This window comes from Aquarana catesbeiana, linkage group LG04, assembly GCF_042186555.1.
Source record: "Aquarana catesbeiana isolate 2022-GZ linkage group LG04, ASM4218655v1, whole genome shotgun sequence".
NCBI classification, from domain to species: domain Eukaryota; kingdom Metazoa; phylum Chordata; class Amphibia; order Anura; family Ranidae; genus Aquarana; species Aquarana catesbeiana.
Genome location: NC_133327.1, coordinates 602,808,090 through 602,952,268, shown reverse-complemented (window position 1 = coordinate 602,952,268; position 144,179 = coordinate 602,808,090). Strand labels below are relative to the sequence as shown.

Here is a 144,179-nt window from a genome sequence, read left to right as displayed (position 1 = left end):
CTGCATTTGATGGTATAGTGAGTCTGCAATTGATGGGATTTTTTTCAGAATTTTTCAGTTTGTTTGTGCCCCACAAAAAATTTTGAGCACCAGCCGCCACTGGTTAGAACTCACACATTTAACTACATATTACAGCTTTGGTCACCTTGATAATTGACTGTAGTCAGTTAAAGCTAAATTCCAGGAAGGCCACCTCCTTGTTTACATCTGACAAGTTTATGGCTCTGCCGAGGATACACTCCGGGCTGTGAGAGGAGAGAAGCACACAAAGCAGCTATATCACCCCTTGATCGCCCCTAGTGTCAACCCCTTCTCTGCCAGTGTAATTTATACATTGATCAGTGCATTTTAATAGCCCTGATCAATGTAATACTGTCACTGGTCCCCGAGTGTAATTTGGGGTCAGATTTGTCTGCTGCAATGTCGCAGTCCTGCTAAAAATCGCAGATTGCCACCTTTACCAGTAAAAACAATTAAAAAAAAAAAGTCCCTAAATCAATCGCATAGTTTGTAGACGCAATAACTTTTGCGCAAACCAATCAATATACGCCTATTGCAATTTTTTTTACCAAAAATATGTAGAAGAATATATATCGGCCTAAACTGATGAATACATTTGTTTTTATATATATATATATATATATATATATATATATATATATATATATATATATATGTATATATATATATATATATATATATATATTTTTTTTTTTATATGTATTATAGCAAAAAGTAAAAAAAAAAAAAATTTTCAAAATTGCCACTCTTATTTTGTTTATAGCGCAAAAAATAAAAACCACAGAGGTGATCAAATACCACCAAAAGAAAGCTCTATTTGTGGGGAAAAAAGGACGTAAATTTTGTTTGGGTACATCGTCCCATGACTGCACAATTGTCAGTTAAAGAGATGCAGTGCCGTATTGCAAAAAATGGCCTGGTCAGGAAGTGGGTAAATCCTTCCAGGGCTGAAGTGGTTACTATTTCACGAAAGTGAAAGTAAAAGAAAATCCTAATTTTAGGTTGTCTCCAGAAAAGTAATAGAGGGGAGATTTTCCAATGGAAAAACTAGTTCTTGTGACTTGGGGGTCCCCAATAAATTATCTTACTTTGCAGGGATTTTCTCTCACTTCCTGCTTTGGCTATAAGACAGGAAGTGAAGGTAAATTTCCTCAAGGGGATGCAGATGTAAAAAAAAATAAACTGGCAGAGGTTATAACCCATCCCTTACTTTATCCAAAATGAAAAAAAAAAGTTTTGCTTATAGTTCTACTTTAACCAATAGTGTGCTTTAACTTTATACATAGAAGTTAAATTCCTGAAGTTAGTCCCAGATTTATAAGGGGGCAAAAGGGGCAACTGCCCTGGGTCCCCTGACAGAAAGGGCCCCCACTATACAAAAATAATATAAAACAATATAATACATTTATATAAGATAATTTTAAAAAAAAATAAAATAATATAAAATATATAAAAATAAAAAATTACTTGCTTTAATTAAATGTATCTTGGGAAGTAATATTTTGTCGGCCATCATCTGCCATCATTTTGGCAGCTCAAGAGAACCACACATACAGAGCTTTGTAAAAATAATCATATCCCTTGAAATTTTCCACATTTTGTCAATATTACAACCAAAAACAAAAATGTATTTTATTGGGATTTTATGTAATAGACCAACACAAAGTGGCACATTATTGTGAAGTGGAAGGAAAATGATAAATGGTTTTCAAAATGTTTTACAAATAAATATCTGAAAAGTGTGGAATGCAATTGTATTCAGCCCCCCTGAGTCAATACTTTGTAGAACCATCTTCCACTGCAATTACAGCTGCAAGTCTCTTTGGGGATGTCTCTACCAGCTCTGCATATCTAAAGAGTGAAATTTTTGGCCATTCTTCTTTGCAAAATAGCTCAAGCTCTGTCAGACTGGATGGAGGGCGTATGTGAACAGCAATTTTCTTGCATTTAGGTCTGGACTTTGACTGGACCATTCTAACACATGAATATGCTTTGATCTAAGCCCTTCCATTGTAGCTTTGGCTGTATGTTTAGGGTCGTTGTCCTGCTGGAAGGTAAACCTCTGCCCCAATCTCAAATCTTTTGCAGACTCTAACAGGTTTTCTTCTAATATTGCCCTGTATTTGGCTCCATCCAACTTCCCGTCAACTCTGACCAGCTTCCTTGTCCCTGCTGAAGAAAAGCATCCCCACAACTTGATGCTGCCACCACCAGGTTTCACGGTGTGTTCAAGGTGATGTGCAGTGTTAGTTTTCCGCCACACATAGTATTTTGTTTTTAGGCCAAAAAGTTCATTTTGGTCTCATCTGACCAGAGCACCTTCTTCTACATGTTTGCTGTGTCCCCCACATTGGCTTCTCACAAACTGCAAATGGGACTTCTTATGGCTTTCTTTCAACAATGGCTTTCTTCTTGCCACTCTTCCATAAAGGCCAGATTTGTGGAGTGCACGACTAATAGTTGTCCTGTGGACCGATTCTCCCACCTGAGCTGTGGATCTCTGCAGCTCCTCCAGAGTTACCATGGGCCTCTTGGCTGCTTCTCTGATTAATTCTCTCCTTGGCCGACCTGTCAGTTTAGGTGGACGGCCATGTCTTGGTAGGTTGAACAGTGCTTTGTGAGATGTTCAAAGCTTGGGATATTTTTTTATAACCTAACCCTGGTTTAAATTTCTCCACACCTTTATCCCTGACCTGTCTGGTGTATTCCCTGGCCTTCATAATGCTGTTTGTTCACTAAGGTACTGTAACAAACCTCTGAGGACTTCACAGAACAGCTGTATTTATACTGGGATTAAATTACAGGTGGACTCTATTTACTTGTTAGGTGAGTTCTGAAGGCAATTGGTTCCACTAGATTTTAGTTAGGGTTATCAGAGTAAAGGGGGCTGAATATAAATGCACACCCCACTTTTCAGATATTTATTTGTAAAATTTAAAAAACATTTATCATTTTCCTTTCACTTCACAATTATGTGCCACTTTGTGTTGGTCTATCACATAAAATCCCAATATAATACATTTACGTTTTTGGTTGTAACATGACTGTCATTGAGAATGTAAACCAACTCTGTATATGAGGGGCATCCCAAACCTAAGGGGCTCCCGGGCCCCGCAAGGTCTAAATCTGGCTCTACCTAGAGTTCACCTTTAATATCTTTTAGTAAAGTATCTCTTTTAGGACTTAAAATGTTAGAACGTCACTTTTGAAGTGAAATAGCTCAAGCATCAGATTCCATAACACTGTCTCCTTAGAGAGATATAATACCTAATAATATTTGTTGCTTAGCAACAACATTCCCTATTTTCTGAATTCTCAAAGAAAAATAGAAAATCCTTAGAAACTAGTTCAGTAAGATTCATAACACATGCTCTCTCACTCATTCAGCACTCGTAATCCAATATCAGAAATTCAGTAAGATAATTTGCTGAATTGAAATTAATGGAATAGAAAAAAAAGTCTATTCATTATGCAACTGTAAAATAAGATTATCTTATATGTTCCAGCTTTCCATAAAAAAAAAATCATTATATTTGAGGAAAAAAATAAAATGTATTGTTTCCTAATCTCTAATATGGCTCTGTCTTCAATATTGTGCCAGGAACTCTCAATTCTCCATGGTACCACTGGTCACATGTCTCTAAGATGAGGGTATAAAATAAAGAAACATAATAACAACCAAATAATCCAATTTACTAGTACAAAAAGAATATAGTATCTAGCATACGGCCAGATGATGGTGTTTGTTAGTATACTGAGCCAGCTTCAAGAAAAATTCTAGGTATGGCATTTTTCACATAGTTGCATTGGTTCAGCTTGGACAAACGTAACTATGCATATAAAATAACTGTGAGATTCTTCAGAAGCTTGAAATCACTAGTTTCTGGGTCCTGTGAACACAGGAGGTCAGCTGCTCAGCACAGGCGTCATTCAGAGAATGCGTTGCATTTTCTCAGTGAATGCAAAGCATACTCTGATTGGTCGAGGTGGAGAGACAACACAGTGACATTCATTACACTCTCCACCTTGTCAAATCAGAGAACACTTGGCATTCACTAAGAGAATTTAAAGCTTTCTCTGAATGGAGCTGGTGTCGAGTGGATGACCTCCTGTGTCCACCATGCATCAGGGAATCTGCTCGGCACAGGACTCGAAAGCTAATGGAGAACACAGCAGTAGTAGAACACAGCTTCTACAGGGATCTCACAGGTATGGTATATACATAGTTACATTGGTCCTAACTGGACCAAACTAACTATGTAAAAAATTTCATATCTGGAATTCTTCTTAAAGCTGGAGCATAGAGATGGGAATATATCTTTGGGCCCTGGATCTGGTCCTCATTGACTACTGTGCTAGTGTCTAGTCGCAAAAAATTTGGGTCTAAAAATCAATCAAATCAATAAATCAAAATTTTGAAATCTCACACTTCACGCTATATAGTTCTATCTCACCAATAAGTCTATTTGACAATACTTCAAAATTTAGTTTAAAGATATCTATGATATACTGGCAATATTCACTGTCAAGACTATTGCTCCTAAATAATGGCAGCAGGGAGGTATACAACCCTGGTTGTAGTTGACAAGACCAAAGGAGTTCTGGTGATCTGTTAATTAGCAGGATGTAAGGTGGACAGTCTCAACTCCACTGTGTCCAGATTCCTCTTAAGTTGCCCATAGACTTTAAGAACTGCATTTATTGGCTGTATGCAATGTCATAAGGGGGCAGGGTCACCTGGAGACATCGCCGGATGGCCCCACCCCTTGGTTTACTTTTGAGAACCAGTAATGTCATTCGGCACCGGCAAGTGATGTGAACAGTCGGGTTGGATGAACAGTGTCTTTTTTTTAATGCGGGTCAGCGACTGTCATTCATCATGTTTGACGTGGACCTACCAGGCTGGACGATGTGATTGACGACGGATCTACATCGGGGACATTTTTTAAAAAATAAAGGACTTGCCTGTGTTTATTTACACTAGTCATTTTTTTATTCACTTGGGGGGGGGGGGGGGGGCTCCAGATTCCGATAAGTCACCATTAACATGGGGACAAGGTGCTATGCCATGTGGAAAGCATTTGGCCTGGTATGATTAAGGAAGGGGGTCTTACACTCGTCCCAGCCTTCCCCCAGTCCTGGCCTGACAGGCTGCATATTTGGATAAGGACCTGGTACAGATTGGGGGTGGGGGGTAGGATCTCACGCCATTTTTTACATTTTCAGTTCTTTTGCTTACATTCTGCTGTCAGCAGGAATTCGGGGGGTATCCCTCGCCAAAAAAAAAAAAGGGCGTGGGGTACCCCTAAAATCCATACTGCCCCCTATCTGAGCATGCAGCCCAGCACATCAGGAAAGGGGGGGTGAGTGAGCACCCCCCTCTCCTGAAACATACGAGGCCACATGCCCTCAACATGGTGGGGTGCTTTGGAGTAGGGGGGCTCTTTTCGGGTCCAGCGGTGTGGCAGGCATCATGATTGAAGTTGAATCTACTTCAGGGGCCCCAAAGCAAGCCCCCATGTGGCCTGGTATGGTTCGCTTGCCCCCCTTTCCTGGCCTGCCAGGCTGTATACTCAGATAAGGGTCTGGTATTGATCTTGGGGGGGGACCCCACGCATTTTTTTTCTTGGCTTGGGGTTCCCCTTAAAATCCATACCAATTCCGAAGGGTCTGGTATGGATGGGGGGGGCATGCTGTTTTTTCTCTGACTTTTTCATTGCCGGCATTCTTTTGTTTACATTTCAGCTGTCAATGGGGAAGCTTTGGTTGTTAAGGATGCGGCAGCCAGCTTCCCGGCCTGCTCTGTAATAACCAGCTCTTCTTCACACACGTATTGTGTGTGGGGGTAGAGTGTGAATCAATACGCACCCTAAGCAAGTGCAATCCCTTTTCATGTACTTCCTTGGGTTAATAACCACTGAGCCAACACCATATATAAAATCATTTGTACATAACTTCATTTAGAACACTACACAATTCTTAAATGAAATGGGTTTATTCCATAAAAAAAAGTTAGCAAACTGCTAGTCCAGGGTGATGTAGTCCTGGATTCAAGATACAGTTATGTGTATCTTTTAGCCCGTGGGCCCTCCTGCCAAGGTGGCACACCAGGAGCAGTCCACCAGGGTGTACTGCACCCAGTACGCCTCAGTCGTGCCATGCCGCGGTGGCGGGAGAGCCCACATGCTAAAAGATACACAAAACCGGATCTTGAATTCAGTATTACATCACCCTGGACAAGCAGTTTGTTAACTTGTTTTTTTGGAATAAACCCCTTTCTTTTAAGAATTGTATAATGTTCTAAATAAAGTTATGTACAACTAAGTTTATATACTGTGTTGGCTCAGTGGTTATTAACCCAAGGAAGTGCATGAAAAGTCCCAAACCTTACTCAGATTTCTATAATCTATTCTTCACACAGAATTCAAATTGGTCAATCATTTTTCGACTGATCCAAATTAGAATTGTTCAGAAAATGTAGAATTTGTTAGAAAATGAATAAACAAAACAAAATTAAATGAAACAAAGCACGAAAAAAAAATAGTAGCATAACTAACTATCCAAAACTAAACACATTTTTCCGTTCTGCACATGTCTAATGGAGACATTGTATTCTGACAGCAGGGACTCTCTGCTGTCAGAATACATTGATCAGTGGCTGCAGCCCATAGTTTTCCAACAAGCCCATACAAGTTGATCATTGAGTGGGTGTGGTCCCACATAGATTGAAATTCAGCTGATCCGTGCAGAACCGGACAAATTTTGATCCATCTATGGCCAGCTTAAGACAGGATATAATGAAAAAAGGAAGAAAAACTGCGCTTGGAAGAATTGAATGAGCAGCAGCTTATTGTGGGATATACACAAAACAGATAAGAAGCAGAGAAGCTGCGCTAAAAAATTAATAAACCTGAAAGGGTGATTGTTTTCAGTATGAACTATAAAAAAAATGAATGAATATGTGAAAAAATCTAAAAATTAAAAAATATATGAACAACCCAGAAAACACATAAACAAAAAGTTCTGTAATGTGCCAATTAAAGTCCAAAGTAGAAGATGTTCCAATGCTTCAAATGATAACACTCAGTGACTTGACATAATGAAGTGTATCCCCAACTAATGAATGGCATGCTTACCAGAACGTAATCCATTTAAACAGGTGGCTTAACCCAGCCCAGGCCTTGATGCGAAACAGTCATAGTAAGGTGAATCGATAGTTGACTTGAACCACGGGTTAGCGTTGATTCCACGTTATACAATCATCACAGAAAAAAATTAAATAACATAGCGTAATACTGACACCGAAAAAAATAAATATAGAATGAAGTGGCACTCACATTGTGAAAAAAAAGGGAAGTGCATAAAGGACACCCAGTGAAAGAAGTGAATCCAATCACCAACACCATACAGAGAGCCTCCTTACCAGATGGCAAACTAAAAGTAGCAAAAATCCTAACGGATATGTGGAACATCAGCCAGTGAAGATACCAAATATAGTCCACCAACACCACACAAAGGGCCTCCTTACCAAATGGCAGGCTCAAAAAGCAGATATCCTATCGAACAGATGGATCACCAGCTGGATACGATAAGGCTAATGGATGGATGGACCAAACTCACAGCATTGAAAAAAAAAAAATAAATAATTTTTTTTTTGGTCATGCTCCAGGCCACCTGTGGATTGCAGTTGGACTGGTCTCATCTAAACCATGTGAGTTATGGAGCCTTCGGTTCAATGTTGTGAGTTTGGTCCATCCATCCATTAGCCTTATCGTATCCAGCTGGTGATCCATCTGTTCGATAGGGTATCTGCTTTCTGAGCCTGCCATTTGGTAAGGAGGCCCTTTGTGTGGTGTTGGTGGACTATATTTGGTATCTTCACTGGCTGATGTTCCACATATCCGTTTTTGCTACTTTTAGTTTGCCATCTGGTAAGGAGGCTCTCTGTGTGGTGTTGGTGATTGGATTCGCTTCTTTCACTGGGTGTCCCTTATGCACTTCCCTTTTTTTCACAATGTGAGTGCCACTTCATTCTATATTTATTTTTTTCTGTGTCAGTATTACGCTATGTTATTTATTTGTTTTCTGGGATGATTTTATAACGTGGAATCAACGCTAACCCGTGGTTCAAGTCAACTATCGATTCACCTTACTGTGACTGTTTTGCATCAAGGCCTGGGCTGGGTTAAGCCACCTGTTTAATTGGCTTACGTTCTGGTAAGCATGCCATTCATTAGTTAGGGATACACTTCGTTATGTCAAGTCACTGAGTGTTATCATTTGAAGCATTGGAACATCTACTACTTTGGACTTTAATTAGCACATCACAGAACTTTTTGTTTACGTGTTTTCTGGGTTGTTCATATATTTTTTAATTTTTAGATTTTTTCACATATTCATTCATTTTTATTTATAGTTCATACTGAAAACAATCACCCTTTCAGGATATAATGAAGTTCTTTAGTAGGGAAACCCCACTCTACTAAAAAAAAGTTTTTTTCTTGTGGTATGTGTCCCTGTTTAACCACTTGCTTACTGGGCACTTATACCCCCTTCCTGCCCAGGCCAATTTTCAGCTTTCAGCGCTCTCACACATTGAATGACAATTGCACGGTCATGCAGCACAGTACCCAAATTAAAATTTTATCATATTTTTTTCACACAAATAGAGCTTTCTTTTGGTGGTATTTAATCACCACTGGGTTTTTTAGTTTTTGCTAAACAATAAAAGACCCAACATTTTGAAAAAAAAAAACGTTTTTCATATATTGTTATAATATTTTGCAAACAGGTAATTTTTATCCTTCACTGATAGGCACTGATGAGTTGACACTGATAGGCTGCACTGATGGGCACTGATGAGGCGGCACTGATGGGCACTGATAGGCGGCACTGATGAAGTGGCACTGGTGGGCACTGATCAGGGGGCAGTGATGAGGCTGCACTGATGTGATGGGCACTGGTAGGTGGCACTGATATGCGTCAGAGAGAGGCAGCACTGATGGGCACTGCTAGGTGGCACTGATGGGCACTGCCTGATAGGCGTCACAGAGAGGCAGCACTGATGGGCACTGCTAGGTGGCACTGATGGGCACTGCTAGATGACACTGATAGGCAGCACTGGTGGGCACTAATAGGTGGCACTGATTAGCAGTACTGATGGGCACTGATAGGTGGCACTGGTGGGCACTGATAGGTGGCACTGGAGGGCACTGATTTGCAGCACTGGTGATCACTAAGGGGACCGAAGTCCCTCTAACAGAAGCCGGTTAACGGCTTGTTTCCTTTCTTCTGTTTACTTCTGTGATCAGTTGTCATTTGCTGACAGCTGATCACATGGTAAAGGGGCCGCTGTGATTGGCCCTTTACCCTGCTCTGTGATCAGCTGAGTCCCAAGGACTCGGCAATCACAGAGTGCAGGAGAACGAGAGGATGTACATGGATGCCCTCCCGGCTAAAGAAAGCCCCCGCTTTTGGTTATAGTGCAGGCGCAAAGTGGTTAAGATTTCCCTGTGCTAATGACAATACTATCATTGGGAGAGGAAGTGAGGGGAAATAATCCCCACTGCAGACACAGGTAGCAGAAAAATATGACTACTTTTCTATCAATGTTTTGATACAATATTATCTAGAAACTTTGCATGTGTACAGACTTTTTGGTAGATTAGGTTTCTTCTATTTTTTTTGCAAAATTGTTTTCGGGTAAAGGATCTTTCACAAGTCTGGTGAGCAGTATCTTCCGCTAACCATAGGCCCTACAATTCGCTGAGAAAGCCCTTTATTTATTACATACAGTGCCTTGCAAAAGTATTCACCCCCTTGGATTTTTTTCGTGTTTTGTTGCCTCACAAGCTGGAATTAACATGGATTGTTTGAGGATTTGCATCATTTAATTTACAGAACATGCCCACAACTTTGAGGATTTTTATGTATTTTTTATTGTGAAGCAAACAACTAATAGGACAAAATAACAGAAAAAGTCAATGTGCATAACTATTCACCCCCTAAAGTCGATACTTTGTAGAGCCAACTTTTGTGGCTATCAAGTCCAAGTCGCTTTGGATAAGTCTCTATGAGCTTGCCACATCTTACCACTGGGATTTTTGCCCATTCCTCCTTGCAAAACTGCTCCAGCTTCTTCAAGTTGGATGGTTTGCGCTTGTGAACAGCAATCTTTAAGTCTGACCACAGATTTTCTATTGGATTGAGGTCTGGGCTTGGACTAGGCCATTCCAACACATTTACATGTTTCCCCTTAAACCACTCATGTGTTGCTTTAGCAGTGTGTTTGTCATTGTCCTGCTGGAAGGTGAACCTCCATCCTAGCCTCAAATCACACACAGAGTGGTACAGGTTTTGCTCAAGAATATCCCTGTATTTAGCACCATCCATCTTTCCCTCAAAAAAAAACATCCCCACAGCATGATGCTGCCACCACCATGGTGTTCTTTGGGTGATGTGATGTGTTGGGTTTGCGCCAGACATAGCGTTTTCTTTGATGGCCAAAAAGTTCAATTTTAGTCTCATCAGACCAGAGCACCTTCCTCCATACATTTTGGAAGTCTCCCACATTCCTTTTTCGCAAACTCAAAACGTGGCATTTTGTTTTTTGCTGAAAGTAATGGCTTTCTTCTGGCCACTCTGCCATAAAGCCCAACTCTATGGAGCGTACAGCTTATTGTCGTCCTATGTACAGATACTCCAGTCTCTGCTGTGGAACTCTGCAGCTCCTCCAGGGTTACCTTAGGTCTCTGTTCTGCCTCTCTGATTAATGCCCTCCTTGCCCGGTCCCTGAGTTTTGGTGTGCGGCCGTCTCTTGGCAGGTTTGCTGTTGTGCAATGTTCTTTCCATTTGGTTATGATAGATTTGATGGTGCTCCTAGGGATCATGAAAGATTTGGATATTTTTTTATAACCTAACCCTGACTTGTACTTCTCAACAACATTGTCCCTTACTTGTTTGGAGAGTTCCTTGGTTTTCATGGCAGTGTTTTGTTAGTGGTACCTCTTGCTTAGGTGTTGCAGCCCCTGGGGCCTTTCAAAAAGGTGTGTATATGTAATGACAGATCATGTGACACTTAGAATGCACACAGGTGGACATCATTTCACTAATTATGTGACTTCTGAAGGTAATTGGTTGGACCAGAGCTTTTTATGGGCTTTATAACAAAGGGGGTGAATACATATGCACATGCCAATTATCATTTTATGTACATATTTTTCTGATTTTACTTCACCAACTTAGACTATTGTGTTCTGATCCATCACATATAATTCAGATTAAAAAAACATTGAACTAAAGGCTGTAATGTAACAAAATAGGTAAAAAGCCCATGGGGGTGAATACTTTTGCAAGGCACTGTAAATATACGCAAGAGAATCTGTTGTGGCCAGTGTAATATTCATTCTAAGCTCAGTACAATTATTTGCTTGCAGGCAATTTTTGAAAGAACAGCTTCCACTTCTCATAATGGAAATACTGTATATATTGGGTGCTTGCCTATATGCTCCACTCGTTGCACTAAATAATTAAAGTATGAGCACTTAGCTCATTTGGTCTGATGAAAAAAATCACTTAATTCCCAGAGTAGCTTCATTTCCAGCAATCTTTTAGGATAGTGCGTTAGAAGGAAAAGATCAACCTTCTAGATAAGAAACACAACCCCTAGAGCACCTTATAAAAGACATCCTATCAATACAGCCTTAGCCTACGAAAAATAGAACCATAAACAGGAAAAACAAACATATCCAACTTAAAATGGTTCTAAAACTTAAACCTTATTTACCTTTCATTCCTTGCATTAAGGTAACAAAATGTTTAGGCTTCGGTTTTGGCCCCTTACCACCCCTTTTACTTACCTGAGCCCTCATATGATCCAGTGTCTGCAGCTCTTCTCTCCCCTTACTTCCACGTCTCACTGGCTTTGCTGGGGCACCAGGAGCCCTTGGCTCCCACTGCTGTCAATCACAACCAGTAAGGAGGGAGCGGGGGGTGGGACTGAGCCAGGCTCTGTGTGTCCCATAGACACACAAAGGCGGCTCGGAAGCGAGCGCGCACAAGTGCCCCCAGAGGAAACAGCTTGCTCTGGGGGCACACAGCAAGGGGAAGGGGCCAGAAGCGCCACCGGGGGACCCGAGAAGAGGAGGCTCAGGGCTGCTCTGCGCAAAACCATTGCACAGTTTAGGTAAGTATGATGTGTTTATTTTAAAGCAAAACAATCAAACCTTTAGAACCACTGTAAACATTTTATAATATTAGACTGTATCTGTGCTATGCACTAGCTGTTCTGGATTGGCTAAAGGTGCATAAAGGAAAGATTTGCATGGCTCCACCACTATTCTAAAATAAGATATAATTCCCTTGTGGTTGGGATTTGTGATGAAATAAGGTATATGAATATCTTCTGTTCTGTAAATACTCTGCTGGATTAGTGAAGGGCTTTTTTGTTTTTTTTTTGGCCCACCAAACATAACCTGACAATTATACGTTTTTCATTGGTTCCCAAGCCCCACTCCATTTTTCCATACACTGCACTGATGAAGGCCAACAAGATTGAAACAGCTTAATGCAATCTGATAAATGTTCCTACAATATTAGGCTATGATATGTTTCAACCTGAAGTACATACATATTCAATACATCTCTGTTTTTGTTTAGTTATTGTAGGTAAAGGTTGAGCACCTGTCAAATTAACTATGCTGTCTTTGTCCCATTGGGGAGATTCCCCATTCATTTTCCGAAGATGAAATTGGAAATCTTCTCTGAGATAGCTGTCACAGAACAGGTGTCCCCATTTGAAGATTGGGTGAAGAATAGGTCTGGCCTGGTGTCAATAGTCACCAGGACAAATAGAGATGGTGATTTTCCCCATTATAGGGGTTCTAACCTCTTTATATTCTATTCAAAGCTAAAAAAAAAAAAACATGTGCGCTATAAATACACTTTAAACACAAAATGATAAAGGAGGGAACTTGAACCTCCCTCTAAGATTCATGGGACGTGCTGAAAGTAAAAAAAATAACTGTTGATATGTTGGAAATATAGTTTGCTCCTACTTCCTCATAGATTTGACAACACAGCTCTGAATTCCAAAGTATGTGGTGTCAGCCTTGCCTACTTACTTCCATTTCTGAAGCATTAAAGAACACAAACCTCTCCTCAATTCCCCCCGCCCCCTCATCTCCATATCCCCTCCTAGTGCACACGTAGAAAGTAGGAGATTGCCAGTTCATAAGGTTTCTGGCAAAACCATAAGGTATTCTTTACACCCATCTCACAGATATAACAAAACAACTTGAATGAAATATTTACCAGACTGAATGGGAGGAAATAAGAAAAGTTCATTATTAGAGTTTATATATCCTTCAAGGGTCATGGTTTTGTTTAACCTCTTTGGTAAGATCACACAGACATTAACTGAAAATAAAAAAATAGTTGTATAAAAAAGAAGAAAAAAATTGGTTGCAGCGCACATACACCCATATTTTATGATATGGGTGTATGAAATGAGACCCTTATCTGTAAAGAGAATACTCAAATTGCTTGCTATATACAACCAAAGCAAAATTGTCCTCCCCACCACAGCACATACTTGCCTTCCCATAGCTCTTTAGGTGCCTGGAGTGAGAAAAGTCCTTGCTTTCCCATTTTAACCTCCAAGCTGACACTCTTAGGCCTCGTTCACATGTGCCGCTGGTTACTTGATATCTTTAAAAAGCAATCTGCACTGAATTGTTTTTAAGAGACGTTTGATAAGTGGCTTGGAGATGATATGCCACCTCCTGGATGCCTGTTTTTTCGGGGGGATATCCTGTTGCTCCACACCACATTTTCCTGCACTGGATGTGGCTTAAAAGGAAAGGATCTTAATCAGCACACTTTGGTATAGTGATAATCTTGTCCTTTATTCACATAAAGCAGTGGACATCACAGGCCAAAGTTTTGAGATTTTGCAGGATTTCTTTTTCAAAGCAGAATCATCTTCATAGGTGTTCTGGTGAAGATCAGGATTCACAAACTCTAGGCAGGCCTGTAAGAAATGTGACAGATAAACTACAATTTCTTTGTAATTCACTTAAATTAGGCGCAGATGCCAGTGGTACCACCTGCCAAATGCAAAATGCTGAAAAAAATTCATCAATGTGTACGGACATGTCAGCCACCAATGGTAACTTGCCAGTGGGCAGTTGGGGGTTATTGGGAGTAGTAAAAATATGGCTCAACCACCTGTTATTTCTACCACCTGTGTAATCACTGTATGTAAGGCTTAATTTCTTGAGTTTTCCATTTATCACATTATGGAAATATATAGCATCAAACAAACACAGAATAAACATCAGAAAATCAGTAGTTGTAATGCCATTTTGATAACTGCCCCACACTTGGAGATAATTCTTCAAGATGGCTGCATTCATATTTTATTTACAGTATATTCATATATTAGGCTCAATAACCCCCAACTGCCCACTAGCAAGTTAACATTGGTGGCTGACATGTCCATATACAATGGTAAATTTTATAAAACATTTTGCATTTTGCCTACAACAAGGCCGCTATAGAAAGTAGAGATATACACACCTATTTCTACACCATTGTTCCTCATTGGCTAAGTGAGAGTGAGTCTGCATTTTACCTTCAGTGAAGGACAGACACCTCCCTCTTCAATTCACAAATATTTTTCACAATTTTTTATTTCATTCTACAAATTTAGTTTAATTTTATGCTTGCACTTTCGCATACAGTATCTCACGAAAGTGAGTACACCCCTCACATTTTTGTAAATATTTTTTTATATCTTTTCATGTGACAACACTGAAGAAATGACACTTTGCTACAATGTAGTAGTCAGTGTACAGCTTGTATAACAGTGTAAGTTTGCTGTCCCTTCAAAATAACTCAACACACAGCCATAATGTCTAAACCGCTGGCAACAAAAGTGAGTACACCCCTAAGTGAAAATGTCCAAATTGGGCCCAAAGTGTCAATATTTTGTGTGGCCACCATTATTTTCCACCTTAACCCTCTGGGCATGGAGTTTACCAGAGCTTCACAGGTTGCTACTGGAGTCCTCTTCCACTCCTCCATGATGACATCACGGAGCTGGTGAATGTTAGAGACCTTGCGCTCCTCCACCTTCTGTTTGAGGATACCCCACAGATGCTCAATAGGGTTTAGGTCTGGAGACATGCTTGACCAGTCCATCACCTTTACCCTCAGATTCTTAGACAAGGCAGTGGTTGTCTTGGAGGTGTGTTTGGGATTGTTATCATGTTGGAATACTGCCCTGTGGCCCAGTCTTCGAAGGATCATGCTCTGCTTCAGTATGTCACAGTACATGTTGGCATTCATGGTTCCCTCAATGAACTGTAGCTCCCCAGTGCCAGCAGCACTTATCTGCCCCAGACCATGACATTCCCACCACCACGCTTGACTGTAGGCAAGACACACTTGTCTTTGTACTCCTCACCTGGTTGCCGCCACACAAGCTTGACACCGTCTGAACAGTAATCCATGTCCTTAGTCAGGTTGTCTTCAGCAAACTGTTTGCTGGCTTTCTTGTGCATCATCAAGAGGCTTCATTCTGGGGCGACAGCCATGCAGGCCAATTTGATGCAGTGTGCAGCGTATGGTCTGAGCACTGACAGGCTGACCCCTCACCCCTTCAACCTCTGCAGCAATGCTGGCAGCACTCATACGTCTATTTCCCAAAGACAACCTCTGGATATGAGGCTGAGCATGTGCACTCATTGGTCGACCATGGCGAGGCCTGTTCTGAGTGGAACCTGTCCTGTTAAACCGCTGTATGGTCTTGGCCACCATGCTGCAGCTCAGTTTCAGGGTCTTGGCAATCTTCTTATAGCCTAGGCCATCTTTATGTAGAACAATAATTCTTTTTTTCAGATCCTCAGAGAGTTCTTTGCCATGAGGTGCCATGTTGAACTTCTGGTGACCAGTATGAGAGCGTGAGAGTGATAACACCAAATTTAACACACCTGCTCCCCATTCACATCTGAGACCTTGTAACACTAACGAGTCACATGACACTGGGCCCAATTTGGACATTTTTTACTTAGGGGTGTACTCACTTTTGTTGCCAGTGGTTTAGACATTAATGGCTGTGTGTTGAATTATTTTGAGGGGGCAGCAAATTTACACTGTTATACAAGCTGTACACTCACTACTTTACATTGTAGTAAAGTGTCATTTCTTCAGTGTTGTCATATGAAAAGATATAATAAAATATTTACAATAATGTGAGGTGTGTATTCACTCTTGTGAGATACTGTATGCCTTTATTGATTATTATATCTGGACTATTATATTTATTTGAATCATATGTTGTTTATTTATTGTATTGATTTATTGTGTTTGATATAGCACTGCACTCCTTTTCCATGTGTTGTCATATGCCTAGTATCAAAGGAATAGTGTTCAGCTGCTAAGTATATGATATAAGCGCAGATATCCCTTTTTTCCTTTTTTGCCTCCCTCATCCAGCAACGGGTGTTTTTACTGCCTTTTTGAAGGATCCTGACATTGGCAAGTTGTTACCAGCGACAGGATTGCAAGTATGTCCACTTACCAGCTTGTTAAAGAGTGCTGCTATGCCCTCAAAATGTTAGTAGATTTTTTTTTGTAAGACTTTGGTAAACTTTTCATCTGGCATGCTGCTGACATTCATGTTGGCATGCTGGCTTTTTTTTTGTATCACAAGTGTGACATCATGGGCCTTAGTTTAAACACTGACATGGTGTACATACAGTAAATATGTCACTTTAATGACAAACTGTATGTGTCATGATCTTGCTTGTAAAAAAAATTGCTTTTTAAACTCCAAATGTAACTCCAACAATTTTTTTTGCCTGTAAAAATAGCATTATTTTAGAGCGGCATTTACAAAGGTGTGTTACAGGGAAACAGTTTATTTAGCTAATAATACAATTAGTTATTGCTATATCTCAGGTAAACAGTCTGAATCATAATCCTTTGCTATCAGCACTAAAGAGCGCTTGCGAGCGTGAAAATGCACGTTATATAGCCTTGTATCACTTAAAGCTTACATTGTACTCAGCAGCATATGCTGAAAATAGGCAAATTCCTAATAGACAATGCCACATCAGTTTGGTTGATTCCATAATATTAACTCTTCAAATGCATGCAAAGTATTCAATAATATTATGGTGTGGGATTTCAAAAATTACACACTAGTCGGGCGTTAGTTTACATTTTTGTTTTTTTGTTTTTAATTTGCTTGTGCACTGGAAAAATTACCACAGCAACCTTAGGTGGGTGGTTGGGATTTGAACTCATAACCTGCATGCTTTTTAGACATCAGTACAAACCACTAAGCCATTGTGCTAAGCACACTGAGACCTGCATAATAGTGTAGTATGATTAAAGAATGAACATAAATAATTACTGCTTTATAGTCTCATAAAAAACTAAATTAAGATGAAAAAGAAAAAAACATATAACAGATATGTAACTTAAATGTTTAATACATGTAACTTTACAGAATAGCAGACATTACTCTGTGATACGCATTCATAACTGCATAGGTTAGCAAAAGAGGAAAACTAGGATTAGTAATTTGAATACACATAAATAGATGCATACGAGGTGGAGCACATCTCACATAAGAATGTTTTATTCACATACTTGTGATCATGGCTGCAGTGCAGTTCCAAACTCGGTAGCAATTGGCACTTGCAAATTTGCGGATATAACAATTTGATATTTACAAAGGTATGTTTGCTGGTATTAACGCGCTTTTTCATTCGCATGTTCACCTAGTTGAAGTCTTAATTGGCGTAATTGGGCGTACCTAAATGCAGAGCAACCATTACTTCCCTTTTTCTTAGTAAATGAACCCCTAAGTGTCACTTCTGTCTGCTGCTTCGTTCCTCTGCTATCAGCATGAGTGACTTCTGACAAGTTTTCCTGACACCAAGAGCAAAATGGTGACGGGGAGGGAGCTCTAGCTGATTGACAGCCACAGCTCTGTTCCTGTGTGCTGTGTGAAGGGGGGTGTGTCTCTTCCCTTCAGTAAGCTCTCAGAGCTCTCCTCACTGAGCTCTTCAGAATGTAACTTCAGCTCTCCACCCACTTTTTTCGGGCAGCTCAGACAAGCTTTATTAATTGTATCACCTGAGGACAGTCACTTCACTGGGTATATGGAAGAGTTTACAACCACTTTAAAGATATGAGATTTAAGTGACTAAGTTTATAGCTATCAAATCGAAGGAAGGGTTTAGGAACTACAGCTATTAAAGGGGTTGTAAATCCTTGCGTTTTTTCACCTTAAGGCATTCTATGCCTTAAGGTGAAAATCTTTTTGTGTTGCAGCAGCCCCCCAGAGCCCCCCTTTTACTTACCTGAACCGTTCGTTCCAGCAACGGGGACAGGCACAGCAGCTCCAGCCACTGTCTTGAGTCCTCATTGGAGCAGCAGGAGCCATTGGCTCCATCAAATCCAGTGACACGGGAGCCGGGGGAGGGGCCGAGTCCTGCTGTCTGTGTTAATGGACGGAGCAGCATGACATGGGAGCATGCCTGCATGAGTGTCCCCATGGAAAGCGGCTCTCCATGGGGCACTCAAGAAGGTGAGGAGCTAGGAGCGCTGCGAGGGGACCCGAGAAAAGGAGGATCGGGGCCGTTGTGTGCAAAACCCTTGCACAGAGCAGGTAAGTATGACATGTTTGTTAATTAAAAAATTTGATGAAGATGATCTCTGCCTTCGCCTTGGTCACGTCTCTAGAGATGCTCTCCTGTGTTCCTGTTAAAGACTTGCTTGGCTGACATTCCTTCTGGCTCCAGATCCTGCTTGCTGTTCTACTACGCTCTTCTCTAGCTCCCTGACACTTTTGCTTGTCTAACTATCTGTTCCGGTTCCTAAAGAGGTATGTCTGGTTCTGCTCCTCTTCCCCAGTGATTTGGGGGCGATTCAGTCCAATGCAGAGGGTTTCTCAACCAGGTTGAGATGTACTTTGAAGTTGATGCTTCTGAGACTGGAGTTGGCGCCCTTCTATCTCAACGTCCTACCTCTGAGAGCGCTATGCATCCTTGTGGCTACTTTTCCAAGAAATTGTCACCTGCGGAGTGCAACTACAAGATTGGCGACAGAGAGCTGTTAGCGATCATTTTAGCCCTGAAAGAATGGAGACATCTCCTCGAAGGTACCACTGTGCCCGGTTCTCATTCTTACTGACCATAAGAATCTCACATTCTTGTCTAAAGCTAAACGCCTCTCTCCCAGAAGGGCGCGATGAGCTCTTTTCTTGTCTAGTTTCAATTACATTGTCTCATTCTTACCCGGTACTAAGAATGTAAGGGCTGACACTTTGTCACGACAATTTTCCTCCACTTCCAAGATGGAGTCGGTTCCGGTTCCTGTGATTCTTCCTGATCGTATTCTTGCTACATTTCGCACCAGTCTCACTTCTCCTTTGGGTGACAAAATTCTTGCTGCTCAGGTTCATGCTCCTCCTGAGAAACCTTGTGACTGCTGCTTTGTCCCAGAGAGTCTCTGTACTGCCGTGCTCCAGACTTATCATTCTCCTAAGGCTGCTGGCCACCCTGGGCCATTTCCCAACAATTCTGGTGGCCTAATCTATTTGCTGATATAACTGCCTTCGTAGCTGCACATTCCGTGTGTGCTCAGAGTAAGACTCCATGACACCTTCCAGTGGGCCTCCTACAACCCACACCCAATGGAGAGAGGCCCTGGACTCCCTCCTTATGATGGTTGGCCAGTTCTCGAAAATGTCTCATTGTACTCCACTTAAGAAGTTGCCCACTTCTAAGGAACTGGCTTCCATTTTTACTCGGGAGATCTTTCGCTTACATGGGCTACCCAAGGTGATTGTCTCGGACAGGGGTAGTCAATTTGTGTCTCGGTTCTGGTGAACCTTTTGTGCACAGTTGAGAATTCAGCTTGCTTTCTCCTCTGCGTATCACCCGCAGTCTAATGGGGCCGCAGAATGAGCCAATCAGTCCTTGGAGCAATTCCTACTTTGCTATATTTATGACCATCATAACAACTGGTCAGACCTCTTACCGTGGGCGGAGTTTGCTCACAATAGTGCCTTGAATTACGCTTCCCGATCGTCCCCGTTTATGGCAAACTATGGTTTCCAACCTTCCATGTTGCCTGATTCCTGCATTAGAGGAGCATGTCCGTGGTCTTCGTTCCACTTGGGCACAAGTCCAGGAGGCTTTGCGACATGCTAATGATAGGTACAGACTCCATGCTGACCGCAGGCGCCTGCCTGCGTCATCTCGCAACCTCTGACTTCGCGTTCCCTCTTTGAAGTTTGCACCTTGATTTATTGGGCCTTTCTGTATTCTTCGCAAGATTAACCCAGTGGCTTATGCATTAGACCTTGCTTCTAATATGCGTATCTCAAATATATTTCATGTCTCCTTATTAAGGAGCAACCGCTTTACCACCTCGGTGCCTTATCCTCACCCTGTACAGGTTGAGAACCACGAGGAGTATGAAGTACAGTCCATTGTTGACTTCTGTAGGTTCCGTGGGCGCATACAGTACCTGGTGCATTTGAAAGGGTACGGTCCGGAGGAACACTCTTGGGTCTCATCCTCGGACGTACATGCCCCTGTCCTCCTCCGTGATTTCAACAGACGTTTTCCCCGCAATCTGGTGGTCCTCTGAGGGGGAGGGGTCATTGAGGAGGGGGTACTGTCAGGGCTGGGCTCATTCCTTCCTTCTCTGAGCTGGCCGCTCAGCTATCGGCTAATTGCCAGCTCCTATCACTCCACAGTGACTCAGCTGTTGATGATATCTTGCTCGTCAGTCCTGCCTACTTAAGCCATCCAGCCCAGATGATCTCTGCCTTTGCCTTGGTCACATCTCTAGAGACGCTCTCCTGTGTTCCTGTTAAAGACTTGCTTGGCTGACATTCCTTCTGGTTCCAGATCCTGCTTGCTGTTCTACTAAGCCCATCTCTGGCTCTCTGACGTTTTGGCTTGTCTGACTATTCGTTCCGATTCCTGAACTCTGGCTATGTTTTGACTGCGTTTACTCTGTTTACCTTTTTTTTAATTATTATTAAACAAGTGAGATTTAACTGCACTTCTGTCTCAGTCTGATTCATGGTTTCTGACAGGAAGAAAACATTTTGGAGAAGGCTTGGAACAGCTCATGATCCAAAGCACACAACATCATCTGTAAAACATGGTGGAGGCAGTGTGATGGCATGCATGGCTTCCAGTGGCACTGGATCATTGGTGTTTATTGATGATGTGACAGAAGCAGCTGGATGAATTTTGCAGTGTTTAGAGATATACTGTCATCCCAGATTCAGCCAAATGCAGCAAAGTTGATTGGACAGTGCTTCACAGTACAGATGGACAATGATCCAAAACACACTGCAAAAGCAACCCAGGAGCTTTTGAAGGAAAACAAGTGGAATATTCTGCAATGGCCAAGTCAATCACTTGATGTCAACCCAGTTGAGCATACATTTCACATGCTGAAGGCAAAACTAAAGGCAGAAAGACCCGCAAACGAGAATGAAGTCTAAAGATGATAAAGAGAAAAACCAAAGTAAATATAGAAGGTATCATGGGTGGAAGCCAAATAGAAGGTAATACAGGGACATAGGTCCAATACTTACATATCAGCTCAATTGTTAGTCGATGCACTGCCAGCAAACCAGCACCCCCCACGTCCCATGAAGGGAAAGGGGGAGGGGAGGGGGAACAACCAGCAGCGCATCGCAGCCCCCGAGAGGAAGGAGCCCAAGGCAACCCACCACCCGCAGTGGTGCCAGAGGGAAAGGGGAAATGGAATGAATGGCGATGTTGACCTGAAATAAGTTGGATGTAGAGACATTGAAATTGAAAGAAAAAGAAGAAAAAATTGCTGGGAGGGAGGAAGGGAATAGTGCCACCCCCACCCGACGTAAGTACACCCCTGGGCGTTTTTTTTGGTGCCACCCGCCCGCTAGGCTGCCAGACTGTCCCATACCCCCTCCCCTATCAATTGAGCTGATATGTAAGTATTGGACCTATGTCCCTGTATCACCTTCTATTTGGGTTTCACCCATGATACCTACTATATTTACTTTGGTTTTTCTCTTTATCATCTTTAGACTTCATTCTCCTGCATCTACTCCTGAGGAAGTGGGGACTATTATACGAAACGCGTAAAGTTTTAAGATGCTGTGCAATGTTTGGATTGTTTTACCATCCGCTATATGCAATTTGTGCTATCTGGTGCAGTCATGCTATGCTGTAAATCTACTCAATTACATGTCTACCATGGTTCAGCTCTATGCAATGTTTTTATCCTGATTTTGTTGGATATTATAGATATTATGTTATAAACCTACACAAGTTATACTGTGTTTTACATTCTATGTGTTTACTCTATATAGTAATTGGTCTCATTTAACGTCCCCCCTGACCAACATTTTTTCTCTTTTTTGTGTAATATTGGGATGGAGGCCAATTACTGATGGTGCTATGGACCACACCATTTTTCTCTTAAATCTGGTTGGTGGAAGTTGGGCAATGCTGACAGTCCATCACGCATGGATGAATGAATCTGAGTCTTTTGCTAGCATTGACTGGTATAACAAGGCATAGAAAGGCGGAGAACGGGAATGAGTGACCCCTTCTTGGGTAAACTAAAGGGAGGTTTTTGACATACTGTAGATAAGGCGTTTGTCAGTAGGTGGCACAGAGAAACCACTTAGAAAAGAATTTCCACCTAAGTAAACAGTGTCAAGTGCAAGGGCCATCAGCCCAGAAAAATAGATTACTGACAAGGTATATATTAACTATTATAACTGATTGGAAAAGTTTATTGTTTTGACTGGGAGCTGCTATAAAAATAGAAATGATAAACTGCTAATATGATTTCTTCCAGCAGGAAACAAAAGTCATACAGTCAATGTGTCAAGGTTGCAAGCATATTTTATGTTATGTGAAAGGTTATGTGAAGACGTTTTCTTGGACTAGACATCTGTGAAATGGACCAGACGGCAAAGAAAAAAAAGGTATGAAACTAAAGATTATTTACTGGGAAACTTGAAGGAAAGGGTCATACATATATCCAAACTGTATGCCTTTGAAAAACTAACAGCAGCCATTTTTTTTAGGTTTGGATAAAGTAAGAGCTCAATTTGTTAGGTTTATATTTCTGTCTGTGACCCCATTAGAGAGATCTTTTTTCTTTTCTTGTCTCTGTGATGCTTGTACATAAAAAAAATATGAGAGCCATTGTTACTTGGATAGGAAGGCACTTACAAACTCTTCACTACTATACTAAAGCCCTATCCTTAGGACTTAACACCAGCAGTGTACACACTACTGCACAGAAGCTGGCGCACATTGTGGAGGCGGTGGTGCTGATGCACTGTAAACAATGCACCACACTTGTTAGAATTTTATTGAAATGTTAAAAAGTGACAATTCATTTTGTCCTATTGGCCACGGTGCGCTGCAATGCAGTGGATTGCGTCACACCATGCTGTGCTGAAATAAACAGTACTGTATGCAGTGCTTTTCTTCAATGCACACCAACGTATTGCATATATGGGCCGTAGACATCTGAGACTAATAATGAGTTCTAGCTATCAGTAAGATATGGGACCTAGGAATGAGGGCTTCAGGACTCAGAACAGAACTTACTAAGATTTAGAAAATACAAAAAGTTTGTTTTCTCAACTTCAACCATAAACCCTGGAGACCACCACCATGTGTATGTGAGAAATCTAGGTAACACCTATACACCATCCACAATCCTGCCAGCCAGTGACTTACATACCCTCCCCCTCTGCTCAGACCTGTGGAAAGGAGCACATTTTTCCAACATATAGTGGATGTGTAACAGTTCATCCACATTCCCCTGCTGGTTCCCTGGTCGGTGTTCTACATAAAAGTTAAAGTCTTACAGAGCCACAGACCATCTTGTGACCCTTGCATTCATACCTGCCACCTTTTTCAGATGAGAACGAAGGATACCTTTTAGCAAAGGTATGTAAGCACAGGACATGCCCCCTGCCATTCCCCCTTAAAGGAGAATTATACAAAAAAAATGTTAGTTAAACCAGCAAGTGCTTTTTTTACCAATACTATCCTTTATACTGGCTTTTGAAATTTAGAAACTGGATGAAAGGTTTAGCACTGGGAAACACTTTTTTGAAAGATAAGCAGTGCATATTATATACAACCATATACAGGTTCATCTCAAAAAGTTTGAATATCATAAAAAGTTAATTTATTTCAGTAGGTCAATTCAAAAAGTGACACTCGTATGTTATATATGGGTTGATTTACTAAAACTGGAGAGTGCAAAATACGATGCATCTTTGCATAGAAACCAATGAGCTTTGAGGTTTGTTTTTTTTTTTGTCAAAGCTTAATTGAACAAGCTGGAGTAAGAAGCTGATTGGCTACCATGCACAGCCGCACAAGATTTTGCACTCTCCAGTTTTAGTAAATAAACACCATAGATTCATTACACACAGAGTGATTTATTTCAAGCATTTCTTTCTTTTAATTTTCATGATTATGGCTTACAGCTTAGTGAAAACCCAAAATTCAGCATCTCAGGAAAATTGGAATATTACACAAGACCAAAAAAAAGGATTTTAGATACAGAAATGTTGGCTTACTGAAAAATACAGTGGGGACGGAAAGTATTCAGACCCCCTTAAAATTTTCACTCTTTGTTATATTGCAGCCATTTGCTAAAATCATTTAAGTTCATTTTTTTCCTCATTAATGTACACACAGCACCCCATATTGACATAAAAACACAAAATTGTTGACATTTTTTTCAGATTTATTAAAAAAAGAAAAACTGAAATATCACATGGTCCTAAGTATTCAGACCCTTTGCTGTGACACTCATATATTTAACTCAGGTGCTGTCCATTTCTTCTGATTATCCTTGAGATGGTTTCTACACCTTCATTTGAGTCCAGCTGTGTTTGATTATACTGATTGGACTTGATTAGGAAAGCCACACACCTGTCTATATAAGACCTTACAGCTCACAGTACATGTCAGAGCAAATGCGAATCATGAGGTCAAAGGAACTGCCTGAAGAGCTCAGAGACAGAATTGTGGCAAGGCACAGCTCTGACCAAGATTACAAAAAAATTCTGCTGCACTTAAGGTTCCTAAGAGCACAGTGGCCTCCATAATCCTTAAATGGAAGACGTTTGGAACAACCAGAACCCTTCCTAGAGCTGGCTGTCCGGCCAAACTGAGCTATCGGGGGGAGAAGAGCCTTGGTGAGAGAGGTAAAGAAGAACCCAAAGATCACTGTGGCTGAGCTACAGAGATGCAGTCAGAAGATGGGAGAAAGTTGTAGAAAGTCAACCATCACTGCAGCCCTCCACCAGTTGGGGCTTTATGGCAGAGTGGCCCAACGGAAGCCTCTCCTCAGTGCAAGACACATGAAAGCCAGCATGGAGTTTGCTAAAAAACACCTGAAGGACTCCAGGATGGTGAGAAATAAGATTCTTTGGTCTGATGAGACCAAGATAGAACTTTTTGGCCTTTATTCTAAGCAGTATGTGTGGAGAAAACCAGGCAGTGCTCATCACCTGTCCAATACAGTCCCAACAGTGAAGCATGGTGGTGGCAGAATCATGCTGTGCGGGTGTTTTTCAGTTGCAGGGACAGGACGACTGGTTGCAATTGAGGGAAAGATGAATGAGGCCAAGTACAGGGATATCCTGGACGAAAACCTACTCCAGAGTGCTCAGGACCTCAGACTGGGCTGAAGGTTTACCTTCCAACAAGACAATGACCCTATGCACACAGCTAAAATAACGAAGGAGTAGCTTCACAACAACTCCGTGACTGTTCTTGAATGGCCCAGCCAGAGCCCTGACTTAAACCCAATTGAGCATCTCTGGAGAGACCTAAAAATGGCTGTCCACCAACGTTTACCATCCAACCTGACAGAACTGGAGAGGATCTGCAAGGAGGAATGGCAGATGATCCCAAATCCAGGTGTGAAAAACTTGTTGCATCTTTCCCAAAAACGACTCATGGCTGTATTAGATCAAAAGGGTGCTTCTACTAAATACTGAGCAAAGGGTCTGAATACTTAGGATCATGTGATATTTCAGTTTTTCTTTTTTTAATAAATCTGCAAAAATGTCAACAGTTCTGTGTTTTTCTGTCAATATGGGGTGCTGTGTGTACATTCATGAGGAAAAAAAATGAACTTAAATGATTTTAGCAAATGGCTGCAATATAACAAAGAGTGAAAAATTTAAGGGGGTCTGAATACTTTCCGTCCCCACTGTATGTCTATGTACAGTATAGTATGCACTTAATAATTGGGATCCTTTTGCATGAATTACTGCATCAATGCAGTGTGGCACGGAGGCGATCAGCCTGTGGCACTGCTGAGATGTTATGAAAGCCAAGTTTGCTTTGATAGCGGCCTTTAGCTCATCTGCATTGCTGGGTCTGGTGTCTCCCATCTGCCTCTTGGCAATACGCCACGTAATCTTTATGGGGTTCAGGTCAGGCGAGTTTGGTGGCCAATCAAGCACAGTGATATCATGATCATTAAACCAGGTATTAGTACTTTTGGCGGTGTGAGCAGGTGCCAAGTCCTGCTGGAAAATTAAATCAGCATCTCCATAAAGCCGTGAGCAGAGGGAAGCATGAAGTGCTCTAGAATTTCCTGTTAGAGGACTGCGCTGACTTTGGACTTGATAAAACACAGTGGACCAACACCAGCAGATGACATGGCTCCCAAATCATCACTGACTATGCAAACTCCACATTGGACCTCATGCAACTTGGATTCTGTGCCTCTCCGCTCTTCCTCCAGACTCTAGGACCTTGATTTCCAAATGCAAAATTTACTTTCATCCAAAAAGAGGACTTTGAACCACTGAGCAACAGTTCACTCCTTTTTCTCCTTAGCCCAGGTAAAACGATTCTGACATGTCTCTGGTTCAGGAGTGGCTTGACACAGGGAATGTGACAGTTGTAGCCCATGTCCTGGATACGTCTATCTGTGGTGGCTCTTGAAGCATTAACACCAGCCGTGGTCCACTCCTTGTGAATCTCCCCCAAATACTTGGATGGCCTTTGCTTCACAATCCTCTCAAAGCCCATACACACGATCGGACTTTCCGACGGGAAATGTTCGATGACAGGCTGTTGGCGGTAAATCCGACCGTGTGTATGCTCCATAGGACAATTGTTGTCAGACTTTCCACCCAACAAATGTTGGCTAGCATGTTTTCAAATTTTCCGTGGACAAAAGTCCAAAGTACAAACACGCATGCTCGGAAGCAAGGACGAGCCGGAAGCGTTTGGTCTTGTAAAACTAGCGTTTGTAATGGAGATATTACATTGGTGACGTGGCAAATTATGAAATCTCTCAATGCAGCACATTCTCTTCTTCTTTATAATGGTACAATAATGAAGCTGCTTTGCTGGTGATATTGACAGAATTCTGCCAAACGTATTTCATTTTTTTTTTTTTCTAGTGATCTCCAGAATAATTTTTTTTTGTTTTGTTTTTTCTAGTGATCTCCAGAATAATTATTTTTTTTCTAGTTTACTTTTGGGTCAAGTTACCACAAGACCATTATTATCTTGTATTTTTGAAGCTTTTTTTTATTGAATAGGGAGCACAAGGTCATAAAAAAATCAAGAGGAAGGCAACGATGGAGAAACAGTTGTACTTGGTGAAGCATTTGTACCCCAGGGCAGACATCAATTATGTGAATTTCAAAATTGGTAACCTGAGGAGTCCATCTAATAGGGAGCACAATACGGTCCCGGACTCTGAGAGATCGGGAGCAGCAGCAGATGACATATATGTCCTAAGGCTGTGGTCTTCCAACAGCCTGCGTTTTTTGCCAGAACAGACCGAACCCGGGCCATCGCTCTCAACGCTTCCTTCCACACAAATAAACTCAATTAACTCAAAAATGCATTCTCTGCACCAAAAAAAAAAAGATCAACTCAAATTAAACAAAAAGAAAATTATAAATTATACTGTTGATAATCCCCATCCCGGCGGCCTCGTTGGGGGTGTTGGGGCTACATTGGCCACGGTCCGCCATGCTGCTGTGGTGGGTGGGGTGGCTGTGGTGTTGGTGGAGGTGGTGGAGGATTATGATCGATTTCACATATGTGCGTTTTAGTGGTGATTTGGCCTCTCCTCCCCTTGTTGAGGAGCTGAAGGATCATCTCTTCACACATGCTGCGTTGGTCCTCCTCCATATCCTTCAGCTTGTTTGCCTTCATGCAGCCAAAAGCCTCCTGGGCATCAGGGGCCCTGCTAATAGCACTTGTGGCATGCCTGAGGAAGGCAGCCGTGGTATCATCCAGGTTTCTTGACTTCCTGGCCCTTTTAGTTGGAGGGTGGAGGGGAGGAACCTGGGATTTAGTCTGGCTGCTGGCCACGGCCTCCTCTTGGCTAAGACTTTCCTGTGTATGAAAATGGGACATATTTTTAGGTTTTTGTTCATCAATCACACACAATTTTGAGCTCATGACTGTTGCAAATTGAATGTTAACAAATAGAAAAGACTATCATTCTGACCCCAGCATTTTTCATTCTTGTCCCAATCATTTTTGCCCACTACTGTCTATTGATATCACTTTGTTAAAGCAGATATTTGGGATCAATAACATCTATTTAACATCATTCAATTTTTGTCAACAAATATGTTCAACAATGCTATACCTGGGTCAAGCTGGGCACCTCCACCTCTTCTTCCTGTGTGGAAGGGCCAGGGTGGTCCTCAGACGATGTGGAAGGAAGCGTTGAGAGTGATGGGCTTGGTTCGGTTTGGTCTGACAAAAAACGCAGGCTGTGGTAATACCACAACCTGGGGACATATATGTCATCTGCTGCTGCTCCGGATCTCTGGGAAGCCATGACCTTCTTGCGCTCCCTATTATATGTACTACGCAGGCTACCAATTTTGGCCTTCAAATAATTGATGTCTGCCGTGGGATACACAGGCTTCACCAACTTCAACATTTTCTCCATCGCTGCCTTCCTCTTGATTTTGTTTGAATAATCCCTGCTTTTAACTTGCCATAGACATGGCAGCTCCCAGTATTGCTGGATAAATTCCGGTAAAAAATCAGGGGCTGTGAATTTATCCACCATTTTTCCTGCAAGACACAACACAAGACAAACCCTAATGACAGGCTAAACTCTCATAATCTGGTCCCAATATAGGCCTCAATCTATAAGCAGTATAGGCCACTAACCACTGATGCCCCAATTTAAAATTGTACCTTTGTTTTAATGTTCCTTTGTGCGATTTCGATCTTTCGTCCTCCACTCCCAGATCGTTCCATCGACCGCATGTTATGGCTTTATATACACTGCGCATGCGTGAAACTCCGCCCCTGTCCTTCTTTCTAGTGTATTCCCCGCCTTTTCTCTTTCGGGGCAGTGGGAGAGCAAATGGCGGAGAGACAGCAGGTGTGTGCTGAGAGCAGCAACGAGGAAAGCCCGGAGCATGAAACGCCCAGATCCAGGACGAGATATAAGGCCTCAAATATGTCTTTTGAAGAAATGGTGGAGATGGTGGACATCTTATTGAGGACAGACTATGATGGGAATCATGGACCTTACAGAAACCCAAATGCCAGAAAGGCCAAGATCATGGCTAAAGTTGTGAGAAGTCTGCACAGGAATTTTGATGTATGACGATCCAAGGATCAGTTGAGAAAAGTTGGTCAGACCTTAAATTGAGAGAGGAAGATCAGTATAGAAAGATCAGGAAAGTGCTGCAAAAAATATTTGTAGTGTGTTCCTATTATTATTATTACTTTTGTGCTGGTCCATGTTCTTTTCTTTACTGTTGTACAGTTTAAAATGCCAAGTTTTATTTTCGTGGACACAGGAATCGTCCACGGGACATCATTTGATCCACCACTAATACTTCGTTTTTGGGAGATGCAGGTTAAATGCATTTGTTATGGCCTATTTTGATTAAAATAAGTTCATTAGATTGTTGTCTAGATGTGTTTGTAACTATAATGAAATGCCAACTTGATTCAGTGTCAGTAGAGCACACTCAGCAGCTGTTTACGCATCTGTAGACAGGAGTACTAGTGTGGGACACCATAACACCCTTGTTATGGTGTCCCACATAGGTGCTCCAGTGGATACTAGGGGTATCTCCATGTGTGAAACATGCACAAAACAGGTAAGTATTGCTGCTTTGGAAAGGGAAAAAATCATGTATTGGGCTTGGAACGCTGCCAAAAATGACAAATGCAAACAATGTTTCATATTGCTATTTCTAGCCTAACATATCTGTCTGCTACGTATACCTTTTTTGCATTCACATAGGGGAGAAAAGAAGAGGGACATCTGAGCTGTGTGTGGACACCAGTAAACAAGCACCTCCTGATACAGAAAGTCAACTCACCACACACCCTGAAGATGTTAATGTTGATGTGCAGGAAGTACTGTGTGAAGTTCTCGAAATGGTGTTGACCACAGGTCAGTGTCTGAGACCACAGCTTCAAGTAATAGATGGATGCCTGCATTAAAACATTTTTTGTAGGTGACGTGGATGTTGTTGAAGACCAAAATCACTTTAGCAGTGCAAGTGCAGAAATCCTTATCGGTGAGCTCATGGTTTGCAATCGTGAATTGGAGAAAATTAAAGAAAATATCCATGATGTACAAAACAGAGTTATCAACATCATCGATATATTAGTGAAAATCTAAAAAAAAAAAAAGTTTTATTTTTGGCAACATGTGCTATCTCTCATCACGGGATATCAATGTACGCGTTTTGTGGGTACAACCCCTTCCTCCAAACTAAAGTAGGTGAGAGGAAGGGGTTGCACCAACGAAACACGTCCATTGATCCCCCATGGTGGGAGCTAACACATGTTGACACACTGGGGGTTATTTTAAAAAGGCAAATCCACTTTGCACTACCAGTGCAATGCAAGTGCACTTGTAGTGCAATGTGGATTGGCCTTTCTGAAATAAGCCCCAGTGTGTCAACATGTGCTAGCTCCCATCATGGGGGATCAATGGACGTGTTTCAAGGGTGCAACCCCTTCCTCTTACCTACTTTAGTTTGGAGGAAGGGGTTGCACCCACAAAATGCGTACATTGATATCCCGTGATGGGAGATAGCACATGTTGACACACTGTGTGTTTTGGGGCTTGAGGAAATAAACTGTTTGTACCTACACACATTTTCGGCAGGGGATCATAAGGGACCTTGAACAGTTATGTCTCTACATGTATATGGCTTCAAATTTGGGCTTTTAGAGGGGTAAGATCACCCCATCTGAGGAAGGAAACATCAACACAGTTTTGTGATACTAATGTCTCATATGGCCACTTTAGCAAAGTCGAACTTTGTAAGTTCCTGAGTTGGGGATGTGTATGTTATAATTTTAAACATGCCTGTTTAGCCCAAAGAAAGGCAAAATAATGTCAAACATACATGTTATACACCAAGATGTTGGTTTGTTCAAAAACCTTTTATAATGCACATGTGAATGTGCTTGGAGTAAAATGTTTTATACTAAAAAATGTGTGGCCTCCTATTTCAATGCTCAATACCAGTGTATTTGTTAAGTTGGTGTAGTTACAGTGACAATGTGCTATAAAATGTGCCAAACTCAGGCAATTTTAGGGACTCTAAGCAATTAATTCAAGGAGTTGAAAAGGCTGAATATTTTTTATCATTAATGCATTACATACATTAACAACAATAACATTGTGTGTGTGTGTGTTGCAGAACCACAGCACAACATAATAGCTAGCTGAAGAAGAGATTGTCACATCATGAAGCAAATAAGTTACGTTAGCACTGTTGAAGTAAATGGTCAAATTTAAAAGGCCATTTGTAAACCTAGGAGACAGATAAGAAACACAAACAGTAATTCAAATGAAATATGAGTTTAGTATAAAAACAAATTTGTATTACATCAGCCAAATTTTGCTGTAAAGCCACTGCCCATCTACCCACAAAGTACTCCAGATACTTTTGGTGGACTTCTCTAGCAGTTTGGGAGGGCAACCCAGCACGGTCACTTTCCAGATCCATCAGCACTGTTGATTCAGCTGGGCCGGACACAGCAATGTCCACCTCACTCGAAACTGAGGCAAGATAGCTGCCTGTATTCCTCCTTAAATAATTGTGCAGAATACAGCAGCACAAGACCACGATTAAGTTTGTATTCTGCCAGGTTTATTGCAGTAAGAAAAAGCCTGAACCGACTCGACATGATTCCAAACGCATTCACGACAACTCTTCAGGCACGAGACAGCCGATAGTTGAAAATCTTCTGCTCTGGGGTCAGGTTCCTCATGGGAAATGGCCTCATGAGATGTTCCCCCAAAGCAAAGGCCTCATCTGAAACAAACACGAAGTTGAGGCCCTCCACATTCTCCTCAGGAGGTGGCCAACACAAGGTGCCATTTTGTAGCCGACGGTAGAATTCTTTCTGGGCTATCTGGGCAAGAAAAAAAAATTAGTACTTTTGCACATAACATTGCAAGCAGATTAGACACAAACATTCTTTGCCAACATACTGTAAGTATAACATTTATTGCAATTAGTATTTAAAGACAATAGTATAAGGTCAACTTATCAGATTCCTCACTCCCTCTGGTGGCCCATTCTAAATATGTTATGGTGGGGGGGTGGGGTGGGTAGAAGTTTTGGACAGGTAACCCTCTCCACTTCTATGAGAGCTGAATGCATAAATAATGTGTGTTACTTTGGCCAGCCCCTCCTTACTTACACCATTGGCAGCCCACTGGACAGGTAAGAAGTGTCATAATCCAAAAATATGGACACACTGTCCAAATTGAAGCACATTTTTACATTCATAAACTACCTATCAAGATAATAGGAGACAAAAAGTTGCAACAGTACCATTTGAAAGTATTCAGGCAGGCCCTTGCACTACATGCTTTGGTGAATTCATCAAGAAATATGACCACAAAAGAGGTATAGTGGCAGCAGATAGAGTATTAGTATCGGTTGACTTAGCATTTGGGGGGGGGGTTCCAAATGAGTTTGGGCCCCAAAAAATAGCCTCTTGCGCTATGCCTGAATTTGAGGACAACAATAACATTTGTACACATTTTAGGGAGTGTTTAGGGTAAGCACAAAAATGGAGCTGAAAAAATACATTGTTACGTTACTAGGCTAGGTGTGTATGGGCCCAGGTTAGTGAAGGCAAATTTGCATGAAGGAGAAAAAAGGAGCATTAAAAGCTTACAGCATACATGAGGACAAAGAGGACATTCACAGCATATTACAATAATGGTAATTATGGAATGAAGAAATTAATACAATACATTAGCAAACATTAAATACATAGAATGTGATGTTAAAGGCTAAAACTTACCTGAGTATAGTCCTTCTGCAGGACTTTTATGATGGCAGAACAGGTCTCTGGAATAATGATTCCCAGAGCCTGGGGGGAGATCCCAGTGGTAAACTTGAGGTCCTGGAGACTTCTCCCCGTCGCCAAGTACTGCAGGTTGACGATGAGCCTTTGTTCGGGAGTGATGGCTTGCTGCATGCATGTGTCCTGCTTACTAATATAGGGGGTAAGCAAAGCCAATAGACGATGAAAGCAGGGGTCCGTCATCCGGAGATAATTCCTGAAATCATCAGGATTATTCTCTTGGAGCTCCCGCAGCAAAGGCATATGACAGAATTGGTCAAGATTAAGAAACAATTCTTGGTCCAAGAACTCCTCCTCACCCTGTTCCTGGACTGGACTTGGGTCAAAGCAATAACTCCAAGCCCAACAATAGCACGATCTCTCCGATGAGAACGCCACATGGCTAGTAGACAAACAGCCATTCAGAAATGAACTGACAAGAACACACTGAAAATCAGAAAGGACCTGACAAGCACAACCTGAAAATCAGAAACGAACTGACAAGCACAAGCTGAAAATCAGAAGCAAACTAAAAAGAATGCACTGAAAAACAGAAACGACCTGACAAGCACGCACTGAAAAACAGAAACGAACCGACAAGCACAACTTGAAAGACAGAAACGAACTGACAAGCACGAGGCTGAAAAACGTGAATCGACACTCACCAAACTTCTACTAACACGAGTGTAGCGCTGGTAGATTTGCAATCTACTGCATGTTAGGTAAATTTAGTAAATTGTGTGTTAGGAAGGTTAAAAGTTCGCCTCTGTTCCAGCTTGGCTGACGTTGCGGGTGTTTCCGTGCTGAACGATGGGTGTCGCTGTTACCACTGGTCAGGGTTGGAAAGGCAACGTGTTGAAGCGTGTGGATGCTCCTCTGTCCCGGAGGCACGCTCGGTGGAGGTGGTCCTCCGAGTTGCATTCTGGGCGAGGGTATTTATGGGACAGATGCCATATTTTGGGGTTCGTTTTACAGCCACCTGCTGGCCCTCCTGGCCGACGGGTATGCGTTAAGGAGCTACCTCGTGGTCCTCCGTCCGGGAGGCCCACGATACCACGGCGCAGGGGTGGGTCCAGAGGCTTGTCTGGAGCCTGCCACCGCGGCCCAGGAATGGTCCTGAGCTGTCGGTCCTGTGTGACAAAGCTGGACAACCAAGGAGATCCCAGGGGAGGACCCGTCTTGGAGAGATCACGCCGCATGCTGGTCTATAGAGGGGCCTGGTGACTCGGTTGGAGGACGTATCCAAAAGTAACTATACAGCATAGAGTTGCCGGCTCGGCTTAAAGGTTCAAGCACTGTGACTGACTTTCACTACCGCAAATCTATACATCCTGTGGCAGAGGATTGTACGGATTTTATCCCCAAACAAGTCTGTGGCAGAGACTTTGATTCGTGCTGCCTACCAGGACATTTTGTCAAGAGAACCCTTTCACAGAATATTTGAGTTTCTTCTGCGAGTTTCCTTTCTACCTCCTTCCTGCTACTTCCTAAGTCGTTTGTTTAATAAAGCCTTGAAAACGTACTCCAGTGTTGGTGCGTGTGTCATCCAGAAGTAAACTCACCTGAACCCTAGACCCGGTGTCGGTGAAACAGAGGGAAGCAGAGTGAAGGTAACAGACCCGCTTAAACCAGCAGCTCCACCGTGAGTTAGTGCTACACGAGATTAGCAGAAGCAGCCCAAAGGGTGGCGCATGACTAGTGAACTTCCTTTTTTATCGGCTCAGAGTACGTCTAGTAAGTCACTACGTTTGTAATTGTTGGCCAACATTGGTGTGGCCGTGTGCATGCTAGACAAGTTTGAGCCAACGCCCTTCGGACACAATTCCATGGTTTGTTGACGGTAAATCCAATCGTGTATACGAGGCATCAAGGCTGTGGTTATCCCTGTTGCTTGTGCACCTTTTTCTACCACACTTTTTCCTTCCACTGAACTTTCCATTAATATGCTTGGATACAGCGCTCTGTGAACAGCCAGCTTCTTTAGCAATGATATTTTTGTTACTTACTCTCCTTGTGGAGGGTGTCAATGACTGTCTTCTGGACAACTGTCAAGTCAGCAGTCTTATCCATGATTGTGTAACCTACTGAACCAGACTGAGAGACCAAAAGGCTCAGGAACCCTTTACAGGTGTTTTGCGTTAATTATCTGATTAGAGTGTGACACCATGAGTCTACAATATTAAACTTTTTCACAATATTCTAATTTTCAGGAAATACTGAATCTTGGGTTTTCACTAGTTGTAAGCCATAATCATCAAAAATAAAGGAAAGAAATGCTTGAAATATATCACTTTATGGGGTTGATTTACTAAAGGCAAAACCACTTTGCACTACAAGGAAGCTCTGCTGATTTTATCATCCAATCATGTACAAGCAAAAATGCTGTTTTTTTTTTTCCTTGCATGTCCCCCTCGGATCTACAGCGACTGCACTTCCTTGTAGTGCAAAGTGGATTTGCCTTTAGTAAATAAACCCCTATGTGTAATGAATCTATATCATATATGAGTTTCACTTTTTGAATTTAATTACTAAAATAAATTCACTTTTTGATATTCAAATTTTTTTGAGATGTATCTGTATATCACACAAAAATGAGGGACAAATGAGGAGTAAAGAGGGACAGAGAGACATTGTTCCAAATCAGGGACAGTCCCTCGAAATCAGGGACAGTTGGGAGCTATGTTGCATTGTTCCCTCTATTCCAAGCTAATCACTGTAGAGGAGAATGATCTGCAATCAACTGGAACTTTCTGACGAAAAGGTAATACCTTAAAGCAGAGTTCCACACAAGAATGGAACTTCCGCTTTAAGTACTGGTGGGGGGGAGCGGGTACCCAGTTTTGACAGGCACCCAGCTCCCACTTCCTCTCCTGGTGCTGCAGCGCCGAGGGGAAGTTCACCTCTCCCCCCTCTCTCCCTGGAATCTTCTGGGACACGCCCAGGGCTGATCCTGGGTGGGTGCACGGGGTGCACCGCAACCCTGCGCCGCAGAGGGGGGTGGAAGTGCTCCCCTCCCTCCTCCTCTTCTTGTGTGCAGTGGCGTTGCTATGAGGGAGCGGGGGGGTGCGTCCTGCACCGAGGCACCAGTAGAGCTCTTTACCCGGCAGTGAATACAAGCAGCCACGCTGTGACAAGGGAGCGCTGAGCCATAGGATGTCAGCGTATCTCCCCCGCTCGCCCCCCCCTTTCTCCTGTCAGCAGTGAAGGAGAGAGCGGCCACCCAGCTTGGTGCCCAGTTTGCTTCCCTCCCCATTGGCCACAGCGGAGGGCCAATCAGAAGAAGCCAGGGGAGCATCATGGGATATGTAGTCCCGGAAGATTGTCAACCCCATTGTTGTCAACAGGCAGCAGACAGGAAATGAAGGAAAATCTCTGCAATGGGACACAGATGGCAACAAAAAAAAATCTGTCAGGGATTATAATGCTCTCTTACTCTAAAATGAAAAAAAAAGGTTTTGCCTGTAGTTCTACTTTAACTCATCCACCTGTGGCTTAGGATAAGCATCAAATGTAGATATTCAATTAGGGCTGCAACTAACGATTATTTTCATAATCGATTCGTTGGCCGATTGTTGTTTAGATTAATTGATTCATCGGTTAATAACCTTAAAAAGCGTGGTGCATAATTTAGTTCATATGCAAAGTTTTAAAACAAAAGGCAATTTATTCTTAAATATCTCTAATATAACTATATGGTTAGGAAGAAAAATCTCTAATCCACTGAGAATAACAGACAGAAGAGATATACTATTAGAAGAGATATACTGTATATACTATTAAAAGGTTGAAGCTGGTAAATATCATCAGACTCAGAGATCAAATTTTTTATTTAAAGAAAAAAAAAATAGACTGTTTTGCAGATTTTCAAACAGAACTGTAATATATTATATGCTGGCCACACAAAAACAATGTCTTCCTTCAAAAAAAAATGTAATTTTAAGAACGTTCGTTCGATTTTCTAATCGTTAGTGGGGTCAAATCGACGTTTGCTGTATGAATATTGATCCGTGTGGCCAGCATAAGGCTCGGCGCACACCTATGCAGTTTGCTTTTGATCTATTTCTGCTGTGAGTTTTGATTTTTGCAAACGTGATTTTGCTGAGATTTGTGTGTTTGTATTTTCTTTATGCTTTTTTTTTTTTTTTTTTTGGCCAATTTGTTGTTGGGCAGATAAAAAAAAAAAAAAACACAAAATGCTGCAAAAATGCACTACATGCTTTTCTACAGTTTCTCCGTTAAAGTATAGTGAACCAAAAAAGCACCGTTTTGCGTTGAAAAAAGTCCCTGACCCTTTCCAAATACGCAGCAGCTGAAAAAAAAGCATAGATGTGAATGTGTCCCTTAGGAAACCATGTTAAATGAACTGTCGTGTATTTCTGCAAAAAACACATAGGTGTGAACCAGGCCTAAGACGTATAGTAAAATAATGGGGTTAACAAAACTAAAATAAACCCTTTATAGTACAAGAGCAGCAAATCGCTATTGTAAGGGGTTAATTTTTTTTTTTACTGTGGAACAGTGAAAGTAATATTTACAGTAGCGATTTGCTCTTTTTGTACTATAAAGGGCTAATTTTAGTTTTTTTTTAACCCCATTATGTTACTGGCCGATCAATTGATTATGAAAACAGTAATTTAATCATCGATTAGTTGTCGATTAATCGATTAGTTGTTTCAGCCCTATATTCAATTTAGTTTCCTAGAGTCATTGCACAACCTCAGGCTGTCATCCAACTTATGAATGAGAACTTAAAGTGGAGTTCCACCCAAAAGTTGAACTTCCACTCATTTGTCTCCTCACCTCCTCCGGTGCCACAATTGGCACCTTTCATGGGGAGGGGGGACAGGATACCTGTCTTTGACAGGTATCCTGTTCCCCCTTCCAGGAGTCCGGACCATGGCACGTACATCACCGCGGGGCTCCCTCCTCCTCTCCCTGTCTCTGGACCAGTAGGAGAGAGGAGCGGGGCCTTGTGCATGCGCAGTAGGGTTCCTGGCGTGAAGCCATAAGGCTACACTGCCGGGTACCCTTAACCGCAAAGGCGACAGCAGCACCCGACAGCTGACGGAAACCAGCAGTATGTGTAGCTGCTGGCATTTAATTTTTTTTTTTTTTTTGGCGGAACACCGCTTTAACCTCTTACTATCCCATATAACCTCAAGGGCTACCATTTTCTGTGCCTCTGTTGAAAATGCTTTTCTCTGAGCTTCAAGTACCCGATAGCATCTTTTGACATGAGGTTCAGTCACAATGTCATGCTAAATTATGTTCATTTGGACTGATAATTCTAAAAACAACTCTTGATTTTTCTACAATAACTCTGTCACTTCCTGAATCAGACAGAGTCTCTATAGACAAGGTCTCTGTCATCTCTGTGCATACGCAGCTCAGTGTAAAATTTCAGCATCTGCTGAGATGAATGAACTCCAGCGCATAAGACCGGCTGAAGCTGTCAGTGACCGGTAAAGGAGATTTAAGGTATTGCAGTGAATATAGTTGCGCTTTAGACCCCGCTGACACTGGTGCACTTTTGTAGCACTAAAACTCATTTTTCAAGCACATGAAAAATTGTCCTCTTTACATCCTATGTAACTGCTCAGATCACTGAGCTGTGGGTGCTCTGCATTTTTAAAAATCAGTGGTTTAAAAACCACAGCAAAAGGGCACTTCCTATTGAAATCAATAGAAACGTATCAAAAACGCACCGTGGTGTGTTTTTGGTGCATTTTTTGAGTCACAAGTCAATATTCGTGTGATCAGGGATGAAAACACATGCAAAATTAATCTAAAACCCATATGCCTTTTAACACAATGCATTAAAATGCATCAACAATGTGAACAAGCCCTGAGAGTTTCTGATTTTAGCAAACCAGTTATAAACTGGTGTGTCTCTTTGGCTTGCTGCTTTTAGATTGTAAGCTCTAACGAGCAGGGTCCTCTGATTCCTCCTGTATTGAATTGTATTGTAACTGTACTGTTTGCCCTAAGGTTGTACAGCGCTGCGCAAACCATTTGCGCTGTATAAATCCTGTATATTAATAATAATAATATTATTATATAATAGTGATGAGCTAGGATGTGTTTGGACAAGGATCCGAACCCACATGTGCTAACCTGCCAGGAAGCTGTCACCTATGTGAGTCAATCATCTGCACCTGAATGCTACAGTGCAGATGATTGGCCCACACAGGTGAAAGCTTCCTGGCAGGTTAGCACATGTGGGTTCGGATCCTTGTCCAAACATATCCAAATTCATCACTGTTCCCAGACTATGGGCATGACTGCTGCTATCATATCCTGCATCTGAGCAATGTGTTCAATGACACTTGTAGGGCATGACCTCCTGCTCCCATGTGTCCTGGGCTATATTAAAGAATTCCTGGGGACGTCCATTGTACAAAAGTAGAAACCACGCGGGGCAGTTCCCTTACTCAAAACTTTAAGGGCCGATTTGCAATGAAGAGCCACTCACAACTCTGCCCCTAGCTACATCACTAACATAGTCTCAAAATACTCTAGTCCTCCCAAGACCTCATGCTCTCTAGCTCCCTTGTCTCCTCCTCCAATACTCGCCTCCAGGACTTCTCCTAAACCCCTCCCATCCTCTGGAAATCCCTACCCCAATCTGTCTGACTGGCTCTAACTCTGTATATTTTTAGACGATCCCTGAAAACCCTTCTTTTTAGAGACGTCTATCCTGCCTCCACCTAACAACTGTACTTTTATTTTCACCATCAGCTCATACCCCACAGTTTTTGCCTTTTATATCTCTTGACCCTCCCTCTAAGGCCAGGGTTAACACATGCTGCGGCTCACAGCAGAGTGTCCAGTGCATCCCTGTTACCGAATCAGGTCTGAATTTCTGCCTGAAGTGACACCTGATTCGCAAACCAAACACGCACAGGGCCCTTTCAAAGTACAGATCAGGGCCCCCCCGGAGGTGTGTGAACCCGGCCTTAGATTATAAGCTCTAAGGAGCAGGGCCCTCTGATTCCTCCTGTATTAAATTGTATTGTAACTGTACTGTCTGCCCTTATGCTGTAAAGCGCTGAGTAAACTGTTGGCATTATATAAATCCTATATAATAATAGATGTGTGAGTTCCAACACGCATGTTCCTGTGCAATTCCTGTGTGATTCCCATGCATTGCAATTTTGCAGCCCATTCACACAGGAACACGGAAAAAGTGGTGCATGCACTACTTTTAAAATGCGCCATACCAAATTGCATGGTATCGCAGCACTGTGTTTGCGATCTGCATTTGCACCCGCATGCAGATCGCAAAAGCAGTGCGCACAAAATGCACCTTTCCTGCACCATGTTCTGGTGTGAACCGACCCTAAAGCTCAATGCCAGAAATTAGACGTACGCACAGCTAAGTGTACATTGTAAAGGAAATACTGGACAGGCAGGTTGCTTTGTTTTATTACAGAAGTGACATAGCTTGTGTCATATCTGCAATAAACAACCCGCTCACAATTTTTTAGATTTTAACCCTAGTTCCCTTTTTTGGCAAACAATAACCTGAAACACATGTCCTGCAGACCACTGCTACAATATTAAGCCTAACAAGACTACATGCATAAACCCATTTGCAAACTGCTATTGTAATACCTACGGTGTATAGCTGATATCTATGCTACAAATCCAAAAAAAAAAACTTTCAGGATTGCCCTCAACAATCATGGCGCCTACGCACCTGCCAGCTCTCTCTTTCTTACGCCGGTACCGTGATGACGATAGCGCGCTCCCATGGGTGAGGCGACGTTTCGCTAAACGACAGGAGACCCCGCCCAGCTCCGTGTGACGACACCGAGGCTCCGCCCATTCCCTCCCCGTCGTTCGCTGCTCGCTGTCCCCATAGTACGAGGCTGCAGCGGGTCAGTGTTGGAGCGTCTTCCTTCCAGCCGGAGTCTGTAGTCAGCGGACCAGCCAAGACAGCTCACCCGTCATTCTTAGCAGAGCCACCGACCGCCGGACACCATGGTGAGCATGTCAGGCACCACCGCCGCCGTGTCAGGGCCGCATTGCAGAGGCGGCTGAGGGGGTGCTGGGGCTGTGCGTGCACCTGGCAGGCTGGGCCCCGGGGAAGCCGCGGAAACCCTGCCCGTCTATACCCGTCACCTGAGGGACTACAACTCCCAGCATGTCACGAGAGCCAGCACCACAGCAGCTCGGTGTTTGTAGGCCTGGGGGAGGGGAGTGGGGTTGTTACCTATGGTAACCAATCCTCCTCACCCCCCCCCCCCCAATGTCTGTGTACAGTGCCAGGATATAGGCTGATCCTATGGGTGCCTCCTCCAATATGGGATCCATTATTCTATCTCCATGTGCTATGATGGGAGAGGATAGCAGGATACTGATATCTGCAGGAGAATCACTGTATATAGGGGGCAGCTACCCGCTATATATACTGTACATCCATATTTATACATGGGGGGGCCCCGGTATATATACTGTACATCCATATTTATACATGGGGGGGCCCGCTATATATACTGTACATCCATATTTATACATGGGGGGCCCTGGTATATATACTGTACATCCATATTTATACATGGGGGGTCCCTGGTATATATACTGTACATCCATATTTATACATGGGGGGGCCCTGGTATATATACTGTACATCCATATTTATACATGGGGGGGCCCTGGTATATATACTGTACATCCATATTTATACATGGGGGGGCCCCGGTATATATACTGTACATCCATATTTATACATGGGGGGGCCCCGGTATATATACTGTACATCCATATTTATACATGGGGGGGCCCTGGTATATATACTGTACATCCATATTTATACATGGGGGGGCCCGGTATATATACTGTACATCCATATTTATACATGGGGGGCCCCGGTATATATACTGTACATCCATATTTATACATGGGGGGGCCCTGGTATATATACTGTACATCCATATTTATACATGGGGGGTCCCTGGTATATATACTGTACATCCATATTTATACATGGGGGGGCCCGGTATATATACTGTACATCCATATTTATACATGGGGGGCCCCGGTATATATAGTGTACATCCATATTTATACATGGGGGGCCCTGGTATATATACTGTACATCCATATTTATACATGGGGGTCCCCGGTATATATAGTGTACATCCATATTTATACATGGGGGGGCCCTGGTATATATACTGTACATCCATATTTATACATGGGGGGGCCCGGTATATATACTGTACATCCATATTTATACATGGGGGGGCCCCGGTATATATAGTGTACATCCATATTTATACATGGGGGGCCCTGGTATATATACTGTACATCCATATTTATACATGGGGGGCCCCTGTATATATACTGTACATCCATATTTATACATGGGGGCCCCGGTATATATACTGTACATCCATATTTATACATGGGGGGGCCCCGGTATATATACTGTACATCCATATTTATACATGGGGGGCCCCGGTATATATACTGTACATCCATATTTATATATGGGGGCCCCGGTATATATACTGTACATCCATATTTATACATGGGGGGGCCTCCGGTATATATACTGTACATCCATATTTATACATGGGGGGTCCCCGGTATATATAGTGTACATCCATATTTATACATGGGGGTCCCCGGTATATATACTGTACATCCATATTTATACATGGGGGGGCCTCCGGTATATATACTGTACATCCATATTTATACATGGGGGGGCCTCCGGTATATATACTGTACATCCATATTTATACATGGGGGGGCCCCCGGTATATATACTGTACATCCATATTTATACATGGGGGGGCCTCCGGTATATATACTGTACATCCATATTTATACACGGGGGGCGGTATATACTGCACATCCATATTTATAAATGAGGGGGCCCCGGTATATATACTGTACATCCATATTTATATGGAAGGGGGAGGGTTTGGAAAAAAAAACATACATTCCTATTTACATATGTGGTGGGGCAATATATACCATTATTATACAGGATTTGTATATCAACAGTTTACGTAGTGCTACCATAATCCTTATTTATATATGAGGGGGGACCAATATATGCCATACTTTTCTATTTATATATGAAGAGGGACAGGTATATACACCATACATTCCCATTTATACACAAGGGGGACAGGTATTTACCATACATCCCTGTTTATATATAAGGCAGGGGCCCAATATGCCATAATCCTTATTTATATAGAAGAGGGCCCTATATATACACCATAAATCCCTATATATATATATATATATATATATATATATATATATATGGGCAGTATGTGTGTATATGTAGACAGATGTGAGGAGAGGCAGCTGGTATATACCATGCATTTATTTCTATATGAGGGGGTCTCAGTGTACACTATAGATCTGTATTTATATACTATGAGGCTGATGGCAGACATGGAGCCTTTTCCCTATGTAGGATGTTATGTACTGTGGGCCGCAGCCTCCTATTAATACTGATGTAAGGAATGAAATAGGTCTGTTACCTGTATGAAGCAGTCTGTGGTTTCTGAGTCTATTGGGGGGATTTGTATTGGCATAGTCTGGTGTTATAGTATGGATCTGTATTTATATACTGTGAGATCGATATGACAAGCCTGTTCTTCTTTTTTTGGCATTTTTTTATTTTTTTTTATATGAATGTTCTAATTTACTGTAGGGAGTAGCTCCCTAATAATAATACTGATTAGCAGAACGTGTTACCTGTAGGAGCCAATCTGCAAGTTGTAGCTACTCAGCCCATTGGGAGGTGATTCTGATTGCAGCTGCCTGGTGTATAGTATGGATATGTATATACTATGTGTCTGATAAGACAAGTGCAGTCTTTTCTTAGGCCTGATTTACACATATGCATTTTTAGTGCTTTTTACATATTTACACTACAGTCCATTTAACATGGTTTCCTATGGAACACATTCTGTTGTGCAAAAAAGCACTAAAACATGCACAGGTGTGTATCAGGCCTTATACAGGATTTCCTCATCTTGAATGCAATAAGCACGTTATTTGCTGTAGACAGGAGCTCCCTATTATATTACTGATGTAAAGGAATAAATCTGGGTCTTGCCTGTCTGTAAATCGTAGCATCTCAGTCCATTGTGATTTGCTGGTGTATACTATGGATCTTTATTTCTATACTGTGACACTAATGACAGACAGACAAAGCCCTTTTTTTTTCTTAATGATATAAGAATGTTATGAGTTGCTATGTCTCCTTTCTTGTTCTTTTCTATGAAAAATTGAATCTTATTACACCCAGGGACGCCATGCCTCCAATCACTCTCTCAGAAGCTGATCTGTGACCCCCAGTTGCCTGTTATTGGGTAGTTTTTGTAGATTGGCCTTCAGGAATTATGTGCAGGTGACAGCTTTGTTTTCCTTTGCTGTGTTTTCTACAGATCAGCCTGGTGTGTACATTGGTGCAGTGTATGTGGAGAAGTTGGCTCAGCCCATGTCTCCCACTCACAGGCGGGGCGCTGGGTCATGTGGATGATGCTTTGCAGTAATCTACACCCTGTCCATGTTGATGTTATTTGCTTTAGTATGCTTCATAGAAGCCCTCCACTCCTTGATTGACATGGACTCTGGATGCACTCTCTGCTCAGGGTTATTGACATTTGGCTGGAGGGGGTATTTCCCCTCTTTTCTGTCTCCGTCTGTGTGAGCCAATATGCTGTCAAAGGATTTAAGCACTGAAATGTTAAAGGATTATGTAAAAATGAGCCTTATTGGCCGTTTCTGTAGCCTATATATGGGTCAGTCCTTTTGATGCAACCAGAGTGATGCAACTGAATGTTTAATATGAATATTTGATGCTCTGGGGTCTGAAATAGTCCTTTCCATGTTTAAGCATTAAACCTCCAAAGCAAATTAAATGAGAAAATTCTTTCTCTAGATGATTTTATGACAGAATCTCGCCTATGAGCCCCCCTGATCCCCGTCTGATATTTAGAGATTGAACAAAAGGGATACCTCACTTGACATTTGGCAGGGAGCGGGTTTCTCCTCTCACCAAGCTTGCAGTGTGGTCTGTGTATTGCGAAAGGGTTAATCAGTAAAATGGCGCAGGATTTGTGCACAGAGGATACAGGAGAACACAGTAATGAGGCTTATTTGCTGATTAGTCCTGGTGTCCCTCCCATTCACCCGGGGGCTTTAATTATCGCCACGCTTGAGTGACAGCCCCCCCCCCCCCCCTCCTTTTCTTCTTCGTGAATGCGCATAGAAACAGAACTGCAGTCTGCATGCTCAGGGATATCCTCTCTGATCTGTCACCTATTGATTGGGCTTTAATACCCTGTCACTTGGTGCAGACCCCTTCCACCCCTCCACCTCCTCCACCCCTCCACCTCCTCCTGTCTATATAATGCTAGGAAATTGGGCTGTAGTCTGTATAACTCTAAATGCATGTGGGTGGGGAGGATATTGTAGCTGCATATGTCTGGGATTGCAAGAGCAGTGTTTCAACATGTTCATTATCTCAGACTCCTCATTGTGAATTGAATGTTTAAAAACGGAAATAGCTGATGAAGCACATACAGAATTCAGATATGTAGTGGTGATTGTCACTGTACATGTTATAAATTGTAGAAACTAATACTAGAGTGTACAAGCAGTCCATATGCTGATATAGGCAAATTAACTGAATGCTGAAAAATCTAATGAGATCTTGTAGTCAGTGATCCCATTACTGAGACATTTGATGCATTATTGGTATGTAAAGGTCCAATACATGGTCAGCTCATGAAGCGGGCATGTTTGTGCACTGTTAACACTGACACAGCAATTGCATAATGTAGTTGACTATATAATTTCTATTGCTATTACAAAGTAGTAGTTTTGAGGCTTGAAGAATCAAATGGATCTCCCAGTTTTTATATAGCTTTGTTGCTTCTGACAGTACTAATTATTTACACAATTGGTGTGATGCAGATATCTTGATTTGGTCTTTATTTTATTTTATTTTTGTAATGTGAAGTTTTTTTTCTTTGCATTTCCAGTTTTGCAATGTTATCATGATTATCTACCATGGTTGGCCATGGTAGATAAGAATGTTTCTTAATCAGGTTTCAGATTTCCGCCTGCAAATTTTGCATTGATAATGTTTTTCAGTTTGACATCCTTTCTTTTTGTTAGGTTGTGAGTTTTTGAAATTGATTCCGTTTGACTGTTAAAGCGAAGCTCCAGACTCCTTCAGAGAAAAATAAGTAAGCAGCGACAAATACTGTAAATGCTGACTTTTAATATTAGTACAATTACCTGTCCACGAATCCAGCAGTGTCTTCGACCCAGCTGCTTTTTCAATTGGCTGTCGGGTGCTGCCGCCGCTATCTCCAATAAGGGAGACCGGCAGCGAAGCCTTGCAGCTTCACAGCCGTTCCCTACTGCGAATGTGTGAAGCAACAAGCGGAGCTTCGCTTTAAAGTGGTTGTAAGCCCTCTGTTTACACTGCATCCAACTTTGAAATCGTGTGACTTCACTTAAAGTCGCGCAATTTTAAAGCCGCAGGTCAATGCAACTTGGCTGATATCTGTGCAACTTTGTGCACAGATGTCTACAAGTTGCATCTGAAATCGCAACAAAAAATAGTGCAGGAACTTTATATTTCAAATTTGGTGCGGCACTGCAAAGTCTGAGTCGCATCGATTAAAAAAATTCCATTGCTGACAATAGGGTGCTGCTTGTCATGCAATTTGGAGCCTTGTGGCCTCGCAGCTGGTTTCCTACTGTGCATGCATGAATCCTGCTGCGCTTTCTCAATGGGCGGGGGAAGGAGGAGGGGGCCGAGCTTCCAGCTCATTTCGTAGCGACAAAGTGAGCTGAAAGTAGGAGCGGGTACCCGTCAAAACCAGGTACCCCCCCCAAAGGTGCCAAATATGGCAGGGGAGAGGCATACAAGAGGAGATTCTTTTTTGGGTGGAGCTCCGCTTTAACATTTGCGTAAACCTAATTACTAGAATTTCTAAAGTCATTTTGAATATCTTTAACTCCACAGCTTCGGTTTACCCACTAGATGCCAGGCGCTGTACTGGCATCATCCTCATGACTTTGGTTTGGTTTGTTTTTGTTTTTTTGTTTTTTTTTAGAGCAGGCGAAGCTCTTTCTTGTAAAAGCGATCCTGAAGGCTAAATAGCCACTGGATTGCTTTTACAAGTGGCTCCCACTGCTATCCTGGGCTCTCTCATCCCACTGGGGAATTACAGCCGGAGGTTCCACTGGCTGATCATAGAGCTGATTGGGGGCTGGAACGGCCCCAACCAGATCTGTGGTCTAAGAAACTAGAAGTCACGGATATTTTGTCACTTCCATTTTTGTCCATTGTAAGCAAACCATAAGTGGTTTGTAAAAAGCATCGGATCATACTGATCTTGGTATGATCCAAAGCTTTTAAGGGCAGAGGAGACAGCAAATGTCTCAGTTAAGAGGACCCATCACTGCCTATTGCTATCATAAGCGATTGTTTACATTCCTTATAACAATAAAAGTGATAAATGTAAAGATACAGTGTAAAAAAAATGTTTAATGCTAACCTGCACTTCATCAAAAGCACAGCGGGAAGGGTTCTGCATTTTGGCGATCGTTGACAGATCTACGTCAGTGAAGATCTGGTAGGAATGCCTTAAAGGTGTGTCTGTTGTCGGGTTTCTTTGATGCAGAAATAGAGGGGCTTCACTGTTGTATCGCTTAGGCCATCTTTGTACTGTTTAGTGAGGGTTGTGTGTACTTTTTCCATCTGTGTGTGATATTGAGGGGACCAGGGCTTGGATTAAAGTGTTACAAAACCCAGGACCCTGCATTCACTATATCCGATCTCCCAGTACACAGAACATGGAAATGCAATAGTTTTATCAAATATAAACTGCTAAATACCTTTTCTCATCAGCAGTATATAGCAGTCTTGTGACTTCTATCAATGTCTAGCTTGTAGGATGAGTTTTCATTCTCCTCTGACTGTCCTATGAGACTGCAGGAACTCTGACCCTCTGTCTGGACAGTGCTGATTGGCCCTGTGCTGATCACACGCACCCTCCCAAGAAAAAAAATCCCTCACAATACACACCAAACTCAGCATGTGCAGAGTGCCTCCAAGGCTCTGTACTGGCAGGAGATGGATTGGGGAATGTGGAAGAAGGGGAGGATCAGAGAACACAAGATCAATCAGCCTTTTTGCACAATGCAGAGGATTAACCTCTTAGGTTTTTTCTGTTGTGGGTTTAGTAACACTTTAAAGCAGTAGTAAACCACACCTTTTTAAAAAAAAAAAAAACCCTCCAAGACAATGGTATAATGTGCTAGTGTGCATTGCAATATATACCTAGGTACAAAGCCCTCTAGTCACCGCTAACGGGGATTCCATCTTCACCCGGTCTTCCTTCTGGGCTTGAGTGCTCTGGCCATCTGAGATTCAATGGCTTCTCTCCCACGCGGAGCTCTGGAGGGACGACACATGTATGCTGTCCCTTCAGAGAGCATGCTCTGGTGACATCTCCGGCTGCATGCAGTGTGAATGTTTCCTAAACAGTGCAAGTTTAGTAGATATTCACTGTACCTATAGGCTTACCTGTAGGTACAAGCAGGGTGGATATAAATCAATGATTTATTGATTTTTATCAAATGTATTTTAATAAAATGCTTTTGGAGTAAAAATCTATGTAAAGATAGTTTTCTATTTAAGATACGGTAATAATTTTAGTTATTCAGCATGAAGTGGAGCTTAGTTGTGTAGCATGAGGCTGTATATTCTGCAATATTTACATTTTTGGTAAACTCATTCAATGAATCCAAGCTCTGCAAGCTGAGATAACATGCACTTCATTGATGCATTCACACAATTTCACAGTAACCATGAGATAAAATTCAGGAATATTCCTTTTATCCCAGTGTTTTGCAGTACTATCTACACTACAAACTATGATTGAATAGGTTCTGATATCGCTGTTTTTCTAACCTGACAGCTTATTATTCTAAATAGGAAAGATTCTAACTACCAGCAAGAATAAGTCCTTACATTTAAAGAGCCCCTGTCATTTCAGATCCATCATGGCAGTGCCTGTTAGCAGGCATCCACTCACCTGCTACCGCAATATCCTTCACCCCGTGTCACTGCCGAATCACCAACCGCTTTAAGACCAACCGCTGTCGTTTGACGGCAGCACAATGGCTCTCCTTTGCGAATCACCGTAGCTGTACGACGGCTAGCGTAGGCTTAGTTGCGCTCGCTCACGCTACGGAAACAAGGCATTTCCTCGTTCTTACAGGTGACATGACAGGGATCTATTGTTTCCAGTGGTTGGGAACAGTGATCTCTGTCATGTCCCAGTAAGCCCATCCCCCCCCCACAGTTAGAAACACTCATAGGGAACACGGGTAACCCCTTGATCGCCCCCTAGTATTAACCCCTTCCCTGCCAGTGACATTTACGCAATAATCGGTGCCTATTTTTAGCTCTGATCACTGTATAAATGTCAATGGTGTAAAAGTGACCGATCTGTCCACTGCAATGTCGCAGTCCCGATAAAAATCGCAGATCACCGCCATTACTAGTCAAAATAAATAAATAAAAATGCCATAAATTTATATCCTATTTTGTAGACGCTATAATTTTTGTGCAAACCAATCAATATACACCTTCTTTTTTTTTTTTTTTTTACCAAAAATATTTAGAAGAGTATACACCGGCCTAAACTGATGAAGAAATTTGTTTTTTAAAAAATAAATGTGGGATATTTAGATCTGTACGATTATTCGTAAAAAAAATTGTGATCTCGATTCAACCCACTTTATGATCTCTATGGAGAATTTTCCGATTTCTTTCATGTAACAAGTGTAGAGTTCTCTGCTCACTCAGCTGTGAAAAGAAAATAACCAGCTGGTCTGCCAAGTTTTATCACAACATTGCAGATGACGAAACAAAGTAAGGCCCCTTTCACACGGGGCTGTCCGTTTTTACTACTCCGCTTGCGTTGATCCCCGCTGAGCTGGCGGATAACAAGTCCATCCCCGGACCTGTCAGAGAGTCCGTCCTCCCCTATGTGGGGGATCGGATGATCACGGATCGCCTGGAAAATAGGACATCCATCCGTCTGGGTTTTGCAAAGCGGATGTAAGCGGACATGTCACCGCTGACATCCGACGCTCCATAGAGCTGTATGGAGCGCCTGTTCAGATCCGCCTAACTTTTTTCTATGAAGGAAGTCTAACCACTTGAAGACTGAACCTTTTTCCTTTTTTCTGACAATTGTTTCTTACAAAGTTAAAATCAGTATTTTTTGCTAGAAAATTACTTGGAGCCCCCAAATTAAAAAAAAAAAAAAAAAAAAAAAATTATAAATATAATGATAGCAGAGACCCTAGAGAATAAAATGGTGATTGTGGCAATATTTTATGTCGCCCTGTATTTGCGCAGCGGTCTTTAAAACACAATTTTTTGGGAAAAAATATACTTCAATGAATTAAAAAAACATAAAAAAAAAAACAAACAAACCGTAAAGTTAGCCCAATTTTTTTGTATAATGTGAAAGATGTTACGCCGTGAGAATAGTGATCTTTATTCTGATCAAAAAAATCGTGATTCTCATTTTAGCCAGAATCATGCAGCTCTAGGAGTATTTACTATAGCAAAAAGTAAAAAATATATATATATATTTTTTTTTTTTTTTTTCAAAATTGTCACTTTTTTTTTTTTTTTTTTTTTTTTTTTATTAAAAAAAAATAAAAACCGCAGAGGTGATCAAATACCACCAAAAGAAAGCTCTATTTGTGGGGAAAAAAGGACATCAATTTTGTTTGGGTACAACGTTGCACGACCGCGCAATTGTCAGTTAGAGCGACGCAGTGCCGATTACAAAAAATGCTCCATTATTAACCACTTCACATCCAGGCCAATTCTGACACTTCGCTGCTACATGTAAAAAATCATCGTTTCTTTTAGAGCTGCACGATTCTGGCTAAAATGAGAATCACGATTTTTTTGCTTAGAGGATAGATCACGATTCTCGCGGCGTAACATCATCTTTCACATTAAAACAAAAAAAATTGCGCTAACTTTACTGTTTCTTTTTTTTATTTATTGAAGTGTATTTTTTCCCAAAAAATTGCATTTGAAAGACTGCTGGGCAAATACAGTGCGACATAAAATATTGCAGCAATTGCCATTTTATTCCATATTATAAAATATTATAATAAATATATATATATATATATATATATATATATATATATATATATATATATATATATATATATATATATATATATATATATATATATATATATATATATATAATTTTATCTCTAATGTTTGGGGGTTCCAAGTAATTTTTTTTAGCAAAAAATATTGATTTTAACTTAAGTAAGAAGTGTCAGAAAAAGATTTAGACTTTAAGTGGTTAAACTTCCTGCATTTACACGTTGTTTAAAGCTTGGCAGATTGCCCAGGTTATTTGTTTACACAGAGATGTTCTATCCCTTTGATCTAAGAAGGACGTTAGATACAATGTTTCAAGTTCTAAACTTGGCAGAATGCCTGGATGTTTTCTTTTGACAGCTGAGTGAGCAGATAATCTCTCCACTTGTTTATATGAAAGAATCGTCAAACTCAGCAGGAGAGATCGTCAGGGGAGGTGAATCGAGATCACGATTTTTTAACGATTAATTGTGCAGCTCTAGTTTCTTGCTATATGCTATATAAAATTACATAGAACCCCCAAACATTATATATGTTTTTTTTAGCAGAGACCCTAGAGAATACAATGGCGGTCATTGCAACTTTTTATCTTGCACGGTATTTGCGCATCAATTTTTCAAACGCGTTTAAAAAAAAAACAAAAAAAAAAACAGTTTCATGCTTTAAAAACAAAAAACAAAACAGCAAAGTTAGCCAAATTTTTTTGCATAATGTGAAAGATGAAGTTACGCTGAGTAAATAGATACCTAACATGTCACGCTTCAAAATTGCACACGCTCGTGGAATGGCGCCAAACTTTGGTACTTAAAAATCCCCATAGGCGATGGTTTAAAATTTTTTACTGGTTGCATGTTTTGAGTTACAGAGGAGGTCTAGGGCTAAAATTATTGCTCTTGCTCTAACGTTCGTGGCGATACCTCACATGTGTGGTTTGAACAAAGTTTTCATATGTGGGCGGGACTTACGTATGTGTTCGCTTCTGCGTGCGAGCTCACGGGGACAGGGGCGCTTTAAAAAAATTTTTTTTTTTATTGTTAATTTTACTTAAAATTTTTTATTTTGACACTTTAAAAAAAAAAAAAAAAAAAAAAAATCCCTTGTAATAGGAATATGACATGATCGGTCCTCTTTATAGTGAGATATGGGGTCAATAAGAAGCCTAAAATAAAAAAAATAAAAAAAAAAAACGATAACCGCTTCCCAGCCGAGGCGGCACGGTTTTTTTGAATGCAGAGGCCGGGCGTGACGTCATAACATCGCGCCCGGCCTCCGAACGATCATATAGACTCCGGCGGCCATCTGGTCCGCCAGAAATCTCTATGATCTACATCCGGCGGATCCGCTCTCCAACTCACCGATCGCTGAGGTGAGTCGGTAGAAGCAGTGGAGGGCAGCGGGGGGGGGACGACATCCCCTTTCACCGCCCGTAAGAACGATCAAGCGGCGGAACAACCGCTATGATTGTTCTTATGCTGTACGGAATCGCTGGCTGAAAATGCAGATATCTGAATGATGTCTGTAGCCTCAGGCATCATTCAGATATTACCCCGGAAAGTCGAGGCCGTCATATGAAGGCCTAAGGATATCAAGTGGTTAAGGGGGGGTAAAACCTTCCAGGGCTGAAGTGGTTAAAGTAAATGGGACTGTCGGTGAGTCAACAGCAGGTCGGGACCTGCTGCTGGAGAGAGATGACAATTGCTCTTTAAAAATTCTGATTTAAATTGATTTGATTTTAAATCAAGCCTTTTTACTAGTGATTTAAATCTTGATTTAAACCAAATCCACCCTGGGTACAAGTAAAAAAAAATACTACCTGCTGCTTTGGTTTTTGGCTAGGAAAACTGGTTTGTCATATTTAACCACTTCACATCCCGCCCAGTATCAAATGACGTCCGCAGGAGGGTTTCCCATGCTGGGCGGGTGTCGTATGACATCCTGGGCTTCCTGGCCGTCTGGGGGGTGCACGCGCCCCCGCTGCGTCACTCGGGAGCCGATGCACGTGCCCGCCGGCCGCGATGTCTGCTGGGCACCCGCGATTGCCCGATAACAGAGCAGGACCATGGATCTGTGTGTTTAAACATGTGGTCCCAAAACGGTGTCAAGTGTCTGATATGTCCGCCGCAATGTCACAGTCACAATAAAAATAGCAGATCGCCGCCATTACTAGTAAAAAAAAAAAAAAAGAAATAATAAAAATGCCATACAACTGTCCCCTATTTTGTAAACACTATAACTCTTGTGCAAATCAATCAATATATGCTTATTGCGATTTTTTTTTTTTTTTTTTTTTTTTGTTTGTTTTTTTTTTTTTTTGTTTTATTACCAAAAATAGAAGAATACATATCGGCCTAAACTGAGGAAAAAATTACCGGTAATTTAAAAGAAAAAAAAATGGGATATTTATTATAGCAAAAAGTAAAAAATATTTTTTGTTTTTTTTAACTTGTTGCTCTTCTTTTGTTTATAGCGCAAAAAATAAAAAACGCAGAGGTGATCAAATACCACCAAAAGAAAGCTATATTTGTGGGAAAAAAATGATAAAAATTTCATTTGGGTACAGTATTACATGACCACGCAATTGTCATTCAAAGTGCGACAGCGCTGAAAATTGGCCTGGGCAGGAAGGGGGTGAAAATGCCCTGTATTGAAGTGGTTAAGGATTGTAATCTCCTGTTCGTGGCTGGACATTGTCCATCTGCAGTCCTCATGCTGATTTCCTGTATTTCGTCTTCAGTGAATGGGATAGTCTGAGGGATAGTGGTCTGCTGGTGCCATCTTGGCCTCAGCCAAGACCCCTTTGATCAACCTGTTCGGTTTGCTCTGGGAGTTGAGAAGCATCCTCCAAGGCCATAGAGGCGATCAAAGTGGATCTACTCTTTGATCGCCCCTTGAACTAGCCTAAAAGGCTTCCCAGCGGCTTATGAGCCACTCGGAACGCTTTCATGAGAAACCCAGCCGCCGGCTACAGCCATAATCCTGGTAAACCACTTCAGAGCCACAGCGTACAGGTACTCCTTTCTGAATAAGGGTGACACCACACAAGTGTCCCACACAATCTTGCCAGCGCTTCCTATGTAATCTGGGCAGTTCTCCGGTGCTACGTGACTATCTCTTCCCTCGTAAACCATAAGACTGTATGTATAGCCTGTTGCCCTGTCACAGAGCTTATACATCTTGACCCCATATCTGGCACGCTTGCTGGGAAGATACTGTTTGAAAGACAAGCGGCCAGAAAATTTAATCAGGGACTCATCAACGCAGACAACTTGATCGGGAGTGAACAAGGCTGCAAAACGTTGGTTGAAGTGGTTTACGAGGGACCGAATTTTGTAGAGCCGATTGTATCCAGGGTCTCCACGAGGACGACAGAGTTCATTGTTGTGCATGAACCGCAAGATCTGCTCCTATCGTGCCCTGGCCACAGAGGCAGAGAACACGGCATATGGTAAATTGGGTCAGTGGACCAATATGACTGCAACTTACTCATTTTAACTGTGCCAATGTCGAGGGATAGGTCCAGAAAGGTCTTAAATTCGGAAACCGTAATTTGGTTTCCAATCTCTGGCGAGGGAGGACTGGGGATTAGCGGCGAAGAATTGAGCATAAAAATTACTTTGGTCCACAATAAATCTATAGAGATCTTCCATGAAAAACAGCGAATAAAAATCTAGTGACGTAAAATCAACTGTTTCCACCTGAATTCCGGGTTGGCCAGTGAATGAAGTACAGGTGCTGCAGAAGTGGTGGGCTCACAATCAGGATTGGCGAATTCTGCAGGAAGGACACTATGGGCCCGACGGGCCTGTCTTTGTCTTCTTGGTGGCAGCGGGACACTACTTGTGCTTGCCACCTCGCCAGCTTGAACTTCACTTATGGGACTCGCCACGTCACCAAGTGTTACTGCAGTGCTGGATGTACGACCGGGGTGTACTAGGCCGCTGGTGCTTGCCAGTTCACCAGGATGAGCGGCACTAGTACTTCTCTGCTCCATACGAGAGCCCTGCAGTTCTTGCACCTCAACAAGAGCAGAAGAATGGGGTGTGGTACGCCTGACCTTAGCAGGGACCACAACTCCGTCGTGAGAGCTATCTGTCATGGAGCCGCTGTCGTCTACAGGATCTTGCATGCTCAGAAACGTGTAGGCCACTTCGCTAGTGTACCTTCGATTTGCCATTTTAGGTTCTAAATTTACTGGTACAGTAGTAAGATTCACAGGAAAAAAAGCTCCTAGGCTGTCAGCAACTGTATTAAACGCTGCCAAAAAAATTGTTAGCGATCACAGGGATCAGGCCTGACTCTGCTAACGCTGCAATTATTATGTGTTTAGTGTTTTGTAAGTGACAGTGATCAATTGATACTGCACTTGGGTGGGCTGGGCTGGGCAGAGGGGCAAAATGCAGGTGCTAGCAGGTATCTGGGCTGATCCCGCTAACACTGCGTTTTTGGGAACCCTAAACTGCTGGCGACTCTAGTATAGATCTGATCAGATAGTGATCCTTTAAGATACTATACCACTAAGGGAGGTGTATGCTGCGTGTGTGTTAGCACTACTGCCACTAATCTGACGCTGCCTGGGGCGACGTAGACCCTGACTGACCCTAAAACCTAACTGATATCACCCGCCGGGCGATCAGGGGTTAAACCTTTATTGGGTAATAAACGGCGGGTGCCCTGACGCTATAAAAAACAAACTAACCAGCGTCACCCGTAGCACTTATACGGTGATCACTGGTGACGGGGTGAAAGGGTTAACTAGGGGGCAAGGGGGTTAAAACCTTTATTAGGTAGTATATGGGGATACCTGATGCTATAAAAAGCTGACGGTGAACCTAAATAACTAACTGGCTACCTAGCATCACCCGTGACACTAATACGGCGATCAGAAAAAAGATTGCTTAGTGACACTGGTGACGGGGGTGAAAAGGTTAACTGGGGGGGCGATCAAGGGGTTAAACCTTTTATTAGGGGGTTACCCTAGACCTAAAGGGGCCTACCGCTAACTGACCTAACACTTTTTACAGTCACAAATGACACCAAATGCAGTGATGAGTAAAAAAAATGAACACTGCAATCGGTGACACTGTGACAGGAGGTGTTTGGGGGTGATTTGTGTGCCTATGTGTACTGGTGTTAGTGGTCTGTTGGTGCAACTCACTTTTTACGTCCTTTCTCCATGGCTCCCGAACAAAAAAGGAAGCGCGAGGAGAGATGACATCACTTCCTCTGAACTGTGTTTACATTTCACAGGCAGAAGAAGAAGAGCCCATTCGTCAGGAGCGAGGGGGTGGCCATGAATTGGTGGCCTCCCCCTCAGCACGGATCGCTCCTGGAACAAAGCCTACCGCTGCAGGCACAGGGGGGGGCCTGATCGGGCCCCCCGCCCGCTGGGAGACAGGGACGTACAGGTACGCCCATATGCCTGCCCGTGCCATTCTGTCGACGTATATCATCGTGTGGCGGTCGGCAACTGGTTAAGCCAAAAAATGCCCCAGCCAAAAACTGCTGATAATAGCCTATGTGTGCATGGACACATAGGATAACATGATGGGGAGTTTATTGTCTGTAGAAAAAAAAACGTCTGAAGCCAAAAACAGTTGCTGTAAAAACATCCAAAAACGTCCAGTGTGCATGAGGCCTTAAGCAGAATTAAACCTCTGTGAAAAAAGGGCCCCCAGGAGATTTTAGCCATAATATGCTAGTGTGCAGCACATATTGGCATTTTATGGCAGACTTGCCTTGCAAACGCACCCCTCCAACGCTGCTGTGCCATCGCTCCCATCGGTCATGGACGCTTCCATCTTGTCCTGGTCTTTCCTCCAGGTTTGCACTCTGCATCTCCTTCATCAACTGAGATGGTTTTCAAAGTTTAATTTGCTTTAATATTTGCAGGAAAGAAATTTGCTCCGTGTATGGCCTGTCTTAGTAGGCCTTCTCTTTTCCACTAAACTGGTTTGTTCTCTTATCTCCCATGTTTTCTTGGCTCAGAGCTTTGTATTTGCTCTCCATAAAGCAGTTTGGCTTCTGTCATTGGAGCTGTTAAGGAAGGTGGTAGTTCCTAAGTACATGCCTGCCAGAAAAACTTGACACACACCTCATGCTCTGTCATGTAGTAGGAAACACTGAAACAGGAGGTGCTGAGGGCAGTGGTCTGAACAATTGGGACTTTATTATAGTGATCTTTTTCTTTTTTGCCTCTAAACGCCCTTCTGTCCATGCACACATAGATGTTTAGAAGCAGAACCCCCCCCCTCCCAAGGGCTAACGCATTCAGGAGAGGAGTATTTTACCACAGGATAAAAGTCCTAGGCGTGCATTTATCCCATTGGCCAGACTAATATTTCTGCCTAATGGAATGAATGAGCATCCAAGAGCTTGATGTACCTAAGCACGTTTTGCCAAATGTTTTTTAATGCGCTTTTTTTTTTTTTTTTTCTCCTGGAGTATAGGCGTACAAGAGAAGGGGGGGGGGTCCTGTGTGAATGGGGCATTATAGTAAGCCTGACCTTGCCAAAAGAAATGCTGAAGTACACATAGGGGTTTATTTACTAAAGGCAAATCCACTTTGCAGTACAAGTGCACTTGGAAGTAGATCTGAGGGGGGACATTTTTTTCTTGTACATGATTGGGTGATAAAAATCAGTGGAGCTTCCCCTCATTTCAGATCTTCCCCTCAGATCTAAAGCGTCTGCATTTCCAAGTGCACTTGTAGTGCAAAGTGGATTTGCTTTTAGTAAATAAACCCCATAGTGTTGATATCCAAGTTGACCCCTGTGGAGACCCTTGGATGGTGGGCCTGGCCTGTGGGCCAAGACTTCTCTACAGAGATTATGCTCTGTCTTGTTACTCAACTGTCAAATGCCAGAGCCTCTGCTGCTCTGAGAATTTTGCAGGGGCTTAAAAGATGAGTATGGCCACTTTTTTTTTTTGGTCATACTTCTCTTGTGGGTCACAGGAGTGCACTTACATGTGCACGCCTGTGACCCAGAATCCGCTGACAGTGGGCTAAAGTAAGGCCTACTGACAGGGCATGGTGAATGTGTCCAGAATTCAAGGAAGTGGAGTAACTTTATAAACTTCAAGATCATACAGATAAATAGGAGTAAGCTAGAAATAATTGGAATATGATTTCTTTTCGTGGTGCTGTCCTGTCCCCTCACTAAGAGCATCCCTTAACACTCCAGAAAGGAGCACCATACTTTACCAAAGGGCTGCACATGCCCAGTGTACTCTCTGTCGCTGAGCTAATCTGGGCCAACAGGAGACATAATGTGCTGTCCATATATGTCCCTCAAGAAAAGGGCAGTGCTCCCTCCTGTAACACTTTTATAGGGAAACTGTGAATGGTTTCCTAGTTGCATGCTGGCTTTCAGGGATACCTGCACACCTGGGCATATAAAGGAAAAAATTGGTGTCATTTTAACATGTTTGGTTTCGATCTCTATGCTTTAAGATGAGCTTTCTGCAGCATGATGAGGTTTTCGTTCGTGAAACAGAATTCGAATTTGGTAAGCAGTTCACTAATACGCATTTGTGAAAACTGGATACGTAAGATGGACATCTAAAGTTTTTTTTCTTTTTGTTTTAAAGTGGAGTGCCAATCCCCCAAACATTTTTTTTAAGACTCCTTTGTACTTGTCTAAATATATACATTAACGTTTAGAACATGTCATATGCGTGGTTGTTTTAGTTTGTTAAAATATTTGATTACTAACCAGATCTTTGAAGCAGGCACGTTCCATGTTAGCTGTGGGCATCTGAAGCCCTCTTCTCTTCTCTTTGTTTCCGTGATTTCGGTGCAGCTGGCTACACAGCATGCACCGATCTGGCGCCAGCGCAGTAATGCCAGACTGATCTCGAGCAGATATGTTCCGCTGCCTCCCAGCAGATGCAGTTTTTCGAGAATGGCACCCAACTCCTCCCATTCACTTTATTTCCCGTCTGGAAATAGCGTGAGATTTAGTCACTAGGCGATTTGCAAGGACTCCTAAGATACATGACGCCGCTATCACCTAGGCGGAAGTGCTGCTGAAAAAAGGTATTTAAGTCCAGAGAAAAATACCATTGGTAAAAGCATTCTCAGTGGCGATAACCTGCATTACAACAATAAAAAATGGGTGGAACTCTTTCAAAATGAGTTTGTGCTGTAAATTGCCTCCAGCATTGCTCCTGTTTCTTTTCGCTGCAGGCTGCCATTTTCTTGTAGCCCAAAGCCCCTGAACAGCAGTAAATCATAAAGCGGACCTAAACCCAAAGATTCAATGGTTTCAACAAAAATTACATTCCTGGAATGCCAGAATTGCTAACTGCCACATTTGTTTGTGTCCTCAACCAAACTGTCATACTATAAGAATGGCTGGGGTCCTAACTGATCACATGTGCAGCACGATGGCAGTTGCAGATCAAACAGAAGCAGCTTTTTTGGCTGTACAGAATAGGAGGGGTTTAAGCTTTAAGCCCTGGTTCTCATTGGTGCGATTTGATGACTCCTGACTTCTCCCCTTTGAGACAGAGAAAGGGGCTGAGGACACAGATTCCCCAGTCCCTTTCTCTGCAGCCTCAGCTGCACTGGAGGCAGAGGCTCCTCTCAATTCATAAAATAAAGCATCGTAAACACAGTTTACTATGCTCAGTTATGAATGGACAGTCAGTGATCACCGACTCTGTTCATTCAGAAAAGGGGGACAGCAGCTGGTGACGGAGGGGGACACGGGAATGATCGGTGTGGGGGGGTTACAAGCACCGATCCCCCGTATAGATTTCAATAGTAGAAGCGCCTGTCAGCTGCTTTATTGAAATCTATACAGGGATGATCGGTGCTTGTAACTCCATCATCCCTGGCTGCCCAGGTATCGGGTGAAGCATCGGAGCATTTGCCCGAGTATAAGTACTTGGGCAAATGCTTGGTATCGGTATTGGGACAACCCTAAATGTTTTACATGGCTATACTTGCAAAAGGGGCCAGCCTGAAGTGATCTAGCAGGACTTTGTTTTCTGACTAAAGTTTCGCTTTAAGAACTAATGTTTCCCAATTTTTTCTAAATTTTTTTTTTTTTTTTTTTCTTATTTCAGTTGTGTGTAACCATGCATACCTTTTGGTTAGCATTTCCTATCGCTATAAATTAGTTGTGTACAATTTTTTTATGAACTTTTTTTTTTAAATTTGAGATTTGTTTATAGTATGCTTTAAAATTGGCACTTTTTGTGTGTATGTTGATATTACAGTGTTGATATTATGAGTGCTGTGACTGAAATTCCTTTAAGGCTTCATGTACACGGGACGTTTCTCAACCTCTCCTGAATGCTGGAACATCACAGCTAGTAATCCACGTTTAAAAATGTGTGCTTAGCATCGTTTACAAGCCGCGTTTAGCCACGTTTTGTGTTCAGGAGCATTTACTAAAGATAGCCTCAGGAGCAGTGGCGTCGCCAGGGGGGTGATGGTGGCTGAAGCCCCGAGTGGATCCCCAAAATGCCCTGGGTCTATGGTGGGCATGGTTCTATTATTAGCCCCGAGCGCCTCCACAGAGCGGGGATCGATCTGACCCGAGCGCGGATGAATGTAATAGCAGGCCCCGCCTTCTGGAGCCTGCAGCGCTGATGGGCGTCCAACTGGTCCAATGCTGAGACCGCGGGACATGTGACGTCCATCATAGGCGCTGCAGGCTCCAGAAGGCGGGAGTTACAATACAGCCGCTGCACCACTGTGAGAAGATCCCGACCCCACTTGGCGCTCGGGCAGGCGGCTCTCCTCTCCGGTTTGCAAAAAACACATCTGAAGTCTCCCAAAAGCATGTGGGAAAATGTGTTCTGGTCTGATGAAACCAAGGTTGAACTTTTTGGCCAGAATTCTAAAAGATATGTTTGGCGCAAAAACACTGCACATTACCAAAAGAACACCATACCCACAGTGAAGCATGGTGGTGGCAGCATCATGCTTTGGGGCTGTTTTTCCTTCAGCTGGAACAGGGGCCTTAGTCAAGGTAGAGGGAATTATGAACAGTTCCAAATACCAGTCAATATTGGCACAAAACCTTCAGGCTTCTGCTAGGAGGAAGAGGAACTTCATCTTGATCCCCTGCTGATTTTGTAAGTTATCCCACTGACAAAGAAATGATCAGTCTGTAATTTTAATGGTAGGTTTATTTTAAAAGTGAGAGAATAACACAAAAATCAAGAAAAATGCATTTCAAAAAAGTTATAAATTGATTTGCATTTTAATGAGTGAAATAAGTATTTGACCCCTTTACAAAACATGACAACATGACTTAGTGTTTGGTGGCAAAACCCTTGTTGGCAATCAAAGAGGTCAGATGTTTCTTGTAGTTGGCCAGCAGGTTTCCACACATTTCAGGAGGGATTTTGTCCCACCCCTCTTTGCAGTTCCTCTCCCATGTCATTAAGGCTTTGAGGCTGACATTTGGTAACTCGAACCTTCAGCTCCCTCCACATATTTTCTATGGGATTAAGGTCTGGCTACTGGCTAGGCCACTCCAGGACTTTAATGTGCTTCTTCTTGAGCCACTCTTTTGTTGCCTTGGCTGTGTTTTGGGTCATTGTCATGCTGGAATACACATCCATGACCCATTTTCAATGCCCTGGCTGAGGGAAGGAGGTTCTCACCCAAGATATGACAGTACATGACTGCGTCCATCGTCCCTTTTGATACGGTGAAGTTGTACTGTCCCCTTGGCAGAAAAACACCCCCAAAGCATAATGTTTCCACCTCTGATGGTGGGGATAGTGTTCTAGGGGTCATAAACAGCATTCCTCCTCCTCCAAACACGGCGAGTTGAGTTGATGCTCAACAGCTTGATTTTTTGTTTCATCTGACCACAACACTTTCACCCAGTTTTCATCTAAATCATTCAGATGTTCATTACCAAACTTCAGATGGGGCCTGTACATGTGCTTTCCTGAGCAGGGGGACCTTGCGGGTGCTGCAGGATTTCAGGTCCCAGCTGCCTTGAGATCATTGACAAGATTCTCCCATGTAGTTCTGGGTTGATTCCTCACCGTTCTCGTGATCATTAAAACTCCACGAGGTGAGATCCTGCATGGAGGTCCAGACCGAGGGAGATTAACAGTTATTTCGCACCAACTCTTACCCTCTAACCAAGCTGCTTGGCAATGGTCTTGTAGCCCATTCCAGCCTTGTGTAAGTCAACAATCTTGTCCCTGACATCCTTAGACAGCTCTTTGGTCTTGGCCATGGTGGAGACCTTGGAATCTGATTTGCTTCTGTGGACAGGTGTCTTTGATACAGGTAACAAGCTGAGATTAGGCGCACTCCCCTTTTTAGAGAGTGCTTCTAATCTCAGCTTGTTGCCTGTACAGAAGACACCTGGGAGCCAGAAATCTTGCTGATAGGGGATCAAATGCTTATTTCACTCAGTAAAGAATTATAGCCAAAGCTTGTTTGGCTGTACTTCTCCTATGGATCACAGGAGTGGAATTCGTTTTGCACTCCTGTGACCAGTTTTCAGCAGAGAGCGGGCTGAAGTTCGCTCTTTGCTGACGTCACCAATGTCAGTCCTGGCACGGAGTCTGGATCCGCCCGGTGCCTGGACTGACAACTGGCTCATCCTCAGAGAGCCTGAGATGGCCGCTCTGCCCCCTCCACAGCCCAGCGCTCCAATCAGCAAGGAGGGAGAAGAGCAGAGAGCTGTGACTCAGTCTACAGCTCTCTGCTCACCGAGCTCTGAAAACCGAGCAATCGGCAGTGTTCGATCACTCGGTTCTTAGTGCAGAAGCGCCAGGTGACGGGTACCTAGGTAAGTATGAATGTGCAAAAAAAAAAATCCTTTTTTTTAAAAATGCAAATCAGTTTATAACTTGTGTTTTTCTGGATATTTTGGTTATTCTGTCTCACTGTTAATATAAACCTACCATTAAAATTGTAGACTGATCATTTCTTTGTCAGTGGGCAAACATACAAAATCAACAGAGGATCAAATACTTTATTTCCCCTCGCTGTACATCCAAATCAACAAAGGAATGGCTTCACCAGAAAGAGATTAAGGTTTTGGAATGGCCCAGACCTGAATCCCATTGAAAATCTGTGGGGTGATCTGAAGAGGGCTGTGCACAGGAGAGGCCCTCGCAATCAGACAGATTTGGAGTGTTTTTGCAAAGAAGAGTGGGCAAATATTGCCAAGTAGATGTGCCATGCTGATGTACTCCTACCCAAAAAGACTGTAATAAAATCAAAAGGTGCTTCAACAAAGTATTAGTTTAAGGGTTTGCACACTTATGCAACCATATTATTTTAGTTTATTTTTTCTTCCCTCCACCTAAAAGATTTCACTTTGTTGTTCAACTGAGTTTTACAGTTTTTATAGGTCACATTACAGGTGTAAAAAGTTCTGAAATGATTCAGAAACCTGACATTTTTAACAGGGGTGTGCAGACTTTTTATATCCTCTGTAAGTGCAAACTACATTTTTAAAGGATTTTTTTTTTTTTTTTTTTTTTTTTTTTTTTTTTACACCTCTCTATTGAAATTTTGGACCACTCTTCTTTCGCCAACTGCTCTAGGTCTCTGATTGGAAGGGTTCCTTTTTCCAACTACAGTTTTGAGATCTCTCCACAGGTGCTCTATGGCAGTGGTTTTGAACCTCATTCCTCGAGTACCCCCAACGGGCCGTGTCTTGGGAACTTCACTTAGATAAAATAGCTCTTATCAATACCATGCCATTGATCTTGATTTAAAGCAGCTGTGTAAAGTAAAACCTGGTCTGTTGGGTGTACTTGAGGACCGAGGTTAAGAACCACTGCTCTATGGGATTTAGGACTCATTGCTGGCCAGTTCAGTACTTTCATGGGCTTGATCTTAAACCATTTCTGGGTGCTTTGGGTCATTGTCAGGAGGCTGTGGGCATGAGCCTCAACGTTTTATGTGGACTATGGTTAAACCACTATTAGAACTGTTACAGATGTCTCTTGCAGCTAAACCACTCGCTTACTACACTGTACATTTTCCAAACCTTTTCCAGACAACTTTTAGACACCACCTGAATGCTTCTAAGGCTTGTGTAGTATCCATGTGGGAAAAAGTGGAACCAACTAGTAAAATACAATGTTTTGTCAGAATAAGTGATTAGACAGCACATGGAACAGCTTACACCCCCCCAGCCTTAAAAAAAAAAATCAGGTGCTTTCAAATTTGGACACTTATTTATAAAGACTGCTTGGGGTTGACTTACTTAAACTGGAGAGTGCTAAGGCTGGTGCAACTCTGCATAGAAACCAATCTGCTTCCAGGTTTTTTTTATTTTTCAAAGCTTAAAGTGATTGTAAAGGATCGTTTGTTATTTAAAAAAAAAACATATATTTGCCTCCACTGTGCAGCTCCCCCTGCGTCTCCTCCCTGCATCAGATAACCCCCTAGGAGAAGCGCTCTCCCGAGGGGGTTACCTTGCGAGAGCCCTCCTGAGTTCAGCATTTGCGTCCACAGACACGAATGCCAGACTCTGCCCCGGTGCCTACATCATTGGATTTGATTGACAGCAGCGGGAGCCAATGGCTGCGCTGCTATCTAACCAATCAAGAGTCGGGACCCTGTGGAGAGAGCGACAGCGCATCCCCGCCGAAGAGATGAAGGGGCTCGGGTAAGTAAAACAGGGGGGGCTGGTGACTGGCAGGTGTTTTTTCACCTTAATGCATTCATAGGATCCATTAAGGTGAAAAAACACAACCCCTTTAATTGAACAAGCTGAATTTAGAAGCTGATTGGCCACCATACACAACTGCACCAGATTTTGTACTCTCCAGTTTTAGTAAATCAACCTCTTTGTCTGTACTCTAAATCTAGTCCTTGTTTCCTCTGCCATAACCAATGTAGGCACACACCGAAGAGGGAATTTTTCTTTCACCCCTAAACCTCTCCCTGCACTTATTATACCTGTAATAAATAATCTATCTTTAACTAATATAGAATATAGGATGTGACAGATTAGCAAGCACAATCGTAAATGTCCCCTTAGAATATCTGGCATTAATGATTCATAATTAACCACCACAGGTGGCTTCTTGGTAAACTGTTATACCACTTATACCTACAGGTAAGCCTATAATAAGGATTACCTGTAGGTGCTGTGAATATCTCCTAAATTTACACTTTTTAGGAGATATTCAGAGTGCTTGCAGCTGGTGATGTCACATTCACTCTGAAGGTCCGGCATAGTGCCAAACCTTCAGAGCCGGTGCCGTAAATGGAAGTGACGTCATCACGCCCCCGGCCACTCATGTAGCTGGAGGCCGTGTACCCGGAAGTAAGACTGGGGGAAGATGGAAGCCCCCTCAGCAGCGGCGGTGCTGGAGGGCTTGCATACTAGCACATTATGACAGTGGCTGCGGTTGACTACTGCTTTAAAGTGAGTATAAACCCTTTTTACACCACTTTAACCTACAGGTAAGCCTAGAACACTTGCACAGTTTAGGAGATATTCAGTATATGCGCTACTGCCTATGTCATTGGCACATGCGCACTGAAGAAACGGGCTGCTGGTGCTGTTTCTTAGGAGTCGTGCCGTGACTGGTGGCCCCACGCACATTCACAGGAGTGATGTAATCGCAGCTCCGGCCAATCGCAGCCCTGGAGTCGGGAACCCGGTAGTAACTCTAGTGGAAGATGTCCGTGCTGTACTCGGAGGGCTGACGCCGATCAGGGCATCATTCGAAGGTAAGTATTTCATAATGAGCATACTAGCTCATTATGCCTCTGTCCTGCAGGGGTCCCCCCCCTCGAGGTTTACAACCTCTTTAACCACTTCCATAGCGGGCCTATTCTGGCACTCCTCTCCTACATGTAAAAATCATAATTCTTTTGCTAGAAAATTACTCGGAACCCCCAAACATTATATAATTTTAGCAGACACCCTAGGGAATAAAATGGCGGTCATTGCAACTTTTTATCTTGCACGGTATTTGCGCACTAATTTTTCAAACGTGTTTTTTTTTTTTTTGAAAAAAAAATACAGTTTCATGATTTAAAAAATAACAAAACAGTAAAGATAGCCCAATTTTTTTATATAATATGAAAGATGATGTTATGCCAAGTAAATAGATACCCAACATGTCACGCTTTAAAATTGCACACACACATGGAATGGCATCAAACTTCAGTACTTAAAAATCTCCATAGGCGACGCTTTAAAATTTTTTACAGGTTACATGTTTAGAGTTACAGAGGAGGTCTAGTGCTAGAATTGTTTCTCACACTCGAACGCACGCGGTGATACCTCACATGTGTGGTTTGAACGGCGTTTACATATGTGGGCGGGAATAAAGTGTGCGTTCGCTTCTGAGTGCGAGCTACTGAGGACAGGGCGTTTTAAATTATTTTTTATTTTACTTTATTTTTTTTATTTTTACTTTTACAACATTTTGGTTTTTTTTTGATCACTTTTATTCCTATTATTCCTAAGAATGTAAACATCCCTTGTAATAGGAATCATTCGTGACAGGTCCTCTTTATGGAAAGTTGCAGGGTCAATAAGACCCAACATCTCTCCTCCAGGCTGTAAAGCATGAGATCGGAAAAAAAAATCCACAATCTCATGCTTACCAGCCGCTTACACCCGTGGCCCGGACGTGACGTCATAATGTTGCGCCTGGGCCTCCGACGGTCATAGAGATGACCAGTGACCATCTGCTCACCGGAAATCTCTATGCTTGTCATCCGGCGGCGGGCGATTCTTTCTCAGGGTCCCCGATGGCACGGGAGAGCTCGGAGAAGCACCGGATGGGGGGGTATGTCCCCTCCCATTGCCTGTAAGAACGATCAAGAGGTGGAACTGCCGCTATGATCATTCTTATGGTGCGCAGAATCACCGGTTGAAAACAAGGATATCTGAATGATGCCTGTAGCTGCAGGCATCACTCAGATATTCCCGCTGAAAGTCCAGGACATCATATGACGTCCTTGAGCGGGAAGTGGTTAAGGTAGCCATACGCAACTCTTACAGTTGCAGTCACTATTTAGGCAATCTTTCACCACTTGCAGGTGCTTGCAGAGCTGCCCACTGCAGGAATTGGCTGAAATTTGACCTGTCTGTCCAACTTTACAGCATCTCTGGGGAATGCTGCCCAAACAAGTTTCTTCAGTATCCAATGTGGCTATGACACACTAATCTCTGCTTTAATAAAAAATATGGAGTATGGATTATTGACTCCAAATATAAAAATAGCATCTTTTGCTCTAGGCCTCCCAGATCCTTCCCCGCCCCCCCATTTTCTTGTGCTATAGTAGGATTGGCCAGGGGCCAATCCTGAACGATTTCAACGAGTTCAACCTCTCCTGAACTATTTAACTTGACAGCTAGAAACAGGCATCTAAAAACGGCCGTTTAACTGTGTTTACATGTTGCATTTTTACAAATTTTTTCAAAATGGCCAAAAATGAAAAATGCCTGTAAACAAAACGCGTCTAAACGTGAGTTACCGTGTTTAGCCGCTTAAACACCCCTTCTGAACGCATTTTTTTTGGGTTAAAAAAAAGAGCCTCTAAACGCAACTGCCTAGAAAAACCTGTGTACATGTACTGATGAGACAACATAGAGGAGAGTTCAGGAGCAGTTGAAAAAAAAAATGCCCAACTGCTCCTAAATGGTCCATTTACCAGCAGCAGTGTACATGAGGCCTTAAAAAAACCCAAGGCCAGTGGTTCGATGTAAACCATTAGTGGACTAGGGGGAGTCCAATCTCTCGGGAGAGAAACAAAATGCGTAAAGAGTAACGAGTATTAGGAGTAACTCAGGGCGCATATCGAGGGGCCCATAGGGGTCCCCATAGAGATCTACCACAGGTACAGGGGGTCTATAAAATGTTCTGCGTCATTGGCCATAGAGGCATATGCTTTGTTTATATTTCATGACTGAGGTTTACAATCCCTTTTAAAACTGAAGTGAATTCCAATATTGGTAAATAGACTAGGTCAGTGATGATGAACCTTGGTACCCCAGATGTTTTGGAACTACATTTCCCATGATGCTCATGCACTCTGTAGTGTAGTTGAGCATCATGGGAAATAAAGTTCCAAAACATCTGGGGTGCCATGGTTCACCATCCCTGGACTAGGTTGTTGGGGTAATGTTTTCTCTAGCATGGTCCACAATTATACCAAGCAGTTGGAGCCTAGAAGAAAAGATTTTACAGATAACATGCATTAAGATATAACTAAAGGCAATTTTTTTTTATTTTTTTTTTAGTTTTTGGGTAATGTGTAGTGCTTTTTGCTCTCTTGACAGTTAGCATGTCCATGAACGAATAGGGGGGGACTTCTAAAATAGTTTTGCCTTGCTGGATTGGTGCCAGGAAATAATCAGTAGTGCCAATTGTTATCTTGCACACCTTTCAGAGTGTAAACGATAAACGGTAAACATCCCAAGGCCTGCCTACTGTGTTTACATTGTCAGGATAATACCAAGGTCGGTGAGCTCACGTTTCCTTCACAAACCACATTTGCTATTTGAAGCCGATGAACCCCGTTTTAGATTTCTTTGTGACAGTACACAAATGTTGTATAATATTCCATGTTTGCATACTGTATTTGGCACTGATCTGTTTACATTAATCAAACACTTCAGTTTTAAAGCGGTATTAAAACCTCTGAAAGGTTTACCCCACTTCATGTAGAGGCCATTTTTTTTGCAACACGGTACTGCGTTATTTTAACTGACAATTGTGCGGTCATGTAATGCTGTACCCAAAATAAATTTGTCCCCCCCCCCCCCCCCCCTCACAAATAGAGCTTTCTGTTGGTTGTATTTGATCACCACTTATTTTTTGCATATATATATATATATATATATATATATATATATATATATATATATATATATATATATTACATTCTGCTATAAAACGTCCATTAAAAAAAAAGAGTCTTTATAAATTTAGCCCAGTATGTATTTTGCTACATATTTTTGGTGAAAATCCCCATAAGCGTATATTAATTTGCACAAAAGTTGTAACATCCACAAACTATGGTGTATGTGTGAGATAGTAGGGCTGCAACTAACGATTATTTTCATATTCGATTAGTTGGCCGATTTTATTGTTTTGATTAATCGGTTAATAACCTTGAAGTGTGGTGTATAATGTTAGTTAATATTTAAAGTTTAAAAAAAATATTAAAAATATATTATTTATATAAATAACCAACTATATGTTTTGGTAGTAAAATATCTAATCCACTCTGAGAATAACAGACAGAAGAGAGATACTGTATATACTATTAGAGGAGATATACTGTATATACTATTAGAGGAGATATACTGGATAATGGATATACTATTAGAGGGTAAATCTGGTAAATATCATCAGACTCGGATCACATTTTTTTATTTAAAAAACAAACAATGTCTTCCTTCAAAAAAATGTCCTTTTTAAGAACGTTTGTTCGATTTTATAATCATTAGTGGGGTCAAATCGACGTTCATTTTCAACCACCGTGACAGGAACATTTTAGAAATAATAGAAAACTTCTTTGTCAAAGGAATTTTCAGACCGTGTAAGTGGTTTTTGTTCAGAAATTACATTAATTTTGAAAACAATGTTAAAAACAAGTGAAATTTTCAAACAACATTCTTTCATTCAGCGCATGTACAATGATTTTTCATCTGAATATTCTCATTGATCTGTGTGGCCAGCATAAGGCTCGGTACACACCTATGCAGTTTGCTTTTGATCTCTTTCTGCAGTGCTATTTGCTGTGCGTTTTTGATTTTTGCGCACGTGATTTTGCTGCCATTTGCGTTTTTGCATTTTTATTTTGGCCAATTTATTGTTGGGCAGATTAAAAAACACAAATTGCTGCAAAAAAGCACTACATGATTTTCTGCAGCTTCTCCATTGAAGTATATTGAACAAAAAAAGCACCGTTTTGCTTTAAAAAAAAAAAGTCCCTGACCCTTTCCAAATATGCAGCGGCTGAAAAAAGCATAGATGTGAACGTGTCCCATAGGAAACCATGTGAATGAACTGTAGGGTGTTTCTGCAAAAAGCACCAAAAAAACACATAGATGTGAACCAGGTCTAAGACGTTTAGTAACAAATGGGGTTAAAAAAATTAGCCCTTTATAGTAGAAAAAAAGCAGATAATCACTACTGTAAGGGGCTCATTTTTTTTACTGTAGAAGTGTGAAAGTAATATTTACAGTAGCGATAATTTGCTCTTTTTGTACTATAAAGGGCTTATTTTAGTTTTTTTAACCCCATTATGTTACTGGCCGAATAATCGATTATGAAAATAGTAAACGATTAATTTCATAATCTATTAGTTGTCGATAAATCGATTAGTTGTTCTGCCCTGCTGCAAAGCGCTTCTGCTGTCACTCCAGTGTGAAAGCCCGAGTGCTTTCACACTGGGGCGGTGCGCTGACAGGACGCTAAAAAAAAGTCCTGCAAGCAGCATTTTCTAGGCGCTTTAGGAGCGTTGTATACACCACTCCCAAAGCGCCCCTGCCATTGAAATCAATGGGCAGCGGCGCTTTGTAGGCTCTCTTAACCCTTTTTTGGCCGCTAGCGGTGGTTAAAAGCGCCCCGCTAGCGGACCAAAAGCACCACCAAAAATAGCAGTGCTTTACCGTCGACGCCTCAGTGTGAAAGTGCCCTAATACAATGATCAGTGCTAAAAATATACACTGTCACTGTACTAATGACGCTGGCTTTGAAGGGGGTTAAACATCTAGGACAATCAAAGGGTTAACTGTGTGCCTATCAAGTGTTTGTGTGTTCTATGTGAGGTGTTCTCTTTTTTTTTTTTTTTTTTCCGGGGACAAGCTGTGCCTTGTTTAAGACCCCTTTCAGACTGAGGCGCTTTGCAGGCGCTATAGCGTTAAAAATAGTGCCTGCTAAGCGCCCTGAAACAGCGGCTCCATTCACACTGGAGCGGTGCGCTGGCAGGGCGTCAGAAAAAGTCCTGCCAGCAGCTTCTTTGGAGTGCATTAGGAGCAATGAACTCACCTGGGGCGGCTCAGTGTGCAAGGGGTCTAAATAGCAACAGATATATATATATATATATATATATATAATATCTCTATCTCTGGTCAGAACCTCATACCCCAGTTCTTAGTACCATGTATTGCCCCCTTTAACATCAATGACAACTTGAAGTCTTTTGTGGTATTTGTGGATGAGGCTCTTTATCTTCTCAGATGGTAAAGCTGCCCATTCCTCTTGACAAAAAGCCTCCAGTTCCTGTAAATTTTTGGGCTGTTTTGCATGAACTGCACGTTTAAGATCTCCCCAGAGTGGCTCAATGATATTGAGGTCACTTTATTCTGCTATAGCCGCTGACAGGTCGACTTGGCCTTGTGTTTTGGATCATTGTCATATTGGAATGTCCAAGTACGTCCCATGGGCAGCTTCCTGGCTGATGAATGCAAATGTTCCTCCAGTATTTTTTGATAACATACTGCATTCATCTTGCCAACAATTTTGACCAAATTTTCTGTGCCTTTTGTAGCTCACACATCCCCAAAACATCAGCGATCCACCTCCATACCTTTCATCATAGGCCTTGTTGACTCCTCTCCTAATGTAGTGTTTATGGTTGTGGCCAAAAAGTGCAATTTTGGTCACATCACTCCAAATGACTTTGTGCCAGAAGGTTTGAGGCTTGTCTCTGCTGTTTGGCGTTTTTGTAAGTGGGATACTTTGTGGCATTTGCGTAGTAATGGCTTTCTTCTGGCGACTCGTAAACTTTTGATCAGGGTCATTTAGAGCCCTTGCACACTGGGGCGGTTTGCAGGCGCTATTGCGCTAATAATAGCGCCTGCAAACCGCCCCGAAAGTGCTGCTGCTTTCATTCCAGTGTGCAAGCCCCGAGGGCTTGCACACTGGAGCGATGCGCTGGCAGGATGGTAAAAAAAGTCCTGCCAGCAGCATCTTCGGAGCGGTGAAGGAGCGATGTGTATACCGCTCCTTTACCGCTCCTGCCCATTGAAATCAATGGGACGGCGCGGCTATACCGCCGGCAAAGCGCCTCTGCAGAGGCGCTTTGCGGTGGTATTTAACCCTTTCTCGGCCGCTAGTGGGGGGTAAAACCGCCCCGCTAGCGGCCGCATACCGACGGTAAAACGCCGCTAATAATAGCGGCGTTTTACCGCCGATGCCGCCCCCCACCCCAGTGTGCAAGGGCTCTTAGGTAGTTTCTGTTGCCATTATGATTTAAAAAGAGTAAACAGTTGATTTGATAATAAATGGCTTCAGGCAAACACTAACCATTGGCGAAAAATGTTTTTGTGTTATCATTCATATTCTCTGAAAAATGGCCAAAAAATCATAAATTCTGCCAGGGTATGTAAACTTATGAGCACAACTATAACAAACATGTTATACTTGCCTTGTGTGTGTGATGGTTTTGCACAGAGCTGCCCAGATCCTCCTCTTCTCGGGTCCCTCTTCAGTGCTTCTGGCCCCTCCCTCCCGTCGAGTGCCCCCACAGCAAGCAGCTGTTTTGGACAGCCGAGACACTCATGCACTCGTTGCTGGATATAGATGGGGCTCAGGTAAGTATGAGGGGGGCTGCAACACACAGAAGGTTTTTTATCTTAATGCATAGATTGCATTAAGATATAAAAACCTTCTGCCTTTTCAACCACTTTAAAGTAGAACTATAGGCAAAACTTTTTTTTTTTCCATTTTGGATAGAGTAAGGGAGGGTTTATATATATATATATATATATATATATATATATATATATATATATATATATATATATATATATATATATATATATATATATATATATATATATATATATATATATATTAAACACCTGTCAGTTTGTTGTTTTTCCATCTGTCCCATTGCAGAGATTTCCCTTTATTTCCTGTCCCATAGCAACACAGGAAGTGAGAGGAAATCCCTGTAAATAAGGGAATATCTTGGGTCACCCATTGGAAGATTTCCCCTCCTATTACTTTTCTGGGGACAACCCAAAATATGGGTTTTTCTTTTGCTTTCACTTTCAAGGATAATGGTAAACAGGGCAAATAGAGAGGGTGAATCTCCCTAATGGGAGCATGATCAGCATTAAAAACCTGACAGGTGTTCTAATCCCTCTCCACTCTATTCAGACCTAAAAAAATAAATAAAGTTTTACCTTTTTATACTTTAACCTCCTAATTTCATGTCTAGAGTTGCCTACACATACCTGCAGCTGCCTGGAGAGCTGACACTATACCTCTTTGATGGTTGTTAAGCTTTCTCACCCCATGATGCCTCATGCATATTCTTTTTGGCCAGTAAGTAATCCCATCAAAGTGAAGGGAGAATAGAACCATGTGAGAGATGGTGGGTAGTGGGCAAGCTTCAACACTACCTGGTCGTTTTTGAACTTTATCTGATTGGAATGGCTTGGCATTTGGGCAACTAAACGACTTTTTTATACATGGTCACTTGAGGCTGCATTCACACTTTAGTGTTTTGAATCGTGGGTAGATTTGCCACTAATCTGCCCGCGATTTGAAAGCGCTGATGTGTAAATGGCAAATCGCAGGACTCTGATTTGAGATGCCATTCATTTGACACCTCAAATCGTGCCGTTGGTCTGCCACGATTGTTGTGTGATAAATCGCACTGCAATCGCAGCAACACGCATTGCGGGAAGCATGTCGCCCAAAAGTAGCGCCTGAACTTTTTTGGGCGACATTACTTGTTGCTGCGATTGCAGCGTGATTTATCGTGGCAGACCCGCGCCCCGATTTGAGGTGTCTTTCAAATTATTGACATCTCATGCAAGTCCCGCGATTTGCCATTCACACACTAGCGCTTTCAAATCGCGGGCAGATTCGCGGCAAATCTGCCCACAATTCAAAGCTCTGAAGTGTGAATGCAGCCTAATGCTGGCCATACACTTTACGAAAAATCGTCCAAACCCATTTTCGAAAAAATTAACTTTCGGCCGTGAGCGCAAACGATAGTGCCATCATGTAATGACCGTTAAATCATTCAGTGGACATAAATGAATGCATTTTTTTTGTTTGTTTTTATTTTACATATACCTAGTGCAGACAGTTTGGACGGGAAACACATTAACCTTTCCAATTTATCGTTCGTTTGGCAGAAAATTTCCAAACTTGTCCTTTGTTTTTTCGACTCAAAAAGGTCCCAACGATTATCGATTTTTGTGCCCATATCTGGCTGAAAAACGAACAAACTGTCTAAATGACCGAATTTCGGCTGATTTTTCGTATAGTCAGCATAAGACCCCATACGCACTATTAGATTTTCTGCAGATTTTTGTCTTCAGATTTACCAAAACCATGTGAGGGCCTGCCTGATTGCATACGAATTGAAACGCTTCAGATTTACCAAAACCACATAATATGGAGGTCAAACCTTAAGACAAATATCTGCAGAAAATCTAATAGTGTGTATGGGGGGTTAGGGTTAGTAAGTGGCCGTGTTTGATTGTGGTATGCTTTTAGCACTTGTGCTGAATTTTTTGCCGCTGATGCGGTCGGTTGATCCAGTTATCAAAAACCATCATTATGGTGCCTCACAAAAGCCTCTAGAATGTGTAACCTATCAAACGTCCGTGATTAGCAGAAATCTTAGTCTGATCAGAATGGTTGTAGATTAAACATTTTTTCAAGGTGCCATGATGGATATAAATGACAAAAATCGACTTCCACATTTGTTCACTGATTCCCCCCCTTCAGCAGACTGTACATGATTTCCTTTGACATCGGTCTCAATTCTGTTATGTCTGCAAAGTAACGTTTTTCCATTGTGTAGCGCTGGATCATTACAGTGCTGCTGTATAAAGCTGTCTTCTCTCATTAGGTTGAATGAGGCAGCAGGGAGTGCTCTGTATAAAACTAGTAATGTGCGTTGGTGGAGCAATTCCCTTGCAGTGTACTGTTATGTTGCAGTTTTTATTGTCTCTACACCCACCTGCAGGACAGCAATAAACATTATTGTGCTATGCCCTACGCAACTTCACAAAGGCAGCACACAGAATTTTTGCTCTCAGAACCCAGATTAGGTCTAGCTTCAGCTGCAATTGTGGTTTAAATTTTAGATGACGGTAGACAAGACTTGCTGGATCTTTTCTAGCACTCCAATAACAAAATTATGTTTTTCCAATTCAACCTTGACACATTTTAAGGCCCCTTTCACACGGACGGACCATTCAGGTCAGCCTGTCAGTTTTTTAGGCGGACCTGAACGGGCGCTCCATGCAGGTCTATGGGGTAACGGGTGTCAGCGCTGACATCCGATCTGCTAAAATCAGACATATGGCCCTACGTTCGCATCTGTCCTATTGGATCGGATAAGATCTGATGAAAACGGACATGACATCATCCGATCCCTCCATAGGAATCAGCGGCGCTCTGACAGGCCCCTCCCCGCTCAGTGATCAGAGACGGACCTGTCATCCGCTGGTTTAGCGGAGATCAACGGAGAGATCTCCTGCTAAGCTGGCGGACTCTGATGAGCGGATCCGCCTCGTGGGAATGAGGTCTATCATGTCCAACGGGGGGGGCCCATAAATGACACTAGGAATGTTCTCTCCTTTGTGTTTTGAGAAATACAATTTTATATAGCAGATGATTTAGCCAAATCTGAACCTTTTGGCTGGAATTAATCTTTAGAATAAAGATAGTGTTGGGACGCTTTGTGAAGCTAAACGTGAGGAAAATTGCTAACTACACCATTGAGTTGGATGTATTGGGGTTGTTTACCTGCCAAAAAATGTAGACATTAGATGTTCAGAGCCCTGCCAGACAGAACAACCTTCCTGGTGCAAGAGAATCAGCACTTTGACACCATAGCAATCAGGAATACTTGAGAAGCCGGACAGATAATGTAGGATGATAACCATCAGATCTCTGCCAAAACAGGAATATTCTGCCAATGTTGCCCTCACGGGATCAAGGAATCTTAAAATGTTACCCCAGCATTTCATATTCCTGATATGTGCCTGCTGTAATAATGGTTTTGGACAGAGCAGCCCGGATCCTCCTCAGGTCTCACACTGGTGCTCCTGGCCCCTCCCTCCTGCCGGGTGCCCCTACATAAGCAATGGGGAAACCCAAGCAGGAGTGCTCCTGAGCCACGGCTCTGTGTCCATTCACTCATGGAGCTGCAGCTCAGTCCTGCCCCCTCCATCTCCTGATTGGTTCACTGGCGGTGGTTGACAGCAGCGGGAGCCAATGGCTCCCACTGCTGCCAATCAGGTATGCGAGTCCCTGGAGAGCCAAGGCTCGTGGACATCGCTGGACCGAGAGGGGACTCAGGTAAGTATTAGAGGGGCTGAGCACAGAGGGTTTTTTTACCTTCATGCATAGAATGCATGGTTGGGTATTCTACAGCCACTGCTTTCAGAATACAAAAGTATCCTAATTTAGTACAGTCTTGGCAAATCTTAGGAGCCTGGTAGGCAGCTTACAGTGCCTTTCAAAAATATTCACCCCCCCTTGCCATTTTTCATGTTTTATTGCCTCTCAACCTGGAATTAACATGGATTGTTTGAGGATTTGCATCATTTAAATTACAGAACATGCCCACAACTTTGAAGATGTGTTTTTTTTTTTTTTTTTTTTTTATTGTGAAGCAAACAACAAATAGTACAAAATAAAAAAAGTCAATGTGCATAACTATTCACCCCCCTAAAGTCAATACTTTGCCACCTTTTGCAGCTATCACAGCTCCAAGTCGCTTTGGATAAGTCTCTATGAGCTTGCCACATCTTACCACTGGGATTTTTGCCCATTCCTCATTGCAAAACTGCTCCAGCTCCTTCAAGTTGGATGGTTTGCGCTTGTGAACAGCAATCTTTAAGTCTGACCACAGATTTTCTTTTGGATTGAGGTCTGGGCTTTGACTAGGCCATTCCAACAAATTTGCATGTTTCCCCTTAAACCACCCAAGTGTTGCTTTAGCAGTGTGTTTGGGGTCATTGTCCTGCTGGAAGGTGAACCTCCGTCCTAACCTCATATCACACAGAGTGGTACAGGTTTTGCTCAAAAATATCCCTGTATTTAGCACCATCCATCTTTCCCTCAACTCTGACCAGTTTCTCAGTCCCGACTGCTGAAAAACATCCCCACAGCATGATGCCTCCACCACCATGTTTCACTGTGGGGATGGTGTTCTTTGGGTGATGTGATGTGTTGGGTTTGCGCCAGACAAAGCATTTTCTTTGATGGCCAAAAAGTCCAATTTTAGTCTCATCAGACCAGAGCAGCCTTTAGTTCAAAACATTGAACTAAAGGCTATAATGTAACATAATAGGTAAAAAGCCAAGGGGGGTGAATACTTTTGCAAGGCACTGTATAGGCATTGGGCAGTACAATGTGTAAACTGGTAGTTTGGATGTGCATCCATCAGATCCAGATTTCAATATATTTTGTTCTATTGAAGTGTGTCAATAAAAATATGTACAAAACCCCTATACCTTCCTTTTAATGGACACGGCAACTAGAATAAGGGCTAAAAAAAAAAAAAAGAAGAAAAATTCATCCCAAATCTAATGGAACTCTTCACACCGGTCAGTTGCATTTCAGTAGCATTTTCTAAAGTCCTGCTTGCTGTGTTTTTGGTGTATGTTAAAAAAAAACAAAAAAAAAAACCCACACCTCCCTAGTGATATGAATGAAAATGCATTGAAAACGCAGCATGGTTGCATTTTTGGTGTGGGTTTTTTTTTTTTTTTTTGTCATGTCCATGCTTCACAGGTGCACACTGGGAGTTCAGGCAACCAGAAAATATATATGTGTGCATTTTTATTTTTTTCTATGGAGTGTGAAAGCAGCCTAATATGTACTTGGCTCTACCTAGCACCAGAAGAGGATGCAACACATGTAGCTATGGTGGCATATTATGGGTCAGAGTGAAATGGCTTGGGGTTCCATTTAAAAATGTGGTAAAAACGCATTTGATTTTGCTGCGGTTTCTGGACTCTTGACTCCAATCATGCACTTGTAAAATGCACTGCAGGTGTGTGTTTGAAGTGTTTTTAGTGCGTTTTCTATAGAAATCAATGGGAGATTTGTTTTTGGTGCACTTTTAGAAAGCTCACGAAAGATAAAGCAGGCAGGTCTTTTAGAAATGCACCACCACACCCACAGCGCACTGATGTGAAGCATTCCATAGGATTTAAAGGGATACCCTTTTTTTCATTCATTTTAATTCAGTTTTTTATTTATTTATTTTTTTTTTTTTTTTGTTTACCCCAAAAACACATAAAAAAAAATATCGGTATGAATGGACCCTTTGACGTGGCAAAGCAGAGTCCCATGAGGGGGGAAATGAGGGCCTTCCAGCATTGTTTTTGGCCTTCTAAAACATTAATACAGCAGTTTTAGGTGAAATATCTTTCAGCATCACAGGGGACTTAAACTATTCATTCTGATCTGTCATGTTTTTAATGCGTGTATGTATGTTAAGGGCATTTATATTAATGCCATTTCTTTTGTGTGTCAGTTACCACCTTTTACCAATGCCACCTTTTGACTATGTACATTTCTTCTAGGAAAATCAGGGCTATTTTATAGAAGAGAGAAGAAAAACAGCTTTTGCTCATAGTAACAAATCACATTTTTTTTTTTCCTAATATAAAATCTGGGTGGCCACTGTGGGCGGGTGCTACAGTTTTTGTTACCTTATTTTTTAATATATAGCTCTTATATCTCTCATACCCAACAATTCTCCAGATATAGGAAAATGGCCTTTCTTTCTAGAATTAGGTTTCTTTTTAAAGTTGCTGCATCTTTAAACCCGAGACATTACAGCATGCCTGGAGAATCTCCCCTGAGTCTGAAACACGTGTTCAGATATGTCGGCCTGAACAGGATACTTGAGACCGGTGTGGGGGATCCCTGAGATGTAATACGCTGGAAAGTCTGAGCCTCCATCTCTCCTATACAGTATACATGTCTCTTGTGTGTGGCTACAGCCTATTTCATAACATGGATCGCTTTAACATGTGCTTATTTATATAATGTTTTGGAGTGGGTGATCAGAAACCATTTGAGTGTTTTACAGCTCAAAATTCCATTCAAAATGCTGCCTGCAGGGCAGTTCTCTTGTGCTAAAACAAAGGTGCTTTCATTGCTGAATGATGTCAGTCAAGTAGAATTACAAAACTGCGCTGTCTTCATTTTGTGTTTGAACATGTGTAGATATCCCTTTAGTACCCTCCCTGTGCTGGCTTCCCACTGGCAGATGTGCTCTTTGATGAAATGCACCATTTGGTGTTTGCCATTCTTCAAATAATGACTAAACACCATATGGAGAATATTTTTCATGTCTTCTGATTTTCTAGTAGTGGTAAACACGTGTGTACATGTAAAAGCTTGTTTAAAGTATAACTAAAGGCAAAACTTGGAAAGAGGGGAGATGGATTAGCACACCTATCGGGCTTTTATTGCTGTGTGTTCCCTCATTAGGGAGATTAACCCTCTCTATTTGTCTTAATTTTACCATTTATCAATGAAAGTGAAAGTAAAAAAAAATCACAAATTTGGGGTTATTCCCAGAAAATTAGTGGAAGTGGAACTATTTTAATGGGGACACAAGTTCTGGGGACCTGGGGGTCCCCAAGAGATTCCCTTAATTTGCAGAGTTTTCCTGATTGGCTATGGGACAGGAAGTGAAGGTAAATCTCCCCAAAGGGACAAAGTTGGCAAAAATAAACCCTACAGCGATTATAACCCCTCTTACTCTATCCAAAATGGGGGGGGGGAGTTTTGCCCATTCTACTTTAACCACATGCTGACCACGTTATAGCCGAATGAAGGCTACAGAGAGGCCGTCCTATGATGTCTTCCTGTAATTGCGCCTACCACGGCGCAGGTTAAGTGCCAATCAGTGGCTCTTTACCATGTGATCCGCTGTGTCCAATCACAGCTGATCCCGATCTAAACAGAAGCCTGTTATCAGCACTCCTTTCCTCATGTTGACAGCATGAGGAGAAAAGAAAGCAGATAACTGGGGAAAGTGTAAAAGGGACACTTGTCCTGATTATCAGTACAGTCCCAACAGTACCCACCAGTGCTGCCAGTCAGTGCAGCCTATCAGTGCCACCCATAAACTTTCGGTCTTTTTTTCATGTATTTAGCAAAAAATCCAAAACCCAGTGGTGATTAAATGCCACCAAAAGAAAGCTCTATTTGTGTGAACATTTTTTTTTTACATTTCTAGGGTTGCACCGATACCACTTTTTTAGACCGATACTTCCCAAGTACTTGCCGATACTGATTTTTTATATATATATATATATATATATATATATATATATATATATATATATATATATATATATATATATATATATATATATATATATATATATATATATATATAATTTTTTTCTTTTTTGTCATGTGACAGTTTTCAAAGCACAATACAGACTGATATCTTTGCAGCACTGATAGGTGGCACTGATATGCTGGCTCTGATAGGTGGCACTTATGGGCAATGATAAGTGAAACTGATGGGCAGGCAGTGGCACTGATTGCATTGGCAATTGCTGGCAGCCTGGCATGATAAATGAATGATGAGAGACAATAACAGATTAAACTTTCTCCAGTATACAAGTGCTGCGACGCCCATCTTGGTACACCCTGCACTCGGCCCCAGTAAGCAGCAGCCACAACTCAGCAGCGGACATCTTGTTACACCCAGCCCATATAGATAGTGAACTATATGGGCTGGGTGTAACAAGATGTCCGCTGCTGCCTTGTGGCTGCTGCTTACTGAGGCCAAGTGCAGGGTGTACCAAGATGGGCGTTGCGCTATTCAATCTCCGACGGAGACTGGGGGACGTCAATTCCATTAACGAATATGATGGCCTGGATCACCGATGCAGCGATCCACACCCCAGCCAGCTTACCTTCTGCTGTTGCCATCCTGCCAGGACTCGCTCTCCACTGCCAGGACTCGCTCTCCGCTCCGCCCACTGACTTTCGGGAGATTCCTCTTCATGCAAAGGTATCGGCTCAGGCATCGGGAGCATTTGCCCGAGTACAAGCACTCAGGCAAATACTCGGTATCGGTACCGATACTTGGTATCGGTGCAACCCTAAAAATTTCATTTGAGTACAGTGTAGCATCACCGCGCATTTGTCATTCAAAGCATGACAGCATTGGAAGCTGAAAATGGGCCTGGGCAGGGAGGGGGTAAAAGTGGTTAGGACTGTTGGGACTTTTTTTTTTTTTTTTGTGGTGGTGTTTGGTTGACCTATATGTCAGCTAAAGATACCACATGACAAGTTGTTGAAGCAGGGTATAAACTGACTGAAAATTGGCCAATTCTACAGAAACCGGATGACTAATGATCTGTGCACAAGTACTGCTGTCTGTTCAAGAGAAGCCGGTCTAAAAGTCAAGCTGGAAAACTAGCTTTTGATCGCTGTTTTTTTTTAAATAAAATAAGTTATACAGTGAGCACTAGATTCTACTTTATTTTTTTGAAGTGAAGTGAACCATGAAATAATAACCATTATATAATCCATTCTCAGATCTTGGAGGAAATATCTTGCATGTGGCATCACTAATGGGTCTATTATCAAGTGCTTATAGATGGTTGTCCTATGATCTAGAGGTCTAATTGTGAGGGGAGCAAATATTCATGAGGAGCACGAAGATGGTGTTACGATGGTGTTACGTTTGGCACAAAGTTTGTGAAGGAGGAAGAGTCAACACATGGTGGATTCACAATTTGTGATGCGTTCACTGTGGACTTTTTATTAGTTGAACACTTTGGACTCTGTCTTGCTTACATATTTTATTCCATAATTTTACCTTTATTTAAATTTTTGATGCACAAATGCTAGAGATGTGATTATTACATGTTTGATGTTTTTGCACAGGATTAGTTTATGTATTTTGCATTGTTTAGTGCTGCACAATTTTAAGGGAATGGTTCATATGTTAAAAATTTATATATATATATATATATATATATATATATATATATATATATATATATATATATATTTTTTTTTTTTTTGTGAGGTTAGTCTTCAGTATGCAACTATAGATATATTTATGGATGAATCTGGCAGCTTGTCCTATGCTCAGATCAGTTGTTAGTCCTGTAGGGCCGGTTTTTCCTGTATTTTTAAGATTTGGCAGCTCTATATCTCAAATGGATGGGTGGAGTTATCCCTCGGGAGGGGGACATTAACGACCAATAAACATTCTTGTTGCAAAACTCTAGTTCTGTGGTTAAATGTTGGTAATACAGTCATCTCAAGGTCAAAGCTCCCCCTGGTTCCACGATTTGCAGGCATTGTAAACTAAGCAGCTTACATGTGAATCCTGATGCCTCATTTGCATTTGATGTACTCTTGGCTATTTAGTTACTGGGTACTTCAATGCAAAACATTGCTGTAAAAACACATTCGTGTCACTAAAGGCAATACTTTTTTTCATTTTGGATGGAGTAAGGGAGTGTTATAACCCCTGCCAGTTTTTTTTATTTTTTGCCATCTGTGTCCCATTGTGGAGATTTTCCTTCACTTTCTGTCCCATAGTCAAAACGGGCAGCAAGAGGAAATCCCTCCAATGTTGGGGAATCCTGGGGGGGGGGGGGGGGTCACCAAAACTAGTGTCCCCATTGGAAGATTTCCACTTTATACTTGTGATGTCAACCCAAAGTTTGGGCTTTTCTTTTACTTTTCACTTTTGATGATAAAAGTAAACAGGACAAATGGAGAGGGTGAATCTCCCCAACACTAACTTCCACAGTCCACTTTTGAGATCTGTGAGTTATCAAACTAGTAAATTTCCCCTTTGTCCCTGGTGCCCAACCTACAGTCCTTTGATACTACTTGTATGGCTCATTGACCCCAGCAGTCAGCATTGGGAGCAATACCATTGATTTGTAAAGAAGTAATAATGATTTTTTACTAACCTATGTACTATCTTCTGCAGCATTTCTCCAGGCTCAGACCACATCTGTAGCATGATCACTAGCTGACTCATATCCTAGTATGTTCCATAGGCTGACAGTCCTCTTTAGCATTACATATACTGAACATTATGTGCATCCCTTTAGTTATGTCATGGACTGCAGTTGGGGCTTCCTGTACCCTCTAAGCCAGGGGTGTCCAATCTTTTTTCCAAGAGGGCCAGATTTGATGAATAGAACATGCTTGAGGGCCGACCATTTTGCCTGACATTCTTAAACCATTAAAATTTGGTCTAAGTGTGTCCATCCGAGCACTAATACACGGCCCAACAAGAATTCTCTTGCCTTTGTGCTGTGTGTGGTGAATAGATGAGCTTGGGCGTGTTATTTGGATATACCGGATTTAATCTGCTTATAACACGCACCTTCACTTTAAAAATGAAGTTTCAGGAAAAAAAATCTTAAATTTTAAATAAAGAACTGTGAAGCAAAATAAGGGTCAGTGCCCATCAATGCAGCCTAATCAGTGCCCATCTGCGGCCCCCACTCCATTGCCATGAATGTGGCCCCCACTGTATTGACATGAATGCAGCCCCCACCGTATTGACATGAATGCAGCCCCCACCACATTAACATGAATGCAGCCCCCACCACATTAACATGAATGCAGCCCCCACCGTATTGACATGAATGCAGCCCCCACCGTATTGACATGAATGCAGCCCCCACCACATTCACATGAATGCAGCCCCCACCACATTCACATGAATGCAGCCCCCACCACATTCACATGAATGCAGCCCCCACCACATTCACATGAATGCAGCCCCCACCGTATTGACATGAATGCAGCCCCCACCGTATTGACATGAATGCAGCCCCCACCGTATTGACATGAATGCAGCCCCCACCGTATTGACATGAATGCAGCCCCCACCACATTGACATGAATGCAGCCCCCACCGTATTGACATGAATGCAGCCCCCACCGTATTGACATGAATGCAGCCCCCACCACATTCACATGAATGCAGCCCCCACCACATTCACATGAATGCAGCCCCCACCACATTCACATGAATGCAGCCCCCACATTGACATGAATGCAGCCCCCACCACATTCACATGAATGCAGCCCCCACATTGACATGAATGCAGCCCCCACCACATTGACATAAATACGGCAGCCCCCACCACATTGACATGAATGCAGACTCACCATTGCTGTCAGTGCAGCCTGATTCATGTCCATCTGCAGCCTTGGAGGAGACAGGGAGGGGGCGGGACGAGCGCCAACAGATATACAGGAGAAATTCCTGTTTACACGGCGGCCTCTTTAATTGAAAGTCCCGCCTCCTATGATGGACAAAACAATTGTCCAATGGCAGCGCAGGAGACGGGACTTCCTTTTACACAGGACGCCGTGTAAACAGGAAATTCTCCTGTATCCTGTACGGCGCTTGTCCCGCCCCCTCCAAGGCAGCCAGCATATCTATCTTTTATGGCCCCCGGCGCTCGGGGATTCGTTGGGGGCCACAAAAGATATATATGTCAAAATTACCAGGCGGGCCGCGATTGGCCCGCGGGCCGGACTTTGGACATGCCTGCTCTAAGCAGACAGCCACGGTCTTAACTCTAGGATTTATTCACTATTTAAAATGTGCTGGCTTACATGGGTAAAGTCTAGAGAGGTATATGCCACTCCATAGACACTTTACAAACTACAGTTTACTGAGGGTTGTTTATAGCTATTGCTATATGTCAAACACTGGGCCTTCAGGTCTCAGAACCTGCAGCTGCTTTGCCTGCCCCTTCTCTCCTCTTGCCCAGTAGTGCAAGAAATAATCACAAAATACAAAATCTGGCTAGCAGAGGGGAAGGGGTGGGCAGTTGCACAGCAGCTGAATCTCTTTTTAGATCATCGGGAATATAGCAATAGCTATACACCTAGTGCTCAGTAAAACTGCTAATTTTACAAATAAGGGAAGTTCACGAAGTGGCATACATCTTGTTGGACTTAAAGCAGAGTCTCCCCCCTGCCCTGCAAAAAATTGTCAGCAGCTACACATACTGACTTTTAATAGGACACTTACCTGTCCTGGAATCCAGCGATGTCGGCACCCCAACCGATGTTTCCATCAGCTCTCAGGTGCTGCCGCCGCCATTTGTGGTGAGGGAAACCGGCAGTGAAGCCTTTCAGCTTCACAACCAGTTCCCTACTGCGCATGTGTGAAGCACGCTGCTCTTTCTGAATAGCCCGGTGGTGGCCGAACTTCCGAGTGATCTTGCCACTGCGAGATCTCTCGGAAGTGGGGACAGGGTACCTGTGAAAAAGTTACCCCCGGCAGGTGCCAAATGTGCCAGATAAGTGTATCTTCCACTTTTGGGTGGAACTCTGCTTTAAAGTATGACTAAAGGCAACACTTTTTAGTAGAGAGGGTTTAGAACACCGGTCAGTTTTTATTGCTGCCTGTGTCTCCATTAGGGGAAGATTCACCCTTTATTTGTCCTGTTTACCATTCTCAGTGAAAGTAAAAATAATCCCAAATTTTGGGTTGTCCCCAGAAAAGTAATAGGGGGGGGAAATCTTCCAATAGGTACATTAGGTCTGGTGACGTGGAGGTCCCCAAGGGATTAATTTGCAGGCATTTCTACTCACTTCCTGTTTTGACTATAGTGAAGGTAGATCTCCCCAATGCGACACAGATGGCAGAAATAAACCTTACAAGACTTAGAACCCTCTTAATCTATCCAAAAGGAAAAAAAATGTTTTGCCTATAGTTCTACTTTAACACATTGTAAGCTAGAACATTTTAAAGAGTGACTTAATTCTTAGGGTTCATTAGATTGTTATAAACACACATACCGTATGCTTTAACTGATTATTCCATTTATGGGCTCACTTGTTAATATCCATTTTTAAATGAGTCACGTAAAATATTAAAGCGGATTTTGGACTTGAAATGTAATTATGGGCAAAGTTGAAAAATATTGGATCCAGTTATTTGCATTAACACAGCGCTTTACAGGGTTTTTATTCCCGTAAAATGTTTTTTAATGTCTGTTGCTCCTGTCAGTACATCTATTTTTCCGCGGAGGGGGAACATGTACCACACATGCTGTCACTTCAGTATAAACAGATTATTGAGCCTCCAGAAGGCCATATCCCTTCATATAAACGTCGCTGGGAGGCGGACCTTCAGATTTTTTTTTTTTTCATTTCACTGGCTCACAAATATTCCATAGCAAACAGCTTTCAAGAACAGGGATATAAACTACTGGTCAGGTGGTTTAGGGTTCCGGGCCTACTTAATAAACTTTATCCGCAAACCTCTAAGCTATGCTGGCATTGCAATAAAGGGATAGGGACACTACTACACATTTTCTGGCTGTGCCCTTTAATTACATCATTTTGGAAGGAAGTGGGGAACATGATTAAACAATTGACATTAGTTGACCTTGGTTCAGACCCTCTGGGATATCTCCTGCTCCTAAATGAGTTGCCCCTACATTACTACAAAAAGGTCGCTGGTAGCGCATATGTTGAATGCTGCCCGGGCACGTATCTCAGACTTGTGTATGTCTACTATTACACCTTCTTTGAAACATTGGTTCTCTAGAATAGATGAAATTAGGACAATGGAATATATGACAGCATCTTTCTGTGGTAGAGAGGAGGAATGTAGGGACACCTGGCAGCCATGGACGACCTTTGCTTGTACATCCCAGTATGTTGATTGCCTTGCCGTTTAGGTTAGGAATGAAGATCTCTAATGGCAGGCCGGGTTTGAAGGGGTAACTTTGTGGGGGGGGGTTGGAAGCTGTGCAGGTTTTTAGTCTGAGCTAGTTAGTAGTTTCTTTTTTTATTTTTATTATCTGTTTGTTTTGTAGCTCTCTTTCTAGTAGATTATGTCTCTGGACCCTTAAGTGTTTGGGTCAGGAGAAAGGTTTCCTTTATTCTAAAGTAGATAAGGCAAGGTGTAACAAAGGAGGATCTTAAGCAGTGATACAAACGTAATATACCGTAGTTGAGGTAATATTCTATACCAAGTATATTTTGAGGCTATATGACCCTATTTAATTTGATAATAAATTGTCATTAAGGTGGTGTATTTATAATTTGTATTAACCCTTATCTTTAGTTTATGAATTTGATAAATGTCGCTGCTGGTTTATCCATTATATTTGCTCAGTGCTGTTGGTCTTGATTTATTTTCTTTTCTAATATAGGATTATTTTCTTTCTTCTTATTGAGCATATGTTTTTTTTATAATTGAAAACTTTTGAATAAAGAATTAATACTAAAAGATATATTTTTCCACTTCCTGTACTAGGATAGCAATGTTGTTTGTTCTGTAGAGCAAACACACAGCAGAGTTGTCACCCTGTAATGACAAAGTTTCAAGTTGTACGTTTTTTAGAGTGCAGAACCTGTAAATACATGAATGTGTTATCTGTATAGTCTGGGCACAGATTTTTCTGGGCACAGACATTTCTAGAGCAGATGTCTGTGACATGCAACAATGACACTTTTTGAAACAGAGATGAAGGTATTGTGTGACGGGCGCTGTGCTCAGCTGGCAGGCACTGGGCCATTCAAGAACTGTGTAAGGTACAGTTGTCCTGTAAGTTTTAGTGTCACTCTTGCTGGGCAATTGGCCTATTATAGAAAGAAAAGAAATGGATCTATTGGCAGGAGCAACACATCCTCCCAAACTACATCGGTCAAAAGTCCTTTTCTTGCACAGTTTATGAGCAAGCTATTGGAAATCATGAAGGCAGCATTGTTTTGCTGGGAAGGAAGACAATGTATGCATGTGGAGCAACACATAGAGGTGTGAGGGAAATGTGAAGATCTGTAGTCCAACAGGATAGGCTGTTGAGATGTCAGACAGAAAGTTAGAAGCCCACTAGATTTCTGACAGATCAGCAGTTATTATACAGTTCTTGTTGTGTATTTAAAGGGTTTAAAACAAAGAAAAATGTGCTTGTATTGCAGAGGTGTTCTGAATGTGTATGTCCCGGTCAGAAAGTGGCTCTGAAGAGGCTCCATGTAGGTGTAGGCGTCTGTCCTTAGAACTTGCTGTGTATGTGCAATCCCTTGGCCTTTTGCACAGATATGAAAAGTGATATGCTGGGGGAATCCTTTCACACAAGAGGATCGATCTTGTCAGCTGGGTAGAGAGAGGCAGCGTCTGCTCAGACAGACATCTGTTAAGTCAGTTAAACAGAAGTTAAAAAACAGTATGCTGTGTTGTATGCCCTCCTGAACCAAATAGAAACCCATTTTGAATGTGTTTTTCCAGCCTAAAACCGGCACATATTCTTTATAAACTGTAACAATAAATGTATCATTTTTTTTAAATAGGACTGCATGTGCAGCCTTCTGGCATTAAGCAGAATTATAATTTTCCTACCGTGGCATTATTTATTTGTGTACATTTTAATTTGCATTGAATCGTGTTACATTGGGAGTACAGCACAGCTTACACTATTCTATTGAATTTTAGATGACTAACACTAAAGTGTTCGTGTTCTGGTTAGAGATATTCCCCTCACTTCAGAATGGCCAAGTTCATTTAACCACTTTTCTAGCACAGACATTTTTCAAGTTTTGCACACATGGTAAAAAAAAAAAAAACACACACATTTTAGTTGTTAAAATTAGGTAAAAACATATTTTTTGTTTACTGAAAGTAGAGACCATGGAGAATAAGTTGGCGATGGTCTGAATTTTTTTTTAAATGCGCAATATGCACACTAAAGTCACTTATACTGTATACAAAATACGATAAATTACTCTGTATTTTGTAAAAATATAAATGATGAGGTTGCGACGAGTAAATTAAAACCAGCTTGTCAACTGTGAATCAAAAAAAAAACAAAAAAACAGGCATTCTGGAGGCTGCAGTGTTGCCGTATACGAGCCGTACAATTATTCTTCTCTTAGGTGCTTATGTGCTTTACCAGCTTGCAATTTTTTTCTTTCCTCGTACTATATTCTGCAATGAGAGCCTCCTTTTTGCTCACATTTGTTCTTGTGACTTGATGCAAATAGGAAATTTCGTCTGTTCACTGCGGCATTAAATCCACACCGAAACATGGCTTGATGAAAACAAATTTTACTGGAACTGTGTGCTTTGGATTTTGTTCAGAGATGCTTACACTTTTATCCAACCCAGCCTGCCAGTAAACAGGGAAAGCTAGGAGAGAATATGTGTGCATGTGTTTGCCTAGCTTTAACCATAGCTGATCATAACACGATAACTGTTGTAACCTGTCAAATCATCTAAAGATCCTTTGTATAGGAGACATGCACATATGTGTCATTTACACAGATCATGTGTTTATTTTCATCTTTGGCTGTCGTTCTGCTGCCTTTGTGAGACCTGATTTCTGTGAGAAGTAATCAACTGTATTTAGGTGCTTTTAAAGTTAAAGCGGGGGTCCACCTATCTATCGTTTTTTTTTTTTTTTTTTGAGTTCATTCACAAACTTTTCTTCTCAGCATTACATACTCACATATTGTGTGTAATATGTCCGCCTGTGTCAGATTTTGTCGGAGAGAATAACTTATATTATTCACTGCAGGCGGTTTCCATCTTCATTGTGGGCATTTGAAGCCCACAAGCATTTATTTCCTGGATGTGGTGAATGCTGTGCTCCCAGCATTCACCGCTCGTTCCCGCACATGCTCAGTGGCATCCTGGGAAGCCTGAGACTAGCTCCCAGGAGTCTGGGAAAGGCTAGAAACACGCCTATTCCCACGGGAGGAGAACCAGGAAGTGCAAAGAAGAATAGAAAAATAAAAGGTTACGGCAATTTAAATTTTTTTAAATGGCATGTCAGCATCTAGGCAAGGAAGAGAATACATACAGATATTGTTCAAAATTTGGGTGGAACTCCGCTTTAAGCTGTTTTCGTTTTGGATAAAGTGGGAAGGGTTTTATAACTTCCATCAGTAAAAGGTGAAGTGCCAGGGATACCCTAAACCCAATACCCCCCCCCCCCAAAAAAAAAACTTTACATTTTATCACTACATCATCACTTCTCTGTTAGTCTTTAGATTAGTCCCAGTAGCCCCCATGTATCTCGTATGCACAAACATGAGGAAACTGATAGTGGAGGCATCCTAGGCCAGATAAGGACAGCCAAAGGCCCATAGGCAGGTACTTCCTGACCCTCCCCCAGGAATCAAATGATTGACTTCAGTAAAGCAGGGGCAGCTGCACACTAATTGAAATTACGGCCAGTCTATGCCGAACCAGCCGAATTTAGATCAGTTTATGGCCATCTTCACTAAAATTATTCTCCCTGACCTCTAACTGGGTTCACATCTAAGCCACATGTGGCTCACAGCAGGAGTCTGGTGCATCTCCATTCACTTTTTCAGGGCCGATTTTAGCACAAATTTTGGGCTGAATTCAGACCTGAAACGGACCAAAAGACGCACAGGGCTCCTGTGAAATTCGCACTGGAACCTCTCCAGAGATGTGTGAACCGGTTCCATTGAAAGCCAAGCACAATCTCCTACTATGCAAAGAAACCCACATCCAATTTGCATAGGTGTGAACCCAGCCTAAGCTGTTGCTGTTTCTTGGTTTTCTCCAATTTTAACCGCTTCCAGAACAGCCGCCGCAGTTATACTGCGGCAGGTTGGCTCCCCTGCACGAGCCGTCATAGGTGTATGTCAGCTCTTTAAGATGTCTCTAGCGGCGCGTGCACCGGAAGCGTGTCCCCGGAGCCGATGCGGGTGCGATGACTGCTGGGCACCTGCGATTACACACACATCCCCATTCTGTAATGAGCAAACACACAAATCCCGGTTATTGTGTGTTCATACATAGGTGTCCGTTTTATGTAGTGCTGAACAGCGGTGATCCCAGTCCATAAACAGTTTATGAAACAGAGATAATCGGGGGAGAAGTGTTTTGAACATGTTCTCACGCCGATGATCTCCGCACACAGAGAATCCTCATTGACTGACACAGAAAGCGGTCTGACTTGCAGTTGAAACGCTCACCTGAATAGGCCGGACCATTCTAGGCCTTCCAAACTGTACCGGCCCAAAACGATCTGCTCAATGGAAATGAGGCAGTAGTCTTGGGCAAGAAGCGAGTGGTTCTAAAGGCTGAAGTTTTCTTTACCTTGCTATTGGGGCACTCTATACTGTACTTAACGCACAGCAAAAAGCAGTGTAGAAACAGATCAAAAGCAAACTGCATAGGTGTGTACCGAGCCTTATGCTGACCACATGGATCGATTTTCAGACGAGAATATTCATATGAAAAATCTTTGTACATTCGCTGAATGAAAGAATGTTGTTTGAAATTTTCACTTGCTTTTAACATTCTGTTTTAAAATTAATGTAATTTCCTGAAAGAAAACCACATAAACTGTCTGAGAATTCCTTTGATCAAGCAGTTTTCTATTATTTTCTAAATTTTCCTGTCACTGTAGTTGAAAACAAACATCGATTTGACCCCACTAACGATTCGAAAACCGAGCAAACGTTCTTAAAATTACATTTTTTATTATTATTTTTTTTTTTGAAGTTAGACATTGTTTTTGTATGGCCAGCATATAATATATTACAGTTCTGTTTGAAAATCTGCAAAACAGTCTAACTTTTTTTTTTTTTTTTTAAATAAACAAAGATCTGAGTCTGATATTTACCAGATTTACCCTCTAATAATATATACAGTATATCTCCATCTCTTCTGAGTGGATTGGAGATTTTGCTCTCTAACCATATAGTTGGTTATTTATATTTACCACTGCATAGAGATATTTAAGAATAAATTGCCTTCTTTTTTAAACTTTACATATTAACTAAATTATACACCACACTTTTAAGGTTATTAACCGATTAATCGCAACAACAATCGGCCAACTAATTGATTATGAAAATAATCGTTAGTTGCACCCCTAGTTCATTCATTCACAGAACTATGACTGAATGACATGGCCATGTGGGCGGAGCCCCCACATGGCATTCCTTTTTTTTTTTTTTTTCAAGAAGTGACAGCGGGTGTGGTTAACTTCTCCCTGTACTGCTGTCACACAAGGTGCTTGGTTGCCCGAGCGGCTGCAGGAACATGTAACATGTGAACTTGTGCTCTGAAGTTTGATCCACGGTGGGAGGGCATTTGATGGGCAGTAACCCATTAACCCCCGCACCAGTGCAGGGGGTGGTGGTAATGGTGTGCCAGCATTTGAGTTCTGTTACATAAGGTATATTTGTGATAGGAAAAAACTTTCTTTTCTATAAAATTGTGTCTGGGATTGTGATCAAGAAACAAATCCAGTTATGTCAGAGAACTTCTGTGCCCCGAATGTAGGTTCTGTTTATACACTAAACACCTGTGTTCCTCGGAGGCTCTGTGATTCATTCCAACCACTGGGCATCTCCATTATTGGCTATTGGCCTGTTGTGGCCAAACTAAATACAAGTTTGGCAAGCAAGCCTTCCAAGCAGACTTGTGTATGTGTGTTCAGCTGAAGAGCCTGCTTTAACTTGGCTTTGGCCACAATTCTTAACAGTTTTCTCTTTCTTCTGTTTACAGGGAAATGAGGCAAGCTACCCGTTGGAAATGTGCTCACATTGTAAGTCATTTTGTTTCAAACATCTATACAGTAATGATTGGAACTGTGATTGGTTATTTTACAAAAGCACATGAATGCAAAAATGAATAGCGGTATAGAGGTGTGTGTTTGTGGTGTGATGGCCGTCCTGGGTCTGGAGGCCTTAAACAGAGTTGCTACCAGGAATAGAAGACTGATCTGTCCAACAAAACCTATGATGATTTGATTTATTTTCCTGGGTACTTGATGAAGTATGGGGAGAGCTTTTTTGACTATACTTCTCCTATGGATCACAGGAATACAGTTCATTCTGCACTCCAGGGACTCATTTTCAGCCGACAATGGGCTAAAGCCCTCTGTTTACTGATGTTGCAGAGCTGGTCCAGGCTCTGAAAAGATCCCAACCATATGGTCAGTATCCACCCAGAAGCCTGGATCGGCTGCCACTCCCGTCCCCTCCTTAACCCAGCACTCTTGTGAGTGCTGGAGGGGCAGAGCAGAGTGACTAACAGTCCCCAACTCTCTGCAGCCTGAAGACTGACAACTTGAGCAATCAGCGGTTTTTGATCACTCAGTTCTTGGTCTTAGAGGTGGCAGGGAACAGATGCTGCTCCCACCTAGGTGAGTATAATTTTATTTTTTTTTTTTTTCTTAAACCCATGCTTTTAAAAGGTAACTTTATTTCTTTAAAAAAATAAAAAATGTAAGGAAAGCTTAGCATGTAAGTCAGTTTTACTGATTTTTATGAGACATTTCCCCTCATTTCCTGTCTCAGTAACTGACAGGAAGTGAGGGAAATTTCTAAGTGGTGCATGGACAGCCTTCCCTACTGTAAAATTAAGAATTTTTGGGTGCATTTACACCTGCGAATACACCCTGCCTTCAGTTAGATGCCAGAATCCTTGTGGGGGGGGTCCCATGATTAGCTTAAAGTGGTTGTAATCCCCGCTTGATCATTTTTACCTACAAGTAAGCCTATCATAATGTAAAGTCAATATCCCCTAAACCTGCACCGTTTAGGATATATTCACCCTGCATGCAGCCAGTGACATCCGCTTGAAGGGCAACCCCATTTGAAAGCAATGGAAGACTGCTGGCTCTCGCAGATGATCACGGCCACTCACATGTAATCACTCACGCAGTGATCACATGCATTCGCACCTTTTATCACTGTATTGTACATATTTATGTGGCAAAAATTTGTTTCAGGGGTTTCTTTTTTTTTGCTTTGCTCTTTGTTAGACCATTATATTGAGTGGGCTGTCTGAAAACAGCGCATCAATATGCAAAAGTATGAATGGGCCCTCAAAGTGAATAAAGCAAACCATTGAATTACTTCAAGGCTGAGAGAAACTGCTACCGCATCTAAATCTATTATGATGGTGCCTGGGTTTTTGCTTTGCAATAGACTACAATAGTTTCCTTTTTTTTTTTTTTTTTTTTTTTTTTTTTTTTTAAACCAGAAATCCCTACTATTGTAGCTCCCTACTTACACAGTAAATCTTATTGGCATTATATATTCCCAGAATTTCTTTGTGGTCTGATACTGATGAAAGCACTATGAGTGTTTTTTGAAGGTCCTATATTTTTACAGATAGTTACCAGATTGGTGCATTCCCAAATGTTGAATGTAATTATTTCAGTTTTGTACATAATTTAGGTTAGATTATTGGTACTTTTGCTGAAGCCAGAACACGTTTTCATCGTTAAAAAAAAATAAATAAATAAGTAAGAAATAAAGCATATGCTTCCAAATTACACTTTTTTTAAAAAAAATTTTGTTTACCCTACACCTAGGATTCGTTCTTCCATCTTTCCATGTGCCACACCTAATGTAATGGATACACATTAAAGTGTAATATTCCTGCCAAAAGCATATCGCAGGGAGGTTCACCCGATCTATTCATCCTGCTTACAAATCAAAATGAAAGTAAAATAATCTCAAATTTTGGGTTGATATCAGAACAGTAGTAGAGGGGAAATCTTCCAATGCGGACACAAGTTCTGGTGACACCCTGGGATTTCTTCACTTTGAAGAGATTTTCTCTCACTTCCTGTTTTTGCTTATACTATCCAAAATGGAAAGATAAAAACATTTTGCGTTTAGTTACACTTTAATGTGCTAATGCCTTCTTCCTCATTTAGTTGGCTGAAATATAGCCAGCGTTGTAACGAGTAGGGGCTCTCTGGCTGCCTAATTGTCAGATACTATTAACGTGTTACTAAACCCAGGACCCTGCATTCACTATATCTGGTCTCCCACAGTACACAGAACATGGAAATGCTATTATTTTAGTAAATATAAACTGTCAAATACCTATTATGTACAGTATATAGCAGTCTTGCGACTTCTATCAGTATCCAGCCGAGCACTGGTTAAAGCTTGTAGAAGGAGTTTTCATTCTCCTGTCTGTTCTATGAGGCTGCAGGACCCCTGACCCTCTCTCTGGACAGTGCTGATTGGCACTGTCCAGAGAGTGCCAATCAGCACTCTAGCAATACATACCAAGCTGAGCATGTGCGCCCCCAAGGCTTTGTTCTATCAGCAGATGGATTGGGGACAGTAAATCTAAGACAGGATCAAACAGTTTTTTTTTTTTTAACCACTTCCCTACCCAGCCATAGTAATATGACGTCCACAGATGGGATCTCCCATCCTGGGTGGACGTCGTATGACGGCCTCGGGTTCCCGGCCGCCTAGGGGGCGCACGCGCCTGCCGCGTTGCTCGGGACCCGGTGCGTGTGCCCGGCGGCCGTGATGTCTGCCGGGCACCCGCAATTGCCCATTCACCGGGCCGGACCGTGGATCTGTGTGTGTAAACACACAGATCCACGTCCTGTCAGCTCAGAGGAGACCGATCTGTGTTCCCAGAACGGAGGAACACTGATCGGTCTCCTCCCCTTGTGCGTCCCCTCCCCCTACAGTTAGAAGCATTCCCTAGGAAACACATTTAACCCCTCCCCGCCCCCTAGTGGTTAACCCCTTCACTGCCTGTCACATTTACACAGTAATCAATGCAATTTTATAGCATTGATCGCTGTATAAATGTGAATGGTCCCAAAAATGTGTCCGCCATAATGTCGCAGTCATGAAAAAAAATTGCGATCGCCGCTATTACTAGTAAAAAAAATAAATAAATATTTTTTTTATTAAAAAATGCCATAAATCTATCCCGTATTTTATAGACGCTATAACTTTTGCGCAAACCAATCAATATACGCTTATTGCGATTTTTTTTTTTTTTTTTTTTACCAAAAATATGTAGAAGAATACGTATCGGCCGAAACTGAGGAAAAAATTAGTTTTTAAAAAAAAAAATTGGGATATTTATTATAGCAAAAAGTAAAAAATATTGTGTTTTTTTTTCAAAATTGTCGCTCTTATTTTGTTTATAGCGCAAAAAATAAAAGCCGCAGAGGTTATCAAATACCACCAAAAGAAAGCTCTATTTGTGGGGGGAAAAAAGGACGTCAATTTTGTTTGGGTACAACGTTGCACGACCGCGCAATTGTCATTTAAAATGCGACAGCGCTGAAAACTAAAAATTGGTCTGGGAAGGAAGGGGGTGAAAATGCCCTGTATTGAACCGGTTAAACAATGTGGAGGATTAACCCCTTAGGTTCCACAGTGAGTGTAATAAATATGCTTTACTGCATATACAGACTGATTTTACTGTTGTGGGTTTAGTAACACCTTAACGTCTTCCCATCCGCGCTATAGCCGAAAGACGGCTACAGCACAGACCTACTTTGCCGGGAGGGTGTCCATAGACGTACTCCCGTGCTTGAGCGGCCCCCGCAACCCCTGTGATCAGCGATCCCGATGGGCGGATCCAGAGCCTAGTCTCGGGAAGGGCACTGCCAGAAAATATGTTTTTTTTGGGTAAATTTATCAGGGAAATGGCTGGTGTTAGCGCTTCAATCATCCATGGCACCATGGTTGTTATGGTGTCAGGATGATTGAAACGCATTATTACTATAATTACATTGTTATAAAAAATGAAATGGTTCAACTCACCATAATGCAGAATCAGTCACTTGCCACGTCGCCTGTCACCAGAAGCAGATTGTCACTTGCCACGTCGCCTGTCACCAGAAGCAGATTGTCACTTGCCACGTCGCCTGTCACCAGAAGCAGATTGTCACTTGCCACGTCGCCTGTCACCAGAAGCAGATTGTCACTTGCCACGTCGCCTGTCACCAGAAGCAGATTGTCACTTGCCACGTCGCCTGTCACCAGAAGCAGATTGTCACTTGCCACGTCGCCTGTCACCAGAAGCAGATTGTCACTTGCCACGTCCCTTGCCACACGTTGCAGATTGTCACTTGCCACGTCCCTTGCCACACGTTGCAGATTGTCACTTGCCACGTCCCATGCCACACGTTGCAGATTGTCACTTGCCACGTCCCATGCCACACATTGCAGATTGTCACTTGCCACGCCACTTGCCACGTCCCATGCCACACATTGCAGATTGTCACTTGCCACATCCCTTGCCGCACATTGCAGAATTTCACTTGCCACGTCCCATGCCACACGTTGCGGATTGTCACTTGCCTGCTATAATTGTCTGTCTTGCTGTGTCCCAGTGTCAGGCAGCAGATTACCAGTCAAGCAGCAGAGAGGTGATGTAATCTCTCTGCCGCCGCGGCTGCCTGCACACTGCACAGCGAGAGTGGAACTGCAGGGATGCAGGGCGGTGAGAGATGATGTCATCTCTCTGCTCCCCGCCCGCCGTATCCCTGATTGGCCGGCAGCCCACTCCCAGTCAAACACTGTCACGAGCCGCACAGCTGTTCACCTGTCTGTCGCTGTCTCTCAGCAACGGAGCCGCCCGTGCTCTCAGCCGCGGAGCCGCCGTCCGCCGGCTCTCTCACCCGGGCAATGCCTGCCGGCCCACTCACTCACCCGAATTCTCGGAGGGGGCAATTGCCCCGTTGTCCCCCCCCCCCCCCCCTGGATCCCGACCCCTTACCACGTGATCAGCTGTCAGCCAGTGACAGCTGATCATGTGGTGTAAACAGAGGTGGTAATCGGCTATTTTTTCTCCTCCACGAGAAAAAAAAAAAAAAGGCGATCACCGGCGACTGTGAGAGGGACATCGGTTCCCGATACTAGAGAGCTTTTGAGGAGGCTTCTGTGCCCACGGTATCTGTGCATATAAGTACAGCCTCATCAGTGAATATCAATGAAGGAGAAAAATTACCCGTTTGCAAAATTGGTGATTAAATACTACCAAACGAAAGCTCCATTTGTGTGAAAAAAATGATAAAAATTTCATTTGAGTACAGTATAGCATGACCGTGCAGTTGTCATTCAAAGTGTGACAGCGCTGAAAGCTAAAAATTGGTCTGGGCAGGAGGGGGGTTTAAGTGTCCTGTAAGCAAGTGGTTAAGTGAAAGTTAGTTTGCACTTCAATGATTGTATCAGCTGCAAGTACACCCAGTGTATATAGTAAACTTAGCCCCCATTCACATTGGAGCGACTTGTCATGTAATTTGACAGGTCCTATTGTTAGCAATCGCACTGTTGAAATTGGTGTGACACCGACTTTGCGATGCCCATCAATTTTGAATGTAGTACATGCACTACTTTTGGAGATATCGGGTACAATTTGAATAGACATCTGTGCATGAATCCACACAGGTGTCTTCCAAGTCGCACCGACATGCGGCATTGAAATCGCGCCATTTCATTTTCATTTCATTTCATTTCATTTGCATGATTTCAAATCGGCATTCAGTGTGAATGAAATCCCTGCATCTATAGACACCCACGATCTAACACCTATCTAGCCCTATAAAGAAAAAAATCCATATACGTACCTTTTTTGATGGCGATCCAACCCAATCTCCAGCAAAGTAAGCTCTGCAGAGGACACGGCCGACAATAGCTGTGAAATTAATGGGATAGAGTTACTATGGGGCTTCCGTTGTCGGACGTGTCCTCTGCACCCACCTCCACAGCGAAGCTGCGGCTGACAGCTCAGTGTGGGATCGGGTCGGATCAGCTTAAAAATAGGTATGTATACTGATTAATACAAATACTGTAGCTGCTGACTTTTAATATGTGGACACTTGCCTGTCCAGGGAGCCCACGATGTCTGCACCCCAGCCGATTTTTGGAGCAGCTGCCATCTCCACTAAGGGAAATCAGCAGTGAAACCTTTCGACTTAATGGCCGGTTCCCTAGTGCACATGCCCGAAGCGGGGGGACGGTGCTGTCTCCCAGAAGTGGGGACAGGGACCTGTCAAAAATGGGTCCCCATTCCCTCCTCCCCCCTGAAAGGTGCTGTGCAAGAAAGTCCAAATGAAATGTGAAATCCACAGTTCACAAAAAAATCTGTCACATATCAATGTACATATATGGAATTCCAACCTAATATAAATAACATTCTTTTAAAACCCCAACTATGCATACAGATAAAATGTTGATAAACCTACAATAATTCCAGCCTAAAAAATGACAGTCCCACTGCAAAATAAAAAATCCATAAAAAGAAATATTAAAATCTTCTGTGTGATACCAGTCACTCAGGAACCCACAAGCTTACACAGCTCACTTCACTAATAGGCCCCTACATTGGGGCAACAGAAGTCTATTTCTTTGTGGTCAGATCCATGGCTGCTAATGGATACTTTAGTGGATATAATAATCAGTATGACACCAATAGAGCTTTCTGAGGAAACTGCTGCTTGTTCTTCCTGTCAGTATAACTGCTTGGCTGTATCGGAGGTATGGCCAGAAAGATACAGATAGTATGCAGGACCATGGAATTACACCCATAATCTGCTGCTCTTGGGTGCAATGCTTTACAGGTCCCTTACAAAATAAATACAGATTTTATTTTTACCTAAAAAAAAAAGTGTATTTTTTATTTTTTTTTTTTTTTTTTCAAAAGTGAACTTATCCTTTTAGGCTGGGTTCACACTGCTGCAGTGCGAATTTAGCGCGATTTTGATCCGGTTGCGTTGCGAATTTGCATTGCGAATTCTTTATGTGTTCTTGCGATTCTACGCCAAATTTTACAATCTATGGAGCTGAATTCGCATCGCACACGGACCAAACTCGCACAGGACCTTTTTTTCCCGCAAGTTATATTCGCAACGCATTGATGTGAACAACACTAATGTTAATCTATGTAATTTAAATGATCGCAACGGCTCAAATTCGCAATAGAATTCGCAGCAGTGTGAACCTAGCCTTAAAGTGTGTCTTGCGCACACATGCAACCTCCGTTAACCGAACAAGGAGCTTTGAACAGGTTGTCCTATGGAATGAATGGAGTTTGTTCCCTGCAGCCATTAATGTGCTGGCTGTTAGGGTTTTAAGAGGAAGACTGAACCCTAAGTTATCACAATACCCTCAACCTTAAAGCATATACCGGCTTATTGGTGGATATTTTCAAAATCCCAGCCTATACCTGTGCTCGCAGACTCACAGCCCATACACCTCACTAGAAGGCTCATCAGCGGCATGCACTCCATTGTAGTGAATAGTGGCCACACATACATATGGTGTACAGCCTGGCCGGCTAGGAAGATTTTGGAGAAAGATTATATGGGCAGGTCAGAGGGAAGCCCTGCAGAAAAGTATATCCTGTTTAAGAGATGCTGAGCACAAAGAAGGTGGCTACAAAGGATAAATACTCTTGCGTATCCATTTAGGGAGCATTTTCATACTTCTTAATTGGGTTTCTATAATAGTGTTTAAAAGAAAGTAGTTATAGTAAGTAAAGCAAATTGAGACCCATGGATATAACAATCAGAATAAATACAATAATACCTTCAGATCATACATCGGCGTGGGTTAATCATTACAATCAATCAAATAACAAATGGTGTTATTATATCACTATCAATTGAGGAATGTGTGCACTAAAGCGCTACATTTAGTTTGTTTCAGATGAAGGGTTGATTAAGGATTAGTTTAGGCTAGCTTCAAACCATTACGATTTGATTACACCCATGCATGCAGTCCCATTCATTCTAAATGGCACTCCAATGTATCTTCCAAATGCACCTAACTGAAATACACTGCCATGATCCATGCACTAGAACCCCCAAGGGGATTCCATGAAGATTTAAAATATGCAGTGAGACTTTTCTTGTTGGGTAAATTTTATATGTGAACCCTTGGTGGGTACAGTACCTCGGTGTGCTAAAATAATCATGCAGTACAAGCTATATTAATGTAAAACAAACTTTCCATATACCTGCTTTTACACCGCATCCTGCTTTTACCTTTGAAAGTGCAACTGTAGATGTCTGTCAACGCTACCAGGTTCTGAACTCATGGATAGCGTTGACAGAACAGGGGCAGGAAGATAGGAAAGAAGGAAGGAGCCTGTTAGATTCCAAGGAATTTCTGGCTTCTTTTCAAGCCACAGGAAAAAAAAGCGGAGATAGGATAGAATTATTATTATTTTTTTATTATTAAAATTTTAGTTTGTTTTTTTTTTTTCTTGCATTTACTTTTATGTATTAATTTAGCTAAAATGGAAAAATCATTGCAAAATGATTGTGAGCATGTCTCCTGCGTTTGGATTATTTTCCTTTCAGGAGAAGCCTTCCTCTGTCCGTGGCCCCTGGGTCATTCACAGCCCCCAAGACTGTCAATTGCAGTAATCTTCCAGTGCAGTGGGTGTTTAAAACAGCAAAAGGTATGTGAGGAGCCCTTCAGTGATCCTGTGTCATTCATATAAGCTATAGTACAGCTTCTTTGAATGGGAGATCTCACAGGAAAGTGCAGACCTAGTCAAACCCTTTATGATAGCTGCTGACAGGCCTTTAAGAGTTTTAACCCCTGCTGCATCAGAAGATTAGGGGTCGGCATGAACAGAGGAACATTTCTCCTGAAAGAAGAATCAACACAAGGAAAACATACTTAACTGTATTTTATTTCCCTTGTGCTGACTTTTTTCTTCTTAGGTAAACTAAGGGCCCAATCACACTAACACACCAAATGCTAACTTTTTTTAGGCTGCAGTGAAGAGTGGTTTAGCTAATCACACAATTTGTGTTTTTAATCTATTTATTAGAAGTGCACAAAGTGATACTTCATGTCTGCACACATCGGCACGGTGTGTTGCGCTATGCTGCTGTATGGTGACGTGCCAACCTGCGCGCTGTAATAAAATGCAGAGAAGCCAAGTAGCTCTCGGCAAGGTAAATAATGCTCAGCTGCAACTGGAGGTTTAGCTGTCGTTTGTGCAAAAGAGGGTTATTTCCAAAACGAATACATGTGGAAAATTTAGGAGGAAACCATTTATTTCAGCAGTTACTCTGTTTCACTGCATTTTAGCTTTTCTATTGTTCTTCTAATGCTGTGTAATAAAATATTCATTTATTTCTTAGTTGCCCAGTACAAGACTAAAGGCTCTTTAATCATTAAGACTGCTGTAGGTTATATGCAGCAACCGTCAAGTGATTAAACACTAGCAGAAAAAAGGCTACAGGGGACCCCCCCCCCCCCCATGTTGATCTTCCCACTTCTGGCTAGCTTCAGTTTTGTAGCAGTCGGGAGATCCACGAGAACAGAGAGCAGTGACCTGTGTCTCGTACTGTAGAACATGAAATGGACTTTGCTGGGAAATAACTTTTTCCTATTGTACAGGACACAAACTCTTTAATCATTATGTCTTGTAAACTCTTGGAGGGGATGATAAGGGACTATATACAGGATTTTAGTAATACGAACGATATCATTAGCAGTAATCAGCATGGATTCATGAAGAATCGTTCTTGCCAAACCAATCTATTAACCTTCTATGAGGAGGTGAGTTGCCATCTAGATAAAGGAAGGCCCGTAGACGTGGTGTATCTGGATTTTGCAAAAGCATTTGACACAGTTCCCCATAAACGTTTACTGTACAAAATAAGGTCTGTTGGCATGGACCATAGGGTGAGTACATGGATTGAAAACTGGCTACAAGGGCGAGTTCAGAGGGTGGTGATAAATGGGGAGTACTCAGAATGGTCAGGGGTGGGTAGTGGGGTTCCCCAAGGTTCTGTGCTGGGACCAATCCTATTTAATTTGTTCATAAACGATCTGGAGGATGGGATAAACAGTTCAATCTCTGTATTTGCAGACGATACTAAGCTAAGCAGGGCAATAACTTCTCCGCAGGACGTGGAAACCTTGCAAAAAGACCTGAACAAATTAATGGGGTGGGCGACTACATGGCAAATGAGGTTCAATGTAGAAAAATGTAAAATAATGCATTTGGGTGGCAAAAATATGAATGCAATCTATACACTGGGGGGAGAACCTCTGGGGAAATCTAGGATGGAAAAGGACCTGGGGGTCCTAGTAGATGATAGGCCCAGCAATGGCAGGCAATGCCAAGCTGCTGCTAACAAAGCAAACAGAATATTGGCATGCATTAAAAGGGGGATCAACTCCAGAGATAAAACGATAATTCTCCCGCTCTACAAGACTCTGGTCCGGCCGCACCTAGAGTATGCGGTCCAGTTCTGGGCACCAGTCCTCAGGAAGGATGTACTGGAAATGGAGCGAGTACAAAGAAGGGCAACAAAGCTAATAAAGGGTCTGGAGGATATTGGTTATGAGGAAAGGTTGCGAGCACTGAACTTATTCTCTCTGGAGAAGAGACGCTTGAGAGGGGATATGATTTCAATTTACAAATACCGGACTGGTGACCCCGCAATAGGGATAAAACTTTTTCGCAGAAGAGAGTTTACCAAGACTCGTGGCCACTCATTAAAATTAGAAGAAAAGAGGTTTAATCTTAAACTACGTAGAGGGTTCTTTACTGTAAGAGCGGCAAGGATGTGGAATTCCCTTCCACAGGCGGTGGTCTCCGCGGGGAGCATTGATAGCTTCAAGAAACTATTAGATAAGCACCTGAATGACCACAACATACAGGGATATACAATGCAATACTGACATATAATCACATAGGTTGGACTTGATGGACTTGTGTCTTTTTTCAACCTCACCTACTATGTAACTATGTAACTATATCCCAAAGCAGACCAGCTGAGGGGTGGGCAGCACCACAAACCATGCCAATATGCCCATGGGTCAAGAAGCGCTTAACAGACTCCATGTGAAACTTGTAGCACCTTGAGCTTGAAAAACTGCCATTAGTATGAATATTCATCTGGCAGAACGTAACAAATATGTGTGATTTGAGGAGCCAAGGTCCTTTTTTGTACTCCAAGCAATGGATTTTACTAGAGCGTAAAAAAAAAATTGTAATTTACCTTCTGAATAAAGCATTGTTTTGATGCCAGGGTATGACTTTTGACTTAAAGCCCAGTGAGTTCCAGGAGATTGTATGAGGTGGTGGTTTGTATGAGAGGGTTAAAACAGCCTTACATCTTAAGGCTCCTGTGTTTTATTCTTGAGCATGTCACAAACCCATTTACTATATGATGCACAAGCCTCACAAAGTGAAAAAACAAAAATATTTTAGCTCCTTTGAGTCAAATCCTTTTCCTTTGTGCTTTTACTGGTCATCCTTCTCCAGAGCAGACACTCCACTTTCAGAAACAGGCAGTGCTGCCATTACGGATTAAGTGTGGTCAGGTGCTGGTGGACAAGTTACAGGCCGGTGAATCAGCAGTGACAATACTGATAATCACACCTCCTGCAACATTTCATACCACTATAGCACAGGCAGACACCACCTACATGAGTGGCAACTCTGATCTTAGAGGGGCTAAGAGTAAACTATAGGTGCAGATTCAAGGCCATAGTTCTATCCTAAACCTTAGCGGAACTTTATGCCAAAATTAAAAATGGATAAAGAGGCAGGAATTTTAATGGAGAAGAGATCTGCTTTGTGCCGGAGGGGCCGAGATCTCCTTCTGACGTCTGCAGCTCTGATTTTCATGGTCAGCGCAGAGAGAGGGATACAGGAAGTGGAAGGATCAGGGAATTTTTTTTTTTTTTTTTTTTACAGTTTAGAGGGGGGGGGGGCACAGCCAGTCTACACAGCACAAGCACTGTGCTGTTTAATCTGATTTAAGGGACCAGGATATCCTCTTTTTTTTTTTTTTTTTTGGGGGGGGGGGGGTTAAGTACGTCTTTTTTATAAAATAATGAACATTTTTGGAGGTAAAAAAGTGCATTTATAATGTTTCTAAGGAGCCTGTAGAGCATTGCACCCATGTTCAGTGGGTTGTGGAAGCAATGTCAGGCTCCTTCATTCTCTTCCTATAGCTCTCTGTCTGTGCCTCTGAATGGGTTGTCTGTTTTTAGAGCTTTAGGAAGAGTTGAATGGACTACAGTGGCGCTCACCGATACCCTCGCAGTCCATTGAAAACAAAAGTAGTATTCCACAGTGGCAGATGAGGCTAGTTCGTTCATTCATAGATACCTGTGAAAAAAGTAGCTGTGCAGCCAGTCACCCACACAGCCTAGCTGATTTTAAAATGTAATGAATTGACTGGTGCAGTGCTATAAAACTTACTAGAATGATATAAATAATCATGCTCTTAAAATCTTTCCAGTATTATCAAAAACTAAAATGCTAATAAACTTTGTCATATAGCTGGATTCACACACATGCGAATTGGATGCGGATTTCCCCCGTATTCAATTTGCATGGTAGGAGATTGTGATTGGCGCTCTATGGAGCCGTTTCACAACGCTGTGACTTAGGTGCGTATTTTGAACAGGGGTCCTGTGTGTATTTTGGTTAGATTTTAGGTCCGAATTAAGCCCAAAAATTTGGGCTGAAATCGGACCTGAAATGGTGAACGGGGGACGCACCGGACCCCTGATGTGAGCCGCATGCGGCAATGGTGTGAACCCAGCCTAAAGCGCATTAATAAAGTGTTCATAAATTCCAGTCCACATATATACTTTTTTTTTTTTCTCATGCATTTATCACTGAAGTCTTTTAAAAGGTGTCTCCTGTAAAGTTCTTCCCAATAAAGTGCCAATAGTGTCACTCCAATGCAGAAAAAGTACTTGTGCATTAACCTCCTTCACCACACCCCTTTGCAAACACCACTCCCCCAATTGCACACTTATATTAAAAGCAATGAATATCAGGCTTTGTATATTCTCTTGGCACCTTCCCTTCCTATTCAGATGGCCATGCGTTGTTTCACCACAGCCGGAAGTGATGTCACTGGAAGATGCATGGCAGGTGTGGCTCCGCCCAACACGTTTTGACGGTATGAAAGGGTTGGATTCCTAATTACCTGCTGCTGCTTATATATTACATATTGTCTGAGGGTGCCAAAAGAAAACCATCATTATCCTGCTATATTCTGCCCTCTACTAAACACAATACTTTTCATTATGGGGTTTTTTAGTTCTATTGCCATCTAGTGGTTAAATTACAGTACTGCGTTTCATTTCAATTATCAGTTTAACTGCATCCTGCTATATTATCGCTCAACCTTTATAATTTGATTTTAGTAAGAGTTCCCTGAGTCCTGAAAATCATTTTAAAGGGTTAATGGCAAAAATGCCCCCTTTTGTGTTGGTGGTCAATAGCAATAACAGCTTAACAGATAATTGGACTATACTGTTGCCTGTGTTGGGCCTGGCACCATCAAGTCAGTTGGCCATAGTTGATGGAACCCCTTGAAACCTCTGGAGGTACTCTGCTTGAGAACCTGCTTGAGAATGGCTGTCCTAAAAGTATGGTATCTGTTGTACATAAGAAAAGTACTCCATGCTTCATGTGTTTAGGTGATGCTTGTAAATTCCGGTGTTTGGCTTTAATAACATGACCCCATTATATTTTTAAGAGCTGCAGTTTATTATGTCAGTTCCCCAAGTGTGGAATGTACTACTGGCAGTTCTCCTCTGACCTAACTAAGCAAAGTAAGGAAAGCAGTACTGCATTGAAACTCATACTGAGAAGAATATATGGGCTGCTAGAGTTATAAATTAATTGGCAACATAGTTGTTTTAGGTCAGAGACCTTGAAACTAATGGAGCAGCAGAATTCGCAAAACAGCCAAGATTGTCATTCTCCACATTGTCACCCTACATATTTTTTTAGATGTGTCTTCTGTAAAGGCTTTAGTTATTTTACATAACCTTGCTTTATGTCTCTCATGTTCCTCTGTCAGAGCCCATGTGGAGAAGTTAGAATATTTCTGTATGTGGCTGTCTGTGTTTCTCCGGCTCTTCTTGCTGAAAAGGCCTGTACTAGGGAAACAAATCTATCACACAAGGGGAGCATTTACTGCCTTGTGTGTAAGCTGTGCTGTGGGAGGGATGTAGTGTCAGTCCAGTTAGTTGCAACAAATGTAGCATAGGTTTGACAATGATCACACCTGTTGCAATCTTTTTACCATTCTAGTTTTGTTAGAAGGTAATTCCACAGATAATTACTGCACAAGACATAATATATTGTACAATCCCACTTCTCTCAACACAAACATTCTGGCTGTATAGTCCAAATTGATTTTTTTAGAAAACATAATGTCCAATCACATCACACATGATATAATCTGCTTAGACCTAATAAAACAAAATCCATCCCATCTAGGTATTGTTTCTTAAAGCCTCACCTAGTTTTTATGGTCAGATGGGTTCCAAGTGAAGACTGCTATGTTTGTCCTTTTTGCCAGTAAAGGGTTGAAAATAATGAAAGGAAATTCTTTCAGTATATATTGTGGCAGTGCGAAGCCCCACCATTGTAATACTGTATCTGGGAATGATGCAGGGTTCACGCTAATGCAGAGTGCAGCCCTCCGAAGTGTTTATTGTGAGTGGAGAAAACTGTTTACAGCTTTCTCCAGGTTTTGTAATCATGGATTGGTGCCTGGAGCTTGAAGGCTTCAAAGTGTCTTGGGTGGGATAAAGCTTTCAATCCTGCATTTTAGGTCTTGCTGGAGACCTGCAGGCTGTGTGAGTACACAGGTGTTTATGTTACAGACCAGGAGCTGGCCACTGCTCAGGTCCTTTGGTGATAGGTTTGTGCTTCATCCAGGAGAGGTAATCCACAGTACTCATCATTGTGTGACAGACTCCTAACCCACATGAATGGGAGAATTTGGTCAACTGAGTGAGTTGACAGGACAGACAGCTGAGGCAGCTAGCAAGTCTAGGGGACTGGAGGGGGTAGGGTTGCCACCTCATCCCTTTAACCACTTCAGTACAGGGCATTCACACCCCCTTTCTGCCCAGGGCAATTTTCAGTTTTCAGCGCTTTCGCACTTTGACAATTGCGCGGTCATGCAGCACTGTACCCAAATTAAATTTTTATCATTTTTTTTCCCCAAAAATAGTGCTTTCTTTTGGTAATTGATCACTACTGCGGTTTTTATTTCTTGCGCTATAAAAATAAAGAAGAGTTAACTGTGTTACCTAGGGAGTGATTCTAACTGTAGGGGGAGGGGACTCACAAGGGGAGAAAACTCTGTTCCTCTGTACTGGGAACACATGATCGGTCTCCTCTTCCCTGACAGGACGTGGATTTGTGTGTTTACACACACAGATCCACATCCCTGCTCTGTTACCGGTAATCGCGGGTGCCCGGCGGACATTGCAGCCGCTGGGCATGCGCATCAGCTCCCGAGCGACGCGGCGGGCGCACGCTAGGCGGCCGGGAAGCCGATGATGCCCGCCCAGGATGGGAGATCCCTCCTGTGGACGTCATTTGACTATGGATGGGGAAGGATGTGGTTAAACTCACACGTTAATTGCACAGGTTCTGACACTAATTTAATGCAGATAAGGCACCAAGTAAGCTTAATTACCAACCTAATTAGCCACAGAACCTGTGTAATGTGTTTGGATTTAAAGGGATTAGGTGGCAACCCTAGGAGGGGCTCTGTACATCTTGAAAGAGTGAGCGACCCAGAGGTTGTAGGAGAATCCTATCTAGAGGTCAGGAGTGGTTCCATACAGCGAGGTGCTGCAACTAAGGCTGAGTGAACCTGAAGGCCCCATTCACACCTGAGCAGGGTGATTTTACAGGCGTTTTTATTTGAGTGTTTTAGAAGCGTATTTACAAGCATTTTACATGTGTATTCAAGCTTCAGGTGTTTAAATTTTAGCCAATAGAAAGCACTAGGAGGAGAATTGGGGGTAGAGAGCTGCTGTTTAACCAGAAAACATGCAACAAAGCACTCTTAAATTCCTCATGTTGAGCGTTTTTTAGGTGTTCCAGTTGAAGTCTATGGAGCTAATCTGCCTAAAAGAAGCTCTTGTACTTTTCTGAGTGTCAAGCGTTTTGCGACAGGCAACAAAACACTCAGATGTGTGAAATGACACGATTGCAGGGCAGTAGTGTGGCATTATAAGGTTAAATCAGGCTTTAAGGAGGTGAGATATCACCTCCTCACCACCCGTTAAATGCCCTCTGAAAAACACTGCAACCACAAATCACTCTTCAGGGGGCACCTCACTCAACCGGGAGTGTGAAAGAGCCCTATGAAAGATCGACCTTTTGTATGCATAGAAGGTATAACTCGTTTGGGAACGGTATGGCAGGAGGACCAGTGATGACATGACAGACTCATCTAACATGCCCGCTTCTCATCACTTTTGCTGTGTCTGCTGTGCTCTATGCTATAAAGAGAACAAGATGTTTAACATTTCTTTCAGGCGAAGCTGGAAAACCCCTTGAATATTTATATTTCATTGGATATTATATAAAAGGTCCCGCTTTTAATCTTGTCCTTGGAAGACTGTTTTCCCAAGGAAATCATTAGTCCAATCTATCAGTTCAGTTATTCTTTCTGATTTTGTGTAGTATGTTGGAATACAAGTGTCTATGTATATCTTCAAGGGCACTGCCTGTGTAATGTGAGCCAAGAGATGGAAATAGACGCCTTGTCTCTTGCCTGCAGCACTGTGCTTATGAATCAAATACTCTTAAAGTGGACCTGTCGTTAAATTCAGACTTCGCATGAATCAATGGGGGCGGCGGTTGGAAAGTGCTCCTTGACACAAATAAAACGACTGAACTCTTATGTGACCTAAAGCTTAAAAATTGTCTGGTCATTAGGGGTCATTGGATACTGTAAAGAATGTATTTTTATTTAGACATGCAGTCTTTGCAGACTTGCAGTGAGACCGTAGCATCAAGGCAAGTTGGGGCAGCACTTTTAGGCTTGATTTATACATGTGCAACCTTTGCTGCCCCTCTGAAAAGCCATCCACATTTGACAGGTGGCGAGGAGGTGATATGTTGCTTCTTTACCGCATGCTTTATTTATATAAATGCTGCAACACTGCACTGAGACCACATGCATTGCACGCGGTCGCAGGGCAGTTGTGACACAACCCCATTTATTGGAATGGCTCGCGTGTTCAGCAGGGGTTCTCACTTCTAAACGTGACTAGAGCAAAAAGAAAAATGACCAATGTAGGTGTTAAGGATGACCATGCATGGGTAGTAAAACTCGTTTAATCAAGTGGGGGAGATATCTGCTTATCCTCAAACAACCCTATGGAGTAATTTGGTTCTCTTTCATATAATGAAGGCTTGGGACCTTCTTGAAGAGAAATTTTCTACCTTTTTGCCTATGACGCCCTCATTCTTCAGGAGCAAGGAGGTAATGCTCTGTTTGGGCATCTGATAGCTAATCTGTAAACTGAAAATGTTCCTTGAGGCACTCTAATGTACCAGCGCATACAAATCAATATAATACTGATCATAGCCTCTCCTGTGCACATTAAAGTGGTTGTAAACCTCAGACATGAAATATGAACAAAGCCTATCCCTCTATAGTGTGTACCTCTGAATCCAGAGCACTGTGTCAATTTTCTGCTGCCTTGTTCCTCTATCAGCATCAGTCACTTCTGACACTAAGAGAAAAATGGTGACAGCGGAGGGAGCTCCAGCAGATTGGCAGCCTCTGTTCTGTTCCTGAGAGCTGTGTAAAGGGGGAATGTGTCACTTCCCTCCAATCAGGGCTCAGAGCTCCACTCACTGAGCTCTACAGAGTGTAACTACTAAAGCTCTCCGCCCCCTGCTTTTCAGAGCTAAGATCCTGTGTAAATTCTGCACTGTCTACGGCTGTAGAGAAGAGGGCCTGCAGATACAGGTACAACTTATGTAGGAGGATTTTTTTGTTTTATCGCGGTATCACCTGAGGCTAGTCACTTCACTGGGTATATGTATAGGTTTGTAACCACTTTAACAGGCCCTAGGTCAGGGTTTCTTAATCGAGAGGTCCCCAGAGATTTTGCTGCGATCTACTAGTCAGTCGCAGGTAGCTAACTGGTATAACGCATCCCGACTGCTGACACTCTAGCATCACGAGAGTCTCCGCTGTTCCTGACTGACCCCCCCCTTGTTCATCTCTGGTGCTTGTATGTTACATAGGAAGGATGGGAGGGAAATAGCATACCGGAACCTGGACTATCACATCTTCTTCCCTGCATCACTCTGCATGAGAAGGAAACCGCTACTGCAATGTGCCCTACTACCCCCTATGTATGGTACCATGCTCAACCCCCCACCACTCTGCTGTGCGGAGATACCCCCCCCCAACCACCACTTGCTCTGACCTCTTTGCTCTGGGGGTAATTCAATCAAGCACTTGCTTTAAGGTCCTGTGCCATATTCAAAAAGTCCTACTGCTTGTTGACACTCCATTGACTGGCTGTGTGTGAACTTTGTCTTGCGCTCTGGCATGCCAAGCTGTCATCCCAGATTGCCATGCACAAGCCTCTATGGACCCTTAAGGAATATGGACTTTATTGTGGAATGCTGGAGCTCCTAACATAAAGCCCAACTCCATGTTTACTGTCAATGTAAATAATTTGTTCGGGTCTACCTATTTCCTTTACTAATAGACACACCTGTTGTCAGTGCTGTATAAAGTGCATGTAACATCAACTACATACAGCACACAACACTATATGTTCTGGCAGTGGTACAGAGTAAGCCATGTATTCATTGCTAAAATATAAGGCTTCCCTGAACAGCAAAGCTCCGCCCAATTTAAATTTTGTACCGGCAGCAGGCGGCAAGTCTCTGTACCATTGTCAGGACACAGCACTGCATTCTTATGCAGTTGATGCTACATACAGTTTATGCAGTGCTGATAGCTGTACCCAATAATGACTTACACTATGCCATATAGTCTCCTGATTTTTGTGTACCCTTTACTACTAAAGCAAGGCAAAACTAATATAAAATTGTAGAGATCTGTTAAAAACTGTCATGTTTAGTGATTTCTGTGTCTTTTGGGTAGATTTGTCCTAACTTCCTGTTCTGAAAATATAACCAATAGAAATTTCTTGTTTGAGTAGAATTCCACTCATACAATTGGCAGCACAACATGTATTCCCATTAGAGCAGTGGTCATCAACCCTGTCCTCAGGGCCCACTAACAGGCCAGGTTTTACATATTACCTTGGGGAGATGAAGACTAGAATACTGCAATCACTGAGCAGCAAATGAGATCACCTGTGATGTATTTCAGTTATCTTGCAAACCTGGCCTGTTAGTGGGCCCTGAGGACAGGGGTGATGACCACTGAATTAGAGGATTGCCGCTCGCCTCTTTGTCTCCTAAAAACAAACATTTTGCACTTCCCATTTACTCTCTCCTGGTAGCTGGGACACGGTTATAAAAAACCTGACCGGGTTTTCATCCATCCACACTATCTGAAACTTTGGAGAAATATTTTCTTTCACTAGAGATTTACTTTTAGAGTGTTTTACTTTTTAGGCCGCTGCTTTAATCCCACATGTCCCTGACTGCTCACAGTGGCCCTCATTAGGATCCTTTTCTCCAGGATTGTTTTCTGACACGTACTGAGTATATGTGGCCAGTTCAAACCTTGATTGTACTTATTGGTGTTTAAAATTGTTAGTGTTTTATACTTGACTGTTTACTGATGTGGCTGGCCGTTCGTTCAGCGGGTTGAACGAAAACAAAATTGAGCCAATTTCCCCATCCACACACTTGATGGAGGAATCCTTCCCAATGAGCCTTTGTATTCTGGCAGCAGGGAGCCTTTCCCACAGTCAGTATACAGTGTTGGTGGCTACAGCCGGTGGCACTGATTGATCGGAAAAAACCTGAACACGATCAACTTTTTGTACGACCAGCCTGCCCATACATGGATCAAAATTTGGCCAGTTCTTGCTGAACTGGACAAATTTAAATCCATGTATGGTCACCTTAAGAATGGTGAAGTTGACCAGCATATCCTTTTGATTTTATTGAAATATTCCTCACCTGCGTAGTGCACCTCTGTCTTGTGAAAAATGTCTCCTAAGTTCCCAGAAACTGCATAATACTGATTCACTGTGGTTTTTAGTGTGGCTTCCCGTTCATTTCAAACTTTAATGTGGTCTGGTTTAGCTTGGCTGGTGCATTCTTTATTTTAGAGAAATTTCCATATGAGGTCGATTTTTTTTTTTCTTCTTCTTTTTTTTTTTTTTTTCTATGGAGTGCATAACTAGATTTTGTAACAAAAACATTACACAAAGTTAGAAAAAGAAACTGAAAATAAAACCTTAACCACTTGACTTCCGGAAGGTTTTACCTCCATCACCAGAGCATTTGTTTGCTATTCAGCATTGTGCTACTTTAACTGGCAATTGCTCTGTCATGTAGCACTGTACCCAAATGAAATGTATTTTTTTTTCACACAAATAAAGCTTTTGGTGGTATTTGATCACCACTGGGTTTTTATTATATAAGCGTAAAACTATGTTATAAATGTAAATGTTATAAAACATAAAAATAAAATTACATTTCATAAATTTTGGCCAAAATGTATTCTGCTACATGCGTTTGCGGGGTGCGTGTTATATTCCGATTAAATATGGTATTTTAATTAGATTTTTTTTTTTTTCAACTTTAAACGGCATTATCAATTTAGCATAATAAAGAAAACTACTTTTACATATATGAAAGTACAGGTACTCTTGGAGGGTTCTGGCCTTGCAGTGTGGCAGTGATGTGGACAGGTTTATTATGTCAATTTGCTACTAACCTCCAATGCTGTTTTTCCGATTGCTGCCACTGACACCAACGATGGGAGTTTATTTTGCACCCTTTCTTTTCAGTGTACCCCCATGGTCTATTTTGTCTAAAACATGGCAACTGGAAAAGGTGTTGTGCTATACACGGAAGCAACATCGACATGTCTACACGCCCATCTGCACACTCTGTGATTGCGGTGTCCATCCAAGCAACCAGCCAGTGTCCCTGACTGCTAGCCACATCAGTACAGTGATACCAGTTTAGCCAGCAAGTGGCCACCACCTCAGTTCATTGACACCATTCACTGCAGCCAAAAACTGCAGTGTTCTGATCACTGCCACGCGATACAGTATCATTAGGCCAGTGGAAAACGGAAAAAAAAAAAATTCTGGATCGATAGCCAGACCAGCCCTATTTGCCACCTGAACAGTGTAAGCCAGCAACAGTGTTCCTGATCGCCTCCATGTCAATGCAGTGTTGTCTGTCTGCTTCCTGAACTGACCCTGGCCTATTTAATCACTATGTTTCTACCTGATGCCTGGACTGATAATTTGCATGTTTGCAGATCAAATCTTTACTGATTTTGATTGACTTATTGGCTATGATTCTGCCATCCTCCTGGACCCTTCATATGCTTGTTGCTGACCACGGCTCTGCTTCCCACCTTAACTGACCCATCTGCTCATCCCACTGACTACATTCCTGTGAGATACCAGTCATCTTCTGTGGATGACTGCATTTCTGGAAACGCAGGAACACGCTTGTTTGCCTTTTGTTCAGACTCCTGTACCTCCTGGCCAGTGAAATTACATTTCTGGCTGTAGACATGTACTAGTAGGCTAGGCTTGCTTGACTTGTAGGGACAGGGACGGCTGTTGGCGTTACTACATGAAGCCATATTCCCTGATCATTCATACAGACTAGCATTATAGTTTGCATTTTTGTGCAATATTGGTTGATTTTTTTTTTGATATACGTGATGTAATGTATATCATTATTAGGAGGAGAGAGGGTAATCTGCCATAAAGCCTGTGGTTACTGAACAGTATGTTTACCAGGTGCTTGGGTTTGGCACATCACGGATTGGGTGGACAGATTATTGGGTGGGGCTGGGAAAGACCCAGCTGTCATGGTACGCGTTAGCACCAACGACAGTGCGAGGAAGGTAGAGAGTCCTAAAAATGATTTCAGAGACTTAGTGCCGGTTCACACGGGCGACTTGTCAGGCGACCTAGCCGCCTGACAAGTCGCCTCCCGTTCTGTACTACGGAACCATTCTAATAGGAGCGACGCAAGTCGCTCCGACTTAGAAAAAGGTTCCTGTAGCATTTCTGGGGCAACTTCAGGTGACTTGCATTGACTTCTATACAGAAGTCGTTTTGCAAGTCGCCGTGGAAGTCGTGTGCAGGTTGCCTCGGTGAGGCGACCTGCAAGTCGTGCCACCCCCTGTGTGAACCGGGATTGAAGAGAAGGACAGACCTCCAAGGTGGTTTTGTCTGAAATACTACCTGTGCCTCGAGCCACACCAAAGAGGCAGCAAGAGATTGGGGAACTGAACAAGTGGCTGAGGAACTGGTGTAGGAAAGAGGGGTTAGGGTTCCTGGAGAACTGGGCTCACTTCTCAGTCGGTTACGTCTCTGTAGTTAGGACCCTAATGGGGGTGGTACAGCTATATTGGGAAGAAAGATGGCCACAAAGTTGGAGGACCTTTTTAAAGTGGTTGTAAACCCTCTGGGACAAGTTTCACCTACAGGTAAGCCTAGATTAAGGTGCCTGCAATATCTCCTTAACCTACACGGTTTAGAGATATTTGCAAAAAGCCTATACCGATGTCTACGGCGCATGCGCGCCGTAGACAACGGCGCAGGCGCACTGAGCATGCCATTAGTGAAGGCAAGCATGCCGTCACTGACTGCTCCTGCGCGCATGCGCCGGAGTGACGTCATCGCTGCTCCGGCCACTCACAGTGCCGGAGCAGCGATACCCGGAAGTCACTCCGGGTATCATGGCACCAACGAAGGATGTGAACGAGGGTTGCTTTGGGGCTTCGATCTCAGGTAAGTAATTCATAATGAGCTAGAGAGGGGGAAAGGAGACAAATGAGCTGAAGTTCCACTTTTGGGTGGAACTCTGCTTTAAGCTGTGTAGGGGTTTTATCACTGTCAGGGCGGTAAGGATGTGGAACTCTCTTCCACAATCGGTGGTGTCGGCAGGAAGTATAGATAGTTTTAAAAGACTCTTAGACGGGCATCTTAACGACGACAATATACGTGGATGTGGGAAATTATTTTTCTACACACGCACACCTACACAGGGTGAACTGGATGGACTGTTGTCTTTATTCAACCTTGCAAATGATGTATTGTCAGCTACATAATCAGTCCAAACATTGAAAGTCTCACACGTGTGTTTATATCCATACTCAGGAGGAGTAACAGAATGCTTCTTGTGGTGTAATACTTAGTATACCAATGCTGTGTAAGGGAGTAGCTTATTAAATTGACAACTTTTTGTTAAAAAAAATAAAATGTTTCTTTCCTCTTAAATACCTTTTGGGTATCATGCTTTTCAAAATGTGCTCCTTTTTGTGGGTATTTCGACTGTTCTGGTACTCAAGGCCATCCAAACACCACGTGATCGGTAGTTGGCAAATTAGATGCATAGTATACCGTGGGGAAAATTTTAATTATTTGAAGTTTGTCCACTTACAAAGAAATTAAAGGTCTATGATTGTTATCATAGGTGTATTTTAAATGATAGAGACAGAATATCAGCCAAAAATCCAGAAAAAAAACACATGATACAAATGTTATAAATTGAGCTGCAGTTCAGTGAGTAAAATAAGTATTTGATCCCCTACAAACCAACAATAATTCTGGCTCCCACAGACTGGCTACAGTATGTGCCCATGTGGTACACAGATTAGTCCTGTCAATTTAATGAGATGCACATAACGACAACTCGTTATGTGTATAAGACACCCGTCCACAGAATCTTTCTTCCATTCAAACCTCACCATCATGGGCAATAATACAATGGGCTACAAGACCATCAGCAAGAAGCTCGGTGAAAAGGAGAAAACTGTTGGAGCGATTATTCGCAAATGGAAGAAATAAAAAATAACTATCAATAACCCTCGGTCTGGAGCTCCATGCAAGATTTCGCCCCATGGCGCAAGGGTGATCCCGAGAAAAGTGAGGGATCAGCCCCGAACTACACAGGAGGAGCTTGTGAATGATCTCAAGGCTGTTGGGACCACAGTCACCAAACAAACCATCGGTAACACAATACTCTTCCATGGATTTAAATCCTGTTGCGCCCGCGAGGTCCCCCTCAAGAAGGCACATGTAAAGGCCTGCCTGAAGTTTGCCAATTAACATCTAAATGATTTAGAGAAAGATTGGGAAAAAGTGCTGTGATCAGATGAGACCAAAATTGAGCTCTTTGTCATTACCTTGACTCGCTGTGTTTGGAGGAAGAAAAATGCCGACTATGACCCTAAGAATACCATTCCTACAGTCAAGCACGGAGGTAAAAACATGCTTTAGGGCTGTTTCTCTGCTAAAGGTACAGGCCGACTTTGCCGCATTGAAGGGCCAATGGACAGGACCTTGTATTGTAAAATTTGGGATGAAAACCTTCTTCCCTCAGCCAGAACACTGGAGATGGGTCGTGGATGGGTCTTCCAGCATGATAATGACCCAAAACATACCGCCAAGGCAACAAAGGAGTGGATCAAGAAGAAGTACATTAAGGTCATGGAGTGGCCTAGCCAGTCTCCAGACCCTAATCCTATAGAAAATGTATGGGGGGAGCTGAAACTTCGAGTTGCCAAGTGACAGCCAAAAAACCTTAAAGCGGAATTCCACCCAAAAATGGAACTTCCGCTTTAAGCACTCCTGACTCCCTGACATGCCACATTTGGTATGTCATTTTTATTGGGGGGGGGGGGGGTGCCTAGTTTTGACAGGCACCCAGCTCCCACTTCCGCCCATGGTGCAGAGCGGAAGTTCTCCTCTTCCTCCCCTCCTGCAATCTTCTGGGACACATCACAGGTTCTAAAAGATTGCCCGGCAATTCTGAACACGCAGCGCAATTTGCACCCGGCTGTGAAGTGGCAAGCTATCACAGCCGGGTGCCCACACCGGTGCCGCGGGGAGGAGAGGGAGAGAAGCGAGCCTTCGGACGGCCACATCGCTGGACAGGTGAGTCTGTTTATTTAAAGTCAGCAGCTACACTTTTTGTAGCTGCTGGCTTTTATTAAACATAGAAATGGATGGAACTCCGCTTTAAGGATTTAGAGAAGATCTGTAAAGTGGACCAAAATCCCTCCTGAGATGTGTGCAAATCTGGTAACCAACTACAAGAAACCTCTTACCTCTGTGCTTGTCAGCAATAGTCTCTTCACAAAGTACTAAGTAATGTGTTTCTTGAGGATCAAATACTTCTTTTACTCACTGAACTGCAATTCCCCAGGGGTTTTTTAGCAGCAGAGAATTTGTACAAAAGTAGTTGATATAAAAAATCATTTATTAACAGACAATGATCATTTCAAATGAACAATGATAAATCAATATAGGTGGTGCGACACAAAAACAAACATGGAACACCCTATGTACAAGTATGGTTTGCCAATTGTATTTATGACGTATGTATCCACATGAAAAACCCCGATGCATTTCGAACCTTGCGATTTTTCGGTCTCTTCAGGGGGATTTATATTCTAGGAAAATATCAAAGTATCTAATTAAAGTCATTGGACAATATAAAGAATGTAAGTATAACATTTCGAATTGAGCAAAATGATATCTCCATACACATAGAGGTATAGTTACCAATGGGTGGATGAAGACATGAAGATGTATCGCACAAACCAGCATTGCAGGATTGTAGTTGTCCAAAGATCCCATGGCTGCCGCACTCTTCCCCCCGCCTCCCCCCGCGTCCTCAGGGTGGGCGCATAGTCCACCGAGCTTGCCGGGGGCCACCTTCTAGGACCCGGAGAGGAGGATGGGGGGTAAAACACCTGCAGATGGACATGCAAAGCCTTTTTGTAAATAGTCGTTTAGATAATATTGGAGGAGTGTATAGAAGTGCTTGGCAGCTGTAGGCTGGTTGTTATTTGGTCACTAGTGGATTCATGTTGTAGAAAAATTAATTAAGTTATACATGACATAGTGTAGTTTATTCGTTAGTTGGATTGGTTATAAAAAGGGTTGGCTAGCAGTGAAGAAAGGTTGAGTGGGGATGGGGTGAAGTGAAAGTGCATGATGTGGGATTGACTGATGATGGGGCAAAAAAAATTAAAAAACAAAAAAACACCGAAAAACTGAAAAACAAGTGTTAAAAGTGTAAACAATATATGTGAAGTGAGAAGATGAAATGATGAAAGTGAGATAGATGTAGGTGCCAAAAAAAGTGATGTGACACTGAATAGTATATACAGTACGTAAGGTAAGAGGATATGACTAAGGTTTTTACTACATAGGGATTATAGTGTAAGGTAAAAAAATCACGATGTTGGAAAATGAAAATAAATGGGTATAACACAAGTACATAGATTAGCCAGTCAAACAGCATTCCAAAAGGCTGCACTTACCAAGCACTCCATCAGTTTTGTATTAGTATATAACAGCATCACCAGGGAGCACCTCAGGATCTCCTGGGAACTGTGGGGTTTTAAAGTGTCTGCATGATTGTCCATTGTCTGCAGGTGTCAGGCCCCACCCCATCCACCCTCCCATTGTGGCTGCGGCGCCAAAAAGGCGCCGTCCGCGTGGTCCCCTCGGCGTTCCGGAAGGCATGGCCCCGGCATGAGCCGTCACCTCCGACGCAAAAGCGCAACGTCATTGACAGTCCAGTGGCGATCACGGGACGCCGCCGGCACGGGAGGGGCTCCCCATAGTGGCCCGGATGGGGACTCAACTGTAGGGAAACACGCATTGGGGAGAAGCGCAGAAGGTATCCGCGTCTCCCCACTGTGCCGGGAAGCAGGGCGGAAAAGAGGCACCCACCCAATGTCGTAGAGCTGAACACGGCGGTCCGCAACGTGAGGATGGACAAAGTAAAACACTGCAATGCATGCAAAGCGATTAACAAAATAAAATGATTTACAAATATTCGTATATTATATATAGGTATATAGTTGGTCAGACGAGCCATAGGCATATACAGTGCCATCAATTAAATTAAAAAAAGTGGGGGGAGAAAAAGAAAATAGCTTTTTGCTCCTATGCTCAAACAGTGATTCCACATGTCTGAACCAATTGCAGGTGCCTTTCTATATAGGCTATTAACGCTTGATATGCGTCCCTTCATTGTCACCTCAAGGGTGACTGGAGGAAAATACCTGCATTGTATATATTTAAATATTCAAAAAATTGGCGATATGCCTTGGCTCGTATCAGGGCTCACATGTGTTGGAGGGGGAAGAACGGGTGTTTAGCCACCCATTTGGTATATATAGAAGGAAAAAACACAATGTGTGAGCCCCCAAAGCTGCATAACCCAAATGTATACAAAGAAATAGGAAGATTCCCCAGGGGTTTTTTAGCAGCAGAGAATTTGTACAAAAGTAGTTGATATAAAAAATAATTTATTAACAGACAATGATAATTTCAAATGAACAATGATAAATCAATATAGGTGGTGCGACACAAAAACAAACATGGAACATCACTCATAGCAAGGAACACCCTATGTACAAGCATGGTTTGCCAATTGTATTTATGACGTATGTATCCACATGGAAGATGCATTTCGACCCTTGTGATTTTTCGGTCTCTTCAGGGGGATTTATATTCTAGGAAAATATCAAAGTATCTAATTAAAGTCATTGGACAATATAAAGAGTGTATAACCTCTATTAATTTGCAAAGAACAGAAAATTAATATAAGCGGCGCTAGTGTCAGTGATATAACACAACCCAGTGTCCAAAAAGTGTAACCATTACACTGTGGTAGTGGTACTGAGTAACAATTAAATGTATATAAAGAATGTAAGTATAGCATTTCGAATTGAGCAAAATTATATCTCCATACATATAGAGGTATAGTTACCAATGGGTGGATGAAGACATGAAGATGTATCGCACAAACCAGCATTGCAGGATTGTTTTTGTCCAAAGATCCCATGGCTGCCGCACATCCCCCCCCCCCCCCCCCCTCCCCGTCCTCAGGGTGGGCGCATAGTCCACCGAGCTTGCAGGGGGCCACATTCTAGGACCCGGAGAGGAGGATGGGGGGTAAAAGATGGACATGCAAAGACTTTTTGTGACATAGTGTAGTTCATGTTTTTCTTGAGGATCAAATACTTATTTTACTCACTGAACTGCAACTCAATTCATAACCATTTGTTTCCTGTGTTTTTCTGGATTTTTCTGTTGATGATCTCTATTATTTAAAATATACCTGTGATAAAAATGGTGGACCCTTAAATTCTATGTAAGTGGGCAAACTTACAAAACCTGCAGGGATCAAATAATCCCCCCCCCCCCCCCTTTGAAAGCTTGAAGGTGCTCCCTGGCATTTTGGGCCCCTTTATTCAGCTTGGTTGCAAAAAATCTCACATGTGGTATCTCTATACTCGGGAGGAATGGCAGAGGGTGTTTTGGGTTGTATTTGAAATACATTTGAATTTTTCAAAAACTTGTGACAAAAAATATGATTTTCAAAAGACTCACCACGCTGATAAATACATTACAGGCAGTCCCCGAGTTACAAACGGCCTCAAATGCCGGCCACTTGTGCTCCACGCTGGTCCTGGATACCTCCGGACACATCCCATACTGCAGTACTACATGTACTGCATAGCCAGAAGAGCCCCAGATAACATAACAAGAGCCCGGAACATCCCACATCCATGCACAGGAGGACTTTACACTTAAGAATGCAGTGTTCCGACCTGTAGTTACACTTACAAATGTAGTGTTGCGACTTACGAACAACTTCGACTTACGAACAAACCTACAGTCCCTATCGTGTTCGTAACTTGGGGACTTCCTGTACACAATCTACTCTTCCAAATGTGGTCATTTTGTGGATGTTTCTCCTGTCCTGGCACTTTAGGGCCTCAAGAAAAGTGAATGGTAGTCAGGAATGCAAAACATTTTAAGTGCTCGTTAGTTTTTGGGCCCCTCTATACATCTAGGCAGTGAAAGCCTTGCACATGTGGTATCCGCGTACTCTGGTAGAATAATGTGTTTTGGGGTGTAATTGCAAGTATGCCTATGCCATGTGTAAGAAATAACTTTGTGTAAGAAACTTTCTGTGTAAGAAAATCAAATATGTTATATTTATTTTCTTCACTTTCTAAAACATTGTGGCAAAAAACAAAACAAAAAAAAAAAAACACCGTACTGCTTACCTATTGCTTTGGAGTGCCTACTTTCCAAGTGGGTTATTTTGGTTGCTTTTGTACTGTCCTGGCACTTTAGGGCCTCAATAAATGCGATGGGCAGTCAGAAAATAAATACATTTTGTGTGTGTGTGTAAAATATATACACTTTTTTTTTTTTTTTCTCTCACTATCCTAGTTGGTAGTCACTAACTTTAAGGCTGCTTTCACGCTGGGGCGGCGGGTCCGTTAGCGGTAAAGCGCCGCTAGTCCTTTTTGCAGAGCTTTTCAGCCGCTAACGGGGAGCTTTTAACCCCCGCTAGCGACCGAAGAAAGGGTTAAAACTGCATGTGTTGTGGCATTTTCAAAGCTCTGCCCATTCATTTCAATGGGCAGGAGCGCTGTATACAGCGCTTCTACACCGCCCCAAAAGATGCTGCTTGCAGGACTTTTTTTCACCGTCCCGCAAGCACACCGCCCCGGTGGGAAAGCACTCAGGCTTTCACACTGGGGAGGCATGAGAGGCAGTTTTCAGGCGCTTTACAGGTGCTATTTTTAGCACTAAAGAGGCGCCGTTGGGTGCTCCGGAAGTTCATGCTCTCTTCTTGTCAGTGTATATCTGCCTTGCCTGCATGAGCAGACAGATACACGGACAAGTCTGCAGGAGTTCTGCATGGCACCAGCGATTTGCTGATTCCAGAAGAAAATAAATGCACATAGTTACATAGTTGGTAAGGTTGAATAAAGACACCAGTCTATCCAGTTCAACCTGAGTGTGGGTGCGTGTCTACAGTTGTCCCTATCCCTGTACATTGTGTCTCATTAAGATGCTCATCTATTATTTATTTAAGGTGCCCATATAGCGCTGTCAATTTACACAGTGCTCCACACCTACATCACACACTCACATCGGTCCCTGCCCTCAAGGAGCCCACAATCCAAGATCCCAGGCAGGCACAGGGAGAACATGCAAACTCCAGGCAGGTAGTGTCGTGGTTGGGATTCGAGCCAGCGACCCTTTTTACTACTAGGCGAGAGTGCTACCCACTAAACCACTGTGCTGCCCTAAACACCACTGTGTTGTGCTGTGCTGCCCATCCTTTTTTTTTTTTATTTGCAATAAGATGTGCATTTTATTTTATTTATTTTTAAAAAGGTGAACTTATCCTTTAACGCTGATTTTCTCCTGTCTAGAGAAACAGCGTTTTACAATAAACCAGTGTGCATGACTCCTTACAGTTGTCCTCAGGACAGGATGTGAGGGGAAGTCTTAAAATTGTCCAAAAGAGAGATACAATTTACTGTAGATATTTCCCAACAGGATTCAGACAGCAAAAAAAAACAAAAAAGTGTGTAGCATAACCTAAAACCTTTAACCACTTGCCAACCGCCTAACTGTAAATGTGTCATTATTTTACAGTTAAATACCAGGGTTATGGCTGCAGATAGATGTCATAAACCCGGTGCCCTTTTTTTTTTTCCTCAGGCGGCCAGCTTTGTGATGAAGGTGATCCCAGTGGCAGATTCGCTGCAAGATCACTTTTTTTTATAGGCAGCGGGAGAAGTGCCCTCCCCCTCCCGCACCTTTCCGGTCGGTTCCGAGCTTACTGGAGCCATCGGTAAGCCTGGAACCTATCGATGGCTAGGCAGGTAGTGAGGGAAAGATAGCTCCACTTGGCTCTATGCCCTTGAAGAAAAGGAGCGATGTCTGACATCACTTCCTGTTCTCGGGCAGACAGGATTTCTTATTTTTTGCTTTTAAAGGTAAGAGATCTGGGGTCTTTTTGACCCTAGTAATAAGTCACGCCCACATATGTAAACAGTGTTTAAACTACACGTAAGGTATTGCCAAGATCATTAGAGCGAGAGCAATAATTCTAGCACTAGGCCTCCTCTGAAACTCTAAACAAGTAACCAGTAAACATTTTTAAAGCATCGCCTATGGAGATTAAGTACCGTAGTTTGTCACCATTCCACGAGCGTGAACATTTTTAATGCATTACATGTTGGGTATCTACTCAGTGTAACATCTTTCATATTATTCAAAAAAAATTAGGTTAATGTTATTGTGTTTTTTTTTTTTTTTTGTGCATTTCCCAAAATTGCATTTGGATGACCGCTGCGCAAATACAGTGTGACATAAAATATTGCAACAACCACCATTTTATTGTGTAGGGTCTCTGCTTAAAAAAAATATATATGTTTGGATGTTCTAAGTAATTTTCTAGTAAAAAATACAGCTTTTTTTTCTTCTTGTAAACAACAAATGTCAGACCCAGTCAGCAAGTGGTTAATTGACAGTAAATTTGCAGATTATATATGAGAAGGATCTCCAGTTTCCTGTCCCCTACCCCAGTTCCTCAAACTTTTCAAGAGTTGACCTGAGGAATTAAAGATTAACTCCTCCTCCCCCCCCCCCCCCCCGTAATAAATAAAACTTTGAAATCTGCAGTATAGTAAAATAACCAGTATGGTCGGGTTTGAGGAACATTCCATATTTGTATTTTAAGATTTGAATCTTTCTTTCAAAACAAGCTAATGTGAAATTTCCTCATAAAAACCCCCGTGACAGACCAGATTGTGTTGTAAAATCTTCTTGCACTCATTCAGTACCCTCCAACTGTGCCTGCAGGGAATGATCTGCTTACCTTGTCCATATTAATTATGCCATGTGATCATGTGGAATTAAGCAAGCATTAGCGGTGCCTGTCTGCTTAGTCTGGGAGTTAGCATACTTCCAAGTGAGCCTCAGTTTTTACTGTTATGGCTGGCACTGGCAGAAAACTAGGTAATTGGACTGATCATTTAACATTTTGTCTGTCTGCACATACTTAAACAGCCGGGTCAGTACAAGCAGCAAAAATGTTTTTTGTTGCTTTTTAGCTTTGGTCCTGATATAACTTTTTTTTTTTTTTTTTCCTTTCTACGGATGCATAAAGTACCCTATTAATGTGCACATTTTTTTTTCTCTTGTAGTTGATGCTGATGAGATCAAAAGGCTAGGAAAGAGGTTTAAGAAGCTTGACTTGGACAACTCCGGATCTTTGAGTGTAGAGGAATTCATGTCTTTACCTGAACTGCAACAGAACCCCCTCGTGCAGCGAGTAATAGACATATTTGACACAGATGGAAATGGAGAGGTGGACTTTAAAGGTAAGATTTTTTTTTTACTACTATGTTTTAGCCCTTATGTTGAGTAATCTGCACATATATAAACATATGAGTCTGGTTTATTGAAGTTTTTATATAATACCTGTTTTATACTGTGATTATTTTCATTTTTAAAAAATTATTTTGCTCATAAGTTTTCTCTTTAAAAAAAAAAAAAATCTCGTACAGAAAAAAAAAAAGGTTATGGCTGCCTTTCATGAACCTGTACATAGCATGCTGTAGATTAGGTTAGAGGAAAAAGGCCAAGGTGATTTACCGCCTAAGAGCCTTTACATATAAGACCTATTTGCCACTTTGTTAATGCGCACATCTTTGTAATGACGTTTGCCTGCATAGGCTAGTATAATTCTTGCACCTATGTGGCACCATTTAACCCCTGTATGTTTGAAGTGCACGTGATTGCAGAGGAAATATTTTTAAAGAGTTAGGGCATGTACATATTGCTGTTTTTTGTAATAAGGTTTTAGGTGGCTTTGGGTTGGTGATTTTGGGTTAAAAAGCAGCAAATCTTTTGTTGGGGGGGGGGGGGGTTAATTCCCTTCTGGGTGATCTATGTACTTTGCGTGGATTTTAACAAACTGTTGCAGATTCCTACCTGAGGAAATAGCTGTTTGTTTCCATGTGAGTAAATATGAATGGGAGTTGCTTTCATTATTGAGCAGCTGCTACATTTGTAGGGTTCTAATGAGGAAAGTGGCAGGGTCGTAATCCTTTTAGATGTGTTTAACCCTAAGGGGGTATCATCAAAAGTACAAGTTCTGTTGCAGAGGATGCCCAAAATCTGATTTGTATCTTTGTGCAGACTTCTAAAAAATTACTGAGCTAATCACACAAGCAGGAAATTACATTTCATGGGGACGTTCCTACCCCATCTGTGTACAGAATGCCTCCAGATTGCGATATTGCAACTCATTGCAGCATTGCCATAAACTTGCCGAATCATGTCAAACATCTCTGTGGCAGATTTGCCCAGTTTCACCCAGAATTTCCACATATGCTGTCTGTTCTAAATTGCTGTCCATCATGAAATAGCAGATGTGGTAACGCACGTGGTCAGATTAGCACCAGTTGCACAGCTCCCAATGTTAACAGGACAGTGTCTTTTGGTACACGGACTTATGCAGGTCGGTGCTCCCTGTGACTGTGCATGCAGCCTTGAGCTGCCATCAGTTGGCGTGTTACAAAACTAGTCTCAAAACTTTTTGATACTACCTTGTAACATAGTTTTATTCTGTGTTAATTGTTTAGGTCACTGGTAGCTGAAGAGACCACTTAAAGCGGGGGTCCACCTATCTATCGTTTTTTTTTTTTTTTTTTTTTTTTTTTTTTAGTTCATTCACAAACTTTTCTTCTCAGCATTACATACTCGCATATTGTGTGTAATATGTCCTCCTGTGTCAGATTTCGTCGGAAAGAATAACTTATATTATTCACTGCAGGCGGTTTCCATCTTCATTGTGGGCATTTGAAGCCCACAAGCATTTATTTCCTGGGTGCAGTGAATGCTGTGCTCCCAGCATTCACCGGTCGTTCCCGCACATGCTCAGTGGCATCCTGGGAAGCCAGAGACTAGCTCCCAGGAGACTGTGCGGAGTCTGGGAGAGGCTAGAAACACGCCTACTCCCACGGGAGGAGAACCAGGAAGTGCAAAGAAGAATAGAAAAATAAAAGTTAATTACGGCGATTTACATTTTTTTAAACGGCATGTCAGCATCTAGGCAAGGAAGAGAATACATACAGATATTGTTCAAAATTTGAGTGGAACCCCGCTTTAATCTAAAACAAAAGACTGGCATTATGTTAAAGACCCAATGATAACATACACTAATGGGACATTTCTGTGTGTCTGTGAAGTTCATATTTATTCCTGTTATAGCCAATAGTAGCTGGTTACATTTAACTAAACTTCTGTAATGTTGAAGACATTTCATAGCTTGTCCAGTCCACTTCAGTTCTGCCCTGACACATTCCCTGGTGTATGGATTATTGTGTTGGAGCTACCTATGTGGATATAAATGCTGGAGTATGTGCCTGACACTCAGAGCTGAAAAAGTGGCTTGGGTTGGCTACAAAATGTTAAACATTACAGAACAAGTCTGTATATAACTACTATACCCGACATTTAAGGTGAATTCACACTATATGTGGTGACAGAGGTTTTACTGCATGGTAAAATGTCTTTCACTACAGGGACACACAGAAAACAATTTTCCTGTGTGTGACATTCACACTGCAGCGTAGCCTACGGTTGCACACAGCAACGCAGCTCATTGCACTGCTGTAAATTGCTGTGCATGAAGTGTACATTTTGTACACTTTAAATAAAGTTTGTACAAAACAAAAAAAGGCAGCCCTGTGATACACAGAATCGTGCCCCACACTGCCCCCTACTTGAGCTGGCAATGGAGATCTGCCGGCGTGGTAAATTGCTTCGGCAGCTCTCTACTGCAGTTTAAATTCACCCTTCTCTTGCCAGTCTTTTCAAAATATTACTTCAGGTTATGGTCACCTTAAACAGCACCTGTGCGTTACTGACAAATAGCTCTTAACCACTTCCCTCTCCTCCCACTGCTTGTTAAAACAATCTAGCGGCTGGTTATCCGCTAGGGTTGCTTTTACAAGAGAGCTGACTGTTGGCTCTAAAAAAAATAAAAAATAAAATGTACTGGCATGATGCGGCCTCAGGTATCATCCTGGTATAACCACTTGAAGTCTAGCAACATACGGGTATGTCGTTGGTCGTCAAGTGCTTCATTTGGACAATTTTGAAGTTTGTAAACTTTGGGAAGAAAATCACGTTTATCGCAGGGTATTTACTAGACCCTGTGAGTAGACACTGCTGTTCATAGCCTGCCTTCTGCACTACAGAGGTGCTGAGAGGAGGAGTTTCAGGAGGTGGAGTCTGTACAGGACTTGGAGGTTACTCCAGTATGCTTACTATGCACATCATTTGGTGCTTCAGTGGCATCAGCTGTCACACAACCTAACCTTCGTACAACAGCCATGTTGGAATGGGGTTCTACTAGTAGGGGAAGGTGGACTCTGCACTCTTAAAAGATTGTTTTGAAGTCAGGCAGTTACAGGGCAGCACCTATCACATTATTTACACAAAGTAAATTAAACACAATAGGGTGCTTAATATAAGGCCTCAATTACATGGCTGCAGCGGGCTGTACACAACCAAGGAAAAGTGTATATCTGCACCTGGGTGTTACAGGTGTTTGCTTACAGCCGCTGGTAGCCGACTGTTCATATTAGTGACAGGGTGACACACTGTGGCTGTACACATAAAGGTGTCCGTCAGCCTGCTGGTCGTGGCTGTACACACACCTGTAACCTTTGAGTACAGAAATACTCAACTTGACAGTATATGGCCCTCATCTTCAAGAAGTATGCCAGAACAATAATGATTTGACCTAGAGCCTTACAGATTCTCCTTACCAAGTAATGAGCAAAATTCAGGAATATCCAACATTATAATCCACGGAAATATCAAGAATTACAAGTACCTTATATTACTGTTAGTGTTGACTTTGTTTCTCAAGTCTCACTCTCCTTTTATTTTTTCTTTTGGCTATCCATAATGGGCACTCCCTTATGGACTAAAATCTGTACTAGTTAAAGTTAATTACTTATCCACACTTCCACTATAGATGATGCATATTGATTTTAACCATTTACGTGAGTTCATAATCTTGACAACAGAAAGTGTTATCTGAACGCAGTGACGGCTTGTTGTTTGAGAAATGTACTATCACTATGGTTGATCTAAATGTTAATAGCACAACATATTTTTTACTTTGTGATTTGTACTTTCCCTACAGAACATATGTAGGTTGATCTACCATTTTGGTTTTTCTAGTGAATTTAGAAACTGAAAATCTCTATTTAAAAAATAAAAATGTCACTGTTATCATATTGATGTACATACCTATTAGTGGTTAGTTTTCTTTAAAGGGAGTGTTTAGTACAAGATCAGTGAGTTCACATTTTGAGGAGTTGTGCTTATCATAAAATTGTAATGGCTTTGACATTTTTACACACTTGCTCTTGTGTATACATATTTTTTTTTTAATGGTCACGTTAAGGCTACACTCACACTAGCGATTTAGGCCAGTGCAAATTGTAGCAGCAGAAATCTTATGATTCCTGTTGTAGATCTGAGTGGCTGGGTGCAACCCCTGGCCCCATTCACTATAAAGACTGGTTGTTACGGCTATTCACGGCTGTCTGCACAGCCAGTGATTACCTGCGGTGATCGGTGCTGGACACACACAAAGTGAATGACTTCCCTCGCACATGTGTAGGTGTTTTGTCATTATGGCCTAGGCAAAACCAGATCACTGAAGACCCCGAACCTGAAGGAAAACAGGTAAAGATGTTTGGGCCAGTGAGAAACTGAGGGGAGGCCAGTTAAAGTAAAACTATAGAAAAAACATAAAAAAAACTATTTTTGGATAGCATAAGGGAGGGTTCTATACCCTGCTGGGTTTTGTTTTTGCCGTCTGTGTTCTATTGGGGAGATTTCCCTTCACTTCCTGTCCCATAGCCAAACAGGAAGTAGGGAATCCCGTGGGGGGGGGGGGGGGGGGGGCAGGTCACGACAACTGGTGTCCCTATTAGATTTCCCCTCTATTACTTTTCTAGGGACAACCCAAAATTTGGTGTTTTTTTTCTTTTACTTTATTTCACTTTCAATGAGAACGGTGAACAGAACAAATGGAGAGAGTGAATCTCCCGAACGGGGGCACAGACAGCAATAAAAACCTAAAGGAGCTCTAATCCCTCTCCAGTTTATTGAAAACTTAAAAAAAAAAAAATGTTGCTTTTAGTTTGGTTTGCTTTTGGTTTAATTGAGTTCTTATGTCCGGAGTTTAGCTTTAACTGAGTTTTTTTGTAATCTTACTCCAGCATCCCACAGTGTCTGTTATAAGCCCTGAGCTCAGGTTGGGGACTAATTTATAAAGCAGCAATGTAGCCCTACCGTGGCCACACCAGAAAAACTATCCGGCCACATTTAGAATGGACAGTTTTGAGCTTTAGAAATCTTTTTGCTTGCTTTGGAGTTCTGAAACCAAGGCCAATCCTTGAAATGGTGGGTGGAGTGCCTAGAGATGGAAAGCAGTCACATGACCCTGACTAGTTATAACAGAATGGTTCTCTAGGAGTTTTCTTTGCAGCTATGACACGACCATCTCCACACCATGCTCTTCTTGGCCTGTGGTCAAATGCTCACCTCACTATATACAATACAAGGCTAAACATTTTCAGAATGTGAAAAAAAAAAAAAACCCTTGCAGTGGTGCCTGCACTCCGGAAATAGATTGCCCTTGTGCTTCCAACCACCATCTGGAGTCCAGGGCTAGTCTCAGACTGATGTTTGGTTGTTACCAACACAGTTGATTACCCTGCTTGTTTTAGTGTACACGAGTTACTGCTGCTTTTTCTAATTTGATGTATCTCATGAGCTGACTTGGATTTTGGCTATAAGGTTATGGGTGAATAAATTAGGTATTCACCTTCATTTGTAGGACTGTCTGCATATTGAATGCGGTTTGTTTGTTAATGTCTGAAAAAAGGCCAGCAACTCTTGAACCTAAGAAATGCAATGTCACCTACTCTGTGGGAGCCATATTACCTGGGGTGCTCTGTTGTGCAAATATCAACTCGATTTCTTAATGTTGAACTGTGCTATCTTATTGTGCACAGTTCAGGCATTCATTTTAAAGTGGTAGTAAAGTCTGCTGTGTTTTTTTTTTTTTTTTTTTTTATTATCTACTACAGGTAAGCCTACATTAAAGGCTTACCTGTGGGTAAAATGAATATCTCCTAAAAGTGCACCGTTTAGGAGATATTCACACTGGTGCAGCCAGTGACGTCACTGGTGCATGTGCTCTAAAGGTCGGCGATGCCTACTAGCACATTATGCAATTGTCTTACAGGGGAATGGTTTGTTTGTTTTTGTTTTTCTTCCACTGCCGCAGTTTATAACCGCTTTAATTCACTAAGCAATTGCTTGCTGAGGGTGGGCCTGTGCAACATGCATGCTGGATCCTCTACTTCCAGTGTCCAAGTGAACTGTTGTTTATGTAAAATTCAGGACCCTCATCGATTTGCTTTTTATACTGCAACTTTACTTGGGCCTCTTGCACACTGCAGCTTAAAAATGCTCAGTACAGCATTTTTTTTTTTTTTGCTGATCTAAAATGCAGCTTATTGTTAATACTGTGCCTGTACACACAGATGTGCAATCAAGCGCCATGAATTACTCAGCAAAAAGAGAAATCTGAGTTGCCAGTCAGCATTTTTGGATTTACACTCAAATACATGCAAATATGCAGGAATGCCACGTTTCCTACTTGTGTATGCATACTCTCAAATAATCGCAAATACACTCCCTGGCCACTATGAGGTACACCTTGCTAGTACCGGGTTAGACCCCATTTTGCCTTTATTAGTGGCATAGATTCAACAAGGTGTTGTAAACATTCCTCAGGGATTTTGGTCCATGTTGATATGATAGCATCAGACAGTTGCTGCAGATTTGTCAGCTGCACGTGTGTGTGTGTGTATGTATGTATGTATGTATGTATGTATGTGTGTGTGTATATATATATATATATATATATATATATATATATATATGTGTATGTATGTGTATATATGTATATATATATATGTGTGTGTATGTGTGTGTATATATGTATATATATATATATATATATATATATATATATATATATATATATATATATATATATACACACACACACAATTATAATATATATGGCAGCAGTGTGATAAGAGGAAGGGGGCCAGAGAGCCGGAGCAGTGTGTGTGTGTGTGTATAAGGCAGAGGTGTGGTGAGGGGGCGGGGGCAGAGACAGCGAAGTGTGTGTGTGTGTGTGTAAGGCATGTAAATTTGTTAGTGGTCCATGAGATTCACAATTGTGCATTTAGTGGTCTGTGAGATCCAAAAGGTTGGTGATCACTGCTTTAAGACATATGCATCAAACGTATGTGTAAGACGCATAAGAGTTGTGACCAAATTGTTTTATCCCCTGTATGTAAAAATGTAAAGAGCGAGAGAGCCACAAGTGCGTTGAATTCCATTCATAGATTGAATTTGTCTTTACGATCGGCGTTACTCATGTGAACATCTCCTGAAAACAAATCTTGAAGGTGAATGTTACAAAATTAAAGGGGTTGTAAAGGTAAAAATTTTTTTTTTTTTAAAATAACAAACATGTTATACTTACCTTCACTGTGCAGCTCGTTCTGCACAGAGTGGCCCCGAACCTGGTCTTCTGGGGTCCCTCGGCGGCTGTTTCAGCTCCTCCCCGCAAGCATTAACCACCTTAATGCGAGCTCCCTCGCATGGTGGTTAGTGCTTGCGGGCGCGCTCCCGTGATACAGCCGGCGGCTATAGCCGCTCACTGTATCACTCGGCCCCGCCCCCCAGCGCGCCGCGTCATTGGATGTGATTGACAGCAGCGCGAGCCAATGGCTGCGCTGCTTCCAATCCATCCACTGTAGCCAATCAGCGGCCAGGGTGAGCGGAGGAATAGATGTCGGGAACGAGAAGCTGACTTTCGAGGCGTCAGGTAAGTAAAACAGGGGGGCTGGGGGCGGCGGTATTGTCAGAAGTTTTTTCACCTTAATGCATAGAATGCATTAAGGTGAAAAAATTTTTACCTTTACAACCCCTTTAAGTCAAGATATACATTCAGTGGAAATAATAAAGGTATAGAAGGCATAGAAGATACATCCCCTCCCTAATCAATCGGAAGCTGTCACAAGCAGGGCCCTCTAAAGCCTATTTTGTAACTGTACTGTATCCTTTATACTATAAAGCACTACACAAACTGTTGGCGTTATATACAGTAAATCGTGATTAATAAAAAACAGTGGTTGTCGGACAGATCCATGTTCTCTGAGTAACAATACGAACCACTCGGTGGAAGTCGTCATCCCCCAGTGCTTTGTGATACCTGTAGTAGGCTCCAGTTATAAATGGGCCTGAGGGGAAGGGTTTTCTCCATTTGCTTTCTACAACAGCCAGTCAGATTCCACTTTGCTTCCCTACATGCTGTGCACATTAGAAATGTCTTATTTATTGATCTCTTATGTTTGTTTTTAAATCCTACACCCATTGGCAATAAATTACAGCATTGTCCAAGATATGTCAACAATTTTAAAATTGCGATCCTTTTTGTTTTTTGCAGAATTTATTGAAGGCGTTTCTCAGTTCAGTGTAAAGGGTGACAAGGAACAGAAACTGAGGTGTAAGTATTACATGTAGTGTATGTATGTGGGTAGTCGTGTGAAAGCCTCTGACACATTTATTTCAGACATGGGGACATTATGTGCATCTGGTTTTTAGAGGCTGTCCTGCAGCATTCCTCTGTGCGCTAACATAATGCTACAAGCACTGAAGATGCAGTCTATACAAACCTGTTTCTTAGTATACTGCAAACGCCCCCTCTGATCTTTATTAAATATGAATATTAAAATCTTTGCTTATGTACAGTAGCTCACAAAAGTGAGTACACCCCTCACATTTTTGTAAATATTTTATTATATCTTTTCTTGTGACAACACTAAAGACATGACACTTTGCTACAATGTAAAGAAGTGAGTGTACGCCTTCTGGGACAACAGCCATGCAGACATATTTGATGCAGTGTGCGGCGTATGGTCTGAGCACTGACAGGCTGACCCACCACCCCTTCAACCTCTGCAGCAATGCTGGCAGCACTCGTATGTCTATTTCCCAAAGACAACCTCTGGATATGACGCTGAGCACGTGCACTTCTTTGGTCGGCCATGGCGAGGCCTGTTCTCAGTGGAACCTGTCCTGTTAAACCGCTGTATGGTCTTGGCCACCGTGCTGCAGCTCAGTTTCAGGGTCTTGGCAATCTTTTTATAGCCTAGGTCAGTGATGACGAACCTTGGCACCCCAGATGTTTGGGAACTACATTTCCCATGATGCTCATGCACACAGCAAGGTAGTTGAGCATCATGGGAAATGTAGTTCCAAAACATCTGGGGTGCCAAGGCTCACCATCACTGGCCTAGGCCATCTTTATGTAGAGCAACAGGTCTTTTTTTAGATCCTCAGAGAGTTCTTTACCATGAGGTGCCATGTTGAACTGCCAGTGACCACTATGAGAGAGTGAGAGCGATAACACCAAATTTAACACACCTGCTCCCCATTCACACCTGAGACCTTGTAACACTAATGAGTTGCATGACATCGGGGAGGAAAAATGGCTAATTGGGCCCAATTTGGACATTTTTACTTAGGGTATACTAACTTTTTTTTGCCAGCGGTTTAGATATTAATGGCTGTGTGTTGAGTTATTTTTAGGGGACAGCAAATTTACACTGTGTTATAAGCTGTACACTCACTACTCTTCTTTGGCGCAAATTGTCATTTCTTCAGTGTTGTCACATGAAAAGATATAATAAAATATTTACAAAAATGTGAGGGATGCACTCACTTTTGTTGGATACTGTATTTTCACTGCAAACATGACATTTCCCTTACTCTGATAAACATTAATATATAGGAGCTGAATTGGGGTGGTAAAATTGTTGTCGGGTTGACAAGTTTTTGCAGTGTTTTTTTTTTTTTTTTTTTTCTTTTTTTTTAATCTTGATTTGGATCACCCAGCACAATGATCGTTTTTTATTTTTCTTCTCCATAGAAAAGGAAAATATTGATTTGGTTTGCAACATGTCAAATATATCTAGATGTGTTTAAAGTATAACTAAAGGCAAAACTTTTTTTTTTGGACAGAATGGAGATGTATTAGAATACCAGTCAGGTTTTTATTGCTACTTTTTGCTATAATACATATCAAAAAAATATATAAAAAAAAACCTAACGTATTCAGCAGTTTAGGCCGATATATATATTCTCCATATTTTTGGTAAAAAGAATCGCAATAGGCGTATATTGATTGGTTTGCGCAAAAGTTATTGCGTCTACAAAGATAGATTTAAGGACTTTTATTGTTTTTACTGGTAATGGCGGCGATCTGCCATATTTAGCGGGATTGTGGTGGACAAATCTGATCCCAAATGACACTTTTTGGAGACCAGTGACATTATTGCATTGATCAGTGCTATAAAAATGCACTGATCAATGTAAAAATGACACTGGCAGGTAAGGGGTTAACACTAGGGGGCGATCAAGGGGTTAAGTGTGTACTAACTGTAGGAGGGATGGGATTACTGGGACATGACAGAAATCACTGTTCCCGATCACTAGGAACAGTAGATCTCTGTCATGTCACTAGGCAGAGCGGGGGATCGCCTTGTTTACATAGGCAGTTCCACGTTCTGCCTCTCCTCACCCGATCACGGGTTGCTGGCAGACATAGAGTCCGTGGGTCGGCTAGTGATTAAAAGTGAAACTAAAAACAATTTTGGGCTCCCCAGAACAGTAATAGTGCTTGGGGGCCCCAAGAAATTCCCATAATTTACAGGGATTTCCTCTCGCCTCCTATTTTGGCTATGGGACAGTGAGTGAAGATAAATCTCCCTAATGGGACACACTGCAAAAAATACAGATTATAACACTATCCAAAATTAAGAAAAAGACACACTATATTGTCAAAAATTTTGGGACACCTGCCTTTACACGCACCTTAAATTTAATGGTATCCCAGTCTTAGTCCGTAGGGTTCAACATTGAGTTGGCCCACCCTTTTTGCAGCTATAACAGCTTCATCTCTTCTGGGAAGGCTGTCCACAAGGTTTAGGAGTGTGTCTATGGGAATGTTTGACTATTCTTCCAGAAGTGCATTTGTGAGGTCAGGCACTGATATTGGATAAGAAGGCCTGGCTCGCAGTCTCCACTCTGATTCATCCCAAAGGTGTTCTGTTGGGTTAAGGTCAGGACTTTGTGCAGGCCAGTCAAGTTCCTCCACCCAAACTCGCTCATCCATGACTTTATGGACCTTGCTTTGTGCACTGGTGTGCAGTCATGTTGGAACAGGAAGGGGCCATCCCCAAACTGTTCCCATGAAGTTGGGAGTAAGAAATTGTCCAAAATTTCTTGGTATGCTGACGCCTTAAGAGTTCCTCTCACTGGAACTAAGGGGCCAAGCCCAACTCCTGAAAAACAACCTAACACCATAATCGCCCCTCCACCAAATGATTTGGACCAGTGCACAAGGCAAGGCTCATAGACATGGAGGAGCGCATTTGGGGTGGAGGAACATGACTGGCCTGCACAGAGTCCTTACTTTAACCTGATAGAACACCTTTGGGATGAATTAGTGCGGAGACTGCGAGCCAGGCCTTCTTGTCCAACATCAGTGACCTCACAAATGTGCTTCTGGAAGAATGGTCAAATATTCCCATAGACGCACTCCTAAACCTTGTGAACACGTGCGTATAAAGACTGGTGTCCCAATACTTTTGGTAATAGTGTAGTTCTACTTCAACTTTTGTAAGCACTTTGCTGTAAAACTTTACATGGCCTAAATATAACAAGATGAATCTAAAAATTTGCATTGCTTGCTTTTTAGTAAAATGTATCATCTTAATGTGCGAGTGTGGTAGGGATGGTAGATAGCCCTGTTTGGAGACTGATGTGTATGGTTAATGATATGCAATTTAAAGTGGACCTGGGCAGAACATACAAAGCAATATGCTTGCTGCTGATTAGGCAACATTGCTAATGTGCAGCACTGGTGCTGTCTCAGTGCCACTCGCTGTCCTGATCCTCTGCCAGTGTACCCTTGAGGGCTTCAGGTGAGTTCTCTGTACTTAATTTTCCAGGAGGTTTTACCAGCTCCAAGTGTAAGGGAAATAATAAAGTATCAATTTGGATATAGAATAGCCCTCTTTACTTTTTCAAAAAAAAAATATTAAATTTCAGTTGAACAGTCTTTTGATACCATCTGTCTACGTTGGGCATTTGTTGAACTAGAGCCCAAAGTGTTTTTGAGTCTATGGAATGCAGCGCTGTATCCAGGTTTCAACGTCTTTGCTATTTCTGGCCCATTCAGGATGTGTGATGTCAAATAGATTGGTTCTTTTACTTGTGCACCTGAATGTCGGAAGGGAATAATTGAGCTTGAGCTCAAGCCTTTATTCTTTACTGGTGCTTAGTCAAAGTAGTGAAACAATGAGGTACACAATGGAGCTAGTGTGTAACAAATCCTCCATGCAGGAAAATTCCCATTTTGCATTTAATGGCAGTAAAAGCATCCTAAATTGCCCAGATATTATTGTGAGTGGCAAAATGAGCTCCCTACAATTTCAGCACACTTTGCTCTCTTATTAGTGGAAATGAACTCCAGAGAGACCCTTGTTCCAGAGCAGCACCTGTAATAAAACCTAGGCCTTGTATAAAAGTGTAGTTAGAACTATTGTCCCATAGCAGAAGTCCAATTCAAAATAGAATGAAGGCCTTAGTTCGGTTACTTCAGAGCAATACAGACACCTTTACTATTGACGCTTTGAAACATGAGGTACATTGTGCACTTGCTTCTCCTCCAATTTCCTGGAAATGGGGACCATCATCATTACTAGTTTTTAGGCATAAGCGCATACACCAATCAGCCATAACTGTATGATCACCCACCTAATATTGAGTATGTTCCTGCATTTACCACTAAAAGGGTTCCTTTTGCCATCCAAAACAGCCCTGACCCATCCAGACATAGTGCCACTATACCTCTGAAGGTACTCTGGTGTCTGGCATCAAGTCGTAAGTAGCATATCTTTTAACGTGACTGTAAATGCGTTATTTTTTTTAATAGGTTTCTACTTACCTGCTCTGTGGAATGGAATCGCACGGAGCGGCCCCCAACCTCCCTTTTGGGTTTCCCAGCTCCCCCTCCTCTGGTGAGTGCCCCCATAGAAAACCACTTTCTATGGGGGCACTCATGCTGGCTCGATCCGGGCCTCACTGTCTATAAGACAGTGGGACTCTGCCCCGCCACCCGATCCCTTGTCCCTGGCTTTGATTGACAGCAGCAGGCACCAATAGCTCTCGCTGCCTCAGTAAAGCCTGTGAGGCCAGGAAGTGAGGAGAGAGAACAGACGAGCACAGCTCTGGATCAAATGAGGGCTCAGGTAAGTATAAGGTGGCCTAAAAATGGTTTACCTTCTTGAGAAGGGAGCTGTGACTCTGCTTGGGTGCCCCCATAGCAAGCTGCTTGCTGTGGGGTCATTGAACAGGAGGGAGGGGCCAGAAGTACCAAAGACGAACCCAAGAAGAGGAGGATCTGGGCTGCTATGTAAGGGTCTGGCTGTCATGCTGTTCCTCTAACTTCAATCCTTTCAGTTGATGACTAGAAGAAAGAATGCAGATCAATTAAAAAAAATCCTTATCTGCATAGTTATTCTATGTTTTGTTAAAAACTATTAAACAAAAAGTGTGAGCTTGACATAGGGCTGGGGAAAGAATAGAGTTGAGAGGTCAAATCGATTAAAATTTTCAGCAAATCGTTTTTTTTTTTTTCCACCAGGACCGGCGCTGACACCGCGCCGCTCCTGAGGAGTTGTGGGCAGCCTGAAGCTGTGGCCTCGCCTAAAAACTTCTGCCCGCAGCTTCTCAGGACTGGTGCAGTGTCCATCCAAAAATTTTTTTTTTTTGGAGAAAATCGCCCAGCTCTAGCTTGACAGCCGGGCAACAAGCATTTGCACAAGACCTCAAAAATGGCAGCCATTATACTTGTTTCAGGAAAGGTTTCCAGTAATAGACTAGTATAGATAAAAGTAACAAAAGTCTACAAAAATATGGAGCACTTGGGAGCTTTGCTTTGGTATCAGTGAAAGCATTTTGACGGTTCTTGTTTTCTCCTCTACCAGTTGCTTTCCGTATATATGACATGGACAAGGATGGCTATATCTCAAACGGCGAGCTTTTCCAGGTGTTGAAGATGATGGTCGGAAACAACCTCAAGGACACACAGTTACAACAAATAGTAGATAAAACAATTATCAATGCAGATAAAGATGGTGATGGGAGAATATCTTTTGAGGAATTCTGTGCTGTGAGTATGGGTTAGGAATATTCTTGTCTGTGCTCTTTATTTCTAGTGGATGCAGTCAGCTAGTCCTAGCCGAAAGTTCATCTGCTCTGTTGAGTGATAGGGAACACTCTGAAAAGAGTTGAACTCTTCAGGAATTTGCCACCTCTCCAATTTCAAGATACTGGCAGTTTTTTGTTTTTTTTTCCCTTTTTCTTTTTCTTTTTTTTTTTTTTCTTTAAAGCTGTAAAGTGATGGGGGGAAAAACATTTATCCTACTTTATCTGGTGTGTAAATGTATAATTGTAAAGTTGCTGTTTACAGTATTTTTGTCTGATTTCTGATTTTTTTTCTGATGTTTGCCAGCAAGAACAGGGTCAAGTAAGGGCAGGAAGGTAGATTTGCACTGAGGGATTTATCTACAAATGATCTCCTCCTTCTCCCGCTGCTGGGCCATTCAGAAAGCGCAGCGCGCTTCATGCATGTGCATTAGGGAACCAGTCGTGAAGCCATAAGGCTTCACTGCTGGGTTCCTCTACTATGAATGGCGGCGGCAGCACCCGGGAGCCGATGGAAACATCGGCTGGGGTGCCGACATCACTGGATTCCAGGACAGGTAAGTGTCCTAATAGTATATGTGTAGCTGTTGACTTTTAAGTGTGTGTTTTATTCATTTTTATTTTTTTTGCATAATTTCATTACAGTGCTTACTGGGGAAAAAAACTGCAAGAAAAGTACTGTGTAATAGCCAACTAATAAAAATAACAGGTTATATTAGGTGTTAGGCTTGGCTCACACTGTTGCGACTTTTATGATCCGACTTGAGACCCAAAGTTGCAGGAGATGTATCTGAGAGCTATGGTTGCACCGATATAAGTATTGGTGCCAATACCAAGCATTTGCCAGAGTACTTGCAAATGCTCCGATGCTTAATCCGATACCTGGACAGTCAGGGACGACCGGTGTGGTGGTGGGGGGGTCTACAATCACAGATCTCTCTGTATACATTTCAATAAAGACAGCTGCTTCTGCTTCTCCCCTCCGTGCTCCTCAGTCCCCCTCTGTCCTCGATCTATCAGAATGGAGAGTGGAGGTTGGTCGTGTCGTCATCTCCCCCCCCCCCCCCCCCCGCTCCCCCCAATTATGTGTTACGTTACCACTCAAACAGCATACCTAAAAAAAAATATATATATATATTTTTCTAAGTCTTACCTTGCTAGTTGGTATGGAACAGGTTAATACATGGGCATCTGCCTGTGTTTAGAATAGTTTGCACTGTGTAATTAGAGGACACATTTGGTTTAGTGCAATAAAATACAATGTACCTTGAAATTTTTAAAGTTTTCACCTTTACAGAAAATATTAACACTGTATAACTTCCTCGCCGCTCCTGGTGTCCACTGTACTCCTCTTGGGTTGCTGTACTGTTAGTGCCATACAGCCAGCGCAGCAGTCTGGGGATTTGAAATCCCCCCTCAGCTCCCTCTCCCCTGTGCAGCACTTCCAGGATTGACCAGAGCATTTCACTGTGCAGGCGCTGACCAATCAGAATCGCTCTGGGCTGTCCCACTGCACAGGAGAGGGGAAAGAGTGGGCATTTCAAATCACCAGGCCACTGGACTGGCTGCATGGCTCAGCATCCCAAGGGGAGTGGGGAAGGTTGTACAGTGTCATCCGTACAGAAAAAGTAAACTAAGACTTATAATCTTTGTAAGGATAGTATGCAAATCTAGTTCACAACTGCTAATCAAGACCCGCCAGGATAGTACGGCCAATTCCTTTTTTTGCTGTGACCAGTGTTTGAGTCCTTAGACACTGAACAGCAGCGCAGCTTTTATGGGGATTATTAGGAACTTAACGCTTTGATATGAAAGGTATGTATGCAGTGGTGGGCTGATAAAAATAATTGTAATTAGAAAGGTGGGAGCTTTTTAAAAGTGCACAATTTTTTCAGGTCATTGACCCACTAAAGCCATAATGAAAATCATGGCCAAGGAACCAACATCTCAGAGCTATTGGAAACTGGTTGACCATACGTGGTTTACATTCCACAGCATTCTGGCAAGGTGTACACTTTGTTTTCTTGTTCAGATCTATGCCTTCCAGGTTCAGAATAACCCCTATGGTGATTGGTCAAAGCCTATAACACTAACTTATTGTCCATTGAGCAGGCAGGGTTCAAAGTACATCCAGCAGCACTGGGCGGACAGCCAAAGAAAGCTGCTGCCACTGCCACCAACCTGTCATTGAAGGTATAGGGCAGTGATGGCGAACCTTGCCACCCCAGATGTTTTGGAACTGCATTTCCCATGATGCTCAACTACACTGCAGAGTGCATGAGCATCATGGGAAATATAGTTCCAAAACATCTGCCATCACTGGTATAGGGCTTGGCTGTAGTGAGCTGCTCACGGGTGGTGAAGTAGCTGCAGGAATCAGCAGATTCCTCTGCTGTAATTTGCACTGGTGCTAGTCACCCGTGTGAATGTAGCCCTAAAGTTTCAAAGATGTGTTCGATTAGCTATAATGTTTTATAAGCATGTACTGATTTATCTGCTTAAGTCCAGCACAAGCCTTAATATATTATAAACCTATACTAAATTTTTCTGACATCCCGGTTGTCCTCTCTTCTGCAGGTCGTAGGTGGTTTAGATATCCACAAAAAGATGGTGGTCGATGTGTGATTCTTCAGAACAACATCCAACACTTATGCTTTCTTCTCCATCTCTGAAGATCTGCTCAAGACGTCCAGCAACGCTCTCTGTGTATTTTAAATGGAAGTATTTTTCTCTGTGAAGCCACATTTTCCAACATGAGCCTCATGAAGCCAACTTAAGTGTTATTGAACTTTTTATTCTCTCAATAACTTGGTGTAGCACTTTAAAGTCTGAAGGACAGCACAGTGGGGAGGAGCATATCGGTGTGATGGAGAAAAAGAAGGGAGTTGGCTTTTTTCTATTTATTTTGTTTCCTCATCTTTTATAAACAAGAATTATATATAAAACTTTCTATGTAGTCATTAGGTGGGCTTTAATTTAATTACTTGAGTAAAAGAAACAACAAAATAAAAACTAGAGTAAAAAGTGCCAAGCAGAACATAAGCCGTTCAATACGTGAATATAAATCCTTACTTTTATTTCACACAGTTTTATATATATATATATATATATTGTAGAAGAATGTATACTTTGAACTGGGTGTCTGGTCAATATGTTTCGTATCTTGTGATTATTTTTTTTTGTATATTAACTGGTTGATCAACTCTGTTGCATCCTGTTAATCTACTTAAGTTTTTTTTTTTTTTTAACACAGGAAATTTGTATGTTAATTTATACATGTTAATATATTACCAGGGACTGTGTCTCTTGCTTTTTTTTTTTTTTTTTTTTTTTTTTTTTTTTTTAATAGTTGAATGTTACTGCCAAGTGAAGAACTGTTAATGCATATAGCAACTGCACAGAACCTATATCTCCTGCTTTCCAGAGTTGCTAAAGCAAGTCACCCAAATTGTACTATTCTATCAGTTGCAGCAGCTGCAATAGGTATACAACACTTTGAGGACCCCCGTCCCGTTTTATAGAAGCAGATTTGACAGAATTCGGGATTTATTCACTCATACCTGCCAACTAAATTGAACAGACTACTGCAGGCAGCACGACTGGTAACGATCTATGTACATTGGTTATAGGAGAGGTTCTTTGTCCTGGTGGAATGTTTTCTGTTACTTTATGTGAAAATACGACATTCTGTTCTGCTCTGTCCATAATTACTCCCATCATGTGTGATATAAAAGTAGTGAGACACTCTAATTTTTTTCCACCTCTCCTTTTTTCTGCTGTGGTACTATTGGATGGAAAACAAGTAAAACCAAACCGAGACATATTATATATATATAATTTTTTTTTTTTTTTTTTTTGCTCTTGAAAGCATATCCATTTTATTAGTCATTTAGTAAGAGCAGGTAAAAATATTGCCTGCTTGCCATAGCTGTTCCTTCAACTGAGTGCTGCACACCATGGGCTCTGTCTGTGCGAGAGAAATCAAGGTGCTTGGTGTCCTTGCATGACATGGAGTTTTGCATGTAGATCGATTTTTTTGAAATGTTCCTCTTGTTTACATAATTTGCATTATATATAAATATATATATATAAATATTAAACTAAAAAAAAAAAAAAAAAAAAGAAATTGCCAAACTTTGGTACATGTTGATGTTCAATAACATAAAAAAAAATCTCCACTACACATTACGTTTGTTCCTCTGGATCAGTCCGTGGTTCATTATCCCAGACAGTGGTCTTCTGTTCCAGTGTCAGCTGCCATGTGCTCTGCTACAAGGGGGATTTAGTCTTTTGTGAATTTATTATTTTTTGTACATACATTGTGTTTAAACATTTTAGCAGATGCTATCTATTTCTAATGCTTGTGCATACATTGGCTGACTTTCAGATAGCAAGCATTTCTTTATTGGAGATTTTTTTTTTTTTTTTTTTTAATTTGTGTGAGGGGAATGGTTAATGTTGAATGTTTGTTTTTTTTTTTTTTTTGTTTTTGTTTTTTCTTTGTTTCCTTTGCATGCTATATAACTTGTAGGAACTGTAGAAATCTTCATACTGTATGAATAAAAAGATGGAACTTGTTATTCGTTGTTTGGTCATAAGTTCACTGTTGACAAAGCTGAACATGTCTACAAATG

The 144,179-nt window shown here is 42.1% G+C and overlaps 1 protein-coding gene across 2 annotated transcripts; it reads left to right on the top strand.

Moving 5' to 3' along the window:
• Nucleotides 1–22,911: 22,911 nt before the first annotated feature.
• PPP3R1 (protein phosphatase 3 regulatory subunit B, alpha) lies at nt 22,912–143,671 on the top strand. 2 transcript variants are annotated; one of them, XM_073628222.1, is made up of 6 exons: nt 22,912–23,041; nt 93,077–93,116; nt 125,298–125,474; nt 133,718–133,777; nt 139,326–139,510; nt 142,123–143,671. In XM_073628222.1, exons 1-6 carry the CDS (start codon nt 23,015–23,017, stop codon nt 142,168–142,170), a joined length of 537 nt encoding a protein of 178 aa, XP_073484323.1. In that variant the 5' UTR covers nt 22,912–23,014; the 3' UTR covers nt 142,171–143,671. The 2 variants fall into 2 exon arrangements, with proteins under 2 accessions (XP_073484323.1, XP_073484324.1); XM_073628223.1 differs by lacking the exon at nt 22,912–23,041 and adding an exon at nt 41,219–41,417.
• Nucleotides 143,672–144,179: the final 508 nt, after the last annotated feature.

Bases quoted from the DNA above. Each gene is read 5' to 3' on its own strand.
- PPP3R1 (XM_073628222.1), top strand. From the start codon at position 23,015: ATGGACCAGACGGCAAAGAAAAAAAAG. The intron at 93,117-125,297 runs GTAAGTCATTTT...TTTCTCTTGTAG, and splicing joins GTTGGAAATGTGCTCACATT to TTGATGCTGATGAGATCAAA. The intron at 139,511-142,122 runs GTGAGTATGGGT...TCTCTTCTGCAG, and splicing joins CTTTTGAGGAATTCTGTGCT to GTCGTAGGTGGTTTAGATAT.